This window comes from Equus caballus, chromosome 1 (assembly GCF_041296265.1).
Source record: "Equus caballus isolate H_3958 breed thoroughbred chromosome 1, TB-T2T, whole genome shotgun sequence".
In the NCBI taxonomy this organism is placed as follows: domain Eukaryota; kingdom Metazoa; phylum Chordata; class Mammalia; order Perissodactyla; family Equidae; genus Equus; species Equus caballus.
Window position 1 is genome coordinate 104843544 of NC_091684.1, and position 135990 is coordinate 104979533.

A 135990-nucleotide genomic window follows, 5' to 3' on the forward strand; every position below is an offset into this window, starting at 1 on the left:
GAGAGCGCACCAGGTCAGCAAATTAACCTCAAACGGTTCAGGGAAAAAAGTTACTTATCCCATTTGTCTGTTTAAAAAAAAAACTATTGAATTAAAAAAATATCTCCCACATTGGCTCAGATCAAACAGGTTACCTACGGAGGCCTCAGACTGAATCCAGATCCACTAGCTGCTTCAGACCTGATCTTTCCTATTCCCAGCAATCGGGGCTGACCTCAACTGTGGTCATTCTTGTCTGGCTAAAAAGACTCAGGAGTGTGGCAAAAAGAGAGAGAGGTTCTGGTCCCAATCCTGTCACGAACCAGTTTTCTTCACCTCTCCGAGCTTCATATTTCTTCTCTAAAGTGAGACAAAAATTCTACCCTGCATCTCTCCTCTGGTTATTATAAAGAACAGACGAGGTAACACATGCCAAAAGGTTTTGTAAAACATGAGGCCCTGTGATGATCTCTTGATCTTTGCATTTTCTAAAGGTACAAAAGGGATTAATGTTTGTTAAATGTCCTGAAACTCTAATTTTAAGCCACTTAAGAACTGAAGACTAATTTTAAAACTTCGGTAAATATTGTTTTTAAAAGTGTAAGGAAGTACTTTTAAAAATCCTGTAAGCATGCCCGTCAAAACTAATTAAAAAAAAAATTAAAACCAGAATTCTCCAAAACGTATCAAACGCTGGCCTGCCTTTAAGGGGATTAAACTTTTGAACTTTGTTTATTCGTTTATCTGGGACCGTCTTGAAACTCGTTTTCTTTTAAAATCACCTTTTTGTTGCCCTTCATCTTTTTTTCCCCAAAGCAACTGCACTGGGGCCTTTTTTGGGTAAATAACCATCATGGTCCAAAACGAAGTGGCCTTTGACCTCACAATTTCCCCATCCCCCAGTTGCACCCTTTTCAAAGGGACTTGATGCGCATCAGGTGCTCGGCAGCGACCACGATCCGCACGCGGTGGTCCCGCCATGCGGCCGCCACAAACAGCTCCGCCCCTCGCCCAGGCCCCGCCCAGCGCCGGACTCCATGGGCGGGGCTGCCCCGGAGCCACTTCCGGAGGCGCCCGGAAGTTCCTGTCGCTTAGCAACCAAAGGACCCTGCCATGTGATGGGGCTGAGACCTCGGGGTTGAGGGGGGTTACCGACTGCGGCCAGTGTCCGCTACAATCTGCCTTGCTCAGCAAGCGCTGCCAGTAAGCAGGTGGCGCTCCTTTCCCACATCTGTCATCCCGTCCAACTTTCTTAATGAGGAAGACCACTACCGTTTTTTGAGCACCTACGTGTCAGTCTCCACCAGGCACGTCACATAATCTAACCCTGGAAATAACACAAGCTATCTCACTGATCAGGAAGCCAGGCTCAGAGGGGTTGAGACCTCAACTTGAGGGACCAGTCCCAGGACGCACACAACTGGAACCCTGCCCTGATGAAGGGCAGGTATCCCGCCTACCGGTTCCCCACTCGGGAGGCTGGAGAAGGAGCAGCAGCAACTTAAATCTTCACCTCAAATACTTTATTTTCCATAATGACTTATGAACTAGGGCTTATATAAGCCCAAATCCCTGAGGGGCCAGAGACTCCACCATGCAAAATCGCAAACAGACCCAAGGGAGAAAGGCAGTGAATGCACTAGAAATGGGTGGGGTGCATCTGATTCCCACAATCCAGGGTTCAGCTTAGTTGGCAGGAAATCTTCGGCAGGCGGAAAAAAAACAAGTGGTTTGGCCCCTAATATCTGGGCTGAGTGAACCAGGAAGGGAGCAGGGGCGGCACAGAAGGGCTGGAGTATGAATCCTCTCCTGCCTGAGTAAGGCTGGAGCCTGTGCCACCTGGTGGCTCCAAGCACCGCTCAGAGTGTCAGCCCCCGCTCCTTAAGCAGCTGCTTGAGAGCCTCTTCCAGCTGCCGGTTTGTTCCCTGAAGCCCCTTCACCACCTGTGCTGCCCACTCGAAGTATTCCTGGACTCTCTGTTCGGACCATCCTGCAGAAGAACGGACAGAACGCTGCTCTCATGTAGCCTCCAGGACAGCCGCGGATGGTGCTTGTCCCGGAGGACTTGGGGCAGGGCCTTGGGAAGGGTTCCTGATCTGTCCTGAAAACTTCCCCTTGGCCCAGCCATCGTATTTCTACTGTATGAAGGAAGATCAGAGTGGTCTGGTAGGATTCGTTTGGGGAACGCCCAGGCTTTTTTTTCCCAGGGGAACTGACCAACCTGTGCCTCCAGAAGGTGGACACCCCTCCCCTTTCCCTGAGATCAGGTTGGGGCGCGTACCCTCTGGGGTGCAGCGATTCAGGTCCCTCAGATTGTACAGTTTGTCTGCCAGCTTCACCAGTTTCGCCCCCGGGCTGCTGTGGGGCGCCTGCTCCACCTGCAGCCGCTTTCTCTCCAGCTTGGGCAGAGTCTTGTCATCCGTCACCTCCTCCACCAGACGGCGCACTTGCGCCCCGAAGTGCAGCTCCACCTCATCCAGGGTGGTGTCCGTGTCCTCCACGGTGTCATGGAGCAGGGCTGCCTGGGGACAGGCTTCCACTCAGCCCTGGGACGCCGCCAGCCAAGGGGTGCCCGGAGCTGAATGGCGCCCGTGATCCCCACCCCAGCCTCCTGGACGAGAAGGAGGAAGTTACCTGCAACACCACAATGTCAGTGATTCCCGCCTCATGGGTCAGGATCCGAGCCACACCTGACGGGGCAAAGCAAGAAGTCAGACCAGAGGGAGCCCCAGGGCGGCGCGTTGTGGGTTTTGTAGAGCCAGATGTGGCCCATCACTAACTGGGTGACCTTGGACAAGTCCTTTGCTCTCTTTGGATGCGAAGTGTACAAAGGGGACAATCATGCCTGCCGCCTAGGGTTGTTGTGAGGCTTAAACACGAATAGCGTCTGGCGCAAAGCTGGATACACAGTCAGTGCTCAGGAAGGAGCGAGCCCTCCGCCTGCCCTTCCCGGTCCCCACCCCCTAGACGCCGCTGCGGTTGCTCCCCGGGCGGCGCGCCCACCGATAGGGTGGTTGATGTAGGGGGTCCCTTCGGGGTCCTTCCGCCGCTGCCATCGGTGCTTGCGAGCCGCGAAGTCTGCAGCCTCCAGCAGCCGCGCCGCCTCGGAGCCCATCGCACGGGTCCGGCGGACGACTGCCGTCCCGGGAGCCCGGGGAGCCCGGACGGAGCGTCCACAGCGCCCCCTGGCGCCGCGGAGGCCCGGGGATGGCGGAGTGTGGCCGGGACGCGTTCCTCCGGGGCTGACCCTCCCGGCAGACAGTGCGGGGTGCTGGGCAGCTGTCCTCAGCATCGCAGCCCTGGTTCAGTGCGCTCTGCTGGGGGTGCAGGAAGAACATGGGCTGGCTCTCTAGGAGCCCGTAGTCTGGAGGGAGGAGGAAGACCGACAAGAAATAAGACGGTGGGCTCATGGTGTGCGCACCGGGGACTGGGTTACGGTGGAGGAAGGGCCATTCACTTAGTCTCTTAGTCAGAGGCAGATTGTCTCAGCAGGGGTCCCTCCCTTCATGAAAAGTCAATCTTCAACCTGTCAGTGCTCTGAAAATTCTCAAAGAGCTTTAAAAAGTAGTTCTCCCTGCAGGGATGGGCCTGGTTGCTCTGGGCATGGGAGCCTCATTTTGGGGCCCAGAACTTCTGGAAATTGGAGCCTACGCAGCCCTACCTAATTGAGTTAGATTTCAGCTCCCAGGCCGCAGTGATGTCTCTGCAAGAACCGTTTTCTTTGCTCTCAGGTGCTGGGACAAAATTTCTTTCTTGTGCCACAAAGGTTCCTGCTTCAGTCCCCAGGCACCTGCTGTGGGCCCGTGGGGTGATGAGTGTTGACACTGCTGTTCTGGGAGCATGGTGTTGTCAGGCCTCAGTAGGCACTAGAACAACACTGAACACTGCTGGCTGGTGGCCTCCGGCCTTCTGGATTAATTCTCTGTCCCCGTGGGTGGCAGCCATGAGGTAGGAGGGGTCAGAGGGCCCCAGAGGCCCCAGAAGAGCATTCCCTGTGAAATGGGGCTCGTTAGTTGGGAAGTATACTCCAGGCAGACAGGTAGCCTCTGTGCTCTGGCTGGTAGCTGGGGCAGATGAGGGCTCAGGGGGAAGAGCTAACGAAAGGGCCTGCCTCTGGTCTTCAGCTAGTGTTGGTGGTTGCCATGATGCAGAGGTTAGGGAGGGAACATCCAGACGCTGGAGCTCAGGTCTCCGGGGCCTGACATGGAACAATCAGAATTCCCAGGGCTTCCACACAGCCGGAAAGTTGAGAGTGGGTGGAGAGAAACACATTTGGCTCTAAACGCTTATCTGTTCTTCTGGCTAATGGCTGAACTTCTCTCTCATCCCCCATCCTGTCCTCTAGTCTTCTGAGCCTTTTTCCCTTCAGCTCAGAAAATCTTGGGCCGCTGGGAGCCGCAGCCCCCATTTTCCAACAGAAGATAGGAACAGTCACTTTAATCCCTCTCTAGAGGTCTGTGACAGGAAAGCTTCGAGTTTGTGTTAATGGTGTCCGCGGGCCTTCATTTTCATTTCCGTGCCGTCTGCAGCCATGGCTTAGAAAGAGAGAGATCGGGGCTCCCAGGAACCGGGCTGAGGAGGAAGTGACTTTCATGGACTTCCAGAGGACGCAGGGCCTTTCGCTCAGGGGCCTGTCTGGGGGGCTACTGCTGGTCTTCAGCTGGATGACCCTTTCCCAGCAGACCTCTCTCTCAGGTACAGCACTCTCCTCTGCCCCATGCCCCGCTTCAGGTCCCCTATTCTCCCAGCTCGGAAGCTGATGGGGCGGAAGGGAGCCGGTCCACCTGAGAATGGCTGATCCCTTTCACTCTCCCCCAGGGGTGGAGCGGGGTGTGGGCGGACCCTTCCGGCTTGTCTCCAGCCCCCTTGCTCCTCCCTTCAGCATTGGCCCGCCACCCTCACTTGTGCCGGACCACCCGGGAGGCAGGCGGCCGCCACTACCCTGGTTTCTTCTGTCCTCGGCTCTCTGACACTCGCGAGGAAGCCTACTGCTGCCACCTGCAGGCGGCAGGGGGCTCCTGCTGCACCCGGGCTGAATTCGAGGCCTTGTACCGAGTCAACCTGTCCTCCCTTCCGCCTCCGCCCACGCTCAGGTGCGACCTCCAGCCCAAGAGCCGCCGGAACACCGGCAGGGTGGTCCAGGATCTGGGGCTCTGTTCCTAAATGCTGGGGTGGGGGGCTTGTAGCGTATAGACTAGTGGAGGGATAGACCTCAAACAGAAAATCACGTAAATACGTGATTACAAACGATTCCGCGAAGGAAAAGTTGAGGGGCTGTGAAAGCCGGTAACAGGGAGCCATTGCATGTGTCGTGGGACCGGGGCGGGGTGGGCGGGGCGGGTGTCAAGACAGAGGATCTCGTAGTCTGTGGATTGCACACGTTCTAGTCGAGGTTTTCAATCCTGAATCTGTGCATGGAGGGCTTCAGGGTACCTGTGAGCCTCCTGAATTTGTATTTCACAAACGCTACTTTTATCAGAGGAGGGGGTCCCGAGCTTCCTCCCGACTCTCGGGGGTTCTGTACCCCACAGGATGCAGCAGCGAGAGTGCGGCGGGCCAGCACCCTGATGCTCTCGCCTTTCCCACAGGGGCCCGGGCCCGCTCCTCGCGCTGGGCCTCTACAGCCTGCTGCTGGTGGTCCTGATCAGCGCAGACCTCGTGCACTTCTGCCGCGGTCGGGGCCGGAGCCGCAGCCGACCAGCCCCTCGGTCCTCCGCCGCGCGCCCCCTGCAGGTCCCGGCGGGAACAGACTAGGCGAGCCCGGGGCTTCTCTGCGCCTGCGCACCCAGGCCGAGCGCTCCGCCTTGGCTCCGCCCCCGACGCGCCCGCCGTGGCCCCGCCCCTTCTCGTTCACCGCCTTGGACGCCGGACTGGGGCGGGGCAGCGACGGCAGATTCCTGAGCCCAGACCCACCCCCGCCCCAGAGACTGCGGCTGCGCGGGCCCGGGACATCTGCATCGCGATGACTGTGAGTGGTCCACGGACCCCCGAGCCCCAGCCCGCCGCCCCCGGGGTGCGTACCCATCCCCCCGCACCATCACCTCTTCGCTCCAACTCGGACCATTCCCCGGCCTCCTCCTCCCTCCATCTTGGCCCTCAATGGGACTCGTCCGCGACACGCAGCCTCCTCTCCTCCCTACTCCCCGGCTCTGCCCTGAGCCCATCTCCGACGCCTCCACCCCTTCCCCCCACAGGCCAGCTCAGTGGAGCAGCTGCGGAAGGAGGGCAACGAGCTGTTCAAATGCGGGGACTACCAGGGAGCCCTGACGGCCTACACCCAGGCCCTGGATCTGGGCGCGACGCCCCAGGACCAGGCCATTCTGCACCGGAACCGGGCCGCCTGCCACCTCAAGCTGGTGAGGGAGCGGCTCCTCTTCCCCTGGCCTGCCGGCCCCGGTTTGCCCATCTCGCTGCTCCTCGGGCCCCGGCTGGGCATTCACCTCCCCAGGCCACCCACACTTGTCAGAAATCTTTTGGGCTTCTTGGTCTGGGGGGCGGGGGGGTCGATCAGGTGACCGTAGAGAACAGCCCTCCGCTCCCATTAGTGCTCTGGAAAGGAGATGGCCAGCCCCTCAGGCCTCTGTGCCTTCTCTTACAGGAAGATTACGACAAGGCCGAAACGGAGGCATCCAAAGGTAGGGTGCTGCCGGCCCTTGTGGGGAGCTGTGGGGCTTCTATGGTGGGCAAGGACCCTGGGGCCACCGCACCTTCACAGTCGCCTTTCCTTTCGCCCCTGAAACACATCTGCCTTCTTTCTTTCCCACTTCCTCGGGTGTCTCCTTTTCTGCAGCTACTCTCACCCTTTCTGAGGCTGGAGTGCTGGGCCCCACATTCGTCCCCCCACCTTCCTCTGGCCCTCGAGATCTTTCCCTCTTGCTCTTGCCTGGAGACGGAGGCCTCATGGGTGCTGACAGAGCTCCCGTTTCTGCTCAGCCATTGAAAAGGACGGCGGGGATGTCAAAGCGCTTTATCGACGCAGCCAAGCCCTAGAGAAGCTGGGCCGCCTGGACCAGGCTGTCCTCGACCTGCAGAGATGTGTGAGCCTGGAGCCCAAGAACAAAGTTTTCCAGGAGGCCCTGCGGAACATCGGGGGCCAGATTCAGGAGAAGGTACGTGAGTGACCAGGAGAGAGCAAGGCACTGACTGGTGGTAGAGGGGCACTGGTCCACGGGCCTGGGTCAAGGGTGTAAAGATAGTTCTCCAGAGAGGAGGTACCTATGGCCAGTGAACTTGTAGAATGATGCTCACCGTTGCCAGCAGTTACGGAAAAGCAAATTAAAATAGCAAGGGGCTGTAGTTTTGGTGGTCTAAGCATTTAAAGTTTGCGTACTTTGCTAGAAGGAGGGAGGCAGACACAGAAGTGGTGAGGTTAGGGGGACATGGCTCACGCATGACTCCTGGAGGGGATATGAGTTAGCACAGCTGATTTAGTACAGCTCCTTTAGAGAGCACGTTAGCATGTCTCTTAAAATTGTAAAAGAGCGGATCTTGTGATCCAGTATGCTTACTTCTTGCTGTCTGCTCTAGAGAAGCCTTGCTGTGTGCACAAGCAGGCTGGCTATGTTTATTTTGGCTTTGTTTGTAGTAATAAAGTCAAAACTTGCCTAAATGACCAGCAGTAGGGGAATGGCTAAATAGCCTGGGTGATGTCCTTCCTACAGACCCTGTGTTGTAGTTGCTGAGAACAGGTAGACCCACAAGTGTGGACATGGAAGGCAGATACTCGTCAAATGGAAAAAAGCAAAATATACAATAACATGTATAGTACGATACCATTTATGTTAAAACAATCCCGCATGTATACACCCAAAATATGCCATGTTTTCTGTGGGTCTGCTTGGGTAGGTAAACACAGAGAAAAGTATTTTTTTGGTTTTTTGAGGAAGATTAGCCCTGAGCTAACATCTGCCACCAATCCTTCTCTTTTTGCTGAGGAAGACTGGCCCTGAGCTAACATCTGTGCCCATCTTCCTCTACTTTCTATGTGGGACGCCTACCATAGCATGGCTTGCCAAGCGGTGCCATGTCCACATCCGGGATCTGAACCAGCGAACCCTGGGCCGCCGAAGCGGAACATGTGCACTTAACCTCTGCGCCACTGGGCCGGCCCGCAGAGAAAAGTATTTTAAAAGACATACATCTGGGGCTGGCCCCGTGGCCGAGTGGTTAAGTTCGCGTGCTCCGCTGCAGGCGGCCCAGTGTTTCGATGGTTCGAATCCTGGGCGCGGACATGGCACTGCTCATCAAACCACGCTGAAGCGGTGTCCCCCATGCCACAACTAGAAGGACCCACAACGAAGAATATACAACTATGTACGGGGGCGGGGGGCTTTGGGGAGAAAAAGGAAAAAATAAAATCTTTAAAAAACAACAACAAAGACATGCATCTGGGGCCGGCCCGGTTGCCTAGCAGTTAAGTTCACGTGCTGCACTTTGGTAGCCCAGGCTTTGCAGGTTTGGATCCTGGGTGTGGACCTAGCACGGCTCTCAAGCCACGCTGTGGCAGGCGTCCCACATAAAATAGAGGAAGATGGGCACAGATATTAGCTGAGGGCTAATCTTCCTCAAACAAACAAACAAACAAACAAAAAACATACGTCAAAATGGTATGTTTGTGTGACCTCTGGGGAAAGGAATGGGATTGAGGGGGATTTTCAAAAGAGAGCTTGCTTCGGCCATTAATTTTTTTTTTAATAAAGAGACATCACTTGTGTGGTACATATATTTAAAAATTAATTTAAGAGGAAGAACCTGGCAAGCAGGTCGCCTGGGCCTGGCAGGAGACTGTGCTGTGATGGGTTAGTCATGTCTGCACAGATGCACGAGGGAAGGGGGGCAGCATGCATACTAGGCAGCTGTCCACGTCTGGGACCCTGGGGAGAAAGAGTACTCATTGAGAGTATTTTTAGAAGCTGTCAAAAAGAGAATTCTGGAGCTGGAGGGAATGCTAGCAGCTGCCTCATGGCCTGCCGGCTCCGTCACAGGAGGCATAAATGTTGAGTTCGGTGCCAGGGGTGGAGCACCGTGCTGCCACAACAGAGATGGCACCACTGGCGGTGGGTTGCCTCGTGGCTGGCAGGATGCCTCCCCTTCTGAGTGGCACCGCCTTCAGCATCGGTGCTGCCCCTGCTGCCCGAGAGGGAAGCAATCAGAGAAGTAAACAGCCTCGGGAAGTTCAGGAGAAGCTGGCTGGCGAGTCTCTTCCTGCCCAGGGTTGCTTGGTGCTAGCTTGAAGCCCAGGCATCCTTGCTGGGCCTCCCAGAGACAGGCTCTAGGCCTGGGAGGAGCCAGAGAGAACAAACGGGCAACTTGTTGTCTCTGGCCAGGAGAGGTGATGTTGTTCATGCTTTGTTGGTTTGTCATAGGTGCGATACATGTCCTCGACGGATGCCAAAGTGGAGCAGATGTTTCAGATACTACTGGACCCGCAGGAGAAAGGCACTGAGAAGAAGCAGAAGGTATAGGGCCCGGACTGTGTGAGTGGGGCTGAACTCCCACGAGAGCTGCCCTTCCATAGCACCCTCCCTGTGTGCTGACGTTGCCCCCGAAGCCCCTGTTGGCCTGGTCTGCTGGATGTCACTCCTGAGATCGTGCCGCTGGGCCCACAGACCCTGGGTGGGAGCTCAGAGGGCCTGCCCCTGAGTGTGAGCCATGCAGAGGGAACAGTGTTCACTGAGCGCCCTGTGGGCCAGGGCCTGTGCCAGGAGCTAGGGGCACAGAGGTGACTGAGGCACTGTCCCTGCCCTTCAGGCTCTGCCAGAGATTTGGGACCCATTTACTCTAACCATCGACCCTGAGAGCACGCTCTTCCCTCTACTTACAGAGAAGGAAATTGAAGTTCAGAGAGGTTAAATTTGTGGCCACGGACGCTCAGCTGCTCAGTGGAAGCCATGAGGTCCCGAGCTCAGGGCCTTTGCTTGTCCTGCCCCTGCTGTGTGCAGGGTCCCCGTGGTGATGTGCTTCCTCTGATGCAGGCTTCTCAGAACCTGGTGGTGCTGGCCCGGGAGGATGCCGGAGCTGAGAAGATCTTCCGGAGTAACGGGGTTCAGCTCTTGCAACGCCTGCTTGACACGGGAGAGAGCGACCTGATGCTGGCAGCTCTGCGCACCCTGGTCGGCATTTGCTCTGAGCACCAGTCACGGGTACGTGTGCCAGAGGGTCTAGTTATTACCTCCATCCGTCCGTCCATCTGTTTGTCCATCCATCCATCCATCCACTCACCCACCCTTCCACCCTTCTATTCTTCATCTTATTCCCTCCCAAAATGTAAGGTAGAGTACAAGGAGACATGTAATAAGAGAGGAAAAATTAAAATGGCACGAGAAAGGCCAACATAATTTGGGCTGAAGTGGGTGCTTGCTTTGGGTGGGCTCACAGGCGTGAGCTGGCTTCCCTGAGCCGGCTCACAGAGGTGCCTGTCACTGACTCATTCATTGTCCATGTGGTAAAAGCAAGCTTGTTGCAAAGAAAAAGGCACCTGTCCTTCCCCACAAACCAAACTGGGTTCCCCTGGAGGGGGTCCTCACAGTGAGTGATGTGGTCAGTGATGTCACACACAGCATCTTTACCATCGAGACAGTGACCAGATGTGAAGGGCTTGACCCCGAAATGATTCTCAGCATAGACTGAGGGTGTCCAGCACAGACAGTTCAGCAGGAAGAGTCCTGCCCTGGGCCAGTGTCACGAAGGCCATGCCCCAGCTCTTGCCGGAGCTGGCTTGACCCAGGGGACAGGGACGTGGCCCTTGGTTGCTTTTAGAGGAGCCCACACTTCCTACATCAGAGTGGAAATGTGAAATGCTCTGCGAAAGCTCTTTAGGCCAAGTTCGGCTATATTTCTGGGTCTCCCAGAACTAAGAATGGTAAGAGCCTGTGAATTCTGTCTGCAGAATCCCCAGGGTGTAGACAGAACCTCAGCGTTGATATTGGGGAGGAACTAGGTGGCCTTGGGCCTGGTAGGCAGGTAGCTTTGTCCAGGCTGTTTCTCCTTCCTGGGGGGACACAGGCCAAAGCAGCTGCTTTCAGGGCCACAGTATTTATTCCTTGTCTTGTCTGGAGCCAAGGAGAGGAGACAGGGTGGAGAATTCCTCTGGAATGCTTTCTTTAGGAAGCCTTTCCAACGAGGTCATGCTGGGCCCCCCGGCCACACCCTCAGGCAGGCCCACTTGGTTTTCGTTGGAGCTGCTCCTTCCCCTAAATGTTTTCTCCCCTCGGGCGCCCTTCCCTGGCCCCCAGTTAGGGGTCTCTGTGGCTGCCCTTCACCAGCTTGAGGCTCTGTCCACCTCTCTCCCACCCAGACAGTGGCGACCTTGAGTGTGCTGGGAACGCGGCGCGTGGTCTCCATCCTGGGCGTGGAGAACCAGGCTGTGTCCCTGGCTGCCTGCCACCTGCTGCACGTTATGTTTGATGCCCTCAAGGAAGGTGTCAAGAAAGGATTCCGAGGCAAAGAAGGCGCCATCATCGTGGGTGAGTGGCAGCAGGTCTGTGGTCCTTTGGGGGTTGCTGTCGTGGAGGGGAAGGGGCTGAGCCAGCCAGGCCAGCTCGTTGGGGACCAGACTTGCAGCTGCAGGTTGTTCAGGAATATGGCTTGGTGTTCCAAGTAGCCAGGGCACCTGTGGGCAAGGCTGGAACCCAGCCCAGAGCCCAGGATGCAGGTTCCCCTACCCCGTATCTTCCTGGCCTATTGGGGAAGTTCAGGGTCAGATGGGCTGGGCCACCATGTAGCCCACCGATGTCGTCTTGTTGCCAGATCCCGCCCGGGAGCTGAAGGTCCTCATCAGTAACCTCTTGGAGCTACTGACTGAGGTGGGGGTCTCGGGCCAAGGCCGAGACAATGCCCTGACCCTCCTCATCAAAGTGGTACCCCGAAAGTCTCCCAAGGACCCCAACAACAGCCTCGCCCTCTGGGTCATTGACCAAGGTAGGTGATGCCGTTTGAAAAAGAGCAAGAAAGAGCTTGAGCACGCGTGGCATCTTGCTTGGGTTGCGGGCCTGTGTATCCCCAGCAGTGATTGCAGTGAGCCCGGGGTCTGCACTGAAGTGCACCCTGTGGCCTGTGCTGCCCCCTCGGGGAACGCAGAGTTAGACCCTCAGCCGTGACCATGTGTGCTGCACGCACGTTGAGCAGGCCTGCGAGCTGGTTAACGGGGAGGAGGGATCAGCTTTCTGTATCTGAAGCTTTTTTTCAGTGAACGTGTGTTGCTTCTATATTCAGGAAAGAACATATGTCTAATATAAAAATTCACACTTCTCTTTTCCCCTAAAAGATAAGTGAGGAAAGCTTGGCAGAAGTCGCTGCACGAGCACACCTTCTGGGTGCTCCTCTCCCCTTGTTAGCCCCATAGTCCTGTGAGGTGTGGATGTTATTTTCCCCTTTAGATTTACAGATGAGGAACCTCAAAGCCCCAGGACATTGGGCCCCACGGGCAGGGCCGGCATACAGACCTCACTTCTAAGGTCCCTCCCTGACCCCACAGCCGCCTCCACAGGTAGCGAGTCAGCCAACCAGATTCTCTGCGCCTACCCTCCAGGCAGCCGTGTGCCCTCTGTTACCTCGTCCAAGAGGGGTCCTGCTTTTCTGTCCAAGGAAACATCTCCCCTTTGCCTGTAGGGGTTGGAACTAGTGTTCTATCTACACAGGGTGTCTTTTCAGGTCTGAAGAAGATTCTGGAGGTGGGGGGCTCTGTGCAGGACGCTCCCGGGGAGCTCACGGTGACGGCCAACAGCCGCATGAGCGCCTCCATCCTCCTCAGCAAGCTCTTTGATGACCTGAAGTGCGATGCTGAGAGGGAGAATTTCCACCGACTCTGCGAAAACTACATCAAGTAAGGGAGTCGGCCCACCTCCCACCGCCGGGGGTTCCAGCAAGAGCCGCGACTCTTTGGGGAGGAACAGCAGGCAGAGGTTTTCTGCAAGAGCAGCCTTGAGGAGGTCTAGCAGGGGCTAGCATAGCGGTCCTGGGGCCTACTTCTTATTCCAAAGTGATGTCCCCAGGGATGCTGGTTCTCAGATCGTTTCTCCTATAATGCGGCAGATGCCATCGAGCACGCACTATGTTTATGGAGCACTTAGTGTGTGTCTGTTCCGACACAGCAGTAACACCACAGCCCTTACCCTTATGGAGCCTCAGCTGGAGAAGACTGGCGACAAATTATGAAACCAGCAGAGCAGTTTCAGATCCTAAGTACAGGAAGGAGATAGATGGGGTGTGAGTGAGAGTGACCTCTGTAGGGTGGGGTGTCATCAGGGACGGCTCCCTGAAAGCCGAGAGCGAGAAGGCCGGCGCCCGCTGTCGGGAATGTGCTGGGCTTCCCGTCGGCAGTTCCTTGCTGTTCCTGCCCGGGCAGCACAGGTGCTTGGCCCGTGGAGGGGAAGGCAGGGAAGAAGAGTCCCTTTATGCTGGCCTTGAGGTGACAGCTGTCACCTGTGCCCCTCAGGAGCTGGTTTGAGGGCCACGGGCTGGCCGGGAAGCTGCGGGCCATCCAGACGGTGTCCTGCCTCCTGCAGGGCCCATGTGATGCCGGCAACCGGGCCCTGGAGCTGAGCGGCGTCATGGAGAGCGTGATCGCTCTGTGTGCCTCTGAGCAGGAGGAGGAGCAGCTGGTGGCTGTGGAGGCCCTGATCCACGCGGCCGGCAAGGCCAAGCGGGCTTCGTTCATCACCGCCAATGGCGTCTCGCTGCTGAAGGACCTGTACAAGCGCAGCGAGAAGGACAGCATCCGCATCCGGGCGCTGGTGGTGAGACGGGCAGGCCTGGGCGGGGCAGGCAGGGGGACCACCAGGCAGGGGGTCGGGCTGGCTGGTGTCTCAGGGTGTGGTCCTGCCCACTCTCGGTGGAAATATGGGAGGATGCAGGGCCTTGTCAAAGCCAGAAGCATGGGCCCTGGCTCCTCTCCCACAGGGCTCATGGTCAAGTCAGGGAGATGAGCCTTATACAGACGGAACACCCGAGAATGCAGGGCGGCACGTGCTGCCCGCTAAGGGTGGTGGGAGAAGCTCTGGAGGAGATGCTGAAGGAGTTTGGAGGACACAGTGGGCCATGCTGGTCAGAGGGGGGCTGTGTGGAAAGGTTGGGCCTGCAGGCGGCCCCAGGAGCTGGTGGTCTGGGGCCTGTGTGGCCTCCATGAGCCCGTCTAGCCTCCGTGAGCCCATTGCAGCCAGGCACCTTGGGGGAAGCTGGTCCTCCTTGGGGCCCTTAGTCCTGGGTTTCTCTGTCCCCTAAGGATCTTGGCCTTGGCTGAGGCACCTGTCTTCTCTCCACCTTTGCTCCACCTGTAAAGAGGTTTTTTGTATGACATGGAAAGGAACAGAGCAAATCCCGGTGCAGATTGGGAGGGGTTGGAGCCCAGGACAGCACAGCGGCCCATGTGTCAGTCTGTGCCAGTAGCTGCTTTTGCTGCCGAATGCTCTAGGTGGTAGCCTGGTGGGGGTGTGCGTGGCCTCCCGCGAGCCTGGCAGAGTGCCAGGGAGGGAGCCCCTGCCAGGTGTGGAGGAGCCCAGCTCTGCCTCCATCCCTAGAGGCCAGCAGCTGCTTCTCGCCTCTTCCCCCAGGGACTTTGTAAGCTGGGCTCGGCCGGTGGGACTGACTTTAGCATGAAGCAGTTTGCTGAAGGCTCCACTCTCAAACTGGCCAAGCAGTGTCGAAAGTGAGTCATTTGGTGTTGCCATGCCCCACCCTGCCCCGTCAGCTAGACGTCAAGAGAGGAGGGTCCGGGTGGAGGGTCCCTGGCTATCCCCCAGGCAGACTTCCTGGGTCCTGCCACATGATCTGCTTCCGTATGTGGGGCGATTTGACCCCCTGGTCCTGGTGTGCCCCTTCCAGCCCCCCCAGTTCTGATGGTCATCCACCGCCCTGCGTGTCCCCAGGTGGCTGTGCAATGACCAGATTGACGCAGGCACTCGGCGCTGGGCAGTGGAGGGCCTGGCCTACCTCACCTTTGATGCCGACGTGAAGGAAGAGTTTGTGGAGGACGAGGCTGCCCTCAAGGCCCTGTTCCAGCTCAGCAGGGTAGCTCCGGGGGTCCCTGCAGCCATCTGGGGACCCTGTCTAGAGTTAGAGCTTCCCAGGCTTTCTTGGCAGGTCTTGGCCAATAGCTTTGGTGGCCTGGGAGAGAGGGCTGGTAGCCCGAGTGGCTGCTCTGGGTGGCGTGGGCATACTGGCCTGCAGCAGCAGTGTCGGAAAGGACAGTCTCTGGTGGAGTTGGGGAGGTCAAGTATGTGAGCTCCCAAAGGCTGGCGCCAGGCAGGGCCCTGGGGAGGCTCCCGGCTTCATCCTGGCGCCCAAGGGGTCCAGTGAGGGTAGAATTGGGGGCCAGGGCCTGGGCAGCATTTATCCCAGTGCCGCTCTGCCCCCTGGGGTGGCCGACTGACTGGCCCTCTGCTCCTGGCAGTCCGAGGAGAGGTCGGTGCTCTTCGCGGTGGCCTCAGCGCTGGTGAACTGCACCAACAGCTACGACTACGAGGAACCCGACCCCAAGATGGTGGAGCTGGCCAAGTATGCCAAGCAGCACGTGCCCGAGCAGCACCCCAAGGTGAGGGGGCCGCTGAAAGGGGCTGGGGGGGGGTCTCTGCATCATGGGGACCGGTTCACCTGGGGCTTCCATAGCAGACGAGCCTTCCGTTTACGCGGGCTTCTTTCCCTTTGTTTTCACATCCATCACTCTGTGCTGTGAAGAGGGTCCCCCTTTCCCTTTCTAGTCGGCCGGGGCCCCTCTGCTAAGCCACCTCCTTCCCCAGGACAAACCGAGCTTCGTGCGGGCTCGGGTGAAGAAGCTGCTGGCAGCGGGCGTGGTGTCGGCCTTGGCGTGCATGGTGAAGACCGAGAGCCCGGTGCTGACGAGTTCCTGCCGCGAGCTGCTCTCCAGGTGAGGCTGCCCGGTGGAGCCCCTCCAGCTCGGAAGCCTCGAGGCTGCCCGCGGACCCCCGAGGGGGCAGTCCTGGTGCTGGGGCCTCTGGGCGGGGCTCCGGGCTGCCTCCTCCGCCCAGCCCCGCACCCACGCCACCCTCTCCCCACAGGGTCTTCCTGGCTTTGGTGGAGGAGGCTGAGGACCGCGGCACCGTGGTCGCTCAGGGAGGGGGCAAGGTGAGCTGGCTTACAGACGCTTTCCTGATGGTCCATAAAACCCCAGCAACAGCTGCCACACCCAAGAGTAGTTTTAGATGTGGGATGGGAACACTGTTGGTGACTGGCAGGAATGTCTTCCTGTGAGAGAGAGATGCTGGCAGGGAGGGTTCATCAGAGGCCCCGGCACTTTGTGCCTCTTTAGGTCCTGAGCTCTCCTCCTTTGCGTGTGTCGTTGGCCCCCACCTCCCCCACCGCCCCACCCCTGTCCATGGCTCGCCCTTCATAGGTGTTTCAGGAAGCACTTGGGCAGCTTAATGAGAGGCCTCAGGGAGGTGGAGAGGGTCTGAGCAGGGAGCCGCGTCAAGCTGGGCAGAGAGGAGGAGAAAGGTGAGGGCAGTCAGGGCTCAGGGCCTGCTGGTCCAGTCCACTCCTGGGCGTGTCTGGACACTGACGGGCTTGTCCCCACAGGCTCTGCTCCCGCTGGCCCTGGAGGGCACTGACGTGGGGCAGACGAAGGCGGCCCAGGCTCTCGCCAAGCTCACCATCACCTCCAACCCAGAGATGACCTTTCCTGGCGAGCGGGTGCGTGTCTTCCTGCCCCAGCCCTGGCCTCTACCCCTCCCTGGGCCCCGATGGCCTCTGACCTGGGCTGTGGCTCCTCCTTGGGACCAAGAGGAAGTGGCAGCTTTGCTGAGCCCCCGGGGCTGGGAGGGCAGCCTTCTCTCCGGGTGGACTCCCACCTGCGGGGTCCGTGGGTCAGTGGGGCTGGGGCGAGTAGCCCTGACAGGCACGTGCATACCACAGGTCTACGAGGTGGTCCGGCCCCTTGTCTCCTTGCTGCACCTCCACTGCTCGGGCCTGCAGAACTTTGAGGCACTCATGGCTCTGACAAACCTGGCGGGCATCAGTGAGAGGCTCCGGTCAGTGCCCTTGGGACGGGCGGCCTGGGCAGGGGGCGGCATCAGGGTTTAGATTATCCCCAGGGAAGCACTTTACAGTTTGGAAAGTACTCTGTGGTCACAGCTTTGTTCGAGCCTGGCAGTAACCCCTCTGTCACATCCAGCTGAGGAGACAGGCCAAGAGGTGTGACGTGGACAGTGCTCCATGAGAGGCGAGTCACCAAGCAGTAACCGTGCCGGCTCTGGAGTCAGACTGCCTGGGTTCAGATCCCGGCTTCACTGGGTACTAGTGTGTAAACTGAAACAAGTAATGTAAACCACACTGTGCCTCAGTTTCCCCCTCTGAAATGGGATGGTGATAGTGCCTATCTCATGGAGTCATAGTGAGGAGAATTAAACGAGAAAATACACGTACGAGCACTTGGTACATAAGTCCTGGCTCCTAGCAAGATGCCCAGTCGATACGTATTCGCTATTACTGCTAATCGTGACCTTGGGGACATTACTCACTGCTTAGCCTTGGTTTCCTCCTCTGCACAATAGTCATGCTCATCACACCTGCACCATCACCCTAGGGCCGTGTGAGGATTACTGAGGTAGTCCAAGTGCCAGGCCAGGAGAGTGCTTGAATATTCCGTGTTAGTGTCACCATCACCCCCAGTCTGGTCTCCCACTCTGAGCTGAGAGCATTGTCCACGGTCCCCTGCCGTCTCCTAGGCCTGGGCAGAAGGCTGGACCCCAGTGTAGTTCATCCCTGGTGGAGGAGGGCGTTCGGACATTGCCCAGGGAGATCCTCAGCTCGGGCTCGATTCTGTGGGGCCACGGGGCTGGGGGCAGGGGATGCCGAGGCTCTGACGATGCTGACCCTTCCACCCCTGGCCCGGCAGGCAGAAGATCCTGAAGGAGAAGGCCGTGCCCATGATTGAGGGCTACATGTTTGAGGAGCACGAGATGATCCGACGGGCGGCCACGGAGTGCATGTGTAACCTGGCCATGAGCAAGGAGGTGAGGGTCGGTCCTGGCGGTCGTGGCCGGCAGCTGTGCAGAAATACCTGGGCCCTGGCTGGGCTTTGCCCGAGCTGACTCCGCGCACACCCCTCATCTGGCCGCAGGTGCAGGACCTCTTTGAAGCCGAGGGCAATGACCGGCTGAAACTGCTGGTGCTGTACAGTGGCGAGGACGACGAGCTGCTCCAGCGCGCGGCTGCTGGGGGCCTGGCCATGCTCACTTCCATGCGGCCCTCGCTCTGCAGCCGCATCCCCCAAGTGGTCAGTGCCTCTGCTCAGTGGGAAGGGGAGGTGGGCCAGGAACCCCCAGCATGGTGGCGGTTGGTGGGGGAAGTCCCAAGGTGTGCGGGTGTGTCCCCTGTCAGGGTTTAGCCTGTTGCTCAGTGGTCACACCACTGTGTTCCCTGCAGACCACGCACTGGCTGGAGATCCTGCAGGCCCTGCTTCTGAACCCCAACCAGGAGCTGCAGCACCGGGGCGCCGTGGTGGTGTTGAACATGGTGGAGGCCTCGAGAGAGATTGCTAGCACCTTGATGGAGAGCGAGGTGCTGGAGATCCTGTCAGTGCTGGCTAAGGGCAAAGAGAGCCCCGTCACCAGGGTGGCCGCAGCTTGCCTGGGCAAAGCGGTGGACTATGGGCTTATCAAGCCCAACCAGGATGGAGAGTGAGGGGCTGCTAATGCACACGCTACCTACCACAGCACAGGGGGCCAGGACAGACACGGCCTTGCTGGTGGGGGCTGGGTCCCAAACACTCTGGCCTCTCCTCTGCAGCTGCCCTTTGATGTCCTCTGCTCTGAGTCAGGGGCCACATCAGTCACAGCCCTGCTCTGCCAGCACTGCCTCCAGCCTCACGCTGCAGGGCCCTCTCCTGTACTACTGTAGACAGCTGAGGGTGGGGAAGGTGCCTCCGAACTCAGCCTGTGGATTCCTGCACTGGGAAGGGCACGTTGAGCAGCCTCACCACCTTGAGCACCACCTGAGCCAGCTAGCAGGCCTGCTGCTGACCCACTAATAAAAGTGTGTGAACTCGAATGCGTGCCGCCTGTGGGCAGGGAAGGCTGGCGGTGGGCCCGAGTCTGGAACAGGAGCTGGGGGTGGTGGTGCACAGTGGAGCTCCACAGCAGCAGCAGAGCTGCCTTTACCGAAGGGATCTGGTGGATTCCCCACTCTAGAGCCCGCTGAGTTGCTAATCCTATTGGAGGGTCAAGGGATAAGCCTAGTGTTATGAACCTGAAGTGAGTTCGCTCACCCATTACCCAGCAAGCCACTCTGACAGCGGGAGTAGTGAAGGAAGTAGGAGTTTATTGCAAAGCATTGCAAAGCGCTGAGCAAGAACAGGCAGCTAACACTGTGATCCTGAACTCGCCGAAAGCTACTTGCAAGGGTTTTTATTTGGGATTTTAGACAGGGGAGAGGGAGCATGTAGCTGAAGTTTACAATGAGTCACGGTAGCTTCTCAAGGCTCCTGCGAGATGCCTCGGGTGGGGGTGGGTCCCATCATCAAGCTATTCTCTTATCAGCGGTGCTCCTCTTCTGCAAGGCAAGCTCAGAAACTGGTTATTTTGTTTCCCACCTTAACCTTGTGGGTACAAGGTGCAGTTTCACCCTAGTCCAGGGAAATTTTAACTCCTTCATCCTCAGTTTCACTAGGAAGCTAATCAATAAAAACTATCCAATCAGGAGAAAAGATGCGTTTAGGGTACAGGCTCTAGATGCCGGCCCTTCAGGACTTTGTGTTGAGAGTTCTCAGTGGCCCCCACTAGGGCGGTGCTCTGGATTTGGGGTCGGTGTGTCGCCCTGGGCATGCTGCTCCCTCACGGAAAAACGTGCGGGAAGTCCCGGCAGCCGAGCCGGCTGGAGCGGGGCCCGCGTCCCCACGTGCCGGCGCTGGGCCTCCGGAGAGCTGCTTCCGCCCTGCGGGCTCCGCCCAGCTTGAAGCTCACTGGCTCAACGGAGGTAAGTGGCAGGTCCCGAGCCAATGGAAGGTAAAGCCCGCCAGGCGCCGGCTCCCGAGGCTGCTTCCTGTCGGGCGGCCGTCCCGCGCGTGTGCAGTAGCGGGCTGCCGCCGTCGCAGACCCGGGGCGGTGGCCCAGCGCCCTTTAGCGCGGCGCTTGATGAGCGTCCCCGAGCGCTTCTAATCGAGCCTCGCTGCCCCGCGGTGCCTGCGGGGGCGGGGCCGCCGGGTCTGACCTCTGCCTAGCCCACGCCCACGGGGCGCTTCTCCGCTTCACGCCCGCAGCGGCCCAGCGTCGGCTGGGGGACCGGCTCGACGGAGCGGGGACCGCGCGGCCGCTGCAGCCCCAGGTGAGCGCCGCCCTGCGGCCGCCCGCCCAGCGGCGAAGTCACCGCCCTCGCCCGCGATTGGCCCCGGGGAGGCTGCGGCAGCCAATGGGCGCCTCGCCCCGGGCGCGGCTCTTCAAACCTGGCCTCCCGGGCGCCTGGCTGCCAGGTACTGGGCGGGCGACCCACACCCGGGCGGCCGCTCCGCGCCCCCGCCTTTCCTCCGTCCAGATTGCCCATCGGAAGGAGCTGCCTGAATGGGTGGAGGGCACAGGGTCAAGATCAAGGGCAGAGGCCCCCTTGGGTTGGATTTGCACACGGAAGGGGGTAGGAAGCCAAGCCCGGGTCAAGGAGCTTCGGTCTAGGCTTGAAAATGCCTGTGGAATCCTGAGCAAGCCGCACGTGCGGTAGGGAGAAAGTGGCGCTGCTGTTGTAAGCGCTGGACTGTGCGTCTTCCTCCCCATTTGTGCGTGAGCTCCTTAGGGGCAGACGGCTGTCCTCAATGGCCCAGAGTGAGGGATCAGTGCATGCTTTTAGAACGAATGAATGCCCAGATGAGGTCAAGTTGAAACTGTTTAAACAGGTCCCTGAAAACCAGAAGGTGGCACTGGGCATTTTTATCAACTCTAAGTAGTGGATTTAGTAAGCTAGTGCTTACGGTGTGCTTATGAGGGTGTGTGCAAGCCCTTGAACCCTTTATTTGCGTCTATTCCGAACAATTCTACCAGGTAGGTACAAACCTCACCCTCCCCTCCTCCCACCCTTGTAAAACTTAAGAAACTTGAGTTGAACTCAGCTTCGGTGAATTGGCCTAAGGACACAAAGCTGCAGAAGCAGGCGTGAACCCTGGCGCTGGTCGTGACCCATACAGGGTAGTCTCCCAACGCTCTGCTTTCCACTTGTGGGAGGAGCATTGGATGTGGAGTCGGTGGGCCTTGAGTTTGGCCCTCTGCCCCTCTCAGCCCTAAGCTGTGTGACTGCGCCAGAGTTACCTTCTCTGGGAGTCTCCTCTGTCAAATGGGGGCAGTTCTGGTTCCCAAGATTACATGGGATAACGCGCCTGACACTTGTGGGATCCTGAGCTTGCTTGAGTCAAAAGGGAGGACAAGAAAGGGCCTTGTCACTCTAGGCAGCTCCACATCTTCCTAAGTCTGGTAGGACTTTAGCCAAGGGTCCGGCCCCGAACGTTTGTGGAATGGCTACGTGTGCCTCCGTGGTTCTGAGGATGGTATTTTTCCCATTTTACAGATAAGGCAGCTGCAGTGGCCCGCAAGGGGCTCGTCTCCAAGAATCGCCTCGGGCTGTAGTCCCACCGTCCAGCGCAGCCGAGGGCGCTGTCAGGACATGGCCGAGGAGCTCCCGGGGGCCTGGTTCGGCTTCGGTTTCTGCGGCTTCGGGCAGGCGCTGGGCTCGGGGCGCGCGCGCCGGGTGCTGAGCCCCGAGCCGCTGCGTGCGCCGGGCGCGGGCCTAGACGTGTACCGCGTGAGCGCCAGCTGGAGCTACACCGCCTTCGTGAGCCGTGAGCGCCCTCCCGGTGCCCCGCGCGCGCGGCCCCCAGCCCCCTGCGCGCCACCCCCGGCCTCTGCAGTGCGCTCTCCGCCCCTGCAGGTGGCGGCCGGCTGGAACTGGCGGGCGCGGCGGGCGGCGCAGCGGGCGGTTGCAGGGACGCGTGGGCCTCGGAGGCGCTGCTTGTGCTGTTGCGCGCGGGGCCGGGCCCCGAGCCTGGGGCGGAGCTGCAGGCCTGGGCGCCCGGGTCGGCGCTGCGCGGCGAACCCCTCTGGGTCCACACCGTGGAGGCAGAGGCCGAGGGGGATGACGGACCGGGCGGCAAGCCCCAGGCCGGGCCGCTGCCCCTGCTGCCCTGCGCCCGCGCCTACGTGAGCCCGCGGCCGCCCTTCTACCGGCCTCTGGCCCCGGGGCTGCGGGCGCGCCGCCTGGAGCTGGGCGCTGAGCACGCGTTGCTGCTGGACGAGGCGGGCCAGGTGTTCTCCTGGGGCGGGGGCAGGTGAGTGGGGGCGGGGGCAGGTGCAGGCCAGCTGGGCTTTCTGCGGGTGACAGGCGGGGGGTGGGAGGTAAACATGGCTGGAGTGGAAGATGAGCATATAGGGCAGGTGAGTGTGATTGGGGAGGGTGGGGGAGGGAGACCCCTTGCTGAGCCTGTGGCTGACTGGAGTCTCCCTTGCTCAGGCATGGCCAGCTGGGCCACGGGACTCTGGAGGCAGAGCTGGAGCCGAGGCCGTTGGAGGCGCTGCAGGGCCTGCCCATGGCTGAGGTGGCCGCAGGGGGCTGGCACTCTGTGAGTGTGAGTGGTGAGTGACCTAGGGCTTCTCTACACCAGCTCAGGGTCTTGTAGGCTCCAGACCTTCCCGTTCCTTCCTCCTCTTCCAGTTTTCTGGGCCACCCGGCCAGGCCTTCTCCCCAGGTCCTCCCAGGTCATCAGCCCAGTCATTCATGGCTCCTAAGCTGCTCACATCCCGCCCCTCTGCACCCCTCACCCACTCACACCACCTGCAGGTGTTCCTATCTTGTTACTGGTCTCACCGCCCCTCCTGGCCACCTGCCTCCAGCCAGGGCTGTCTTTCTGAAATATTCCCCAAGGGAGCATGAAGGGGTGAGGGGGCAGCCACGCCAAGGAAAATGGAGAGAGGCTGCATTTGCCCACGTGGCCATGATGTGTGGCACACATCAGGCGCTCAGATGCCCACAGAGGATGATGGTGGTGAGGGTGAGCCCTTGTGGTGAGCCCCGAATGAGGAGCTTCACTCTGAGCTGTGTCGAGGCTACCACCCTGGCAGGCGATCCAGGGACGGCTGATCCCTGGGCTGCTGGGTGGGGCTGGGAGCAGAAGACCTGCAAGGATCTGCACCTGCAGCTTTGGCTGCACTGACATCCCCAGGGGGCTCGAAAAATGACCTGATCCTGCGCCCCCCGCCCCCTGCCCCCCCATTCTCAGGTAATGGGCCTGGGTTGGCAGCCAGGCCCGAGAGCTGCTGGGCTGGAGGGAAGAGGAGAGAGGGCTGGAAACAGAGCCCAGCGGGAAGTGTTGCCCTGCGTGCCCGGCGGGGCTGCAGGCCTTGAGTTTGATGTAGTGGTTGAGCACGGCGGCTGCAAACCAGGCTTCGTAGGTTCTGATCATCACTCTGCTCCTTGTGACCTCAGGCGGAGCACTTGACCTCTCCGTGCCTCAAGTTTTCTTGTGAATAAGATGGGGATATTGTCATATAACCCTCTGTAGGGCTGTTATTACTAATGATTATGTTTGGAAAGTGCTTAAAACCTTGGCACAGATTAACCACTTGATAAAAATGAGCTACTACTGTCAGTGAACTTTTAGCATTAGGGCTGTTCTAACCAAGAAACTGTAGGCTGTGGGGGGCGACAGAGGTGCGAGCTTCCGGAGGCTTCAGCAGGACGGGGGGAGGGGGAAGGGGACAGGATGGACCGGACTGAATAAAGGGCGTGGGCTCCGTGGGTTTGAAAGGGAGGCCACTGGGAACGTCCAGGGATACATTTCCAAAGCGTGTGTCTGTGTGTGTGGTGGGAGGTGGGGTGGGGCAATTTACCAACGAAGGAAAAAAGGTGAAAATGGAGTGGAAGGTCCAGCAAGAGAGTTCCTTTAAAGAAAACGGTGACCGGAAGGCCCTTGTGGGGAAGTGAATCGTGATGCCCAGGATGCTGCTGGGCCTGAGGGGGGCACTCTGCCTGGAGTGCCAGCTCGGCAGGGCGGGGCTAGCCGTCCCCTGGGAGCTAGTGGGGTGGAGGGGAGTTGGGATGGAGGCAGAGTGGGCTCCCATCTGTTTAATGGGCCCCCTTAACTTTCTTTCAGAGACTGGGGATGTTTATATCTGGGGCTGGAACGAGTCAGGGCAGCTGGCCCTGCCCACCAGGAGCCTGGCGGAGGATGGAAAGACAGTCGCCGGGGAAGGTGAGGGTTAACTCTTGATTTTCACACGTTTCTGTCATTCCTGACTCCTGGCCATATGCTGGCCTGAGAGCTTACAGTGCTCAGAAGGGACATGTGACATCATGGGACCCCCAGGACACACCACAGCACTCTGAGCCCCTTATGGGAGAAAGCGTGGCCAGGCTGATGCCAGTGTCAACACTCCCCACAAACTTGTGAACTCCAGCACTTCCGGGGAATGTGGGGGTTGGGAGCATCAGCTTTGGAGCTGTTGTGTTAAGTGAGTGAATGTGTGAATAAAGTTTAGGCCAGTGCTCACTAACTGTTATCATCATCACTCTTACTGCTTCTCTGAAGCCGCTGGACTGCATGAAGGTGGTCCTGACGTGAAGAGCACAGCTGGCGGAGAGGATGGCGCCCCTACCCCCTTCATAGCTGTGCAGCCGTTCCCAGCTTTACTGGATCTCCCGCGGGGCTCAGAGGCTGTGAAGGCCAGCTGTGGATCTCGGCACACAGCAGTGGTGACAAGTGAGTGGGGCTGGGGGGGCTGGTTCAGGATGGAGCAAGAAGTTACTCCAAACCGCTCTCTGGCTGCTGGCTGCAGAAAAGGGTGCGGTCACCTAAAAAACTACTATTCTAAGCATCTTTGACATGAACTGAGTAGCTGCCTCAGCGAATAGAGCCCTAACCCCCACTGGCTTTAATAGTGGCTCCCTGGCTGGTCAGGCCGCAGAGGTCCTTCCTTCTGGACGGGGCTGATGTTTGCAGCGTCTCCATCCCACAGCAGCGCCTTCCCAGCCCAGCTTCTAAGACTCCTCAGTTCAGTAGCTGTGAGATGCCTGCCAATCAGTTGGCAAAGAGGAGGGTGAACTTTTCCAATCTGGATCCTTTACCACCCTAAATGTGATTAGACAGTTGTTGGGGAGAGAATATGTTGTGCAATGCCAAGCGAATCTGGCGGTTACTCAGTCATGTGCCATGTTTCAGCCAATGACAGACCACGTATATGATGGTGGTCCCATCAGATTAGTACCACAGAGCCCAGGCGTGTAGCAGGCTGTACCATCTAGGTTTGTGTAAGTGCACACTGTGATGTTTGCACAGTGACAACTTTCTCAGGACATAACTGTTGTTAAGGGACACCTTTCTGTAATGGGCTGGCCGTGGGGCATGGCAGCCCAAGCTGGATAAGTGCCTCGGTAGGGACGAGTGCTGACAGCCCCTACTGTCTTTCTGGTTGCAGGAACAGGAGAGCTCTACACCTGGGGTTGGGGTAAGTAAGGGGTTTGCTTTTGTGAAGCTTAAACCAGTGGGAGGAAAGCCTGGGAGCAGAGAGCGGGTGACAGCAGCTATGCAGACCAGTGGCGGCCGGGGCCTTGGCCTGGCCCCTGGGAAGACGAGGACTGAGAAGCTGTGTCTTCCCAACTGTAGAGCAGACCTAGGCAAACTCAGGTCAGAGACCAGACAGGAGGGAAAGAGGAGATGAGACCAGTGCTTCCCCTCTGCCTTTCTGAGGAAGTATTTGTCCTAAGGAATGTTTGGCCCGTGTTTATGAAGCATCTTTTTGTCTAGCACTGGGTAGAGAAAAAGATAAAACAAAACTCTTTGCTCTGAGCCTTTGGGCCTAGGAGCAAGGAAGCTGGAGGAGCATCTTGCCTGGCATGGCTGGTGGCCGTTGCCTCTTGGGGACCTGCGGGCTTGCCTGGCCCTGGAGGCGCCATGGCGTTGGTCTCCTGCATTCGCAGAGCAGACTCCAGCAGGGCGGGGGCTTAAACCCAGCACTTGGGGCAATGGGCTGGTGCTCCTTCCTGGAGGGAAAGGCCTCCTGGCCACAGAGAGGATGGCACGCGGCTCGTTTCACTTTAGGTAAATACGGACAGCTTGGCCACAAGGACACAAGCAGCTGGGATCGGCCCTGCCGCGTGGAATACTTTGTAGAGAGGCAACTCCAAGTAAGGGCTGTGAGCTGCGGGCCCTGGAACACCTACGCGTATGCTGTGGAGCAAGAGAAGAGCTGACATGTGTAGATAAGGCATGAAACAAACGTACAGGATAGTAGAAAATGATAAAGCTCACACCTGTGAGACTCCCCCCAGGCCAAGGGAAGCCATCGCCAGCACCTAGAGGCCCCGCATCCTCTCCCCCAGCCCTCTCGCTTCACCTTAGAGCAGTGTCCTCAACTTTGTCCTCACATTAGAAACACCTGGAGAGCCTTACAAACGGATGCCCAAGGCCAGCATCGTGGTGAAATCAGAACCCCTGTGTGTGGGGCCCAGACATGGGCAGACTTTAAAGCTCCCTCCCCATCCCCCAGGTGATTTTGAGGTACCCACGACTGGGAACCATTAGCGCTCATCTTCCGTGATCCACTCACCTCTTTCCATTTAGAATTGTACCCCCTTCTAGCCATCCTTATAAATGTAGTTTAGTTTGTCTGCTCTTGAACACTAGGTAAATGGAGTCATCCAGTGTGTTCTTTTGTGTGTTGTTTTTTCATTCGGTGCTGTATGAGCCATCTGTGTTGTGTCCTGCAGTTCATTCCTTTTTATTGTTATACGGTATCCCGCTGTATGAATATACCTTGTTATATATTCTTTTGTTGATGGTCATGTGGTGATTTTTTCTTTTTCTTTTTTTTTTAAATTTTTTATTGCATTAATGATAGGTTACAATCTTGTGAAATTTCAGTTGTACATTATTGTCTGTCAGTCGTGTTGTAGGTGCACCCCTTCACCCTTTGTGCCCACCCCCCACCCCCCTTTCCCCTGGTAGCCACTAATCTGTTCTCTTTGTCCACGGGTTTAAATTCCTCATATGAGTGGAGTCACACAGAGATTGTCCTTCTCTATCTGGCTTATTTCACTTAACATAATTTCCTCAAGGTCCATCCATGTTGTTGTAAATGGGACGATTTTGTTCTTTTTTACGGCTGAGTAGTATTCCATCACATATATATATACCACATCTTCTTTATCCAGTAATCTGTTGATGGGCACTTAGATTGCTTCCACGTCTTCGCCATTGTAAATAATGCTGCAATAAACATTGGGGTGCATAGGAATTTTGGAATTGCTGACTTCTAGCTCTCTAGATAGATACCCAGTAGTGGAATAGCCGGATCATATGGTAGTTCTATTTTTAATTTTTTGAGGAATCTCCATACTGTTTTCCATAGTGGCTGTACCAGTTTGCATTCCCACCAACAGTGTATGAGGGTTCCTTTTTCTCCACAACCTCTCCAACATTTGTCACTCTTGGTTTTGGATATTTTTGCCATTCTAACAGGTGTAAGGTGATATCTTAGTGTTATTTTTAATTTTTTGAGGAGCCTACATGTTGTTTTCCACAGTGGCTGTTACCATTTTACATTCCTGCGAACAGTGCACAGGGTTCTGATTTTTCCACATCCTCACCTGACACTTGTTTTCTGTTTTTTTTCATAGTAGCTATCCTAATGAGTTCCAATAGGACATTCGTATTTGTTCTTTAGAGAAATGTCTTTTCAAGTCCTTTGCCCATTTTTGAATAAGGTTTTTGTTGTTGTTGAGTTCCAGGAGTTCTCTATATATTCTAGATATTAATCCCTTACAAGATATGTGACTTGGAAATATTTTCTCCCCTTCTGTGGATTGCCTTTTTATTCTGTTGATAGTGACTCTTTTTCTTTTTTTCTGAGGAAGGTTAGCCCTGAGCTAACGTGGGTGCCAGTCTTCCTCTGCTTTATATTTGGGTCACTGCCACAGTGTGACTGACAAGGGTATAGGTCCACACCTTGGAGCTGAACCTGTGAATCTGGGCTGCTGAAGCAGAGTGTGCAGAATTTACCCACTATGCCATGGGGCTGGCCCCTGATAGTGGCTCTTAATGTAAAAAATGTTTTAATTTTCATTAAGTCCAATTTGTCTATTTTTTTTTGTTGCCTGTGCCTTTGGTGTCATATCCAAGAAATCATTACCAAATCCAGTGTTGTGAAGCTTTTGTCCCATTTTCTTATTTTAGGTCTCACATTTAGGTCTTGATCTATTTTGAGTTAATTTTGTATATGGTAGGGATCTAACTTTATTCTTTTGCATGTGGCTATCCAGTATTCCCAGCACCATTTGTTGCAAAGACTGTCCTTTCTCAGTGAATGGGCTTGGTACCCTTGTCAAAAATTATTTGCCCGTGTATGTGAGGGTTTATTTCTGGGCTCTCTGTTCTGTTGATCTCTCTGTCTGTCTTCATGCCAATGCCACACTGTTGACTCCTGTGGTTGTGTAGTAGGTTTTGACATCAGGCAGCGTAAGTCCTCCAGTTTTGTTTTTCTTTGTCAAGATTGTCTTGGCTGCCCAGGGTGCCCTGAGATTCCATATGAATTTAAGGATGGGTGTTTCCTATTTCTGCAGAAAACGCCATTGGGATTTTGATAGGGATTGCATTGAATCTGTAGACTGCTTTGGGTACTGCTGACATTTTTAACAATAGTAAGTCTTCTAATCTATGGACATGGGATGTGTTTCCATTTATTTATATTTTTAAAATTTCTTTCAGCAGTGTTTTATAGTTTTCCTTGTACATATCTTTCACTTTCTTGGTTTATTCCTGAGTATTTTATTTTTGATGCTATTGTAAGTGGAATTGGTTTTGTAATTTCCTTTTCAGATTGTTTAGTTTCTACATAGAAGATCCTATCATCTGCAAACAGATAATTTTACCTCTTCCTTTCCAATTTAGATGCCTTTTCTTTCTTTCTTTCTTTTTTTGAGGAAGATTGTCCCTGAGCTAACATCTGTGCCCATCTTCCTCTACTTTATATGTGGGACACCTCCCACAGCATGGCTTGACAAGCAGTGCCATGTCCACACCCAGGATCCAAACCGGTGAACCCCGGGCCGCTGAAGCAGAATGTGTGAATTTAACCAGTGTGCCTCTGGGCTGGCCCCATGGATGCCTTTTATTTCCTAATGGCTCTGACTAGAACTTGTGGTATTATGTTGTTTCATTTCTGATTTTAGTAATTTGAGTCTTCTTTCTTTATTTTTAGTCCACCCAGCTAAAAGTTTGTCAATTCTGTTGATCTTTTCAAAGATCCAACTTTTGGTTTCATTGATTCTTCTGTATTGTTTTTCTATTCTCAATTTCATTTATCTCTGCTGTAACCTTTATTATTTCCTTCCTTCTGCTAGCTTTGGTTTAGTCTGCTGTTTTCCAGTTCCTTAAGTTGAAAGTTAGGTTGTTCACTTGAGACCTTTCTTGCTTTTTTTCTTTTTAAAGATTGACACTTGAGCTAACAACTGTTGCCAGTCTTCTTTTTTCGTTGTTGCTTTTTCTCCCCCAATCCCCCCAGTACATAGTTGTATATTTTAGTTGTGGGTCCTTCTAGTTGTGGTATGTGGGACGCTGCCTCTCAACATGGCCTGACGAGCGCTGCCATGTCTGTGCCCAGGATCTGAACCCAGTGAAACCCCGGGCCACTGAAGCGGAGCACGTGGACTCAACCACTGGGCCACAGGGCCGACCCCATTTCTTGCTTTTTAATGTGAGCATTTAAAGCTATAAATTTCCCCCTTAGCACCAATTTTGCTGCATCCTGTAAGTTTTGGTATGTTGTTTTTGTTTTCATTTGTCTCTAAGTAGTTTCTAATTTCCACTCTGATTTCTTCTTTGATTCATTGGTTGTTTAAAAGTGTGTTAATTTCTACAATATTGTGAATTTTCAGTTTTCTTTGTTATTAATTTCTAACTTCATTCTACTGTGGTCAGAGAAGATACTTGGTATGCTCTCTCTCTCTCTTTTTAAAACTATTGAGACTTAATTTGTGGCCTAACGTGGTCTATCCTGGAAAACGTCCCCTGTGTATATTCTGTTGTTGTTGGGTGGATTGTGCTGTATATGTCTGTTTAGATCTAGTTGGTTTATTGTGTTGTTCAAGTCCTCTGTTTCCTTACTCATCTTCTGTCTGATTGTTGTATCCATTATTGTGAGTGGGTTATTGACGTCTCCAAGTCTTATTGTAGAACTATTTCTCCTTTCAGTTCTGTCAGTTTTTGTTTCATATATTTGATGGTCTGTCATTAGGTGCATAAATGTTTATAATTTTTATATTTCTTGCTGTATTGAACTTTTATTAATATATAATGTCCTTGTTTTTTGACTCTTGTAACTTTTTGGTTAAAGTCTATTTTGTCTGATATTAGTATAGTTACTTCTGCTCTCTTTTGGTTATTATTTGTAAATAATATCTTTCTCCATCTTTTCACTTTTATCCTGTGTCTTTGGATCTCAAGTGAGTCTTTTGTAGACAGAATATTGTTGGATCATGTGATTTTTATCCATTCTGCCAATCTCTGTCATTTGATTGGTGACATTAGTCCATTTACACTTAAAGTAATTACTGATAAGGAGGGCCTTACTTCTGTCATTGTACTGTTTGTTTTCTATATGCCTTAGAGCTTTTTTGTCTCTCATTTCCTGCATTCTTTCTTTAGTGTTTAGTTGATTTTTTTTGTAGTAAAATGTTTAATTCTTTCTTAATTTCCTGTTGTGTAAATTCTATGGCTATTTTCTTTGTGGTTGCTATGGGGATTACACAATATCATACAGCTATAAAATTCTAATTTGAATTTATAGCAGCTTAACTTCAGTAACATAGAAAAACTCTGCTCCTTTATAGCTCTGTCCCCACCCTTTTCAGTTGTTGATGTCATAAAATTATATTTTTATACAGTGTGTGCCCCCAAACATAAAGTAATGATTCTTTTTTTTTTCTTAAAGATTGGCACCTGAGCTAACAACTGTTGCCAATCTTCCTCTTTTTTTGATCCCTCCTCTTCTCCCTGAAGCCCCCCAGTACATAGTCGTATGATATAGTTGTGAGTGCCTCTGGTTGTGCTGTGTGGGACACTGCCTCAGCATGGCCTGATGAGCGGTACCATGTCTGCGCCCAGGATCTGAACCAGCGAAACCCTGGGCCACTGAAGTGGAGCGCTCGAACTTAACCACTTGGCCATGGGGCCGGCCCCTAATGATTCTTTTAAATGCATTAGTCTCCTAAATTATGTAGAAGACAAGATTTGGAGTTACAAACCAATGTTACAGTAATACTAGCTTTTACAGTAATAACTCTTTTCTTTAAGTGTATTAGTCTCTTAAATCATGTAGAAAATGAAAAGTACAGTTACAAGCCATTGTTACAATAATATTAGCTTTTATAATTGCACATGTACTTACCTTTATTGAGATATTTACTTTTCCATACAGCTTTGAGTTACTGTCTAGCATCCTTTCATTTCACCGTGCAGCAGGACTCCCTTGAACATTTCTTGCAGGGAAAATTAGTGGTCACGAACTCCTTCAGCTTTTATTTATCTAGAAATGTCTGGATCTCTCCCTCACTTTTTTTTTTTTTTTTTTTTTTGTAAGATTTTATTATTTCCTTTTTCTCCCCAACACCCCCGGTACATAGTTGTATATTCTTTGTTGTGGATTCTTCTAGTTGTGGTATGTGGGACGCTGCCTCAGCGTGGTTTGATGAGCAGTGCCATGTCCGCGCCCAGGATTCGAACCAACAAAACACTGGGCCGCCTGCAGCGGAGCGTGCGAACTTAACCACTCGGCCACGGGGCCAGCCCCTGATCTCTCCCTCACTTTTGAAGGACAGTTTTGCCACATACAGGATTCTTGGTTGGCAGTTTTCCTTTAGCACTCTGAATATTACAGTAGTTCCCCCTTATCTGCACGAGATATGTTCCAAGACCCCCAGTAGATGCCTGAAACCATGGAGAGAACCAAACCCTACAGATACTGTCGTTTTTCTATACACACATACCTATGATAAAGTTTAATTTACAAATTGGGCACAGTAAGAGATTAACAACAATAACTAATAATAAAATAGAACAATTATAACAACATATTGTAATAAAACTTACTGTAGATGTTAGCAACCTTAGCGCAGGATTTTTTTTCTTTCCTTATAAAGTTGAGAACTTTCACTTTTTCCCTTAAAGGAAGCATTTTACAGCTCCTCTTTTGCATATCTTAATTGCGAGCATCACTACTATTGTGCTTTGGGGCCATTATTAAATAAAATAAGGGTTACTTGAACACAGGCACTGCGGTACTGCAACAGTTGATCTTATAGCTGAGACAGCTACTAAGTGACTAACAGGCGGGTAGCATATACAGTGTGGATATCCTGGACAAAGAGATGATTCATGTCCTGGGCAAGATGTAGTGAGAGTTCATCACACTGCTCAGATTGGCATGCAGTTTAAAACGTAGGTGTATTTCTGGAATTTTCCATTTGATATTTTCAGACCATCATTGACCACAGGTTACTGAAACTGTGGGAAGCAAAACCACAGATAAGAGGGAACTCCTGCGTCAGTCCACTGTCTCCTAGCCTCCAAGTTTCCGATGAGAAATCTACATGTCTTATTGAGGACCCTTGTATCTGATGATTCGCTTCTCTCTTGCTGATTGCAATGTGTCTTGGTGTGGGTCTCTGAGTTCATCTTACTTGGGGCTTATTGAGCTTCTTAGATGTTTATATTCATGTCTTTCTTCAGATTTGGGCAGTTTTCAGCCATTTCTTCAAATATTCTCTTTGCCCCTTTCTCTCTTCTCCTGGGACTCCCACAATGTGTATGTTGGTTTGCTTGATGGTATCCCATAGGTCTGTTGGGCTCTGTTCACTTTTCTTCAATCTTTTTTCATTCTGTTCCTCAACCTCAATAATTTCCATTGTCCTATCTTCAAGTCGCCAGTTCTTTCCCCTGCCTGCTCAAATCTGCCTTTGAATTCCTCTAATGAATTTTTTTTTCTTTTTTAAGATTGGCACCTGACCTAACATCTGTTGTCAATCTTTTTTTTTCTTCTTCCTAAACCCCCTCCCAGACATAGTTGTATATTCTAGTTGTGGGGCCTTCTGGCTATGCTATGTGGGATGCCGTCTCAGCATGGCCTAATGAGCAGTGGCATGTCTGTGCCTAGGATCTGAACCGGTGAATCCCTGGGCTGCTGAAGCAGAGCATGTGAACTTAACCACTCAGCCATGGGGCTGGCCCCTTTTTGGGTTTTCTGTCCCTTTAATGATACTTCCATTTTGTTCACACATTGCTTTTTTGATTTTCTCCACATCTTCCTTAAGTTCTTTTAGCACGTTAAGGACCATTGTTTTAAAGTTTTTGTTTAGTATATCTGCCATTAAGTCTTTTTTCAGGGACAAATTCTGTTGAGTTACTTTTTCCTTTCAATGGGGTATACTCTCACATTTCTTCATATGCCTCGTGATTTTTAGTTGAACACCAGACGTTTGAATCTAGTAATGTGGTAACTCTGGAAATCACTTCTCCCCTTTCCCCAGGACTTGCTGTTTTTTATTATTGTTTTTATTGGTGTAAGCTGTCTCTGTACTGAGGTCAGCCTGAAGTGTAAACTCAATGTCTTATGTCTTTTCTGAGCCTTTCCTTGGGCATACACGGTCACTTTCTAATTTTCCCCATATATGTAGATGTTCTTGAATGTCCTAGTCTTTAATGTCTGGCTACTGAAAGTAGAAAAGTAAAAAATGAAGGGGGAACAAAAGGGTGCCAGTCCTTTAAATCTCCTGGAAGTTACTTGAGAGGGGAGAGACTTGTAACAATGGAGGGAGGTATGACAACGATGGCTACCTCTTTGTCTACACCTCTGTGATCAGAAGCAGCACAGTTTCCTGATATTTGGAAGACAGGTTCCTTTTTTCCCCACCCTGGCTCCAAGCTGTTCCAGGAACATGTGTACAGCTGCCTGCCATGTGGCTGGGTTAGGGGATGGAGGATGGGTAGTCACTACTATGCAAAGAGCTGAAATTGCCCCACATTGACCATAATTTACCATCCAGGCCTTCCCCTGGAAGTTGCAAGCCTTCAGCAGACTCCAGAGTCCCAAAATAACTACATGAGATTCTGCCAGTACAACTGTTGTCCAGGTTGGGAGACAGATTCCTGGTGCTTCCCACTACACCATCTTCCCACAGTCCTCTCCAGAGGTCATTTTCATTGTTTCTGATTTTTGGTCATGTGCACAAGTTCATCTGCGGAATATTCAGAATAGAACTGGTGGGTCAGGCTATCTTCAACTTTATGAGATAACTATATAGTCCCACCAGCAATGTAGGGTTTGCTGTGGCTCAAACATCAGGTGTATGTGCAGCAGTTTTAATTTGCATTTCCCCCAATACTAATGAGGTTGAGCAGCTTTTCATTTGTTTATTGGCCATTTGGAGTATTTCTGTTGGAAAGTCCCTGTTTAAATTTTCTGTCCTTTTAAAATTTTCTGTATTTTTCTTCGTGAGTTGTCTTCTTTATATACGTTAGATACAAGTCTTTTAATAGTTATGGGTTCAAAATGTCTTCTGCCATTTTGTAGTTTTTTTGTCTCTTTTATGGTATCTTTTGGTGTTACCAATTTTTATTTAAAATTTATGTGGTACTTTGTGCCAGGTAATGGTCAAAGTGCTTTAAAAATATCAACTTATTTTGATGAACTTAAGCTCTTAATGTAGTCAGGTTTTTTTTTTTTTTTTTAATCTGTAAGGCCCTTTATTACCAACATTTTAAACATTGAATGATGAAAAGTTTCAAACATATATACAAATCTGTATACAAGTAGAGAGAATAATACACCGTGGACTATTCAGCTTTAGCTATTTTCAACACATGGCCAATCTTGTTTCACCAGCTCAGATGCCTCCATCCCTTCAGCCTCACTTGTACCCCCACTGGATTATTTTTAAAGCAAATCCAAATCATACCATCATTTCATCTGTATATACTTCAATATGTATCTTTAAAATATAAGGGCTTTAAAAAAACATAAAATCATTATCATAGCTAAAAATCACTAACACTAATTCCTCAATATCATCAAATATTCAGTCAGCGTTCCAGTTTCCTCAAGTGTCTCATAAATGTTCTCTTTGCACTTGGTTTATTCAAATCAGGACCTAAACAAGTTCTACACGTTACATTTGTGAGATATGTCTCTTAAATGTTTTAACTCTGTAGTAGTTACACTCTTAATTTTTTTTCCTTGCCACTTACTTATTTCTTTAAAAAACCAGGTGATTGATCTTAAAGAAAGTCTGGCATTCTGGATTTCCCTGATTCTCCGCATTGTGTCATTTAATGTATTCCTGTATCCTCTAAGGGCCTTTATATTGTCTGTTCTCATTCTTCTTCCCTCTGGCATTATGTTCTGTATTCATTCATCACTCAACAGATATTGCACGGTTAGCAGGTGACAGACATGGCACAGGGTACTGGGGATACTTCTTTGGCCTTTTTATTTTTTATTTCATTTTTTGAGGAAGATTAGCCCTGAGCTAAGATCTGCTGCCAATCCTCCTCTTTTTGCTGAGGAAGACTGGCCCTGAGCTAACATCGGTGCCCATCTTCCTCTACTTTACATGTGGAATGCCTTCCACAGCATGGCTTGATAAGTGGTGTGTAGGTCTGCACCCAGGATCCAAACCAGTGAATCCTGGGCCACCAAAGCAGAACACGTGAACTTAACCGCTGTGCCACTGGGCTGGCCCCAATAGTCTAGTTTTTATCTGTCACCACATACGTGTGCCCCTTTAAATGTAGTCAAGTTTATCATTTCTCCTTACAGTTAATTTGTGTGTGTGTGTGTGTATGTGTGATTTAAGAAATTTTTCCTGACCATGAGGTCTTTAAGATACTTAAAAATTTGTTTTTTTTTAAAGATTTTTTTTTTTTTCCTTTTTCTCCCCAAAGCCCCCCAGTACCTAGTTGTATATTCTTCGTTGTGGGTCCTTCTAGTTGTGGCATGTGGGACGCTGCCTCAGCGTGGTTTGATGAGCAGTGCCATGTCCGCGCCCAGGATTCGAACCAACGAAACACTGGGCCGCCTACAGCGGAGCGCGTGAACTTAATCACTCGGCCACAGGGCCAGCCCCCCAATTTTTTTTTATTTTAGTAAAATATACTTTACAGTTACCATCTTAAGCATTTTTAACTGTACGGTTCGGTGCTATTAAGTAGGTACACACTGTTGCATAATCATCATTACCATCCATCTCCAGGACTTTTCATTCTTTACTGAAATTCTATACACATTAAACATTAACTCCTCGTATTTCCCACCCCCAGCAACCACCATTCTACCTTCTAATTTTTATCTTTTTTCAAATGGCTAGCCAGTATTCCCACCCTCAGTGATTGGAGATACCACCGTTATCACATGTGTAAGTTCCGTATGTGTTTGGGTCTACTTCTGGACCTTCTCACCTACTGGCTGTACACACTGTGTTAGGTAGGGAAGCTTTATAGTATGTTTTATCCTGATAGGGCTTGTCCCCCTCCCCCTTCTGTAGCCCAGTTGTTTCTTACTAAGTTTTGGGAGTTGTTATATATTTTAAATACAAGTCCTTTATCAAATATGTGATTTGCAAATATTTTCTCCCAGTTGGTAGTTTGTCTTTTCATTCTCTTTATGGTATCTTTTGCAGAGCAAGTTTTAAAACTCGTTAAAGTTCAATTTACCAATTTTTTTCTTTTATGGATCATGCTTTTGATGTCTTAACTAAGAACTCTTTGCCTAACCTAATGCCACTGAGTATTTTTTATGTTTTCTTCTAAAAGCTGTCTAGTTTTACATTTAGATCTTTGATCTATTTTGAATTAATTTTTGCATGAGGAGTGAGACATAGGCCAAAGTACTTTTCCTTTTGCACTTGAATATCCAATTATTCCAACACCATTTGTTGAAAATAACTACCCTGTCTTGCCTTTGCACCGTTATCAGAAACCAAGTGACCATTCTTGTGTAGGTCTTCTTGGACTCGCTAATCTGTTCATTGATCTGTTTCCATCTTTCCACAGAGAAATACCACACTGTCGTGATTGCTATAGCTCTACAGCCAGTCTCAAAATTGGTAGGCCGAGTCCTCCAAGTTGGTTCTTTTAAAAATTGTTTGGCTATTCTAGTTTGAGTTTCCAAATGAGTTTTACCGTAAATTAATCTTGATCTATAAAAGAAAATCTCTTCCTGGTATTTGGATTGGAATTGCATTACATCTATGGATCATTTGGGGGAAGAACTGACATTTTAGTATGTTGAGTTTTCCAATCCAAGAACACAGTATGTCTGTATATTTAGATCTTTCTTTCATCAGTATTTTGTAGCTTTCAGCATATAGATACTATACGTGTTTTGTTTGATTTATACCTAGGATTTCATTGTTTTGGAGTTATTGTAAATGTTACTGTTTTACAAATTTTAGTTTTCACTTATTGATTGCTAGTATGTAAAAATAAGGATGATTTTGTATGTTAACCTTATATTCGATGACCTCGCTAAACTATTAGTTGGAGCTTTTTTGTAGGTTCCTTGGCGTCTACTGTCACGTTGTCTGTACATAAAGACAGTTTAGTTTCTTCTTTCCAGTCTGCGTGTCGTTTCTCTTTCTTCTTGTCTTCCGCTCTGGTTAGGAATTCCAGAACAATGCTCAATAGAAGTGGTGAGAGAGGACCTCCTTGCCTTGTTTGTGGCCCTTCTCTGTTGTGGATGATGTTACCTCTAAGTTTGCTTTGGTAGATGGCCTCTGTCAGGTTAAGGAAATTCCCTTTTGTTCCTAGTTTTCTAGAAGTTTTTATCATGCGATGTTGAATTTTGTCAAATGCTTTCTCTGCATCAGTTGATATGATTGTGTGGTTTTTCTCCTTTGGTTTGTTAATATGGTGGATTAGACTGATTTTTTTAAATTATATTTAATTCACATACCATAAAATTCATCCTTTTAAAGTACATAATTCAGTGGCTTTTAGTAAATTCACAATGTTGTGCAACCATCACCATGATCTAATTTCAGAATATTTTCATAACCCCAAGAAGAAACCCTGTACCAGTTAGTAGTCACTATTTATTTACCCCCAACTCCTGGCAGCCACTAATCTGCTTTCTATTTCTATGGATGTGCCTATTCTGGACGTCTCATAAATGGAGTCATACCACATGTGGCCTTTTGTGTCTGGGCTCTTTTACTTAGTGTGTTTTCAAGACTCATCCATGTTGTGGCATGTAATATTAGTACTTCAGCCCTTTTTTGGCTGCATAACATTCTACTGTATGGATATGATACCTCATTTTGGTTATCCATTTGTCAACTGACGGACACTTGAGTTATTTCCACATTTTGGTTATTATGACTAATATTGTAAACATGCATGTACGTATTTTTGTGTGAACATGTTTTCAATTGGGTATTAATACCTAGCAGTAGAACTGCTGGGTCCTATGGTAATTTAACTTTTTGAGGAAATGCCAGGCCGTTTTCCAAAACAACTGCAACATCTCACATTCCCACCAGCCATGTAGCCTTGATGGCCAGGAGAAACCCCACTTCGTCATCTTATATTGTTATATATTTTTGGATTTAATTTGCTAATATTTTGTTAAGGATTTTTGTGTCTATGTTCATGAAGGATATTAGTCTATAGTTTTCTTCTTTTGTGTTTCTGTGGTTTTGGTATCAGGGTCATTTTGGCCTCAGAGTTGAAAAGTGCTCCAACTACTGTCTTCTGAAAGAAATTGTATAGAATCGGTGTTATTTTTTAAATGTTTAGTACAATCCACCAGTAACACCATCTAGGCCTGGAGATTTCATTTTCAGAAGGTTTGCAATGATGGATTCAATTTCTTTGATTGCTATAGGACTATTCAGATGATTTCTTTTTGTGTGAGTTTTGGTAATTTGTGTCTTTCAAGGGATTTGCCCATTTCATTTGTCAAGTTTCTGTGCATAGAGTTGGTAGTTTTCACTCATTATCCTTTTCAAGTTGGTGGAGTCTATGGTGATATCCCTTCTTTCACTCCTGATATTATTAATCAGTTTTCTTTTTTTCTCTTTGGCTGGAGATTTACTGATTTATTTTTCTTTTAAGTAGTTTTTGGTTTCATTACTTCCCTCTATATTGTTTTGTCTTTTCAATTTCATTGCTTTCTGCTCTTAGTTTACTTCCTGTCTTGTCAGGTTATTTTGCTTGTCTTTTTGCAATGTGGAAGCTTAGATTGTTGAGGTGAGACTTTTTTTTTTTTTTTTAAAGATTTTATTTTTTCCCCTTTTCTCCCCAAAGCCCCCTGGTACATAGTTGTATATTCTTTGTTGTGGATCCTTCTAGTTGTGGCATGTGGGACGCTGCCTCAGCATGGTTTGATGAGCAGTGTCATGTCTGCGCCCAGGATTCGAACCAACGAAACACTGGGCCGCCCGCAGCGGAGTGCGCGAACTTAACTGCTTGGCCACGGGGCCAGCCCCGAGGTGAGACTTTTTTTAATATAAGCATTTACTATTATAAATTTTCCTCTAACCATTGCTTTAGCTGCATCTCTCAAATTTTGATATTTTTATTGTCATTCATTCAGTTCAAAATATCTTCTACTTTCCCTTGAGACTTCCTCTTTGACTTATGTGCTATTTAGAAGTGTTATGTAATTTCCAAGTATTTGGGTATCTATCTTCTGAGAGCTTTTGTTATTATATATATATCATGGTCAGAGAACATAGTTTGATCACTTCTGAGTCTTGTTTTGTTGAGGAAGATTGTTGCTGAGCTAACATCGGTGCCAATCTTCCTCTGTTTTGTATGTGGGACTCCACCACAGCATGGCTTGATGAGTGGTGCCTAGGTCTGTGCCTGGGATCCAAACCTGTGAACCCTGGGCCACCAAAGTGAAGCATGTGAAGTTAACCACTACACCACTGGGCTGGCCCCTGATCATTTCAATTTTTAAAGAATTTAAGGTTTGTTTTATGACCCAGAATATGGTCTGTTTAGGTGACTATTCCATGTGCACTTGCAAAGAACGTGTATTCTGCTGTCACTGGATGGATTGTTCTACAACTAGGTCCAGCTGATTAATGATGGGATTACATTGATTATTTTTTGCCTAGTTGTTCTATCAGTTACTGAGAGAGAGTGAAGTCTCCAACCCTAATTGTGGATTTGTCCATTTCTCCTTTCAGTTCTGTTTTTAGGTGCATAAACATTTAGAATTGGGACATCACTGAAAATGGTGTAGGGAACTCCAGGACACTGTGTCTCCACAAAAGCACCCACAGTAGTCCCCCTTATCCACGAGGGATATGTTCCAGGACCCCCAGTGGATGCCAGAAACTGGGGCTAGTACTGAACCCTAGATAGTTAGTTGTCCCTTGGTATCTGCAGGGGGTTGGTTCCAGGACCACACCCCCCCCCCCCCCCCGCCCCCAACCAGATACCAAAATCTGCAGATGCTCAAGTGCCTTAGCCCTCTGTATCCATGGGTTCCACATCCACAGGTACAAAGGGCCAACTATATATACTATGTTTTTTCCTATACATACATACCTACAATAAAGTTAAGTTTACAAATCAGGGACAGTAAGAGTAACAATAACTAATAATAAAATAGAACAATTATAACACTATACCATAATAAAAGTTACCATAGATGTTAGCAGCCTCAGTATATGATTTTTTTCCTTTCCTAATTAAGTCGAGAACTTTCACCTTTTCACTTAAAGGACAGACTTCTCTGGCGTATCCAAATTACCAGCATCACTACTCTAGTGCTTTGGGGCCATTATTAAGGGTTACTTGAACACAAGCACTGGGATACTGCGACAGTCAACCTGATAACAGATGGCTACTAAGTGACTAATGGAAGCGTAGCATATACAGCTGGATGAAAGGATGCCTCACCTCCCGGGCAGGACAGAGTGAGATTTCATCACACTACTCAGGACAGCATGCAATTTAAAGCTTATGAATTGCTTCCCATCTAATATTTTTGGAACACAGCTGACCATGGATAACTGAAACCGTGGAAAGTGAAATCGCAGGTAAGGGGGGACTACTGTAAGGAGCTGGCAAAAACTCAGAATCAACTTTTGTAGAACTCTAGAAATCTAGTCAAAAAGTTACAACCACCAGGGGAAGTCTTGGTGAAGAAAGCAGCTGCTGCTTAGCGGTAAGAATGCCATGGTATTTTAAATGGCCCGCCTACCATCTCCTACACTCCATACTGGCGGGGGGGTGCTATGAAGATGAGAGCTCACATTTCTGGTGCAGGTCACTAGTACTAGAGGGAGGAATATGGTCCTTAAAGACCTGTGGTTGTGGGTTTCAATGTATCTGGCAGCTCCCTGAAGGATCATCACAAGAGCTGGCCTTTGTTTCTCCAGACTCAGTGTTCCCAGGGCTGGGCAGCTTTTGCCGAAAGTATTTAAAGGCACAAGTACTGGCTGCAGCAGCCTGGGCAAGGGACTACAGCTGAGACAAGCAACAGACATACAGAGAACCCGGGAAGAAAGAGGTTGGGAAAGGAGATAGATATGTAGGAGGAGAGGCGTTTTAAAGCTCCCACAATATACTGGGGAATTGAGAATGCATAACACATGCCCAGGGCTGGATATATGCTCAGAAGTGCCTGAGTAAACACTAAGCTTCACTTTTGGCTAGCCTTCAGGCTCCACAGGAGCAAGAAGTGAAGACTAAGGCAGAGTTGTAAAGAGCCTGGCTGAGCCCTGATGGCGTGCTCCAACACAGAGCCAATCTGTAAACATCTGAGTATTTTTTTCTTTTTCATTTTTCTGTTAATAAGTGAGTTTAGCAAGGTTGCAAGATACATGAGCAATATACAAAAATCAATTGTATTTCTATATGCAGGCAACAAACAATTGGAAATTATAATTTAAAAATACCGTTTATGATAGCATCAGGAAATATGAAATACTTAGGGATAAATCTGATAAAGATGTGAAAGATCTGTACACAGGACCTATAAAACCTTGCTAAGAAAAACCTAAATAAATAGTGATATGCCTTGTCTGTGGGTTTGTCATGTTAGATCTCCCCAAATTAATCTACAGATCCAATGTAATCCCAATGAAAATCCTTGAAGATTTTTCTCTAGAAATTGAAAAGCTGGTTCTAAAATTCATATGAAAATGGAAAGAATCTAGAACAGCCAAAATAACTTTTAAAAGTACCAAGTTGAAAACTAATACCACTTGATTTCAAGAATTAGTATAAATCTACAGTAATCAAGACAGTGTAGTATTGGCATTAGGACAAATGCATCAAGGGAACAGAAACACATCTACGGATGACTGATTTTTGACAAAGGTGCAAAGGCAAGGCAGTGGCGATAGGACACCCTTTCCAACTAATGGTGCTGGACACCTGGACGGCTGTGTGCAAAAAGAATGGGCTTAAAGCCATACCTGGAACCATACAGAGACAGATACACACAGAGCCACAGTGCATCACAGGCATAAACGTAGAACCTAAAACTTAAAACTGTAAACTTCTAGGAGAAAACCTTTACCAATTTGGATTAGGTAAAGATTTTCTTAGAAAAATTTCTTAGAATTTTCTTTTTCTTAGAAAAGCACGATTCAAAGAACAAATGGACATTATCAAAAGTAGACCTCTGCTCTTCAAACACACTGTTAAAAGAATGAGAGGAAAAACCACGGACTAGATCTTTCCAAAACATGTCTGATAAAAGGACTTGTATGCAGAATAGAGAGCTCTCAAAAACAGTAAGAACACAACCTAATTTTTAAAATGGGAAAAATAGTGAATAGGTGCTTCACCAAAGGAGAAGGATGGCAAATAAGCATGTGAAAAGATGTTCAACATGAACAGTCATTAGAGAAGTGCAAAATAAAACCACGAGATACCACTTCAAATTTCCTAAAACGGCTAAAATTGTACAGACTGACCATACCAAGTGTTGGAGATGGAGAAACTGGAACTTTCATACATTACTGATGCAAACGTAAAATAGTCCAACCACTTTGCAGAACAGTTTAGCAGTTTTTTAAAAAGTTAAACATACACTTACCATACGTATGATCTAGCCATTGCACTCCTAGGTATTTATTCAAAAGAAAAAGAAAATATATATCCATACAAAGACTTGTACTTGAATGTTCATAGCAGCTCTATTTTTTTTTTTTTTTTTTTTTTGCTGACCAAGATTAGCCTTGGGCTAACATCTGTGCCAATCTTCCTCTGCTTTATATGTGGGCTGTTGCTGCCACAGCATGGCCGACAAGTGGTATAGGTCTGTGCCCAGGATCCAAACCTACAAAGCCATGCTGCTGAAGCAGTGTGCGCCAAACTTAACCACTAAGCCACAGGGCCGGCCCAGCAGCTGTATTTTTAATAGCCAAAAACTGGAAATAACCCAAATGTGAATATACATAATTGAATAAACTGTAGTATATCCATACCATGGAATACAACTCAACAAAAAAAAGAAATAACTAAGGATACAAGCAACAATGCAGATGAATCTCAAAATGATGAAATAGTCAAAGAGCCGGACCCAAAACTAATACCTATTATATGATAAAACTAGAAAATGCAAACTCCTCTATAGTGACAGAAAGCAGATCAGTGGGGGGTGGGGGTGGGGCAGGGAGGGAAGACTTATAAAGGAGCAGGAGGAAACTTTTAGGGGTGATGGATGTTAAGTAACTTGACTGTGGTGATGGTTTCACAGATGTATATACTATGTCAAAATGTATCAAAGTATACACTTTAAATATGTGTTTTTTTAATAATAAAAATAAAGGTTATTAAGAAGCCAGGCAAGCCTTACCCTATAGAAGTTAGTCCTGTTAATGATAAAGAGTAGTGAAACCAGAGGTTTCCTAACACTGCCTCAGCCTCTTTATACATCAGGAATTAGGTTTTTTATTTCTCACAAAAAACTTCTCTCAGAATATAAGATGTTCTTAAATGAAGAAATGCACAAAAGAATATAAAAATCACACTCCCGACTGAAAATTTCTTATATGTTCTCTTAGCCTTTTCTGTTTTCCGCAGACCAAACCAACCAAAAAGTGATTTGGGAAAAAAACCAAACACCACAATATATCTTTCTGAAATGTAAGTATACACATTTTAATTTATTCTTAAGAATATATTTATATTTTAAAAACAGGACCTGTATACGTATGACTAAACAGCATGGCTGACAAAGATCAAGTCCACACTGGTAAGCTTTTGAGAACCATTTAATGTGCTGACAGAAGTAGTGGCGCAGACAGGATAATAAATAGTGCTTTGGGGAGAGCAGTAGTGATCGACAGGATAGGTCAAGAAGGAGCCTCATCGTGGACGCCACAGCAGGAACAACTCCCCAGTACTGACATGTGCAAAATTCCAGATCTCCACGACAGAAATGGCCCAACCCATCCAAACAGTGTCCCAACTTGGCTGGCAACTGCAGGGGACAGATGAACTCAGGCATAACGGGCACAGGGATGGGGGACGGGACCCAGAGAAAAACTGAAAAACTCGAGTTCAGACAAGCATGTGTGTTCACATACACATGCCCCCACCAAGGGCATTGCACTATATAACAGAACTGTACACAGTTTAACAAAGGAGCTCCCAGCCGCCCCATCACCTCTTTGGCTGTCTCAGCTTCTGACATGCAGACATCCTCATCAGGTGGAAGGCTGTCGTGTGGTAGGGACAGGCCTTTAGGTGAGAGCAAAGCTATCATAGCTATAGCATTAACTGAATATCTCTAAACAAAAAAGATATTAATTGCTAATTATAAGTGTACAAGCCAAAATTACTTCATGTCCCATACCCCAAGGATGGGCATAGTCAATCATTTTCCTACACAATGGTGAAATAAAACAAGCCCTTGATCGTGCTTTAGCAAGAGGAATTATGGGGCAGAAAAAGAAATTAGATTCAATATGCTAAAATTTGCACTTAATGCTATGAACTAAGTTTTAATGTGTTTGTTGAATCAAAAATAAAACCAAGTCTCTAAGGACCCACTAAGCCTATTATGGAGTTTCATCTGTAACACTCATTTACTTCTGTAAGTTAGGCCCACGGTAATGGAACCTCTCGAGGCTTTCAAGGACACCTAAATTTAAGAAAAATGAAAACCACCCCTCTCTAATTAGGTCCAGTCTTGGCACAGGAAGCCACAGCTGGCTGACTGATCAGGGCTTCTCAGGACTGGATGTTGGTCGAATTGAGGATTCGAGAAGTAGCATCAGATTTGGAAGCCTTTGAGAGTTCTCGCTGTTGAGAAATAAATAACATCAGTGGCAGTACTGCCCCTCTCATGCACGCCCCGCCCTTGTAAGCATGGGTGAGTGTCAGCATGAGGTCCCTGAGGGCTGCTTCCCTGAGACAGAGGTCCCTAGCCCAGCACAAGCTGTGTTAGGAACAAAAGGTGAGGGACTCTGACCATTCTTAGTCACGGATTAAGCGTGTGCACATATGCCCTTGACCGTTTCCTCAGCCGGTCCATCCTGTTAAACCCTCACAGACAAGCAATCCCTTATACTTCACAAAATACTCTGTTGTCAAGCTAGGTGGGCAACAAGCTTTGGTCTTCTGAGCCCTTTCTAAAACAATGGGCCAGACCATATATCTACCAATCCCTGGGGCTGAGGGCCTTGTAACCTGCTGGTGATTTGATCTCATGCTGGAGCACATGGTATAGAAGCAGAAGATAAAGCATGAATGACCTTTGAGAAAGACCGATGTTAGTAGCGGTTAGTCTACTGGCTTTCGTGCTGCCTGGTGGCGTCTACCAGTCATAGCAACCAAAACCAGATGAACCTGTCTAGGCCTAGCCAGAGGCAAGCAGGTACATTTAAGCCCCAAGTGGATGAAATGGGGCTTGGCTGAGCAAGTGAAAAAGAGGAAGCTGGACCCTCTGTCCAGCAGTCAGCTCGCCAGAGTGTCACACACCCACTTCTATAGGTAGAAGCACATCAGTCCTGTAATTTGAGAAAAGTGCCAGCATGTGAAGCTAGCTTCAATGCTCAAAATGAGCTATCACCATGGGCAACTGTCCCATTCTCCATCACTGCAGCAACAGGAGAGCTGTTGCCCTAGGCTTTACTCAGTATCCCCGCAAGGGTAAGGAGCAGCTTACCTCTCAACAGAAAGATACGAGGGAAGAGGGAACACACATTGTTAAGTAAAGGGCACTGCAGTTAAGTGTTAGTAAATATGGACTAGGTTACTAGGAGCTGAAGAACATTCTGGAATTTCTTTCTTCCAGTGTCTCTCATATGCTTTTGCAGCTCAATGTGGTAGAAATAGGCAAAGGCAAGGAAATGAGTGATGGCTAGCTCAGAGTAGACGGAAAGTTGGTGATTAGCCCCGAGGGGTTAGTAAGGCATATACTCCAGGAAATAATCAGCACACAGGTCAAGGACCTCATAGGCAGCACACAGCTGGGGCTCCCCTCCCCACGTGATGGACCTCTGTTCTTTCCAGCACATTGGAGGCCTCTGATGTCACAATTGGGGAGGGTGAAGGTTTTCTGTTATGAAATAACATGATAAAAAAGCTTTGCCTGACTTTAGGTGGGGCTGAGAATCCAATTCAAGTCTGAACAAATTTTCCTGTTAATCAGCAGGTTAGTCAGTCTGTTGGAACTTAAGCCAGATATTTATTATTTTTGAAGTCTGTATTAGGATTTTCTGCTTCCTTTGTAAAAAAAAAAAAAAAAAAGGGTCTGTGATAGTACAGCTGAGATTATTGGTTAGTGTAGCCCTGTGCCCAGATGGAAATGAAGCCAGCAGATGACAGATCAGTTTGGAAAAGGGACATGGGACATGCAGGGGTTGCCATACAGACCTGAAGCCCAACAGTGGAGCTGTCAGAGAGGGATGGATCCTTCTAAGAACAAAGAATTAAGACAATTACCAAGAACTCCACCAAGAGAGCACAGGGCAGCTGATCAGCAGGGTCACCTCCTGCAGCCAGGGAATGGTATTTCTTAAGCAGAAGGATCCAAGGTAAATGTCTAGTTGCTGCTGCCTTCTGTCCTATATACTCCCCTTAAACCACCCCCACCCCACGCCATGGTCAAGGCAGGAAAGGGATTCTCAGCCTCCAAAGAACCGGCCTAACTAAAAAGCTGGGTGCCCTGGGGAAGATACCCACTCTGCCCCAACTGTGTGCTCCCCAGAGACTGGTAGATATTAGAAAAGGTGAATTACCGCAAACTCAGAATAGGTGCTGGCAACAGAATTAATGCTGAAGTTGCGCTGGAGAGGGGCCGAGTTGGGGTACCCACCACTCAGGATGCTGCCATTGAGCTCCAGGTTCTCCTTGTTGGCTCCATGCCTACTGGCATGGGGTGTTTTTTTTCCTGAACAGCTGGAAGTGACAACTGGCTGCAGAGAAAGGAAAGACAGATCAATGTATCATCCTTATAATGACTACAACACACACACATAAATGCAGATTGTCAAAGGCTGATACCATCTTTATATTATTCATGTGTCTGGAATCCTGTACTTCTGGTTTAAAGAAATACAAATTCTAAACGATCTGCAGAACACCTGTCTTGAGCACAGTCTGTAAAATACTTGAAAGACTGGACGCGTTTTAGCACATACTCCCCACCATATGCGAGAGTACCGGACTGTGTCTAGTGATCCAGTGTCACTGGGCTGGAACCCACATGCAGGGACTCCGCTCAGCAGCAACTGAAGACTAGACTTTAAACTGAGCCTAGGGGCACCATCACCTGCTCTTGAGTGTCCCAGTTACACCCCGTGCTTCCCTGATGCTGGTGGGGCTCAAAAGGACCATTCTTTTTCTGATTTAGTTTTTTGACAGATTTGCTAGCTTACATCTGTCATCTCAGCATCTCAATGATAACTGAATCTTAGAAACTGGAACAGATAGGTGGGGCCCCTGGGTAAACAGGCTGGGACAGTGCTGGGGATGTGTTTGTACAGAGCACACTAACCTTGCTGCCAGAAGGTGGAAGTCGAGACACAGGAGAGCGGTAGATCGTCCCCCCAAAGATGGGCCGCATGCTACTATTGGCCGTAGCATTGGACATGGTGGTAGTGTTCAGCTAAGGAGAAGAATAGAGATTACTGATGTGAGTTACATGCTCAGCAACCCATCCCTACACTACAGAAAAATGAGTATGGGAAGCAGTCTAAGAAAGATGGGTTTCCATGGGGAATCGCTTTGAGGAAATCTGTGAAAAGTGTTCACAGCCTATTTATATCTAGCAGACAGAACTATAAAGTGGCACAACCATTTTGTTTTTCAAAGTTCAACACTTAGCATATGACCCAGCCATATCACTCTTAGGTATTTACCCAAGAGAAATGAAAGCACATATCCATACAAAGACTTACACATAAATATTTATAGCAGCTTTATCTGTAATAACCAAAAAACTAGAAACAAGCCAAATATCCATCAACAGGCAAATGGATAAGCAAACTGTGGTGCAGTCACGCATTGGAACACTGTTCAGCAAGAAAAAGTGGTGACCTATTGATACATGCAGCAACAGGGATGAATCTCAAAAACAATTATGCTAAAGGACAGAAGCCAGACAAAAAAGGACATGTAATAGAGCCAGCCCTGGTGGCCTAGTGCTTAAAGTTCCGTGCTCTCCACCTTGGTGGCCCACGATCGTTTGCTAGTCATGGAACCACCCCACCTTGCTGTCGATTGCCATGCTGTGGCAGCAGCTCACACAGAAGAACTAGAGGGACATATAACTAGGATATACAACCATGCACTGGGGCTTTGGGGAGAAGGAAAAAAAAATCTTAAAAAAAAAAAATATGTAACATATGATTCTATTTATGTAAAATGTTAGAAAATGCAAACTAATAAATAGTGACAGAGTGAATTTGTGATTGCCAGGGGCTGAGGGGGAAGGAGGAGAGGAGGGGGAGGCGGAAGGGAACACAGGCATGAGGAAACTTCAGGTGTGACGGATATGTGATCATTGCCTTGATTGAGGTGACAGTTTCATGGTGTATACATATGTCAGAAGTTATTAAATGTTGTGTCAATTTTAATAAAGCTGTAAAATTTTTTTAGTTAACTCTAGGTGGATTAAAAACCTTAAAATGGAATAGCAAAACTATTAAAATCGAAGAGACAAACTAGGAAATAACAATGTAGAAAAATATTTGTATGGCTTCAGGTCATGGGTAGCTTACTTACAAGGTACAAGAAGTACAAATCATAAAGAAAACAGACTAAAAACATTTTTATTATATTAAAATTAAGAACTTTCTGTTCACCAGCAAGACACCATAAAGAGTAAAGAGACAAGCTACACAAGACACACACAAGTACTGCCAATGAGCATGGCAAAAGGTTCAACTTCATTAGTAATTAGGGAAATAAAAACCAAAATCATGAGACATTACTTGATACCCATCAAATAGACAAAAATTTAAAAGTCAAGATTTTCATCACGTGTTGGCAGGGACTGGAGCCACCTCGACACCAAGGTACTACCACTGGGAGCATGGATGGGTACAACCCCTTTGCATCACTGATGGGAGGGTTAGTGCTGCCAGGACTTGAGAAGTGTGTGGATACAGCCCTCTTGAGAGCAAGGGCTGGGTCACTTATCTCTGTATTCTCAGCATCCAGCACAGACGTTCTCAAACTTTTAATTAAAACACACCTTTCTAGAATTGAATTTTAGTGTTTTTAAAAGTTTATTTTCATAATAAAAAATTATGTGTTAAACTACCTAATATCAAACAATATGGAACTAGTTTAATAAAGGTGTGTCAAGAGGATAGAATATACAGCTAATAACGAGCATACATTTGAAGAAAGTTTGATGCTATAAAAAAAATCACAACCAATACCAAAAAGGCAGAAATCAAAATTATATAATATGATCTCTATTTTGTAAAAACACATTATTTTTAAAAACCTTTTTAAAAAGCAAGAAAAATACTCTCAGTGGTTCTCTTAGATGATTTTTTTAAACATTTCATATGTTACAAAATATGAGTTGAAGAGGGAAAAAGGAAATGATGCTCCACTTCCTTTATCAAAGAAAAAGTTAAAAAAGGAGAAACTCCCGATTTCCTGTTCTGGAGATTCAGGAGTATTAAGTATTCTACTTACAAAACATGAAAGTCTTCTTTCACATAGTACCATGGTCACTTGTCGGAATTCTGAAGGTTTATCATTGCAGAATGTTGGCAGGTACTGGCCCCCCTAAGTTTAATCTGAGGACTCAACAACTGGACACATCAAAGCTGGCCATGCCTGACAGTCACTGTCCAGTCTTCTCAGGATTAAACTGCACTCCTCCATTCACTCTCTCATGTGGACTCGGCCTGGGAGGCCAGGATAGCCCTTCCCCATCTCTGCAGGACAGAAGGCAAGAGACGGCCCAGAGCCCTGTCCTCAGCAATCCCTCGTCAGTAGTGGTCCACAAAGCCTCACGCTTACCTTGCGCACTTTGCCTGGCGTGTTGGGTGCCAGGCCTCGCCGCTTGTTGGGTGTTCGAGGAGCACTGCCATACAGCATCTCTGTCTCTGTCTGCTTCTTGTTCTTTAGTTGCTGTGTGAAAATCAGAAGCAATAGTGATAAATCCCAATAAGAGAACAGGTCTGAGATGGGAACAAAAGCAAGGCCAGAAATCTGGTGCCAAGTCTCTGCAACCAGAGCTAAAAAGAGCTGTGGTGGGCTACTGCTTCCCCAGCCCAGATCCCTGGCAGATGCTGGGCTGCTCACATTATTATCTTCTCCTCTTCGCAAATTGTGTTCACTTACTCTTTCCTGCTTGGCTCGCTCTTTCTCTAGTCGATGCATCTCCCACTGTTCTGTCACATACTCCATGAATTTCTGCCCATTCACCACAAACGCTTTTGAATGCTCCTGTTCCCACATGTCGATCCGTGCCTTCAACTCCTCTTCCAGCTGAGCCCAGACACAAGGACACGTTAATTACTTCAAATCTTTGGTATGAAGCCCAAATGATTCTCCCAAAGAATGGCTCCTTCCTCCCAAGAGCATCATTAGCCTAACTTCAGGTAGCTGGACCCATGGAGGTACAGGTCAGAGTGGCCAGAGATCAAAGCCTAGGTATGGTTCTTTCACAGTACACATGAAGGTGGGAAAAGGCAAGAACCCAGACTCTGCCCACTAAGGTTCTGGGGCCTAAAGCTGGAGGCGGCACTGGGGAAGATGGGTGACATGAAACAGGCAGTGGACATTAGAAGCAGCACTACCTGGGTTCCAACCTGGAAGCTACCTCTCACTGGCTATGAAAAGGGGGCAAGGCACTTAAGTTCTCAGTGCCTCAGTTTTCTCATCTGTAAAAATGGAAATAATACCAACCTCACAAGGACGTTATAACGATTAAATGAATAAATGGAAAGCACTTTGAAATAGTACGTGGCACTTAATTTAATAAATGCTGTTATTACCAAAATAGAGAATAGGAATGAAGCCCACAGCACTTTAAAAAGCTTGCCTTGGGTTACAGGCTGAACTGTGTGCCCCAAGTCATATGTTGAAGTCCTAGCCCCAGTACCTCAGAAAGTGGTCCTTTATTTGAACACAGAAGTAATTAAGTTAAAATGAAGTCATTAGGGTGGGTCCTAATTCACATGACTACTGGTGGCCTTATAAGAGAAAATTTGGACCCAGACACACAGAGAAGGAAGACCATGTGAAGACACAGGGAAGAGATAACTACCTCCAAGCCAAGGAGAGAGGCCTCGGAAGAATGCCTCCTTGCCAACCTTGATCTCAGCCTTCCAGCCTCCAGAACTGTGAGAAAGTAAATTTCTGTGGTTTAAGCCACCCAGTCTGTGGTGCTTGGTCATGGCAGCCCTGGAAAGCTAATGAACCTTCATATTCAGTTGCTTATACTAGGAAGGCCTAGTATAAGCTTCCTATCTTTGCCTAAGCTTTGGAAGAGAAGAGTTTTGTGGCAAAATGAGTCAAAGCTGCAAATATACAAAAAGTGAAGTATTTTGGAGCCAAGCACCAAGAACTCTTAGCAACAATATTACCTTAGGGAGTGTTTTTTGGAGCTTCGCTCGTTGCTTTTCTTCTTTTAAAAGATTTCCTCCACGATTCGTAAATCGACTTGGATCTGAAGCTTTTCTCTGTGAAAAATACATTTTTTTTTTTTTGAGGAAGATTAGCCCTGAGCTAACTACTGCCAGTCCTCCTCTTTTTGCTGAGGAAGCCTGGCCCTGAGCTAACATCCATGCCCATCTTCCTCTGCTTTATTTGTGTGACGCCTATCACAGCATGGCTTGCCAAGCAGTGCCATGTCTGCATCCAGGATCCGAACTGGCGAACCTGGGGCCACCGAAGCGGAATGCGCGCACTTAACCACTGCGCCACTGGCCCGCCCCTGAAAAATACATTTTAATTAGCATAAACCCCTAGACAGAACAATTACTTCTGCTATGATGCCTTGCTCTCATCAACTGATAAATATTATTAAGTAGACTTTCCAGGAGTCTTGCATCCCATCCACTCTCAGCAGTGAGAAATGGTGGAGTTCTGAAGCGGGGGAGCGGAGGGTGAGCACTCCCGGGAATAGGCAAGATCATCCACTGGCGTGCAGGAAAACTGCTGTTTCCTTTTCAGTCTAAAAAGTCTAAGACAGGCTTCCCTATTTAATGTACAGTGTCGCTGGTCCCTTCCTTGGTTTGGCTGTCAAAAGGAAATGAGGTACGCAGAGGGACAAGAGGGGGTTCTACACTCGGAGGGCTTGGTGGTGGCACCCCTACTTGCCCCCTTACTTCTGGCATATTGAGACAACGCAGCTTAAATTAAGGGGTTTGCCCAGTTAAGTTTATGAAATTAACCCTCAAAATGGACAAGTAAAAAATGTAAAGTGGTAGGTTTCTTATTCTTCTTTTGTTTCTATTCTATCATATATACAGTATATCAGAACATGAGTATATAACTTGTAAATATAAATTAGGTCTCTACACTCAAAAATAGGGTCAGATAATCAGAAAAGTTTAGAAACAATCTTGACAATTTGAGGGCCAAGCTTGTAAAGAAATTCTATTTCCCTTCCAGACTGCTTGTTTGGTGACTGCTTATAAATGCTCACTAAAGGGGATGGTAGTTTCTTTTTTCTTAAATACTGGCATGTCTACAAAGGTTCCTTATTTGGCTCTTTATTGACATTTACTACTCCTGCTTCTTGCTTTCAACCAAAGTAAAGAGTCACTGAAGACTAGGACACCTGTTCTTAAACAGCTATAAGATTTCAGACAATTCTCTCCACTTTTGAGTCCTAGTGTCCTGCCTGTAAACTTGTGGGAGTTGAACTCAGGATTCTAAGAAGGCCCCTTTGAGCTCTAACAGAGAATGAGTCTCCTTGAATTGTGTGCCCTACGTGCCTCATTTGCTTCATTCTAGTCCCAGCCCTGAGCTCTAAAATGCCTTGGGAACCAGTATATGCAAAGTCTGTCAGAAGAAAAGGAATTCAGAGTAAAAACATGTGCCCCCAGGGCCGGCCCAGTGGCCTAGTGGTTAAGTTTGTGCGCTCTGCTTCGGCGGCCCAGCGTTTTGCTGGTTTGGATCCTGGGTGCGGACATGGCACTGCTCATCAGGCCATGCTGATGCAGTGTCCCACATGCCACAACTGGAAGGACCCACAACTATGTACCGAGGGGCTTTGGGGAGAAAAAGGAAAAATAAAATCTTAAAAAAAAAAAAAAAAATAGTACCCCAATACCCAGACAATGTTCTATGAAAATAGCCAAAGTTGGAATGGTAGAGAATGTTAGTTGTGTGCCCCAACACCCATTCTTTCTCCTTTCTTAGTAACAGAACCCACATTTACCTGTGGCAGCAATTCTCCCAGCCTCACCAGCAGCTGGTGTGCATGTAAGCAGAGGTGCTGTGAGGAGAGCCTGGGAGGAGCCCTTAGTGGGGCTGGAGGGGCCACGCCTTCTGTGTTCTTTCCTCTACCACGCTGCCTGAAGTGCTAAGGTGGGAGCTTGGGAGCCACCCTGGCCCTGAGGATAAGGCCCACCCATTAGTGGGAGGGGAGGCATGAGAGGGAGAAGCCTGGGCCCCTACTGACTGTGGAACTGCCATACCTGCCCTGCACTGCTTACCTCTGGACTTTATGTAAGAAACTTCTACTTTATTTAAGCCATTAATTTTGGGTTTTTCTCTTATATGTTCCTGCATACAAGCTTAACAAATACAGATAAGTTAGCAGTAATTCAGAGATTTAATACCAATATGGTATTAGAAACTGGTAAGGAGCAAAGGAAACTGGACTCGGACCCTAACCAGGGCATGGTTTCTGAACACTTTATTGTACTCTAAGGAAAACAAAAACTAGGACACTACCTCAAACTCTAAGAAGAGCTTCCAGCTTTCTTCCCATTTCTGGACACCTTCAAAGAGTTCTTTGTGAACCTCATAGTAGTTTCTTAACCGCACAATCTCGGCATCATGGAGTTGGAGCAGATTTTCTGTGTAGTCCTCTGCAAGATATAGGCCCAGTAATTTTAAAAAATTCTTCTAGTGTTTAGTATCCCAATTTACTAATCCTTTGTCCCCCTAAGATGGAAATATTTTTCTTCCTTATAGTAAAAATGGTACAATAAATAAGTCTATATTATGGATAGTAAAAGCCAGGTTTGTCACGATCAGCCTGGGAGTACTAGGGACTAAAGGACTGGAGTGTGGACTAAAATGATTCAGATTCTCAAACCTCTGTCATCTCTTGCCTTGTCTTAGTTTCTTTCATATTGTCCCTTTCTACCCTGCCCAGTAGAGGGTTAGGTCACAGATAATGTCCAAAAACACTTGTTGAATTTAGTAAAGACAGCCTTACATTTATATTCAGTTCAGGTCAGACCAGAATTCCACTGGGCGCTGGGCTCCAACTCTGTGGGCTCAAATGTGGGCTCTGCCATTGACCTGCTTGCTGTGTGCCTCTGGGCTAAGTTGCTCAACATTTATGTGCCTTAGTGTCCTCATCTGTTGATATGAGGATTAAGTGAGATCCTATTGTTAAGGGTTTGACACCGCATCTGGCATAGAGTAAGCACCTGGTAAACTTAAGCTTCACAAGTACAGGTTACAGTGATATACTACTTCAGAAATCAAGAGAGCCCTTGTTTCCTAATAGCATGTGCAAATGGTTCTTTGTACAGGAATGGCAGTTTATGCTGAATGGCTTGAAAAGGTGGCTATATCTGTTCAGCAGAGGAAATACTTCCTGGTGAATGTATGCACTTGTAAAAGACAAGTGAGCAGGCCAGCTGAAGACCACCGCTTCTATACTAACCAGAATAGTAAGGGGCAAAAGCGTTTCTCTGCTCCTGGCTGTAAAAACACTGGTCCCAGTATTGAGCCAGCTCCACTCGAATGGCCTCAATCACTTTCTTCATGTTTTGCATCTTGAGTTCTTCCAACCGATCCACTTCTAATTGCAGCTGAAACAAAGAGACCTGTTAAAGGTGCCTGTCATGCTTTTATATTCATGGAGATTTGCAAAAGTTTCCCCCTCACCTTTTTTTTTGTGCTGGGAAAGATTCGCCCTCAACTAACATCTGTTGCCAGAGGAACATCAGTTCCTCTCTCTCTTTTTTTTTTTCCTCCCCAAAGCCCCAGTACACAGTTGTATATTCTAGTTGTAAGTCCTTCTAGTTCTTCTATGTGAATCGCTGCTACAGCATGGCTACTGACAGACAGTGGTGTGGCTCTGTGGCTAGGAACCAAACTCAGGCCGCTGACGCAGAGGACACTGAACTTTAACCACTAGGCCAGCAGGGCTGGCTCTAAAAGTTCCCCCTTTTCAAATAAAATTACAACACAAAGCCACCGGGGTAAATCAACACTCTATAACATTATAGGAGCCAGAAATCTAAGAAATGTACACAAAAGATAGAAGATGAACAAGCTATTGCCAACTTTCTCTGATGCTTGTATTAAAAACAAACTCACTCAAGGCAGAAGCGGTAAAGACATCAGACTTGACACAGGAGCTCTGCTCATACAGACTGTGGACCCAGCGCCTGTTGGGTTTCTTACCGCTTTCTTGACCTTGGCCTTTGACCCAGTCATAACCGTGGCCACAGCTTCTCTCTCTTCTGCAGGTATCTGCAATCTGTCCCAGAGCTCTCGGATCTGAGCTCGCAGACCCTCACACACTGCTTCATTTTGTGACTTTCGCATTTCTAGCTGTAGCAAAGAGAGCCGTGGTTATAGCAAAGGCAGCAGCACAGAAAATGCTAGCCCTCTGGCCTCCCACAAAGACAGTCTGGACCCACATGGAGAAGAAGCACTTTTACAAGATTGTGAAGAGCCGTGTTTTGATGACTTCTGAACACCAACTGTAAGGCTGTCATTATAGTAGGATCTCAAACCCCAAGACCTGGATTAAAATTTTGAATTAAAAAAGATTTTTTTCAATTAAACACTAAGCTAATTCACATGACTATTATTTCATCCAAAATTTCAATTTCACATTCTTAGAGGTACATACACATTTTTTGTTAAAAAAAAGAAAGTCAAGTTTGTATATCATATAATACTATTTTATCCTCTCTCATTCTCTTCAGTTAGACTGGCTCCTTATTTAAGACTCAAGGAAAAAAACTCGATTTTTTCAAATTGCTGGAGATGCTGGAGATCCCAGGCCGTAATCTGAGTAGACCTTACCTGCCGCAGCAACTTCTGTAGTGTTGTAATGTTCTCCAAAGACAGGCAAAAGGCATCTTCATCTTCACACACCACATCTCTTTCAAAGCTGGTGTCTGGGGTGTGATCTAATTCTTCCATACACAGTATGATCTGTCTCTTTAGGTTGACAAACTCCTCATGCCTGGACGCCTATAAAATAAGATGATTAGGAGCTACGCAGAGGAAAGTGAGGCGACCTTTGAGGAAGTGCGAATGCAGCAGCATACCTTTGCCTGCCTCAGTGTTGCCACATGCTGTCTGAACTGGCTCAGCTCTTCTAAGCTGGGAACCGAGGTGCTGCCAACATCATAGTGGGGCATGCAAAGAATTTCACACAGTTCCTGATCTTGTTCTTGAAGTAGTTTCAGTTCCTGTTTTCTCTCCTTTTTCTGTTTTCGCATGAGTTCTACCTGAGTGCGCAAATCCTTTTCTAGTTGCAGGATGGTTGTCTCTCCTTCTTCCTGGAATATAAGACAATGTACCACTGTTCTAAGGTTCCAGGTGGATTTCTTCCAAGGAAGAGAAGGACAACGGAAGAAGGCTAGGATGATGGACTTTTAGTTAAACTTACAAATAAGTCAACTCATGGCCAACAGAATATGGCACAAAGAGGATCCCCTAAGGAAAGCATCTAATAAAGAAAGGTACCAGGGCACTTTGCAAGAGGTGAAAATTGGTTGGAAAGCTTGCTTTGAGTCGGCTATAGGGTATTATATTTAGCTCGTAACTAAACGCTCAACCTAATAATCCTAAGAACATCACCTAACGAGTAAAAATTTAGTAGTCCTTGCTCTACTCCTAACTGATGAACAGGAAAAAAAAAGTGGCAGTTGTATGTCCTATTCAACACCGGTGAATTAAGAGCTCTCATGTAATTTAAGGGAGAGGGGCTACTGTACACCTAACCTCTCATTAAATTTCACATCGAAATTTAAATTTAAAAAAAAAGTCCAAATGAAACTATTTGTCCAAAATCAATGATATTTATGCCATTTCTGTTAATTCCAGGAAACCCCACTGATGTCATGGTCTGCCTGATTGCTCTTGGCTGCCAGGTATGAAGTGTCCTTAACGCTTTAAAAGCAGTCTCCCTCCTAGGCTGACTCCATCTAGATATCCAGGCAGTTCTTCCTGTAACAGGGGAAGGGACCCAAGAACCTTATGGGTGCCACACCAGCCACAGTGTGCTGTCCCTGCACCCACATCTGTTCTGATCACCTTCCCACACTCTACGTATGTTTTCATTTTTAGGATTCCAACACTGTTTTTACTGGTTCTCCCCAGGGATATGTTTTGGGGCCCCATCTGTTATTCATTTCATCCTTGTTGGTGTCCTCATTTAAGCCCCTGACTTGTGCTGGGCCATAATACAGCAACCTCTCAGCTAGGTCCACGGTAACTGTGGCATGCTCTGAACTTGCCCATGTCCTCCTGATATCCAGCTATGGAGACATTTCTTCTCAAGTAGCCATTTTGGCTGGCTCAGTGGTATGCAGCTTCTGGATATGAAAAAACCCACAAAGGCAGGTTTTTGGGTAACTTTCCCTTGCATCACTAGTTACTTTTGCTTCCTAGGTAGTTCTTTTCATTTTCGTTCAAAGAAAGAATAGTATAGTACCATCTTGCCTGGCTTCTCCTCAGGGTTAAAAAATTTTTATATGCCCTACAAGTTGATAGCCAAAGAAAGCTTGTTTTTGATCAAACCATTGCAACACTTATTAGCTTCTTCACCTCTCAACAGGGTGGGCAACCCTTTACATAAGTGAACATTACTTTGCTGGAACTAATTAACCAGGCAGCGTGTTTCCTCACTTCTCATGTCCAGTACCACCCTACCCTACAAAGAAACTTTCCACTTGCAGCCCTAAGTCAAAGCTCCTTCCTAAATCTCAGACTCAAGCAGGATCCCCGGAGACCCGACCAGGTACCTGAAATGGCTCGACATGTAACTCGCTGCACAGGGTGTTCAGCTCTTTTTGACAGATGGAGATGCTTTTGATGAGCCTTTCCTTCAGGCTTTCCTCTTCAGCAATCATCATATCCAGGAGGTCCTACAAGAGAAAAAACAGTCCTATAAAAATTTAAGGCCAATGGGAAAAAAAAAACCCAAACCAATAAATAACACCAAAACCTTCATAAATACAAATTTTTAAGAAAGGAATTAAAAACAAACAAAACCAGAAGAGCATGTGACATCCTAGTGTCACTTCTATATGCTATCTCAGCGATCTTACCCCGTCCCACTGCAAAGAGCCCACCCAGTACTTCTCAACTCACCTTGATATGTTTCTTCACAACCTCGGTTCTTTGTAACCGCTGGTCCTCTGGAATCCCAATTAATTCCCATATTTCCCGAAGGTGATTCAGGGCTTTCTGGAGACATACTATGGACTCCTCTGCCAGCACCTCACTGAAAAGCAAAAGAGAAGTCAGTTACATGAGCCAGTGACTCCAGACTAAAAGAAGTATTTAAAGGAACTAAATAAACTAGTTTCTCAATGGCCTCAAGGATAAAACAAATTGAAAACAAGCACTCAGCTTAATTTATCTTTAACCACTCCCCTCCACTTCTCTCTTAAAACACGACAACACTGGCACAGCAAAATTCAGTATCATATTATATTGTGGAAATTCAATCTTCCTAATAATACTCAGAATCTGGACTTTCATCAATGACTCTACCTAAGCAGTATAAGAGAGAATTATAAATCCTTTTTTTTGAGGAAGATTAGCCCTGAGCTAATGTCTGCCGCCAATCCTCCTCTTTTTGCTGAGGAAGACTTGCCCTGAGCTAACATCCATGCCCATCTCCCTCTACTTTATATGTGGGACACCTACCACAAGTGGTGCCATGTCCGCACCTGGGATGCAAACTGGCGAACCCTGAGCTGCTGAAGCAGAACATAACCACTGCACCACCGGCCAGCCCCTATAAATCCTTTTGTTAAAAAAAAAACGGGCCGGGGGCTGGCCCCGTGGCCGAGTGGTTAAGTTCGCGCACTCCGCTGCAGGCGTCCCAGTGTTTCGTTGGTTCGAATCCTGGGCGTGGACATGGCACTGCTCATCAAACCATGCTGAGGCAGCATCCCGCATACCACAACTAGAAGAACCCACAACGAGAAATATACAACTATGTACTGGGGGCTTCTTTGGGGAGAAAAAGGAAAAAATGAAATCTTTAAAAAAAAAAAAAAAAAAAAGGCCAGCCCCGTGACCAAGTGGTTAAGTTTGCCCGCTTCACTTCGGTAGCCTAGGGTTTCACAGGTTTGGATCCTGGGCGCAGACATGGCACCGCTCATCAAGCCATGCTGAGGCAGTGTCCCACATGCCACAACTAGAAGGATCTATAACTAGAATATGCAACTGTGTGCTGGGGGGCTTTGGGAGAAGAAGAAGAAGAAGAAAAAAAAAAGAAGATTGGCAACAGATGTTAGTTCAGATGCCAATCTTTAAAAAAAAAAAAACCAAAAAAACAGGAGCTTGCCGGTGGTGTAGTGGTTAAGTCCGAGGACTCCACTTCAGAGGCCCAGGGTTCACTGTTTCAGATCCCAGGCACAGACACACACACCACTCATCAAGCCATGCTGTGGTAGGCATCCCACTTATAAAGTAGAGGAAGATGGGCTTGGATGTTAGCTCAGGGCCAGTCTTCCTTAGCAAAAAGAGGAGGATTGGCAGCAGTTAGCTCAGGGCTAATCTTCCTCAAAAAAAAAAAACCAAAAGAAGAAGAAGATGGCAAAACTACAGTGAAAGGAAGCAAATTAGCTGCCTGGGATCAGGGCAGGGGATCAAGAGTAAAAGAGCACAAGGAGACGTCACCAAGATGGCGGAGTGAGTAGTCTTCTTTGTCTCTCCCCCTTCAAATCTACAACTAATTGGACATTCGTTGGTTAACAAAGGATATCCATACAGCACCTCAGGACGCCTGAGAGACCTGTGCTGCTATACATCAGAAGGCGGATGGACTTCCCCCCGGGAGGAGGTGGAGATAGGTGACCCACGGACAGCCTAGTACCTGCAAGTGACTTTCTTCCAGTGGACTCCCCCATAGCATTGCCACGCACCAAGGGCAGGAGTGTTTGCACGCCGGCAGAGCGACGGTGGAAACAGGTGACTATAGCCCTACCTAAGCCCCTCGCTATTACACCTAAGCCCAGGGGGAAACTCGAGGGTCCTGCACCGGCGGCAGGGAAAGCCTCTACTCACCATTAGCGGAGAGGCTCTGCCTGGCATTCAGAACACCGGGAGGCTTCTGAAGAGGAGGATTCTGAGCAGGGCAGCAGCCCGCCAGCCGCCGCCAGACTCACAGACTCCAACTGTCTCCCAGACGGGAAAAGGGCCTCCCGGAGATCCCGTGGGAGTGCTCTGGGGCTGGGTGGAGTTCCAGCTGCCAGTTTCTGCAACCCAGGGGGAAACTCCAGGGTCCCGCACCGGCGGAAGGGAAAGCCTTCACTCGCCATTAGCAGAGAGGCCCTGCCCAGCATTCAGAATGCCAGGAGGCTCCCAAAGAGGAGGATCCCGGGCAGGGCAGCAGCCCGCCAGCCACCTCTGGACTCACAGACTCTGGCTGTGTCTCAGAGGAGGCAAGAAGCACCCAGAGATCCTGTGGGCGTGGTCGGGGGCTGGGTGGAGCTCCAGTGGCCTGGCTCCATGGCCCAGGGGGAAACTCCAGGGTCCCACAGCAGCCTCAGCGAAAGCCTCTGCACAGCCCTAGTGGAGAGGCCCCAACCGGCAATCACAAGGCTGGAAGGCCCTGGGGCAAAAGTAGCACAGCTAGGTGAGCTAATCACAGACTGCAGAAGATACCTATAGCTCTGCTGTGACCTATAGTGGACAAGTGAGATTTTGTGGGCTCTGACAGTGACAGAGCTGTGAATATAGGTGATCCTGCTCCCGGCTGCTGGGAAAGCCCATAACACCACTGCAGACCCCAAGGAGGAAGCACGTCTAGGTGGTCTGCAACAGTAGGCACCAGCAGCCTGAAGCCCCCTTGCGATTGCCCCCACAGCTGAAGAGGGACCCCACAGGACCACTGTGACTACGAGGAGGAGCCCAGATCCAGTCAGCAACAGCTGACAGGGTTCCTGGTCGGTGCAATCTAAACAGCTGCTACCCCCCACATACCACTAGAAACAAGTGGAAGCAGTAACTAAACTCTATCTCTATGTGGAGGCACAAATCCACGCCATCAAGCAGTATGAAAAAATATATTAAATCTCCAAACCAGAAGGAAAATGACAAGTACCTAGAAAACAATCCCAAAGACCATGAAATCTATAACCTAAATGACGATGAATTCAAAACAGCCATTATTTAAAAACTCAATGAGTTAAAAGAGAATACAGATAAACAACTCAACGAATTCAGGAGCTATGTCACAAAAGAGCTTGATACTATAAAGAAGAACCAAGCAGAAATACTGGAGATGAAGAACACAATGGAGGAGAGTAAGAAAAATCTGGACTCTCTGAACAGTAGTGTCGATAACATGGAGGACAGAATTAGTAACTTGGAGGATAGGAATATAAAAATGCTGCAGACAGAGGAAGAGAGAGAACTAAGACTAAAAAGAAATGAAGAAACTCTCCAAGAATTATCCGACTTAATTAGGAGATGCAACATAAGGATTATAGGTATACCAGAGTGAGAAGAGAAGGAGAAGGGGGCAGAAAGCCTGTTCAAAGAAATAATGGCTGAGAATTTTCCAAACCTGGACAGAGAGAGATGGAACCTCATGTGACAGAAGCCAATAGATCTCCAAACTTTATCAACGTAAGAAGACCAACCCCAAGGCATACAGTAGTGAAGCTAGCAAAAGTCAACGACAAAAAGAAAATACTAAGGGCAGCCAGGCAGAAGAAAATAACCTGCAAAGGAACCCCCATAAGGCTGTCAGCAGATTTCTCAGCAGATACCTTACAGGCTAGAAGAGACTGGAATGATATATTCAAAACTCTGAAGGACAAAAACCTGCAGCCAAGAATACTCTACCCAGCGAAAACATCCTTCAAATACGATGGAGAAATAAAAACTTTCCCAGATAAACAAAAGTTAAGGGAGTTCATTGCCACAAGACCTCCTCTTCAAGAAATGCTCAGGAAGACCCTCATACCTGAAAAATCAAAAAAAGGAAAAGGGTTACAAAACCCAGAGCAAAGGAGATAAGCAGAAGGACAATAACAGAAAGTAGCAGCTCTCCATCAGAACAGGTTAGTAAAAGTTAAATAAAACATTAAAGATAAATGGAATGGAAACACCAAGAATAAATAAAATCCTGTCATTTTAACCACAAACTCACAACACAAGAAGGAAGAGGAAAAAAAAAAATCTGACAATAACAACCTAGAAGGGGAAAAGAAAAGGGATGGAACGTTTTAATTTAAGGAAATAAGAGGCTATCAGAAAATGGACTATCTCATCTATGAGATGTTTTATACAAACCACCTGGTAACCACTAAACAAATAACAAGAATAAAGACACAAATTACAAATAAGAAGAAAGCCAATACAGAAATTTACCTACCTGAATTAGTAATCCAAAAATCATGGGACAAGAAACAAAGGAAATGCAAGAGAACCTGAAAACAAGTGATAAAATGGCAGCGGTAGGCCCCCACATTTCAATAATCACTCTGAATGTAAATGGATTGAACTCTCCAATCAAAAGACACAGAGTGGCAGGATGGATCAAAGAACAAGACCCAACAATGTGCTGCCTCCAGGAAACACACCTCAGCCCCAAAGACAAACACAGACTCAGAGTGAAGGGATGGAAGACAATACTCCAAGCTAATAATGAACAAAAGAAAGCTGGTGTCACCATACTTATAATCAGACAAAGTAGACTTCAAAGTAAAACAGATAAAGAAAGACAAAGAGGGGCAGTATATAATGATAAAAGGGACACTCCACCAAGATGACATAACACTTTATATATATATATACGCACCCAACACAGGAGCACCAAAATTTATAAAGCAACTCTTAACAAAACTGAAAGGAGACATCAACAACAATACAATAATAGTAGGGGACCTCAACACCCCATTAACACCAATGGATAGATCATCCAGACAGAAAGTCAACAAGGAAATTATAGAATTAAATGAAAAATTAGACCAGATGGACTTAATAGATTTATATAGAACACTTCATCCAAAAACAGCAGGTTACACATTCTTCTCAAGTGCGCATGGAACATTCTCAAGGATAGATCATATCTTGGGAAACAAAGCAAGCATCAATCAATCCAAGAGGGTTGAAATAATATCGAGCATCTTTTCTGATCATAATGCTATGAAACTAGAAATCAACTACAAGAATAAAGCTGGGAAAGGGGCAAAAATGTAGAGACTAAACAACATGCTACTGAACAAATAATGGATTATTGAAGAAATTAAAGAATAAATCAAATATTACCTGGAGACAAATGAAAATGAAAACACGCCATATCAACTCATTTGGGACACAGCAAAAGCAGTCCTAAGAGGGCAATTCATTGCAATACAGGCTCACCTCAATAAACAAGAAAAATCTCACATAAGCAACCTCAAACGACAACTAACAGAATTAGAAAAAGAAGAACGAACAAAGCCCAAAATCAGTAGAAGGAAGGAAATAATAAAAATTAGAGCAGAAATAAACGATATTGAAACAAAAAAGACAGTAGAAAGGATCAATGAAACAAAGAGTTGGTTCTTTGAAAAAAATTAACAAAATCGACAAACCCTGAGCCAGACTCACTAAGAAAAAAGGAGAGAAGTCTCAAATAAATAAAATTAGAAATGAGAGAGGAGAAATCACAATGGATACCAAAGAAATACAAGGGATCATAACAGAATATATGAAAAACTATATGCCAACAAATTGAACAACCTAGAAGAAATGGATAAATGCCTAGACTCTTACAACCTCCCCAAACTGAATCAGGAAGAAAGAGAGAATCTGAATAGACCAATCACAAATAAAGAAATAGAAACAGTAATCAAAAACCTCCCCAAAAACAAGAGTCCAGGACCAGACAGCTTCTCTGGAGAATTCTACCAAACATCCAAAGAAGATTTAATACCTATACTTCTCAAACTATTCCAGAAAATTGAGGAAGATGGAGCACTCACTAACACATTCTATGAAGCCAACATCACCCTGATCCCCAAACCTGACAAGGACAACACAAAGAAGGAAAACTACAGGCCAATATCACTGATGAACATAGATGCAAAAATCCTCAACAAAATTCTGGCAAACCGAATACAGCAATACATCAGAAAGATTATACACCATGATCAAGTGGGATTTATACCAGGGACACAGGGATGGTTCAACACCCGCAAGTCAATCAATGTGATACACTACATTAACAAAATGAGAAACCAAAACCACATGATCATCTCAATAGATGCAGAGAAAGCATTCGACAAGATCCAACATCCATTTATGATAAAAACCCTCAATAAAATGGGTATAGAAGGAAAGTATACCTCAACGTAATAAAGGCCATATATGACAAACCCACAGCCAACATCATACTCAATGGACAAAAACTGAAAGCCATCCCTCTGAGAACAGGAACAAGACAAGGGTGTCCACTTTCACCACTCTTATTCAACATAGTACTGGAGGTGTTGGCCAGAGCAATTCGGCAGGAAAAAGAAATAAAAGGAATCCAAATAGGCAATGAAGATGTAAAACTCTTGCTGTTTGCAGATGACATGATCTTATATATAGAAAACCTCAAAGAATCCATAGGAAAACTATTAGAAACGATCAACAGCTACAGCAAAGTTGCAGGGTATAAAATCAACATACATAAATCAGTAGCATTTCTATACGCTAACAATGAACTAACAGAAAAAGAACTCAAGAACTCAATCCCATTCACAATTGCAACAAAAAGAATAAAATACCTTGGGATAAATTTAACCAAGGAAGTGAAAGATCTATACAATGCAAACTACAAGACTTTCTTGAAAGAAATTGATGACGACATAAAGACATGGAAAGACATTCCATGCACATGGATTGGAAGAATAAACATAGTTAAAATGTCCATACTACCTAAAGCAATCTACAGATTCAACACTATCCCAATCAGAATCCCAATGACATTCTTTATAGAAATACAACAAAGAATCCTAAAATTCATATGGGGCAACAAAAGACCCCGAATTGCTAAAGCAATCCTGAGAAAGAAGAACACAGCTGGAGGCATTACAATCCCTGACTTCAAAACATACTACAAAGCTACAGTAATCAAAACAGCATGGTACTGGTACAAAAACAGGTGCACAGATCAATGGAACAGAATTGAAAGCCCAGAAATAAAACCACACATCTATGGACAGCTTATCTTTGACAAAGGAGCTGAGGGCCTACAATGGAGAAAAGAAAGTCTCTTCAACAAATGGTGCTGAGAAAACTGGACAGCCACATGTAAAAGAATGAAAATTGACCATTCTTTTTCACCATTCACCAAAATAGACTCAAAATGGATCAAAGACCTAAAGATTAGGCCTGAAACAATAAGTCTTCTAGAAGAGAATATAGGCAGTACACTCTTTGACATCAGTTTCAAAAGAATCTTTTCAGATACCATAATTCCCCAGACGAGGGAAACAATAGAAAGAATAAACAAATGGGACTTCATCAGACTAAAGAGCTTCTTTAAGGCAAGGGAAAACAGGATTGAAACAAAAAAACAGCCCACTAATTGGGAAAAAATATTCACAAGTTATTTATCTGACAAAGGGTTAATCTCCATAATATATAAAGAACTCTCACAGCTTAAGAACAAAAAAGATCAAACAACCTGATCAAAAAAATGGGCAGGGGACATGAACAGACATTTCTCCAAAGAAGATATAAGGATGGCCAAGAGACACATGAAAAGGTACTCATCATCACTAATCATCAGGGAAATGCGAATCAAAACTACACTAAGATATCACCTTACGCCTGTTAGAATGGCAAAAATATCCAAAACCAAGAGTGACAAATGTTGGAGAGCCTGTGGAGACAAAGGAACCCTCATACACTGTTGGTGGTAATGCAAACTGGTGCAGCCACTATGGAAAACAGTAAGGAGATTTCTCAAAAAGTTAAAAATAGAAATACCTTATGACCCAGCCATCCCACTACTGGGTATCTATCCTAAGAACCTGAAATTAGCAATTCCAAAAGTCCCATGCACCCCTATGTTCATCGCAGCATTATTTACAATAGCCAAGATGTGGAACCAACCTAAGTGCCCAGCAACTGATGATTGGATAAAGAAGATATGGTATATTTATACAATGGAATACTACTCAGCCATGAAAAAAGACAAAATCGTCCCATTCACGACAACATGGATGGACCTTGAGGGTGTATGTTAAGTGAAATAAGCCAGGCAGAGAAAGACGAACTCTATGACTCCACTCATAGGTGGAAGTTAACATATAGACAAAGAGAACTGATCGGTGGTTACCAGAGGAAGGGCGGGGTGGGGGGAGGGCACAAAGGGTGAAGTTGTGTACCTACAACATGACTAACAATAATGTACAACGGAAATTTCACCAGGTTGTAAACTATCATAATCTTAATAAAAAATTTTAAAAAATGGAAAAAAAAAGAGCACAAGGAAACTTTTTTAGGGTGATCAAATGGTTCTAGATCTTGATGGTGATGGTGATTACATAAGTGTATGCAATGACGAAAATTCAAACTGTATATGTAAAATGAGTCGATTTTACTGTATATAAATTACACCTCAAATCTAAAAGAAAAAAAGAGGGAAGTAAAAGAAATAACTAATGTGGAAAAACAACAAAAAAAGTTGGGAGAGGGGCCGGCCCCATGGTCGAGTGGTTAAGTTCTCGCGCTCCACTTCGGCGGCCCAGGGTTTTGCCGGTTCGAATCCTGGGCGCGGACACGGCACCACTCACTGGGCCATGCTGAGGCGGTGTCCCACATGCCACAACTGAAAGAACGCATGACTAAAGATACACAATTATGTACCAGGGGACTTTGGGGAGAAAAAGGAAAAATAAAATCTTGGGGGGAAAAAAATAGTTGGGGAAGAGGAGGAAAAAACAGAGCAAAAGAAGCCAGGCAAGCAAGCATATATTACTATGTGACTCCATTTATATAAAGTTCAAAAACAAGCAAAACTAAGCCATAGTTTCAGCAGTCAGGATAGTAGCTGCCATTGTCCTGGGAGGTGGTGACTGGGAGAGGGCACAGGAGGGCTCTTTACACTGATGAGTGCTGACTTGTGAAAATCCACTGAATTCACACTTGATATGTGCATGTTTCTGTATGTATGTTATTCTTCAATTACAAAAAGTTTATTTAAAAAAATTATTCATTGTTTATCTGAAATACAAATTTAACTGGGCACCTTGTTTTTTATCTTAAAAAATGTTTAAAAATGATAACCATTAGTCTGCTTCACATAACATTTAAAGATTAGAGATTTTCTCTCCTTTCTCTGGTACAACTGGATAACAAAGAGACTGCTCTGATGCCAGAGAAACTAGAGTCTAGATGTTTTTTGCCACTAGTCAGCCGTGAGGCCTGGAATAAGTCACATAAGCTCTTTGTGTGCTGTCTGCAAAGGATGGGGCTAGAGACTCTCACTGGCCCCCTCTCTCTCTCAGTGTATTCACTGGTTCTGTCAGTCACCAGCCAGCCTAGATCTCCAAGAACATCATTTTCTCCAGAGGTTTTAATATATTCACATCCGAGACATTTCTCTAGCCAAAAAATCCCAATTTAAAGGTTGCCTGTCCTAGTTGAAGAAAAGCTTTTGCACAAATACCAGTTGCCTATACCAGATGGCTAATATCAATACCCAGATAATGAATAGTCTTTAAAAGAATTTACTGTACTCCATTCATTTTAGAAATATTAACAGGTTATTAAGGCATTTATTTAATATAATCTCAATTAACTAAAGTTCAACTAAAGAGCTTCCCCAGGTGAATAATCCCTTTGCACTTCAATTTTAAGACAGAATGCACAAATCAAAATCCTAATTTTTGCATTTCATTAAAAATAACCTACAGAATCTAATCTGTGGTCAGTGTTCAATCTGAATACAGAACCCTGGTGTTGAGCCAGACCAGCCTGGGCTCTGGTCCAAGGGTCACTACTGCAGAGAGTGCTCTCCAGTCTGCTCCAGTCTGACTGGCCCAGCCCATCCTGGCCAGTCTCCACAAGACAACTAGGCTGTCTGTCCAGTCAGGTCCCTGCTGAACCACTGCCCTCAGGAAGCAGAGACTCAATCACCTTCAAAGGAAAAGGCCCTCTAAAACATCTCTCCAGGTTTGTCTCTTCATCTCTCCCACCCTGCACTCCCCAAGACTCCAGCCAAGTGAACTTCCTAAGCATTGCCTCCACAGTGCCTGCACTCAGCCATGTGTAGCTCTCAGTTTTTGATGCCAACATGCTTCTGCACATTACCTTCCACTTGCCACCACCTCCCTGGACAGCTGTGGATTTCTCAGTTGTTCCCCCACCCCCAGCCCAGTAGACCATAAACTTAAGCGCAGGGACCACCACATCTTGTCCATCTTCATTTTACCAGACCCTAACACACAGGAACTGTTCAATAAATGTAAAATGAATGGCCTTGAATTCCTGCCAACTACCGCTGGTGCAAAGGTAAACCGCTACAGCTACTTTGGAAGACAGTCTGGCAGTTCTCAGTTAGACACAGAATTACCGTACAACCCAGGTATTTACTCAAAGAAATGAAAACTTATGTCCACACAAAGCTTGTATACAAATGTTTACAGCAGCATTATTTATAATAGCCAAAAAGTGCAAACAACCCAAATGGCCATCAACTAATGAACAAGCAAATAAAATGTGATTTATCTATACAATGGAATAGTATTTGGCAATAAACCTCAAAAACATTATGCCAGGTGAAAGAAGCCAGTCGCAAAAGACAACATATGGTATGATTCCACGTATGTGAAATATCCAGAATAGGCAAATCTATAGACAGGGAGATTAGTTGTTGCCTGGGGGTGGGGTAGGGGCAGGGGGGAGGGTGTGAAAAGGGGACTGACTGCTAATAGGTATAGGTTTTCTGAAGGGATGATGAAAATGTTCTAAAACTAATTGCAGTGATAGTTACACAACTCTGTGAATATACTAAAAATCATTAAATTGTACACTTTAAGTAGGCGAATTGTATGGTTTGGGGATTCTATCTTAATAAAGCTGTTATTATTATTATAATTTTTTAAAGATTTTATTTTTCCTTTTTCTCCCCAAAAGCCCCCGGTACATAGTTGTATATTTTAGTTGTAGGTCCTTCTAGTCGTGCCATGTGGGATGCTGCCTCAGCGTGGCCTGATGAGTGGTGCTGTGTCTGTGCCCAGGATCTGAACCAGTGAAACCCTGGGCCGCCAAAGTGGAACACGTGAACTTAATCACTCAGCCATGGGGCCGGCCCCATAAAGCATTATTTTTTAAAATCTGACACATAATTTGAAGTTTTCTAAATCTGTGACTTTGTTGAAAAACTTAGATATATTTACTAATTAATTTAATCAAACAAATTACTTCTACAAACTAAAATGATATGATTGGGACAAATGTATAGACCTCAAATCCAATTAAAATCAAGACAAGTATCTGCATAGTGAATGGACTGCTACACATTTAAAGGGTCCTCTGAACTCCAGTAGATGGGCCACTAACAAAAAGCAGTATGCACATAATTGGTTACAAAGAAAAAGTTAACCATCCCTTGGAGCTGATTACTTTAACAAATCTTATTTGGCCTGTTGGAGGATAGGTGTTTGGAATTACCAATCTTCTAGTTAGAGACAGTTCTCATGAGTACCATTTTCAAAGAATTAAAAACTAAAATGTTCCACTCTTCACAACATTCAAACTGTATGAACTTAATTCCTATATCATCCTAACACCTCTTTCTTACATTCCCACCATTAGCCTACTCTCAAAAGACAGCCAGAATCTCACTCCTCCCCGCACCTGGCGGTAGCCGCCCTGGTCCAGGTCATCGCCATCACCTCTTGCCTGTACTGCAGTGGCCTTTCACTGGTCTCGCTACTTCTGCCTTGGCCTCCTTGAGCTTGCTGTCAACAGAGGAGTTGACACCCTATCTTCTTGAGAATCCTCCGGTGATTGCCCGTCTGCCTGTACAGAGGCCTCTGGAACCCTGTTTCAGTACTCCAGTCACAACGGACTCCTTTGCTCTTTTTGGAACCTACGAGGCACTCTCCTACCTCAGGCGCTGGCATTTGGTGTTTGCTCTACCTAGAACCCTCTTCCCGACGTCCACACTCATCCCCTCACCTCCTTTATGTCTTTGCTAAGATCACCTTCTCAGGGAGGCCTTTGAAACTGCCATTCCCCTTTCCTACACCTTCAGTACTCTTTATCCCCTCTCTCTGCTTGATTTCTCTCCACAGCACTTATTACCATTAATGTAAGATTTGCTTATTTATTACCTTTCTTCCGCTATTAGAATGTAAACTCCAAAAGGGCAAGGATGTCAGTTTCGTTCACTGCTGAATCCCCTCCCTATACTTGGCATGGCACCTTATATACATTAAACATTCAAGAACTTTTTTTGAGTAAAATAACTTGACAATTCAAAAAAGTTGTATGATCATAAGATGCGTCAGCACAATCACGGTGAATAATTACCATGGTACATATATACTGCCTTGCTAAATGGTTTCAGGTAGTTCCCAAAAAGGTGCAAATTTGAGACTTTTTTCTTATAATACATCACTGGAAAACTGAGGGTGCTTACAATACTGCCCAAGGACACAAAGGTTGTAAAAAGGACCAATTTTCCCAGTCTCTTGAACCTGTCACTGGGCTGGAAAAGCTCTCAAATGGTCCTCTAAATGATTTCCAACCTTCGGGCAGCATTCACTGATCCACTGTCCTATTTTCTCCTAAACAGCCCTCCAGAGAAGGAGCTTTGTTAAGCCTCATGTGTGCAACCTGTCTGAAGAATCAATAACCAATAGTTAATTCAGCAACCAATCTGATAACCATGATATTTCTCAGGTCTATTTCTCATAGTCCTTTCTTTTTTTTTTTTTTAACGATTTTATTTTTCCTTTTTCACCCAAAGTGCCCTGGTACAGACTTGTGTATTTTTAGTTGTGGGTCCTTCTAGTTGTGGCATGTGGGATGCTGCCTCAGCATGGCCTGATGAGTGGTGCTGGGTCCACACCCAGGATTCGAACTGGCGAAACCCTGGGCCGCTGAAGCAGCGCGCGTGAACTTAACCACTCAGCCACGGGGCTGGCTCCTTATAGTCCTTTCTAAATATAAACACCTGAAATCCAGATTACCCAAAAGTCTGGTTTTGTTCGTAGAGTAATCCCAGTGGCTGTTTTAAAGCCTAATTATATCTGTTGATCTACTGGTAACCCTTTCTCCCCATTCATTCACTGTCTTGAAAGTAGAAGATGCCTGAACAATCCTAAAACTGTTAATGAACTTGAATTTGGACTAAGAGTTTCCTGTAAGATGTCGTCTAAGGTTTTACTCGTCCTCAGAACGCATCATTACCTTAAACGCACGGCAGCTTAAATACGCTGTCCTTTAGATAATAAGATATTGTAACCCACAACCTGATACCGTTGTTTTTCCAACGGTACCAGCCATCTTCTACCCAATTCCCATCCTCCCGAAGGTGAGCATTTGGAGAAGAACGGTCTGAATCCCTAATCATGAGAGACGATGACCCTTACAAAACCATAAGGCAGTCGGTTTGGCCAATAACTACAAATTCTTCAGTAATGAATCATCACAAGTCTTCACCCACCACTTTCAGAAAATAAGGTTAACGTGTGTATCACTCTTAACACACAAGTCCTCTGCACCGATATTCTTATTTCAGAGGCGAGGAGACTGACGTTCAACATCTTGCCCAAAGTCACCGTGCTGGTGAGTGACAGTCCGGTCGCGATATCAAGTCGGACACTCCCCCAGCGCCGCCCGGGGAGCTGTTAAAACGCCTTATTAGGACTTTCTTAACTTGCAAGGAGACCAGGCTCTTTCCCAGTCAAGGGAAACGTTACCACCGCAGCCCGGATACGTCGAAAAACAACGATAATAATAAAGGCTCACGGCTGTATTTAGAGAAACGAGAAGCCCCGACATGAAGCCTCCGCACTTAGAGGAGGCCGGCGGGGCCAAGCGGCAGCACCTGCGGCTCAGCGCGGGCCCCGAGGCCGCCTGGCCCCCTGGCCTCCACGTCCGGCGTCGGGGCCTGCGGGAGCCCGGCCCGGCCTCCGCCCCGCTCCCCGGCCTCGCTCCGACGCGGGCTGACAGGACACCCCAGCCCCGGCCGGGGGCCTCTCGGACCCCGCACCGCTGACGGGCGTCGCTCCCTCCCGCGTCCCGCCGCTCCCCGCACCTTCTCCTCATGGCGGACGCTCCGAGCAGCCTGCGTCGAGGCCCCCGACCTGCTCCACGCGGGCCCGAGCGCGACAACCAGCCACAGACACCGGCGACCTCACTCCGGGTCGCAGCTCCGCGAGCCGTTAGGCCCCCGCGGAATTTCAAACGGCGCCCGGAGGCGGAGCAGCCGCTCGATTGGTGGACCGTCCCGTCGCTCCTCGCCAGGCCCCGCCCCGCCCCGCCCCCGGCGGCGCGGCGCGTCGCGAGTGCGCATTCAGGTCCCAGCGCGCCCGGGGGCGGGGCGGGGCTCGTGCGCCGGCGGGGGCTGTGGGCGCCGTCTGTGCGTGCGCCGGGCCGCGCCCGAGCGATGCTGTTGGGCGGCTCTTTCCTGCAGCCTGGAGGGACGTTACCCCGCCCCGCCCCGCACGGGCGCGACTTGGTTCGAAGCGCTCGCCGCCGTCCGGGACTGCCCGACCTCCCCGGCGCGAAAGCCGCGTTGCTGCCGCAGCCCCGGGCGGCAGGCGCGGGCTTAGTAGGAAAGCCTGGCGCCTTAACTTGTCTCCTCGCTCATCAGGTCGCGAGCCCGGGACTGATCTTCGTGGCTGTCTTCCCAGATGTAGGAGACCATCCCCTCCAGGGGAAGGGAAGGAACGGGGACCCTGCTCGCGGCCTGGTGCCTTTCCGGACAGTGATCCCATTTAATCTCGACCACAATCCTGTTAGCCGAGTATTAGCGCCATTTTACAGAGGAGAGACCTCTCTCAAAAATGCTTGAGTGACTTGCCCGAGGGGCACGGTTGGTAAATAAATGGAGATCACCTGGGCGTGGTTTTCCTGTAAATTACATGGGTTTATGTAATTGTTATATGAAAATTTGTGCGTGTGTGTGTGAAGAAGATTGTTGCCGAGCTAACATCTGTACCCGTCCTCTATTTTGGATATGGGGCACGCTGCCACAGCTTGCCCTGATGAGCGGGGCCTCGGTCCACACTGGGGATCTAACCCATAAATCCTGGGCCACAGAAGGGAGTGCCCAAAGTTAACCACTACACCCCCGCTAGCCCCTAAAAGTTTAGAATTCAAAATCGACATCAAAATAATTTTGTACCCTTTTTTCACCGAACATATTCTACATCTCTAAATGCTTATATACTTTTTTTTCAGTGATTCATGGTTGCGTAATGTCCTCAGTGTGTAGATATCTCAATAATACAACTATTTTGCTATTGATGCAGATATAGATCGTAATTTTTACAAATAAATGTCTTCATACATAAATCTTTGGGTCTTGCATTATTTTCCTATGGTTGATTCCCAGAAGTGCACTTACTGAATGCTCCTTTTCCAGGGGCTTTCCCCACCAAGGAAGCCTCACTGAAGAGAACCCCCTCTTACCCTCAGCAGGCAGACTACTGGCCTTTTAAACCTCTTTGCTAGTTTCACATGCAAAAAGTGGCATTTCCGTGTTTGATTCACACTTGCTTGATTACAACTGAAATAGCACATTTTCCGCGGTTGTATTGGCCACCTGTAACTTCGGTGAATTCTCTTGTCTTTTCCATGAAGGAAAAGTGAAGGATGCTTGTTTGCTTCACCTTCAGGACCATGCTTTTTTCCATTTTTAGAAGAACTTCATTGTGCTTGCAGCATCCTCTAGCTTGTCAGCAGTGTGCCAAACATTTCCACCACTAATATGGTGGACCGCAGGCACCACTTTTTAAATTGAATTGCATTCTTTGTTGATTAACTTGAGAGTTTTTCAGAAAGCTTCAGACATTTGTGATCTTCACACATGTCCCCAGGGCCAGCATTGCAAGTATCCAGAGATAAAACAATTTTGCTCTCGTGTCCTTTACGCTGTAGTTCTGAAGCTGACACAGTCATAGCATCATTGGAAGATAACCATTCAGAGCAGGTACTCAGCATGTCAAACACTGTGTAATGTGTGTATATGACCCTTTTACAGGGTCATGTTGTATTTCTATTGGACAGCGTTGTTCTAGAATGTAAATGCAATGCATTGCCCCTGTTTATTCACTTGGCCATAGAATCTTTTTCTGACTGCCACATATTCTTAATACAAACTGAGAGCCCTGTCAGCAGTGTCTTTGATCTTACACTCTAGCTTGACATAGCACTGTCAAAATTCTAGCTAGATACTTGAAGTATGCATTTTCTTTGTAATATGCACTGATACAGCATTATCATTCTTCTATGGAAAGAATACTCTTGATGATCAGACAACAAAGGTTTGGATCTTTCTTTTGATAACTCTCAGCACTGTGGATTGAGGAAGAGATGGGAGGCAGAGCAACTGGGAGGGTCAGTATTGCAAAAACCGGTAAGTACCTCTGCCATGGGGATGGTGAGGAGAGGATGAACCAGAAGCATTTAGAAATAATGGGTAGGGGGACCAGCTGAACATGGGGCATAAAAAGAAAAAAGCCGAGGTCAAGGATATAATTTCTTGCAAGAACAAAATTTGAGTAGATGATGAGAATGTCAATTAAGGGAATAAAGGAAGAGGAGTAGGTTTAGGGATTCAAAGTGGGGACAGGAGGTTCGAGTTGAGAGTTTATTTTAGACGTGGAGTCTGAAGTGCCTGTGGAACACCCAGGTTGGAAATGCTAGTGTGAAGCTCGGCAGTGAGACAAAAGCTTGGGATCTGGAAGTAGATGACAAGGACAGAGAGAGGGGAGGTGTCAACAAATGTGGAGAGGCAGAGAGGAGTAATCACAGGGGACAGAAGTACAACCTAGGATCCTGTAGGAGGACAAAAAAAAGTGTCATGGTAGCTGAATACGAGAATTTCAAGAAGGAAAGGTGGTTATCAGTGAGAGGAAGTTAGAAGAGGACTGAAAAGAGACCACTAGTAGATGTGGTTACAGTTCACAATTTTTAAAAGGTAAAGCAAGAGAGAAAGGCCACTAGCATCAGCAATTAGGGGGGCACTGGTGACCCTTACAAGAGCACCATTTGCTGATGCCTGAAATTGCCCTAACAGTGGGGACGGTCTTTCACTCTGCAATAAGAAACAAACGCTTAAAATTAATGCGTCTCCTTAAGTTAAAACAATAAAACTCATTTTTCTAAAGTAGAATGAGTCAAGAATTTTAGAATTGAAAGGGTGCTCACTGATCCTCTACCTAACCCATCCCCTCCTTTTCTGGCTGGGGAATCTCTGGTACAGGGCAGGTTTCAAGGAGGAACCAGACCGGGTGCAGAGCCACCAGAGTGCAGGCCACAGCACACACGGAGGCCTGTGTAAAGCCCCTGTGCTTCAAAGCTGGACGTGCGCGTCCAGAAGTAAACATCCCACATTTGAGAGTAGAGGCTTTATTTACAATGATACTCAAACAGGATTTAGCAAAAGATGCCTCTTCTTCCTTGTCTTATCAGCATGGGCTGTCCTTCATAAACAAAAAAGAGAAATATCCTGGGGGCAGCAAGTGAACTCTCCTCAGATATGTTCTCTAAGTCCCAAATAAGTTCCGTGCTGCCCAGCTCTTAGTAGAGTAGCTGGCGGAGACTTTGTTAGCAGCTGGGAGCCAGACTCCTGCATCCCACTGGGGAACGTGTCCCGGGAAGACTTCAACATTGGCAGGGAAACCTTCAGGCTTTCACCTCACTCATGGCCTCCATAAGGCGAGCACTGTTCGTGACTGCTGTCGTCAGAAAAATGAACCGGTACCCTAAGGAGTCAAAAGCACCAGCGTACGTGACTAAGAGTAGATCACAGGCCCCCAACACTAGCTTATCAAGCCCCTCCAGTCCCACAGCCCTGGCTGGATCACAGCACCAGTTTACAGACATACATGTAGCCATACCATGCTGTTGGGCACAACGACTTGACAAGCTTGGTGGAACTGGGCTCCCTGCTATTCAGCTCACAGCAAGACTACAGCCAGTGGTACCCAGAGGCCAGCAGAGAAGCCTTCGTGAGTGCTGGCCTGTGTCCCCTGGATCCCATGAGGCCTGTTCTCAGCTTTCTGCTCTCTCTTACCTTTTTCTCTACCCAGGAACCGGAGGGCTGAGATCTCAGAGAACGTGCAGCCACCTAAGAACACCACCAAGATGAGGCGCAGGGACTCGCTGGAGGCCTTGTCTTCCCTGGTCATGTCTGCGAAGACGAGACCAGACTCAGCTCTTCACTGGCACGAGAGTACTGGGCGATGCACCCAGCCCTCCTGTCGTTCCACCGTGCCCCCACCTGTCAATGCCACGCACCTGTGAATGCCAGCTCACTGCAGTTGAGCAGCCGCACCACTTCGTCCAGACCCTGCCAGCTTCGCCGCTCCAGCACCTGGGAAGGCGCAAGCACTGGTTTCAAGTCTAAGACTGTATCCGGCTTAGGAAAGGGAGGTGGCAGCAGCCAGGCTGTCACGTTTCTTGCTAGTTACTAGGGTAGTTAAAAATTGGGATAGGCCAGGGACCAAGAGAAAGCAGAGAGAGTGATGTAAGAATGGGAGCGATGGGAGTCACCTGTTCTCACCTGCTCAATGATTCGGCAGCTAAGGGGCACGTAAGCACCACTGAAGACATATGCCATGTCCCGCGGCACTTTCAGATCATACTCGCCATCCACACGTGGGATCTAGAGGGCAAAGGGGACTACATGAGGCAAGTAACAACTCATCTCTCCTGTGCTTTACTCCATATCCCAAAGAACAGTTCTTATTTCAACTGAAGGGAGAACTAGCAAGAGCCCTGAAAAAAAAAAGACTCCAGAACCAAAGATGAAGGCTTCTGTTCAGTACCCGCCAACTCTCTTGAATGAGTCCCCATGCTCCCTATTGAAGGGCTGGAGGGAAGGGTGGCCCTTGGCTGGCCCCTCAGCGACACGGGACACGTATGTCACTGAAGGAGCACTCAGCCTACTCTCTGGCATTGGTAAGTGCTTGTAACATGTTTATTGAATGAATGAGTCTTTGTGTCATCTCATTATTAAATTAAGCTCATGCTATAACGCTACCAAATGAAAGGATCTTTATAAAAACAAAACGACAAAAAGGTTTTGTGGATTCAAAGTGCTCCACAAAGGGCTGAACCCGCTGCCTCCCCTAGCCATCTCGGTTCCACATACCAAATTCAGCTTCTTGCTGATGGCACGAAAATTGCTCCTCTTGGCCAGAGAACTGAAAGCATCAGTAATCTTTCCTGGGGAAGAAATCTGTGCTAGGTTTCATCTAAGGTCTAGGGATTCATGACACTGCCAGAGGCGACACCATTCATGAAACGACAGGACCGCCTCTTCTCAAATAGCAGGACCTATCACATCTGAAGACCCCCCACAAAGCTGTTCACCTGCAATTCCCTGGAACTGATCAAGACATTCACCACCCTTCTACCCACCCCAAGTCTTCCCCGCCTTCAGGGTACCAGCTATTCACAAAATGTGATCTACAGGATGACCCTCGTTTACTGGTTAAGTGTGTGGGCTCTGGAGTCCATGTGACCTAGGTTCAATTCTAACTTACTAACTGAGGGACCTTGAACAAGTCACTAACCCTCTAAGCCTCAGTTTCCTCATCTGTAAAATGGAGATAATAAAACTTACCTTTGCGAGGATTAAGAGAAAAACTGTATCTAAAGGGCTAGCACACGCTTAAGTGTTCAGTAAATGGAAACTGCTCTTACTAGCCGGAGTAGCAGTAGTAAGGGTAGTAACAGGAAGGAACCCCATTCTCCTTCCCAGCTCGCTCTCTCCCCCAGGGTGCTCTGCCTGTTGAGAGAAGCGGGAACAACAGCCGAGGAGGGGAGGGGTTACCTGTGCTCCCTGCTCACCTGCAGCCTTGTCGGTCACCAGCTTGCTCACTTTGCTCTCTACAGCTGTGAGGGTGTCCCCCGGGGCCTGCTCTGTCAGGAGCCCAGCACGCCGCAGGTTGGAGAAGGTCAGCAGGTGCTCAGGGCCGTAGCTCTGAAGAAAAGGCAATTTGGCTATTAACTGAGTGCCCCCCAAGGATCCTGCACTGTGAAGTAATAGAGAGGGAGGGAGAGGGGGATTATGCAGTCTGTGCCTGAAGAGCTCACACTGTCTGTGTGAAGGACTTTCATGTCAGAAATAATCAAACACCAAACAAAGAATAAAAGCAGTACGAAACTACTACAGAACAGAGAAAGCTACTGACATGAGGATGGAGGGGAAGGCTTCACAGATGAGGAAGGACCTGGAAGGAAAGCTGTATCACTGCCTCGCAAGGAGCTAAAGTGAGGGAGAGTCCCAGGGTCACCAGCTGGGTCCAACATCTAAATTGTTCAAACTTTCTCAGCACCGGCCACCCACGTGGGAGGGGAGCAGAGTGAAACAGGGCTGTGGGAAGGGTCTCTGCATGCTGAAAGCTGACTCTCCCTCGGACCTCTAAGAGGGAGGCCAGATGGGAACAGGATGATGACGGGGACAGGAAAGGGGCCATTTCTTCCCTTCCCTCTTTCAAAAATGTCCAGTGACCTCCCTCTACCAAGATCCTTCAGGAATACACTCTCCTGGCCTTACCTGCAGGTACTGAGTTTTCAGGGATCGGTAATCCTTAGGGATCAATCCTAAGGGTAAGGAAGATACAGGTTCATGGGAACTGGTTGACGAGCCAGTTGTGGTGTCCTAAAATGGCCAAACCAACCAACCCTCTTCTCCCTCCAACAAAACCTTAATGAGATGGAAGGATTCAGTAAATGATGTTAACCCTGCATCCTACACAGTTGATTCTGGACTGACTCCTAAATTCAAGCTTGCCTATGGAAAGGGAAAGCCTGGTTCTGCAAGTTCCAAGGAAGAGCCCTGAACCACAAGGGTGCTAAGGAAGGGACCCTGCAACGACTGCTGATCTGCAGTGGGGCTGGGGTGGCACGCAGCAGGAGGAGGAGAAGGGACTTCCTGTGCCTTTCTTCCTGTCTATGTGCCGGGTCTACTGGGAACTGCTTTACGGCTCTTGAGGAATAGGAATAGTGTTCATATGAGTTCCAAAAGTGCAGTCTGGGACGTTTTTCTCCACAGAGGTAAGAAGAAATGGGCTTCCAACTACAATAAAGGAGATTTAGAATAAGCAAACTACTTCTCTGGGTAGAAAGCAACCTTAAAGAATATTCACCAACTGGAAGACTTCAACAGTAAAAACAAGTTCCCATAAAAGGTTGCAGAATCTGGGTTTTTAAAACGTTTATGCAGGGCTGGCCCGATGGCCCAGTGGTTAAGTTCTTGTGCTCCGCTTCCACGGCCCACGGTTTCCCTGGTTCAGGTCCTGGGTGCAGACACAGCACCGCTCATCAAGCCATGCTGAGGCGGCATCCCACATGCCACAACTAGAAGGACCCACAACTAAAAATGTACAAGTATGTACTGGGGGACTTTGGGGAGAAAAAGGAAAAATAAAATCTTTGGGGGAAAAGAAAATAAATTTTAAAAAATGGTTATGAAATTGGTTAGCAGTCCCATTTTCCTGGACTCTATCTTTATTATGAAATCTTGTTGACGGTAGGAAGCCAGATAGAATGATGAGAGAAAGGCCACTCAGCTTACCCCTCTGCAGCCCTAAGATGTGGCAGGCCCTGTTTGGGGTGCCTGGATGTGCTCCTGCTTAGGGCTGGGACAGTAAATTACCCCACGACCTGGGGATATTTTGTCCGCCAAAAAACTCCTTTATTTTACAGGGGAAAGAATTCACAAAATTACAGGGAAACGTTCTGTCTGCTAAGATATTTATGTCTGCCTTTCAAAATGACTTCTATCCCTGAGGGAGAGGCTTCAGTCTGAATCTCTGATCCTGAGACTCACCATTCTCAGTGATGGACAAAAGGCACATGAGGCGAAGGCTTTCTATAGGTGACACCTGCACAGGAAGAAAAAGCCAAGGAGAATTCGAGTTTCATAACGCACATTCTTCTCTTCCCTTCCTCCTGCTGGAGGCCGGCCCCACCTCTAAACACCTTCCCAACACTCCGCTCTCCTGCTCACCTGCCGGTCTATGTGCTCTTCAATGTAGCTGGTGCTCTCCCGGATGTTGAAGCCCTCCAGCAGTGCTGTGAGTAATCAGAGGACAGTCTGTTACTGGGCAGCAGCTCAGCTGTTGCCATCTATGCTAATAGGCGTCTGTCTCCCCATTTCTTTCTCCATCCTTAGGGTGGGTTAAGGGACCCCCAGGACTTCTGGCAGGAACCAGCATTCCACACAGCCAGCCTCAGCTGGAAAGAGCCAGAGAGCATCTGTTCAGGATGGGAGGGGGTCGGGGGGCAGGGAAGCAGAAGCATGAGAAGTAACGGAGCAAGGCTGCTGCAGTACCATGCTCGGTCTTGATGAGCTCCTGGAAGTCCTGCTTGGTTTTCTTCTTCATGATGGATTCACAGGCCCCAATATCTGCAGACAGGGTGAAAAGGGAGCTGACATATTCCTGGTTCTAGAAGAATATCCTTTCATGGTTCAGAAGCATAAAAACCTCTGAAAGCAAAACACAGAAGCTCTTCTTCCCATTTTAGACCAAATAAGATCATCATTTGGCAGATGAACAGGGATCTCCTCTCAGGAGGCAATGCTCCTCTGTGGCTTTCCCCTCACCCTCCCCTAAGCTGAAACTTACGGAGACTCAGCAGGCGGTGCTCCTGTTTCAGTCCCTTGAGCTCCTGGGACACGAAGTTCTTCATCTGTTTGATGTCCATGCCCCTCCGGCGCTGTGGGGAAGTCCCCACAACGTCAGCCTCTCCCTGCCCTCAGACAGGAGAAACCACTACACTCCCTCAGTTGCCACCCATCCAAGAGAAAAGACAGGGGGCCTGCTGTAGAACAGAAGGGGAGTCAAAGGGCAGCAGCCTTGGGAAGCCACTGAGGAAACAAAACAGAGGAGCCCAGGCTTGGAGCCTCACATCATACTGGGCCTGCAAGTTCCGGGCCTTCTGGCTCAAAAAGCCGAAGACATTGGAGAAGTGCTCGTTACGAATCTCATTAAACACCTGTGAGGGGAATAAGACAGGAACAACTTACTACACAGAACTGTAACTTGCGCCTTCCTGCCTCACCAGTGTAACGACAGCACAGGAGGAGCGCTCGGCCATTCTAACAAAAGTACAAAGAACGCTGAGTGGGTACCGATAAGTCTACGTCAAATCCCTGCCGCGTGCTCTGGGACGCGCTCTTCACCCACTGGCATCCCTCTCTCCTGTGGACTCAGCCTCCCCTCCCAGCCTCACGGGAGCAGTGGCCCTGGGGAAATCCACTGCCAGCACCCACACCCTCACCTTGTCCTCAGCATTGAGTAGCACCTTCAGGCTCTTGTCAGAAGATGTGACTTCTGGGCCAAAGTCGACACTCCCTTTGAGAGCAGAGGGGACAGCTATGAGGATCTCCAATGAGGCCTTCCTTCTCCAACACTCTCCTGAACTGCCATTAAAGGTCCCCTAAACTATTTGGAAGCCAGGAGGTTGCTCAGAGTCTGGGTCTCTCCCACAAGCCGTGGCCCACTGCAGGAGGCCCAGGGGCTGATGACCACCTCCATTTTGCAAGATGCCACTTACCACACTTGATGCGAAAGGTGTCATCCACCAGGCCCTCGTAAACCACCTGGGAGCAAAGTGCCGTCACAAAGTCCATGTCTGAAACCAAGATCCCCGACCATGAGGGTCCTCCCCGATGCAGCCTTCTACCCAATTTGCTCAGTATCAGTTCAAAGGCCTTCTAAAGGGTCCAAGGCCCATGCTCCAAATAACGCCGGCATTCACAGCCCCAACTTGAGGATCCTAACTGTGCCACCCCATTTTCCATATTCCCATGTCTTCTAGGGTCCAAAGATGAAGGGAGTGCAGAGCATAATTTACCTCTATCCAGCAAAAAGATATGTCCAATTTCTGGCCTTCGGCCCTTGGTTTCACCATCCTCCTCATCCTCCAGTTTCCTCCACAATTCATAGGACATCTGCCAGGACCCAAGACATTCTCAGTCTCGTGTCCAGGTCCTTACTGCAGCCCCACACCTACAGAAGCCAACCCCTTTCCATGTGACACTTCTCCTTGACCCCACAAGGGGAGCTAATTAGTAAAAATTACTGCCTATTCTACTCCTGTCTGTTGCTATCCCTCCCCGCCCCCCCATACCAGTGAAGGAGCATCTCCGTACCCAGAGATCAAAAGAGGTTCAGGAACGCTACCCCTGGCTCTTGCCTTTCTGTTAGCTGCACAAACCCTCCTCTCTGAGGAACTATTCTGGGGCAATAAAAGCAAAGTAGAGAATATACCTCATATCACAGATGCCCATGGACAAGCCTTGATGGGGTGAGAACAGGTGAAAGAGGGGCTAGCGGGACAACAGCACTGCTCGTGCTCACCTTGGCACATCTGCCAATCCCATAGCAGTTCGGAAAGGGTCCATAGAGAGTGCTGAGAAGATGCAAGGCCTGTGCCACCGTGTTGATCCAACGCTGATCTCCTTCCTGCAGGGACCACATGGGCCACAAAGATACGGATCAACCTAATCAACCCATCTAGAAAGTGCTGAGCCCTAGAAGCCCTGGAGGAGGAAGGCAGGGTCTGGGGAGTGCTTGAAAGAGTTCATTTTGATTGGCCCCAAAGGAAGTCCACGGACATCAATCAGTAGCACTCAGTCTCTAAATCACTATCACTCATAATAAATTATTTAAGTTGGATGAAGGTTACATCTACATGTCTAGCCCACTGGACTCCAAGTGCATCCCCACCCATTGATGCCAAGACCTAAGGACCCCGCATTTACCAGGAAGTAGTCCCTGAAAAATTCTGGTAGTTCCATGCTCAGCAGATCCACATCAAGAGGCAGCAAAGAGAAGGCCCATTCGTCACAGCTCACATCTGTGGGGACAGAGAGCATCAGCCTCCCTGCAGAGGCTGCTTCCACATTAAGAGGGAAGGTCCACCACACTCATGCAAAAAGCTCCAAGTGCCTGCCACATACCAGGTACCGCGCTAAGCACGGGACACTCAATGAAGACACAGTTTGTGCCTGGAGGAGCTCAGTCTGGCAACAAAAGGAGACCTGAACTACAACCTGTAATACAGTGTGATAAGGGGTGTTTTTCCATCAGAGCGCCGACCAAAAGTGCCCAGGAAATGAACCTTCATTGTTACATAAACACTGACGGAAGCTGCACACTGGCAGGCACTAGGGGAAGCATTAGGTGATGGTGGTGAACAAAATGGACACACTCCCAACCTTCCGGAGCTTACAATCTAGTGGGAGACAAATTCAATTATAGTTGTGCTCCAAAGAAGTCAAACAGCCGTCCATGAGCACAAATATTTCAGGGATCAACCTCAACCAGGGGTACAGGAACAACTTCCCTAAACAAGTGACACTTCGGCTTAGAATTTGAGTAAGATTTGGGTAGACAAAGATTTGTAGGGTAGAGGATATTCTACACAGCAGGAAAACCATGTGCAAGGTCACGCAGGCTGGAAGGTAGTGAGTTAGGAGGAAGGAGTAGCACATGATGAAGCTAAGGGGCCAGACTGCAGGAGGCGCAAGAGGCCATGCTGAGGCTTCTGGGCTTCAGATTGAGCCACTGCAGGATTTTTGGCAGGGGGAGCCATGATCAGGTTTGTGCTGCACGGTGAACGGAGTGAGGAATACACAGGGGAGGGAAGGTGGTTTGTCCGTGTTGGTGTCTTGGAAGGTCAGACTAGAGCAGTTGGTGAATTCCAGCTCTAAGCCTGGCGTCCCCTTCACCCTACCCCACTAGTGCTCTAAGTGGGGTCCTACTCCCATGCCCTTCTCAGGAACCTGTCCTCCCACTAGGCCAGCAGGTCTGAGACAAGGCAAAGGAGGAGAGGGGGCAGGGGAGCAACAATTCTATCCTTCTTCTATATGTTCTCCCCCTTCCCACACACATTCACCTCCTCTCACCTCCATAGATTCCTTCTTCCTCAAGCACCATCTCACACGCATAAAACTGAAAGAGAAAAGGAAGCTCATGAGTAGCCACCCTCTTCTCCATTCCTTCTATTTCTCTGGCGTTTCTCTATACTCACGGAAGAGGACACCACTTATTGAACCCAGCGACAAAAACAAGAGAACTCAGACAGTTCCCACTGGAATCCCTTTCTTTCCCTTTCATCCATTTTATTTATGTATTAAGTCAATTGCTTTTTTCTCCCTGAGAGAGTGGGAAAGCTTTACAAAGGAGAAGGTATTCAGCTGTCACCGAGGGCTGAGTCCCACAGGCAGAGATGGCAGGAACAGCCTGACAATGCTATAGAAACAGTGGAGGAGGAGCAGGCAGGAGGTGGAGAGCAGTGGTGTGGAGAGGGCGTCCTGGTTAGGACATGTCCATGGGACCTCTGGAGACACTGAGGGAGGTCTGGAGACACAACCTTGGGGGTCAGTGGCACATGTGTTGTATTTAAAGTGGTTGGTTTGTCCAAGAGAAAAGAACACAAAGGGAGAAGAGAGCTAAGGACAGGACTCTAGGGATCCCCAAAATTAAAGGGATGCACAGTGTGAGAGCTGGCAGAGAAGACTGAGAAATAATACAGAGAGGAAGGAACAGGAGAAAACAGCAGCTCTAAAGGGAGGGAAGGTCAGAGATTCAAAGAAGAATGAACAACGTGTCAAATGCCAGAGAAGTAAAGCAGGACGAGCATGAAACAAACATTCTTGGATTTGACAAGAGAAGTGTTAGGGGACCAGATTAAAAGATGATGAAGGTGGAGGTGAGGAAGCAGAAGCAGCGGCAGCAGATAATTCTTCACAGAAGTCTGGCCATGAAAGAAGGGAGCCCTGACAGAGAGAAGAAAGGGGGAGAACGGTTTAGAAGGGAGGGACATGGTTGGAGACAAGAGAAAGTCTACCCGATGAAGCAAGAGTAGAGAAGGAATACAAGGACGGTGCCAAGAACAAGGGTGAACTGGCTGATCTTAGATGGGACAAGGTCACGTCTCTTCCTCCTCCAAGACAAGAGGGGAGAGGAGGTAATGAGGAAGAAAGCTGAGGGCATCCCATTGGATAATGATGACGACAATAACAGTGGATGTACATTAAGCATTTAACATGCACTAGGCATCGTTCTTAGTGTTTTACAAGGATTAAGTGTCTTAATCCTCATAAATGCTATATGTTCCTTATTTCACTATTACACAGAAGAGTCCGATTTATCCCTCACTCATTTCTGCCAGTAAAACTGAAATCTATAGGCCTACTTTTTTTTAAGGTACACTTTTTGGTGAAGAAGATTGGCCCTGGGCTAACATCTGTTGCCAATCTTCCTCTTTTGTTTTTTTTTCTCCCCAAAGTCCCAGCACATAGTTGTATATCCTGGTTGTAGGTCATTCTAGTTCTATGTGGGACACTGCCACAGCATGGCTTGATAAGCAGTGTGTGGGTTTGCGCCCAGGATCTGAGCTGGCGAACCCTGGGCTGCTGAAGCAGAGTGCATGAACTTAACCACTCAGCCATGTGCCGGCCCCTAGTATAGGCCTACTTTTAACTTTAATGCCAACTAACGGAATTCTGGAGTCCAGTTTAAAAACTGCCCATCTTCACAGTCAACAAAGAGTCTCAGGCAGAGAGAGTGATTTTCCCTTCCCTACGGCTACCAAGGGAGAGAGCTTCCTGTGACATGAAATAGGCCAAAGAATTTTATTAGATGGGGTGTTATATCAAGAAAATTCATAAAAGTAACAATTTTGGTTTTCTGTGTAATATGGAGACTTGTAGGATTATTTGAAACTGTTACCAACTTGTTCTAATCCCTGTTTAAACAAATCTGTCCTTGAAAGCGTATCTTGAAGAAAAGACTAGAGCCTCTAAAAACTAAAAATTCTTGCCATAGCTCCTTTAGTAACACTCAAAAGTAACCTTTACTGAAATGAATAGGATATTGTATGTCAATAATACTTGAATAAAAAATAAAAGTAACCTATAATTCTGATTGATTGTCTTACTCAATAATTTCTTGTCCTAGTAATAATCTTAGACTTGACATCTTTGTATTCCTAAAAAGGATAAATAGCTATAAGACTGTGCTATCAATCTTCAAACGATCTTCAAAGGAAGGTCCCTGGCTCTTTCCCCTTATTCCTTTTACATGATGAGAAAACAATCTTAGCCTATGATTCCACTAGATTTCTTTTTTGTTTTTTTTTTTTTTTGAGGAAGATTAGCCCTGAGCTAACATCTGCTGCCAATCCTCCTCTTTTTGCTGAGGAAGACTGGCCCTGCGCTAACATCCATGCACATCTTCCTCTACTTTATATGTGGGATGCCTGCCACAGCATGGCTTGACAAACAGTGCATAGGTCCGCACCCAGGATCCGAACCAGCGAATCCTGGGCCACCAAAGAGGAACGTGTGAACTTAACTGCTGTGCCACCAGGCTGGCCCCTCCACTAGATTTCTTAAAAGAGACTGAAAGGTATCTCATTTAAATTAAAAGAGATAAATACTATTATCGACTCCATTTTACAGATTAGAAAGTTGAGACACAGAGCAGTCAAGTAACTTACCGAGATCACACAGGTAACAAGTGCTAAAGCAAGGATTCACATCCAGACAGTTTGACATCAGCGTCTTTAGTTTTAGCTAGTGCTTCTATTTTCTCTAGGATTTTCTTAGAAAAATTAAGAAAGAATAAACCCCTGTCCTTTTGATTTTAATTTCTGCCTGCTCTAAGTGTGGCACACACTCCTTGGTACAGCTTGACAGGCCTGCAGCTGGCAATGTCGAGGCCTGGTGTGTCATTCTTCCAATCAATGAGATTGAGGACGCACCTACGACACACCTCACTGATGCGGAGGTGAGAGAGGAGCCTGATGGAATCAAGAAGCGGATACTATAACAGATCACCAAGTACTTCCCGCAATTATTGAGGCGGACACGGAGGAGACCTGGCCTGGCTAGGCTCACTCACCGTGTGACTGTGAGCTTCAACTCCCTTGTCTGCTCAAAGCTGAGGTCGAGTAAAATGGGCTCTACGGTTCCTCTTCTGTGTAAGAAAAGGCTTTTCGAAGTATGCTGGTATGAGCCAGGGAGGTGATGACTTATTGTGTTTATTATTAAAGATATAGGGAGACGGTCACTGAAAAGCCATAATATCCTGCGCCATTACTGTGTAGCAATTAGTGTTAGAAGGGATACAGAGCAGATTCTACTTCAGAAGTGTGAGAACCTTTCCATTTAAAGAAGTCTATGTCGAGGCTGCCTCTCACAATTCTACAGTCTTTATCTGGGACAGTTTGAGGCGAGACCCTCTGCTAAACAATCAGGGCTGCATTAGTGAAAAGACAGTGACAGGCATTTTGTTCAGTTAGATATAATTTGTTAGATGGAGATATAAACGCTGACTCCTTACCCTTTCCTAGTCCTCAATCCCATTCTACCTTATCCCACTCCTACCAGGATCCAAACTCACCTTCTGAGGACTGAAGATCACTTTGTATTTTCGAGTTCGGCCAGCCAATTTGTCAGCATTGACGAGATCTACAGACAGAAGGAATGCAGCCCAGAAAGCCCCGGGCCATCTGTTAGACCAGAAGCTGGGAAGGAGATATCCCCTAGGAGTGGTATGGCAACTCCAACAACTCTTTTCTTGTTAACGGGTCCTTAGGGCCAAGGCCCTTGACCTTGCCCTCCCTTTCCCAGGTCTTAGTTACACGCAGCACCGCAGCATACTCACTAGCAATGTATCGCATATTCTTGATGCGTGGTCTGACCAAGAAACACAATCTACGGGAGAGAAGGGGGAAAAAACAACTCTGAAGAAAAATCATGAAGTTGGTGATAGCAGCTTAGAAGAAACTGAAACAACACTAACTTTTTCCCCATTTGCCCCTGTTGACAGGCCTACTGTTCGCATCCTAGCCAAAGCTATGCCAGCTCTCTTAGCCTACCACACGCTGACCACAGCAGACTCCCTCAGTACAACAGGTAACTGCAGTGAGCTGGGGGCACTCATTGGCCCTATGGTGGACCCAGGAGCCACTGCTCTCCAATAATTTATAGTCTATTGGGCAAAATGAGATGCACATGTGTATGGAGTATGTTAATAGTCAAGTGCTAAAAGACAATACAAGAAAGTAATAATCTAAAATAGTGTTTTTCATCCATTCCCAAGCCTGCAGTCTATGGTTGGTGGCTGAAGAGCGAGGAACGCATGGAGGTTTGTGAAGGCATTTAAGCAGCGACACCCCATCACAATGAACATGAAACCTATCAACTCAAAGTGTATACTGTAAATAGAAATAAACTTATATAATATTTTTAAAGAAAAAAAAATGTCAGGCCAGCCCTGGTGGCCTAATGGTTAAGTTCAATGTGCTCCACTTTGGCGGCCCAGCGTCAGTTCCCAGGCACAGACCTACACCAGTCTGTTAGCAGCCATGCTGAGCTGGCAGCCCACATACTAAAAAACAGAGGAAGATTGGCATGGATGTTAGCTCAGGGCAAATCTCCCTCAGCAAAAAAAAAAAAAAAAAATTGTCAAATTGGGGTCTATGGATGTATTCTTCACATATCCAGGAGAATTTTTTTCTCTAAGGGAAGGTGTACATTACTCAAGTTTGAGAAATATTAAAACAAAACAACACAAAACCCCAGGCAGTATGTGACTGTGTGCCAAGTGAACAGGACAAATACTGAACCCCATGGGAATCCAGAGGAGCAGAGAATCTGCCTGAACGGGAATGGCAACAGAGAGCTTCACAGAGAGGGTGGGGCTAGGCTCTGAAGACTGGGTAGTTTTTCACAAGGGCAGCAAGGACAGAAGAGAATTTCAGGCAGAGTGAATGGAGTGCTTAGAAGGGCAGAGGCACACACACATAGGTGGGAAGTGCGCGGAAGCGTGTGTCAAAAGAGGCTTGAGGGGACACGTGAGACCGGGCAGAAAGGCAGAGTGAGGCCTCACTGGAGAGAGCCTGGAATCGACGACGAGCGATCTGGGCTTTACTGCTAAGTGATGGGAAACCTTGAAGGTTCTTGAGAAGAGCACAATGAAAATATTTTTGCAAGATTAATCAATCTGGTTAGAGATGGCAGATTGGAGTAGAGAGAAAAGAGGGCAAGGGAGGGAGAAACGGCAGAAAGGAGACCAACGAAAAGGCGAAAGCACAAGGCAGGCCTGATGTGAAAGTGCAGGGCAGTGAGCACATCGTCAACAGGGTGCCAGATCTGAGCCATGGACGGAGCAAAGGCAAACGTGCGGGACCCCTCCAGCCTGGAGCCGGGACGGGCTCTCCCAGACACTCACTGTTCACTGGAGCTCACGGCCGGCTTGCTCTCCACCTTGTAAAGCTTGTCTACTTCGTGTTGCTACAGAGAGAAGCCAACAAGACAACGGACATAAGAGTGCTTGGAAACCACGAAGCATGACAGAAAGACAGGGGACTTCTGCAAGGGCTCCTGGTTATGCTAATTCTAGGAATCAAACTGCCTCCCCAACAACCACCCCACTGAACCTGCCTCAAACTGTCAACAGAAAACCCAAAAGTAAAACAATTCAAAAACAATACAAGCAACAGCATCAATCCCCCTTTGGCCGCCCAAATAAGGCCCCCTATATTCACCCTGTAAGGGTGGTCACTCTAGTAATTTTTACTGTTCATCAAAAGAAAAACTGCTTCCTGAGCAAAGAGGGGCCTGTGTCCACCTGGGACAAGAGGCAGGTACCTTTAGGATGGAGACATTGGCAATTCGATCCAAAGGGCTCATGAGATCTGCCTCAATGAACAGGTCCTTTTTTCCTGGAAGCTGAAGGAGACACAGTATCTTGGGTCACTCATAGGTCACACAACCCACCTTGGCTGAGAGCTCCTCCAGCCATTCGTTCAGCAGAAGCCGAGCTTCTGCCCTGGAGAACATGGTCACGATTTCCTTCTATCAGGCCATGATGTGCTCAGGTGGTGGAAACTCCAGATGCTCAACATCACCTATCCCAGCACCGTAGGTGGTGCTTATCTCCACAGTCGACATTTCTCTATCTATTCACCTTTTTGTCTTCTTCTGATTTTCTGTACCAGTGGAAAGATTTTTCACCTTCTTTCTAAGGTTAAGTCCTTGTCACTCAACTCTCCTACCCGCCCATGACCTTGTTCTGCACACTGCTCCTCTTCTCCACCGCCTGCTCCACGCTGCGTCCCAATAACCCCGAGCTCCTGCTGAACCAAACCAAACCCAACCAAACCCCACTGTGCATTCCTGCAACCCTGCACCTAACTGCCAAATATCCTTTTAAGCAGCATTTTTCTTCTAATTACAAAACTAACCCATGTTCAATGCAGAAAACTTAGCCCAGGACAGTCCTCGCCCACCCACCCACTCTCCTACCACACGTCCCTGTCATCTGACTCCTGCATCACCACTCCTGACGCTGCTCCCTCACCTGTCCAGAGGAAGTAGAGGTCACGCTGAGCGGCAGAGAGGGGGAAGTCGTTGAAAGTTTCCTCTCAACTAGGCCTTGACAGATGGGTGGGGTGTTGGCAAGGACATATTAAGATGGCATTCCAGCAAAGGCCAGGGAAAGAGAACAAGCTGAATGGCAAGGGCAGAACAAGCAATTCAGTTTGGCTAACGCATAAGGCTTACAGTGGTTCTCAACTAGGGATGACTTTGCCCCACAGGGGATGTGTGGCAAGGTCTGGAGACATTCTTGGTTGTCCGACTTGGGCAGGGGGTGTTACTGGCATCTAGTAGGCAGAGGTTAGGGAAGCTGCTAACCAACCCACAACACGCAGGACAGTCTCACAACAAGGAACTATCCAGCCCAAAATGTCAGTAGCACCAAGGCTGAGAAAGCTTGCTGTAGGGGAATGGTGGGAAAGAAGACTGAAACAGGTGACTGGAAATGGAGCACGAAAGGCCCCAAATGCCAAGTCAGGGAGTTTGGGGTTGATCTTCTACGGAAAAAGGAAAACCAGAAAGCTTGTGTGCACTGAAGCATCCAATTGGCTGGGCATTTTAGTTAGGTAAACCCGGGAACTGTGGGCAAAACAGACTGGAGACTGAGAAACTGGAGGCAAGGTTCTGTGGCTAATGCAGCAGTCCAAGCAGCCTAAGCCTGTGGCAATGAAACGAGGACCTGATTAAACTGGTGGTGCTGTGAACAAAAATAGCTTATTTAAGTGATACATGGAATGTGTAACAGAATTTTTTACACACTTGAAAGAAATTAACGGTGTTGGGGCCGGCCAGGTGGCATAGTGGTTAAGTTTGCACGCTCCACTTCAGTGGCCTGGGGTTTGCAGGTTCGGATCCTGGGCATGGACCTCCCACTCATCAAGCCATGCTGTGGCTGCATCCCACATACAACATAGAGGAAGACTGGCATTGATGTTAACTCAGCAACAATCCTCCTCAAGCAAGTAGAGGAAGATAGGCAACAGATGTTAGCTCAGGGCCAATCTTCCTCACCAAAAAAAGAAAAAGAAAGAAAGAAAGAAATTAACAGTGTTAGTGCTTGTATCTTATGGTAGGATTATAAATGATTTTTTTCTTTATACTTTCCTTTACCTTCTACATTTTCTATAATGTGTGTTATTTTATAACCACTACTTAAAAAGTCAGCTGTAAGGAAATATCCATAGGATGCAGCAACTGGTTCAGTAAGTATGAGGAGGGAAAGGAAAGCCAAAGATAATTCCGAGGTTTTAAGCATGAATAGCAGTGAATAGCATTAACAAGATTTAAGTCAAAAGAAATTAGTTTGAAGAGGATATTATTACACAGAAATCCACTTTGGCCCTGTTGAGTCATCCTTGTGGGCAGCTCTTCCTCACCTACACTCCACTTACAAGTTTCTATCCTTGGTCTCATTTACTCTTTTTCATGTGACTCTAACTTGAACTAGTGGCCTTAACTATCGTCTCTCTTCAATTCCTCAGACATTTGTTGAGTGTCTTTTATGTGAAAACCACTGTGCTACCAGCATGGGGCACAGAAAAGAGAAACAAAAATGGTCCCAGATCCCCTGAGGTTCTCCCAAGACCCCATCTTCATCCCAGCTGCAGCTCGACATTTCTATGTGCTGGATGTTACAGCAGTACTTCCTACCAACATCTTAACCTCGCCCCATCCAAACCCAAGCTATTCAACTCCCCCCACCAAACCTGTTCCTCTTTCTAATTCTTTTTTCATTGCCATTCATTGTTCATGCAACAAATATTTATTAAGCATGTTCTATGTGCCTGACTCTAAGCTAGGTACTCACTGGGTACACAGTACTAAACAAAATAGACATATTCCTTGTCCCTAAGGACCTTCCAATCTAGTGGGGAACATGGACGTGAAATAAATAACTGAACATGTAACCCACTACAATTATTGTAACAGCATTATTTTCCTATTAAGCAAAGTCAAAAATCTCAAACTCAGCTTTGCTTCTCTCTCAACCTTCACAACCAATCAATAAGTCTTCGAGTCTTCTTTCACCATGACTTAAAAACCCATCCCTCCCCTTCATTCCCACTGCCACTAATTTTGTGTGGGCCTTTCTTACCTTAGTCTGATCTATGGTCTCCCAACTGGACTTCTTGTTGCCCCTTTACCCCACTCCACGCATGGCTATTAGAATCACCTTCAAGTACTGCTTCATGCCACAAACAGGGAAAAAAATCTTCAGTGGCTGCCTAACGCCTATCGTGTAACTTCTGATTGCTCTTCCCTGTACATCTTGTCCTTCCCTCATTCCTCAACTTTGCTCCTATCAATCCATCTGCCTCGAACATGCTCCGTCATCTCCAAAGAAAATATGCTTATTCTTCACGCTCCAGTTCCTCAAAATTCCTAAGTAACTCTACCAAGAAATGCTGGCTTATTCTGACTGCTTAAGGCACCCTAGCTATCACTCGTTTACCACACGATACCCTGTGTGCGGTGATCTGTGTTTCATACGGCTCCTACTGGAGGGTAAGATCCACAATCACAAAGATGTCTTAAGCACCTTTCCATCCCCAGTGATGCCTGGCACCAGTGGTGCTTCCCTTGCCTGTATGAAAAGAAGTAATTTCCACTAGCCCTCTGGCCGGGTCCCGGGCAGCTCTTATTGCCCTCTGGTTTTCCCCCGAGTGCTGCATTTCGGACCTGCCGCCGAAGCTCCTAGGACAACATCAAGGGCCAGGAACAAGATCAAGGGATCTCCGCAAACAAGAACTGTGCGTCCAGTGAGTGCTGACTGCTGACGCCCCAACGGCCCCAGGCGCGGCGGCACTGACCTGCTCCAGCAGATAGATGAGCTGGTCTCGGGCCAGCCTCTTGAGCATGGAGAAGTCAGGCAGCTCCGGGGCGTCCGGCCGATGGGGAAAAGCCATGGCAGCGGTCCCCTGAGCCGCGGGGTGGAAGAAGGCGGACGCTCCCCGCTCCGGGAAGGCCGGTGGCAGCCCAGGGTCAGCGCAGGGTGGCTCTCCCGCAGGCCTCCGAACGGACTTCCAAAGAGCCCCCGAAGGGGCCCTCGGTCCTCAGCTACGCTCGGATGAATGGCCACCTCCCGGCCAGACAGCCGCAGCCTCGGGGGGCCCTCGCCTCACGCCTGCAGCCGCCGTGTCCCGCCCCGCCCCGCCCCTCCCCTCCCTGCTCCACTCTGCGGCTCAGCAGGATCTGGTCTACACCCGCAGACTTCGCGGCGTACGGGAAAACCCCATCTCCTGCCAGAGAATGAAGCGACTTCCTGGACCTCCCGGAAGTGCCGTTCACTGGTCCAGCGCTCAGCGCACCGGGAAGGGGACGGCGTCTTGGAAGGGACATTTGAAGACGGAAGGAAACGCGTCAACGTTCCTGTCTCGTTCCTGGCCAGAGCGGGTGTTCTTCTGATCAAAGGATTATACCTTAAACTAATTTTAAGGGTACAGCCAGATCTCCTAGCTCACTCAAGCGAGGGTTGGGCACTTGCTCGATTTTCAGAACTTTGTAAAATGGGCGAAACCAACTCGGAGTACGGACACTGATCACTGGAGATCTTGGCTGTCAATCAAATCTGCTCCTCCCATGTAGCTGAGGGCCTGGGACCCCCTGGCTTCCCAGATGCACGAGGAGAGACGCGTCGAGATGGGGTCCCGGGGGCGGCGGAGGGGAGGTGTGGTGGGGCGGGCTGAGGGGTTAGTAGTGAGGGAAGAGGAACGCGTTAGAAGCCAATGGGAGCTAAGACCGGCCAGCTGTGACCTTTGGATACTGGAGTTTTGACTTATTAGTACCCTTCGTAGGGAAATGAATAGATAAACTGTGGCATATTCATACAATAAAAACTGAATAAGTGAAAGAATCCAGACACGAGAGTGGCATCTGTGTGATGCCATTTACATAAGATTCTAGAACAGGAAAAACTAGTCTATGGTGACATTTCAGAAAAGTGATTGACTTTGGGGATGAGAACTGACTGGGGAGAGAAATCAGGAAATTTTCAGGGGTGATGGTAATGATCTAGATCTACTTTGTTTTTTAAAAAAGCTTATGAGAGACATTGCAATGGTTAGATCTGGCTGACAATACCTGAATCACTCGTAACATCACATCTTCATCTCCTGGTGAGATGCATAGGAAGTACAGAGCATCATCCATTACCAAACACTGAACCTGATCAAGCCTCAAGATCTACCAGTTCAAAGGAAATATAGAGGGTAGCAGGAACTTGATAAAAGACATCATAAGGATGAAATCAACCAAATCCAAAACGCAGGAAATTATATGGGTCAAACAGTAAGGAGAATAAAGTGGAAGGGAAACCATTTTAGAGTAAGAGACTTCTGGGAAATAACACAACGCAATGTTGCAAAACGTGGACATTCTTTGGATCCTAATTCAAAGAAATCAACCATGAAAGTCACTTATGAAACAATCAGAATACTATCAGTATTAGCTGACATTAAGGAATTGCTAAAACTTTTAGGGTATAGTAATGGACTATATATGCCTATGTTAAAAAGGGGTCCTTATCTCTTTGAGATACAAAGTTGAATATTTACAGATGAAATAATATAATGTCTGGGATTTGCTTTAAAATAAGCTGGGGGGAGATGTGGGGCAAGTATGCAGGATAATGAAAAAAGATTGGCCATTTGTTAAATGTTAAAGCTGGGTGATGGGTACACAGGGGCTCATTGCATTACAATATTCTATTTTCATGTTTGAAAAATTCTATAATACAGGATTAAGCAAAAAAACCCCAAAAAACAAAAAAAACCCAAATCAAAAAACTTTGTGCTCACACTGGGCTTCAAGAGCTCATCCACTATTTTATAGTGAGCTTCCGCGCCCCCCCCCACCCCCCCACCCCCCCACCCCCCTTAGATCAAATCTCGGCTGCACAGAGAGATGGAGGCTGCCCTGAGCAAATGAGTAACACATACCCTCCAGGGCACAGGGACCTAAGTCCCTTCTGTTGTACAATATGCCAACCCCTTGGGCTTGGCCCCAAGGTTGCTGTAAGGTGCCCCTTCCACCCACAGCTACTTTCTCTCTAGCTGGGGCAGAGCCCTCTCATCTGCTGCTGCACCTGTGCTCTAAAGCACAGCTCCATCTTATGCAGTGTGATGTCAAAGTCCTTCATGGTGTCCTGAAACAGGACTCCCTGGGGATAGGGCACTATGGAGTCCTCTGACCCCCAGCCCGATGGAACACAGGCTGGGTGAGTCCCTCATGCCCCTTTCCAGCCTCCTAGCTTGGGCTGAGTGGGGAGAGCAGTTTCCTGAAACACCAGTTTCGGTGGGTTAGGACCCAAGACGCACTGATGGGACAGAGCAAGAACAGGTCAATCTGGAGGAAGCTTAGGCCCTGTTGTTGGCTGAGGTCTGGATGGGTAGGCTGGCAAAGGTAAAGGGCAGGCCTTTCTGCCATTGTGGACTAGCTGACCGGTATGAGGTTCCCCAACCATTTCTTCATTCACTCACCCAATACTGAAATCTACCTTGGGAGCTGGAACTATAGCAATGAAAAGGCAGGTCTCCTGCCCTCACGGGGCCTACATTCTAATGGGCACAAGGTAGATGATGACAAAGAAAACCCCAGTAGTAATATATTTCAAATACTGGAGGAAATTAAACAGGGTGTGGTGATAGTAGGAACATGAAGAGAGCTGCTTTACATCAGGTGATTAAGGAAGGCCTGAGAAAATAACATCTGACACCTGAATGACAAGTAGCTAGCCATGTGAAAATCTGAGGACAAAGAATCAGTAAATGCAAAAGCCTTAGATTGGTATTTGCATAAAAAAAGATTTAAGCTTAATGAGCAATAGGATGGTAGAGGATGAGGCAAATGGAAAACACAACCAAGTTTGTCAACAGCTTCTAGTTTTCCCTAGCTCACTGGGGAAAGAGCATGGTCAAATGATTTGCAGGAGTTAGAAATGCAAATTTAGGCGCCAGCCCTGTGGCCAAGTGGTTGGGTTCACGTGCTGCCCTTCAGTGGCCCAGGGTTTCACAGGTTCCAATCCTGGGTGCGGACATGGCCCCACTCATCAGGCCATGCTGAGGCATCATCCCACATGCCACAAGTAGGGGAACCTACAGCTGGAAATACACAACTATGTACCAGGGGGCTTTGGGAGAAAAAGGGAAAATAAAATCTTAAAAAAAAAAAAAAAAGAAATGCAAATTTAAATAGTCAAATAGCATCTTGCACCTCTTAAAAGATTAAAATGTTCTAATGACAAATCACCGTATTTTTTAATCATAAAAGTGCTGATTAGCTTTTATTATAAACTACCTGATAGCAACAGAGCAGTGAAAAGGGCCTTATCTGCCCACTGGTGTATTATCAGAATCTGGATTCCCTAACTTTGACTGGCATGTGGCAGGGCCTTGCTCTCTATTCTGAACAAATGCTCAATTTAACAGTAATCAGGGGCTGGCCGTGTGGCACAGTGGTTAAGTTTGGTGTGCTCCACTTCAGTGGCCTGGGTTCATGGGTTTGGGTCCCAGGTACAGACCTACACCATTCATCAGCCATGCTGTAGCGGCAACCCACATACAAAGTGGAGGAAGATTGGCATTGATGTTAGCTCAGGGATAATCTTCCTCAGGAAAAAAAAACAACCATTAATCAATGATACTGTAATTGCTACCCATGGCATTTGAAATAGTAACAAGACTCATGAACAGAACATCAATGACAAGGCTTGGAATATCAATGTTTTCATTAAACATCCTGCAGATATTTAAATTCTGAACAACCAATATTTGCTGGTAAATTGTTAAAATGCTAGATTCCTGGAATTTTAGAAGCTTTAGATTAAGGATCAAGCCTGGGTTCAAGTCGCAGTGCTGTCACTCACTAACAGCCATGTGGCCTTGGGCACATCCAAAAACCTTTGAGACTGCCTCATTTGTAAAAGGAGCCTATTATCTGTTCTTGCCTACAACACCCTTGTAAAAACTGTAAAATAAGATACAACTTAAGCTTTTGAAAGTGGCTGGGGATTATGTTGAGGGCCCTAAAGTCTTTGCCTGGTTTTGTTGGGTCAAACCTCCATACCCCAATCTTTTTCAGAACCCTAGCAACTAAAAGAAAGAGAAACTGCATTACATCGAGTGATGATGGCCTGATGTCCAGTTTTTATTTACTTATTTTTAAATTATTTTATTTTTTATTTATTTTTTAAGGAAGATTAGCCCTGAGCTAACTGCTGCCAATCCTCCTCTTTTTGCTGAGGAAGACTGGCCCTGAGCTAACATCCGTGCCCATCTTCCTCTACTTTATATGTGGGACGCCTACCACAGCATGGCTTGCAAAGCGGTGCCATGTCCTCAGCCCGGATCTGAACCGGTGAACCCCGGGCTGCCAAAGAGGAACATGCGAACTTAACCACTGTGCCACCGGGCTGGCCCTAATGTCCAGTTTTCAGCTGTCAAAATCCATTACTGAGCAGGGCGATCTGCACAGAGCTCTTTGTTGGGGATTGATCTGGCCCCATCTCTCTCCCAACGTTTAATGATAAGGGACCCTTTGCCTCTTCCCTTCTCACTCTCCAAGTTCACAGGTAAACCCTCCCATCCCAGAGAGCACCAATCAACACAGACGGCCACATTTTACTTTATTTTGCACATAATGAAAACAATCAACTGACTAAGCAGTTCCAGAACTGTTAGCACTCATTAATCCAAAAGTAAATGAGGTCAGAAGGCAAACTTTTCATTTCCTCCCAAACATATTCCAGGTATCACAGAAACTCCTAACAACACATGCAACACAGGCTGGTTTCAACTTACAGAGAGCCCAAGCAAGAAGGGGGAGCTCCAAAGACCCACATGGGTCAGACAGGAGTAGCGCTCCAGGAAGCTGGGGTCTACCCAGCACATCACTCACCCTGCCCCCACACGCATTTGCCCCGTGAAGTTCACTGCCATTTGTCAGATTCAAATCCAAGCAATTCTTGCCTCCCACATTCCAGGCTCATCATTTCCTCCTATTCCAAGGCAGATAATCCATATGCAGAAACCAGGCAGCTCCAAATCCACTTTTCCTGCTGTTTCACATGGCATCTCCACAAGCCAAGTTCCAGCTCAAATTCTGTACAAGAAGTTCCCATTACTGTCAAAGAACTCTCGCCCCCTCTGCACTACTTTGCTGCTGAAGTTCTGGTCACTGGGCTCCCCTGTCTGGAATTCTCCTAGCTTCTTGTCACTTGGCAATCCGTCACTGTCAGCTCCTCTGGTGCCCTCACGATCACTGGTGGAGTACTTCTGCAGCTCTCTCCGATGACCCAGGGCTGCAGCAACAGGCACAAAGCTCTCCTCCTCCACGACCTGGATTCCTTTATTCCTCCCTTTCTGTTTCCTTGGTCTATTTGTACTGTGAGTGTTTGATTCTATCACTTTCAAAGAGGTGCTGTCACCCTGGCCTTTGGATGAGGCTTCGCCCCTTGGCATCAGCAAAGGGCCTGACACAGAGTGGCCTGCAGAAAGCAGCTTTGAGGTCTCCCCAGAGCCAGGGAGCTGCCGGAGGGAGTGGGCAAGCCCAGCTTTCTTAAGGACTTTTTGATCCTGCTTCAGTTTCTGCTCCAATGTGGGTACAAACTTGCTTTTTAAAACCCTTCGGATAACATCAGTGCTGACATCAAAGCCTTCAGCCAACCTGGGAACTGACCAGGACTCTGCAAATTCCTTATGTAAATACCTGTGGAAAAAAGGAGCAGGTTTTCAAATTGTGAAGAAGTCTCCTATCAGAATAGCTAAATGATAATACTAGTGATGAATATGTGAAAAGAACAGGGCTTGGGAAAACTGCAAACATAGTCTCTATCTCGTGCCACTAAATGGCTGTGTTCCATTCCTGTGTGCCGTCAGCAACACCAAACCACTGTTCATCAGGTCACTTATTTCAGAGCAATTGAAATTCCTCCCACTGCACACTGCGCCCAAGTTAGATCCTGGGATGCATGAAGACTGTCCTTCCCACCACAATCTGGTGACGGAGACAGGTACATTAACATATTATAACACTGTGCCAAGAGTTACAGCAGAGGATGCTGTGACAGTACCCAGGAGGGAGACCCAGGGACAGGCTATCACAACACTTGCACCATGGCCCAGGAACTGTTCAAGAAGTCCACACTAGAGCTGGTCTGCAAGGATGAAAAGGAGTAATAAGCTGGCAGAGAGGAGGAGAGGAAGAGATCAAAGGTATTGACAATAGAGTGAGCAGCATGTGCAGTGCAGAAGCACATCACCTTTGCTAGGAACAGCTGTACTTCTCTGACAGTGAGGACAGGAGCAAGATCACGTCAAGCTTAGGATTCTGGAGTTTATCCCAAAGCAACAGTGGACCAAGGAACGATTTTAACCAGTGGAACGCCATCAGCAAATTTTCATTCTGAAGTTCAATGCAATGGTAGTTTTCAGTGGCAAGGCTAGAGGTGGAAAGACAGGGCAAGAGGCTGTCATAGTCATCCAGGCAGTCTGAAATGAGCGGCAATGAGAGCAGAGGAGGGAACAAACTTGAGAAATATTTTAGGAAGGCCTGATGGTAGAACTTGGTAAGAGACTAATATTAGGGGATGAAGGAGGTCAAGATTCTGGATTTTGGTTTGGTGATTGGTGGGACCATTCAGAGTTATAGCAAAAATAGCAGCAGAATCAAGTTATCCAGGAACAAGGATGAATTCCATTTTGTACACGTTGAGTTTGGGGAACCTGTGTGACATCCAAACAGAGACGTCTAGGAGCCAGCCCGGTGGCACAGTGGTTAAGTTCGCACATTTTGCTTCTCGGACGCCCGGGATTCGCCGGTTCAGGTCCCGGGTGCGCACATGGCACCGCTTGGCACGCCATGCTGCGGCAGGCATGCCACGTATAAAGTAGAGGAAGATAGGCATGGATGTTAGCTCAGGGCCAGTCTTCCTCAGCAAAAAGAGGAGGATTGGCAGCAGTTAGCTCAGGGCTAATCTTCCTCAAAAAACAAAACAAAACAAACAAACAAAAAGAGAGACGTCTAGAGCACAGATGAATATAGAGTTCAGAAGAAAAACATGGACTGGAGATGACAGACCTGGAAGTCGTAAGCCAACAGCAGGGGTGGTTAAAGCCAGGTGAGCGGCTGGCATCAGGCAGGGAAATATGCAGGGAGATAAGACAATGAAGGACGAAGGACACTACTCTAAAAAACAGCAATACTTAAGATACAGAAGGAAGACGGGGGTGCCCAGGAAGAAAACTGAGAAAAGGGGTCCTAGAAACAGACGTGAGTGGTCCCCTGCGTCACGGGAGAAGAATTTCAAGAAAGGAGACTATAAGGTCAAATGCTGCAGGAATGTTAGGGAGGCTAAAGACTAGAGCGTCAGTTATGCCTAGCACTGGGGAAGTCACAGATGGATTTGTGGAGAAGTTTCATTGTAGTGATCAAAAAACAAACAAACGAGGGTGGACAGCCAGGGAGCCAGCTGGGAACAAAAGGATGAGGGAGAACCTTAAGTTGACAGATGCAGGTCCCTCAGGAATTAGGCAGGGATTTGACCTAGAGCACACAGAGGATTGGCCCTAGACAAGTGAAGGGCTGCCAGTTCCTGAGATGCGGAGTAAAAGATTGAGAATGAAGGCAAGGAGGAAGACAGAGAAGCCTCAGAGGGTTCTTACCTAACAGCCTGTTTTCTCTTTGAAGTAAAAGGATATTCACTGACCACAAAAGGAGAGGTGACAGGTAGGAAGCTGGAAGGTTTGAAAAAGCTATTGTTCAAGACAGGAGAGGACGGTGACAAGAGAGAGGTGCTACAGGCTCACAAAACCAGCTCGACAAAATCCCCTTTATTCTAAGTCTCAATTCCAGAGTCATTCTGATGGGAATGGAAAACGGTGCATAACCTATGGAGGGCTATTTAGCAATATTTATCCAAATGCAAATCCATTTGCCCTCAGACCCAGCAACACTACTTCAGGGAATGTATACAACAAATAAATACACCTGGCAAATATGTGGAATGATGTGTATACAAAACCATTCACTAGAGCACAATTTGTGATAACAGGTCAATGGAAACAACCCAAGTACTCATCGTAAAAGATAAACTAGGATTTACTACAACTCCTATAAAAAAGAATGAGATGCTTTCTCTTTTAAAGTAGAAAGACCTGTAGAATACATGAAGTGAAAAAAGAAAAATGTACAACAGCATTTACAGTATTCTACCGTTTGTGATTAAGGACGTGAAAACAAAAATCTATATTCATATTTGGTCCTTTTTGCATAATGAAACCTGGAAAAAGGCACAAAAAACTATTAAAAATAGTACCTACACGAGACTGGCTGGGATTAATACTTCTCAATGTGTACACCACCTTATACCGTTCTAATTTTGAACCATATGTAATGTATTATCAAAACAAAAAAATTTTTTTACAGGGTCTCCTTAAGGTTTTCTAAGATACGGATCCTCTCTTCAGAGAAGTGTACATAACCACGGAAGCCCCCATCCCTGGACCTTAGATTAAGAATATCATGATCCAGACAAATACTGCATGATTTCACTCATATGTGGAAGATAACAAATAGATGGATAAAGAGAACAAATTAGCGGTTACCAGACGGGAAGGGCGTTTGGGGGTGGGCGAAAGCGATAAAGGGGCACATATGTATGGTGATAGATAAAAATTAAACTACTGGGGGGCCGGCCCCATGGCTGAGTGGTTAAGTTCGCAGGGCTTCCGCACCCCAGCGTTTTGCTGGTTCGGATCCTGGACGATAACATGGCACCGCTCATCAAGCCATGCTGAGGCGGAGTCCCACATACCACAACCAGAAAGATCTACAACTAGAGTATACAGCTATGTACCAGGGGGCTTTGGGGAGAAGAAGAAGAAGAAAAATAGAAGATTGGCAACATATGTTTGCTCAGGTGCCAATCTTTAAAAAAAAAAAAAATTAGACTACTAGGGGTGAGCACGATGAGGTGTATTCAGAAATTGAAAACAATAACGTATACTTGAAATCACACAATGTTATAAACCATTATGATCTCAATAAAATTACTTGGAAAAAAATGCCAAAAAAAATAAGATAAATAAAAACGTAAAAAACCAAAGAAGATCATGATCCACTATATTTTACGGGTTAAACGTCTGATACCTGCAATTTACTATTTTAAAATTTCAGCAAAAATGAACCAACTATGTCACCTTAAAAACTATTAAATCTAGATGATGGCCTTACAGACGTTCGTTATATTACTATACTTTTCTTTTCGAAATCGTAAGCGATAAAAAAAGTAAAACAAAACGGAGAAACAACGCTCTAGGCCCCAGGATGCTTCACTTCTCCTCACAGCAGAACCAAACCACCCCGGGTCTTACCTGATCTGCTTCATGGCTTCCCAGGTCAGGGTCCTGGGCGGGGCACCCGGTGCCTCCATTTGCCTCCGAATTTTCTGGAACCGGGCGGCTTTCTTCTGTCGTTTCAGGGTGCTGGAGGAGAGAACCAACGGCTGGAGCCATGCGTGGGAGGCAGACGGGTGGCTGAAGAGCCTCAGGCTAAGTCACGGAGCGCCCAGCCCCCTGCTCTTTGACCTGCTCGCTGCACCGCCCCAGAATCCTAACACCTGAACGGCGACAGCCCGTAAGCACGCTGAACTTTCTAAACGGGGGATGAAACACGTCACTGGTGAAGGGACCCGCACACCTGCCCCTGCGCCCCTGACAACGGCTAAGAAACAAGGGCCGCGCGCGGCTGGTGCGGCGGCAGGACGCCCGGCGCCAAGGGGCGCGGCCTGGAGCGCCGGGGCGCGAAACCCTGCTTCAGGCCGAGGGCCCAGGAGGGAGCCGGTACCTCTCCACCTCCTGCAGCTCCCGCTCCTCCGGCTCCCAGTCGGAATCGGGGTCCGGCTCGCGGCCCACGGAGCCCGGGCCCGCCACCCCCCGGGTCGCGAACCCACAGCGAGCGACGGCAGCACGGACACGTCCGCCCAGCAACAAGCTAAGAACCAACGCCATGTCGACAAATAGCCCTCAGAAGGCCAAAGCGCGACGGCGCCGGAAGCTGGGGGGCGGGGCCGGAAGTGGGAGGGGCGCGAAGGAAGTAGACGTCGCACGTCTTTTCCCGCTTCCGGCCGAGGGCGGGACATCCGGGCTTGACCCGCCCCCCGCCGCCCGCCCTTCCCGGATGTCACTGTGAAGGGGCTTCCCTGAAACGGGAGGACCGCAATGAGGGAGAGGACGCTCCTGCAAAACGGCATAAACTTTAATGAAAAGACGGGTTCAGCTGCCAAGAGCCGCCCCTCCGTCCCAACGGCCTCCCAGGCCGGCCTGTCTCCACCACGGCGGCGGGAAGGACGTCCCCTCGGCGGTCCTCCGACGGCTACAGCCCGGTGCCTCGGGCACTCGGCTTCTCCGGGAAAGGGGCTCCTGGCCGCCGGCGTGGCGACCAGACCCGGGCCGCACCCGGGGTTCAGACCCATCACCCAGCGGGAAATCCAAGCCAAAGTTTGAAGGGCGAAGACGAGCGCCCGGCCGGCCCTGGTTCCTCTTCATCTTTTAGTCTTTACCGATCCAAAAATAATCTTAGGGTATTGAGGAATTGTCGGTGTCTTTGCATTTTGCCTTAGGCAGACAGGGTTCCTGGCCAGAGCTCTTCAAACTGCAGCTTGGTGGCAGTCTTTCATTTAGCAAAGATTGGAGGCCCTTTGCCCCTGTGGAATCCTCGGGGATTTCTCCAGGACAGGTTGAGCACTGGGCTGGCTTCCTGCATTTACCTGTGGTGGATGATGTCGAGGAGTGCAGTGGTGCGCTGCAGCAGCGGGGCGGAGGCAGGGCAGAGGGGCAGGTCCCGGGCATTGGCTGCTCTGGGTTCAGAGTCTGCCATGGAGGGCAAGGTGCGTTCAGGCCATGAGCCACTTGCCACTCTTTCTGGTTGCAGAAGATAGCCCTGCTTCGGGGTCAAAGAGGATGGCACTGATCCCGCCAGGGCTCGGTTTATGGCTTCTAGCCTTCTGCTGGCTTGGCCTTCTGCAGTGGAAACATGGGTGCCCCGGAGTTGGTACTCACGGAAGAGATTTGCTCACCTCTTTCCCAACCTTTGCCAATTACCAACACAGGGCAGTGGCATGCCATGCTTCCCTCCAGCGTGTTTACCACACTGTTGTGATTGCTGTGTTTACTTGTCCCTTTCCCTGTTAACCGTGTGTCGAGTGCTGGGACTGTATTTCTGCCATTTCTGTCACCAGGGTCTAGTACATAGAAGGAGGTAAATAAATGGGTCCTCTATCCCCCCACCCCTTCCCACACTTGCTGGAAGTGCCATATTATATTCGGGGAGCATCCCAGCTGTAATATTAGCCAGGGGGAATTTACACAAGTCAGAGGGACCGAAGCCAGTTTTGCATACTTACGCCTAGTTAGCCTGACTCTGGCGCTGGGAAAATAGCGCCTTCCAGATTTCTTCACTGACAATGAACAAGGGCCGATGGTTGCTGGATCTCTTATCCAGTTGAAGTTCTTGGGCTGTAGATGGCACTGGGAATGATGTGGAACTGCAGCATTCATGCTTGACAGTGGCCCTAAGATCCTGGGGATCAATTCGTGGGGCCGAACTGGATGCAGGAAATGAGGAGGGCCCTGCTCTTTGGTGACCCTTCTCAGGAGGACCAATGGGACCAGATTCACAGAATGCAGTTCTTGACTGCCCAGCCCGTCCTGGTGAAATCTAGGCTAGAGGAGAAGAGCAGCCCCTTACCACATTTTTTGTGAGGCTGGATGGAGTGGTGTAAGACATAGGTAATGGAAAAATCTAGACCATAGCCACTATTTAACTGTTACTCCGTTGGGGCTCAACAAAAACAGGGGACCCAACAGGTCTGCTCCTAGCCCAGGGAATAGTGAATGCGGCAGCTGTTTTGTTGGCCCAAGACTGTTTACTCATATCCTGTTAGAGCCACGGCACTGGCAGTGCTAGGGAGAGATTACACAGAGGCCATTGAGGGTGGTGGCCTTGTTATTTGTCAGTCACGAGTTTGGAGTTATTGTAAGACAGGAATACAGAGAACAAGTCTCTTGTAAGTGAGAAGGCTGGGAGCTGCACTTTGCTGGATGTCATTACTAAGAACAAGGGAGCTTGGGAACAGATGCAAAAGGAACCAACAGACCTTTTCCCAAGGCCCAGCATACACCACCTTCCCAGGCTCCACTGCCAGATACCATCACATTAGCCTCCTGTGCTGCGGCCACCACCTTGTATTGGTACAGCCCTTGTTCCCTTGTTCTGTGAGAGGCTGCGTAGGGACGCTCACCCAATACTCATGAAGTTTTCTCTGGCCCCGTTGGGTAGGGTGCAGCATGCGGGTGAGCTGCTCTACAATACCCAGGCTACGGATGAGATTCTCCCTTTGTAGCAGGGCCTTCATCCGCTCCAGCTCCTCCTCTTCCACAATATCTTGGGGCTGCATGGTGTCCAGGTGTACTGGTAGCAGCTACAAGGTATGTGAGAGATGAATGGAAGCTCTCCTAGGATCAATCCCAAACCACCAACAAGGATGACTGCGGGTCTCCTGCCCCCTCTACCTCCATCCTTTCCCTGACTCTAGTGGAAGGGTCCCTTTGCTATCCATTCTCTCACCTCCTCTTCCAAAAGGTCAGATTCAAGGTACTCATTAGGAACTCCTCTCTGCCGTGCAAGAGGAGAGGACAGCAGAGATTCCCTTCTCTAGTAGTCCCAACCCATTTTCCTGCAGAAAGGCAAAAGCCACAAAAGCCCTGACACCTCTTTCTCCTGGTTCTGGATGCTGTAAGCCAAGTGGGTAGAAACGCCCCGGAGCCTGGGCCTGGGCCGGCTCTTCTCACCGGCTGATTCACCCTGGTTCTGGTCTTTGTTTTCCTTTCGCCTCTTACTGCCCAAGGTCTCCTGCTGTTCCTGCTTCAGGCGGATCTCTTCCAGTTGTTGCCTGACAAGACACAGCAGCTTCAGACACTGGAGAAATTGTTTGGGGGAGAAGGGGAGAAAGAAGAAATGGGGCTGGGGAAAGAGTAGGAAATTATGATCTGTTTTGGGGACTGATGGGAGAGGAAGGAGGGGGAAGATGGGAAACCTACTAAACTGAGTCATTAAGAATCTGATAGAATTGATAACTCCACTGCACTTTCCTCAAGTGTTGGGCTTCCTCTCCACCCTGCTGGGGAGCAATTCAGCTTCAGGAGTTGCCTCCACCCGCATGGACAGAGGAGAGTGCAGGGCAAGCTACCTGGCACACTCCTCTCTGGCCTTGGAAGCAGCAGTCTCCTGGAAGAGGGAGCCATTGTGTTTGAAGAAGGGTGCATACTTCTCCGTGTCCGGCCCAGGGTAGATCCGCCGGTATCCCCCAAGGTGGGTATCCTCATAGTGTTCCTGGTCCAGCATCGCTACATGGGATGATTCAGTTTGTTCTCGCCTATGGAAACCCAGGTCAGCGTGTGTGAGGGGAGGACTGTGAGGAGGGACAGGAGGGCTGGCTAAGGCTTTAAGAACCTCCCGCCAGCTTCCTGGCCTTTTGGGCCCCTGCCCTTGTGAAAGCTGCCAAGCCCATCTGTGGCCAGTCCCACCTGTGCATAGACATGAAAATAGGCTTGACTTCCAGAAACCTAGTTTTCATCTTAAGGGCTGGGGGGTCCACTCGTAAGCTAGCATTCCAAGTTATCATAATCTGTTAGGTTTCTGATTATAAAGTAACATATGTTAATTACAGAAAAATTTAGAAGAGCAAAAAGCTGAAACCTTCCCTAATCTTGCTATGCAGTCAGCACGGTGGCTATGAGCAGGGTCTCCTGGGTGGGACCTCCTGAGTTGGGATCCTGGCTCTGCTACTCACTACCTTACTCTTTCTTTATTCCTGCCTTTCTTGTTTTAGATGAAAATGAGGTCATACAACAACATTTTAAATGGGTATCTAGTATTCTAGTGTATGACTGTACTTTTGTTTATTAAGTCCAGTAGTTTTCAACCTTTCTTCCCCATTGAAAGACATGATACATAACAGCCACGTGCACGATCCTATCTCGTGGGAATCTCCAGGGTATTTACAGTTCTACTTCACCTCCATTTGCACAAACATTTGAGTGCGTACTGTGTGCCAGGCCCTCAAGATATCATGGCGGATCAAATACACACTGGCCTGGCGTATTGCATTGCAAATGGAGAAGAGGGATGTGATTATAGGAATAATCCTAAATCTACTCCAATTCATTTTTATGTATCATTAACAAATTGTAATTTAGTGTCACAAGAAACGACCATATTTGGGACCCATCTTACAATTAAAACAACAGTAAGTAAACAATGTTGATTTCAACAATCCTCTATTATTGAATGACTAAACTTTTTTCTGTGTTTCATTTTATAAACTTTCTTAGCAAATGGTTTCTAGAGGAGCTTTGTTTAAAAGAAAAACCAGCTAATCAAACCACATAAAGCTCTTTATGTGCTGATATGAAATAGCTCTAAGATACATTGCTAAGTGGGATGCACAGAGTATGAAATTTATGCTACTGTCTGGGTAGATAAAAGGAGAAAAAAATTTGTATGAGTACACATGTATTAACTATTTGTGAACGTATACACATGGCCCTAGGAACATTGACTGGCTCCAGAGAGGAAAACTGAGTAGCTGGAGAAGGGTAGGAGAGACGCTATTCACTGTATCTTTTGAATTTTGAACATATTATCTATGATATGTGACATTTTATCTATGCAGAAAAGATGTTTTTAAGAGCTCATCAGCCCCAGGCTGCCTTCTCCATCCAGAGGAGGACTTTCATTCTCAGGAAAGTGATAACAAAGAAGACAAGTTGCGCAACTAAACACACATCAGACACCTGGAGCACCTGGCTTCTCGTGGCTGTTGATGGCACTGAAAAAGCCGCTCCTTGACTCGCCGCTTGTCCTCCTCTATCACCTTCCTTTTGTCACAGCCCCGGAGGTTGACAAGGGTCATGGCATCACAGAGAAGTGCATCCTTCACTTCTCGATCAAGCCGTGAGTCCGTGGTGAAGCTTGGAGAGTGGTTTACCTGCCAGGAGGAGTCATTATCCACCCCCTTCCTGGACACCTGAGCAGGTGGTGGTCTCAGCAGAGTACCTGGAGGGTCTAGGAGAGACATCCCCCTCCAGAGGCCTCAGTCAAGGAGGCTGGATGTTCTGACATCCAAGGCCACAGACTCTGCCACAGAGATCGCTCCCATGCACAGGCTGGCGAGAGCAAACCAGCCAGCCTGACTCTACAGAGAGTGTCCTTAAAGGCAAGGCTTAGGTGAAGAGCACTTGGGATCCAAAACCTGGATTCCTGAGTGGAGGCCAGAGACCACCAGGATTTGACTCAGCAGGTCAAAAGTGTAGAAATCATATGCCTTCTGTCGGTTCCCACCCATCCCAGTGCTGCCGCGTCCCCCATTCTCTGCCTCAGTGCACTCCTACCCCAGGTGTCCTGTTCAGGAAGGCCTCTGGACCTTGGTTACGCAAAGCCCAGGAGATAATCCTCACCTCCAGCAGCCAGGGCTTCAGCTTGTGGTCCAGCAAGATGTCAAAACCAAGGATCTCAAAACAGGCACATGTACCTCCACTCAGGTATTGGGGAAAACAGGTTCGGTAGTTGTGGCGAAGAACAGAATGGGCCGGGATGATGGTTTTGATGATGATGTCCTCGATGTCCCCCCACAGCTCTCGGGGGTCGTAGCTGTGCTCTCGCAGCCAGGCATTGAGTGTCGACAGCTTCCTGTGAGGCCCAGTGCTCAGAGGAAGACCAGTTTCTGTGCCAGTGGGGACGGGCTGCAGGAGACTCCCTAATACTAACCCCAATTCCCTGCCAGGGCTCCTTGTGCTTTAAAGGGCTGTGAGCAGCGTGGAGCAGGGCCTAGTCATCAGGGTGGGGTGTGGGGCTACACTTAGAGGTCAGGCACAGAACAAGGGTCGGTCTGTAAAGCTTGAGTTTTCCTGAGCAATTAGCATCCCAAGAACCAGCTCGCTTTCATGGGCTGCTGAGACTGGGGCTAAGGGGAGAAGAATTAGGAGAAAACAGAGTAGAGAGTACCTCTTACTGCCCACAGCATCGTCCCGGACAAAATTCTCGTTGTGTTTGTTGATAGCATAGTTGGTCAGGTGCATGCAGACATCATCCTGGGAAGAGATGGCCCTGTGGTCTCAGACTGCTTCCATGCAGCTCTCCAGCACTTCCCTGGCTTTGGATTACCCACCCCTCCCCAGGACTGCTTGTCTCCTGTCCCTCTTCACTGGAGGACTGTCCTGTGAGCTCCTGGGGAAGAGGGTGTGCCATTCCTCCAGGGATGACCTTCCGCAGTCACCACCCACCAATGCTGTTCCCCCAGCCAGGGGCTGAGGCGCTTACTGGCTTCATTCCCTATTCACAGGTGACAGGCTAGCTGTGTGACAAGCCTCTCTGCCTGCTTTCCCCATAGACCCTCAGCCTCATGGCAGTGGAGGAGAAGAGGGTGCCGCCCTGCCCCCAGGGCCGCTGGCTGGGCCCTTACCAGGTTGCTGTGGCTGGGCTCCACATAGGGCATGGTGGCAAAGCGGGCCAGGCCCTCCTCATACATGAAGATCCGAAGTGGGTCACAGGATGTGATCAGGACATAGATTCGCATATCAAACTTGAAGCCATCAATGAGGAAGGGCTGAGGGCACGCAAACCCGCCAGGGAGAAATAATGACACTTTTGAAGTGCTTACTATGTACCACGCACTATTCTAGGTGCTTCAAATACATAATAACTCATTTAATTTTCACAATAACCGTATAAAGTAGTTACTGTTATTATTCCCATTAACAAGTGAGAACACTGAGGCACAGAAAGGGTAAGAAATTTGCTCAAAATCACACATCTAGGAAATGGAAAAACTCAGATTCAAACCCAGGCAGGCTGGCTTGGACCCATGACTCCATGCTGCCTGCAGGGTAACGGGACATCGGAAGGGCAGAAACCTAACACTGGCCTCCTCCCCGGCTTCGGGAGAGACGAGGCCCCCGGTGCTGGCTGAGGGGCCTGGCGGTCCTGAGGCGCCCTTCACCTTGGAGATGTATTGCTGGCAGATCATGTGCTCTCCTGGCTTGATCTCCCGGGGGTTTCGGGTGATGAAGATGCCACGTCCCTGACAGCCACTGTCTGGCTTGCAGATATAAGCGCGAGTTTTTCGCTGACGACCGTAGGACTGGAAGTCCCCATAGCTGTGTGTAGAGAGGGGCTGGTCAGAAGGTTTCTGTGCATCACGGCTAGCCCACGGCCCTGTCGGGTGTTCCCTGCCATCCAGTCCGTGCTCTTCCTGGAGCACTCAGTCTCAGAGCTACTTTGCTTTGACCCAGCTGAAACGGTCCTTCCCCTTCCGTCCTCCTGAGAGGTTCTAGGCCATGAGGCCGGAGTCTGGAGGGAACTCCTTCCTTCCCCAGTACCTCAGCCTGGGGAGCCAGGCTCACTCACTCTGCAGGGAGGCACCAGGTGCGGGGGAAGATGTTGTACTCAGTAGGATAGAGTTTCTGCATGCGGTTGAGGTTCCGAGCCAGCAGATCTTTGCGGCAGATTTCTGTCATGCCAGGGAAGTGGTTGATTTTCTGAAACACAGCCAGTTGGTTATACTACCCCACAGAGCAAGCAGCAGTTCCTGGGGCCTGGGACTCCCAGGAGGCAGTGGAGAAGGACTGGGAAGGTCAAGGTAGAAGTCACAGTGGAGGTAAACACTGTACCTAGCACCCCAGGGGAGAAAAGGAAGGTTACCTAAGACCGGTGAGACCCCTGCCTGGCCTTTCCCCAAAACACACATGCGCACCGAGGCTAGGGGCAGTGAGAAGGCCAGCCAGGACCTTGGGCCTTCTAGCCACCTTATAAGATCCCTCAGACCACCAGGGGCTAGTCCTATCAGAATAATTGGTACGTGATAGCACAAAGCAAATGAGAAAACCTTTCCCAAAAGAGAAGAGAAAATAAGGAACCAGCCCCAGGGAATGCACGACCACGGCACCCTCAAAGGGCATGGCATTGCCCTGCAGCCTGCTGGAAACCCCCACTGCTCTGTCCTCAGCACGGGGAGGCAGCATCTCAGGATGGGTCAGTGCTCTCTCACTGGCTTTCTCACTCGCTAGCTCTGTGAAGTTGGTATTTCTGAGCCTTGGTGTCTTCTTAACAAAGGAGTATCCACCACTCAGCGTTGTTTTTGAGGATTTAATGAGGTAAGAATGTAAATGCACTTAACACAGTGTCTGACATACAGCAAGCCCTCAATCAATGCTGTTAATTATTGTTACCCTCATCTTACAAGTGCTCCATGCATGCCCCTTCTTTGGGGCTTCTTGAGTGCTTCTAGCTCTCTCTCTCTGTCTCTTTCTGGCTGTTGTCCCATGACTTGTTGTGGGACAGGTTATAGTCTCCTCAACTCCCTTCGTAGCTTCCCCTCAAAATAACCTTGCAGACCCTTTTTAATTATTTTATTGCTAACCACCACAAAGACCCAGTTAGAGAATAACAAAAATACCATGGAGAAGTTTGGTTTGTCTTGTGGACCCTGGTCCATCTTTCTTGCTGCCATGCAGGACCCCACACTGACTCCTCATGAGTGTGGGGTGCTAGGCTAGGCAGCTTAGAAGGCTGGATCATTCAGCTCGCTCTGCTGTTAGCTCCAAAGCTGCCTCTCAGCCTTTCCCCTAAGATGGACTCACATGCCCTGGAGGGGGCCAGCCGGGCACATGTGCCTCAAGGCAAACAGCAAATATTGAGATAGGATGTGCCCAGCAGACACTCCTTCAGATAAGAGAAGTTCCAGAGACCCAAGAGGAGAATATTTCCATCGGAGCAGAAGACCCTGGCCATGGCGTTTCCTGCTCTGCACAGGGGTATAGCCACACAGGGCAGCAGCCTCGGGTGCCTGGGCAGAAGGGTGGGAGTAGTCATTCTGAGGCCACAGCCCCTTTAGGATCTTGGGCCAGGAGGTTGTACCTGAAACCTCTTCATCTCCATGACTCGTTCCAGTGAGACAGAGCAGTCTGTCCAGTACACGGTCCACTCTTCGTCCTCCCCCACTTCCTTCAGGCCACACATTTGGGCTGCCCGACGCACTGTGGAGAAAGGGAAGCCAGTGATGCAGCTTGACGAGAAAGACGGTTCTTAGCTCTGCAGTTTAACTACCACGTGACAATTCCAAGTTCATGAGGCTGTTGGGGCCCTTCCAAAATCTGTGACAAACTCCTACCCTCCCACTAAGGTAACTGGAACAGTGATGTCTCAATTGCCAGTAGCTGAGCCAAGGGGCTCAGTGCAGGTGACAGGCCAGCCTAACCAGATCCAGGGGGATGGGAACCCGATTGGAGGACCATCCCCAGAGGAAAAACAACAGCTGTAGGCGCCCTCTTATGCAGTGGTGTGTGATGAGCCAGGCACTTACCACTGTCATACTTGCAGTTGGTCAGGTTGATGGCCAGGGGTCTGGAATGGAGGAATAGCAGAAATCAGACAGAGTGGGAGAGGACAGACCCTGGGCTGCGGGGCACCCAAATGAAGAGATAACCAACAAATTCATAATACAACTCGTTTTCTCTAGAAACCACTAAAGGAAAGACCAGGATGATATAAATGTGCTGAAATTCCAAATTAACCCAACCCAAAGGGTTCTGAATTTTGTTTGCTTTTGGCTTACCAAAAGGTTAGTGATGCTCCCGTAATCCCTGTCCTCTTTTGCAGACTAAAGGGAAGACTTGGATCCCAGCACCCCAAACTGCTGCAGGGAAGCCAGGGGGTGACTCTCTGGAGATGGGCAAGTGAGGGGGTCCAGGGAACGGTTACCTGCGTTTCCGCCTTCTCTTTCTCTTTCCAACTTCTAAGTCATCTGTGTCATTCGGAGCAATGATTTTCTTGGGAATTTTCTTGGCTACAATGGATAGGGGCACTCCATTCCCAAATGGCTTGCAGTCAGCCTTTGAGAGTGCCCGCTGAGAAGGGTTAGAAGGGATGGCAGCTTCCCCTTTAACACGCTCCTCCTCTGATTCCTCTTCTTCAGCATACTCTTCCTCTGACTCACTGGTCTTACAGGTCCTTGGCTCCATCCTCTTAGATTCTGAGGGAAGAGGACGGGAGTGAAATATATATCAGACCTCCCTCCAGGCCTGCAGGAATCCACCCAAGGGACTTTCACGGTGTTATCCTTCAGAGGAGGATAATCCCACTGCAGAATGGGATGTTTCCAAGTAGGTAATGGGGGCCGTGGTCAATGAGATGTTGGATTCTCTGACAAGCCCCAGTCATCCAAGATCACTCCATACAACCCACTGGGGTGCATGCAGGAGCTGAACAGAGCCGGCAGGGACCATGACCATAGCTTTTTTGTTTTTGAATGGGATGGGGGATGGCTGGGAGCACTGCGGGGACCTTCGCTTTTCAGATACAGTCCCTTAGGCTGGCCTTTTCCCTGTCCCATGACTCAGTTTCTCCATGTGTACACACTGGGGCCAGGCACCGGTGGCTAAGACCCCTTGGGCTCTAACGGCGGAGGAGGAGTCTCCGGCGGACACTGCCCACCCGAGGTTCCGAGGAGCGCGGAGGGGCTGCTGGGTTCGCCTCTAGCGGCCCGGGGCTCGACTCAGCTGGCCGCTCACGTCCGCCCTTCGCCCGCCTCCTGCTCCTTCTCGGGCGTTGCTGGGGCTCGGGGACCGCCTCCTTGTTCCACAGGACTGGCTGTCCCCGCCGATCGCGAGGGGGAGCCCGCTCCCCCCGCGCCCCCCCCGGGGTTCACTCCTAGCTGGGCGATCCCGGCGGCGGCGGCGCCTCCTTTCGCTAGCCGGCAGCCGCCGCCGCCGCCGTCGCCATGGACACGAGGGCGGCCCCCATTGGAGAAGCGTTCTGGGGGCGGGGCCTCCAGGGGCCACGCCCACTTGGGCGCCGGCCAAGGCCATCTTGAGGGGGACCCTGAAACGTTTCTCAATGGGGCCAGCGGTGGGAGCCCCGTGCGGCCCGCAGCCCCGGAGGCGGGGTTCAGGCTGCAGCGGACAGGGTGCATGATGGGACTTGTAGTCCCGCTCTGACGCCGGTGGGCACAAGCCCTACCCTCATCCTTCCTTGAACCCGCAGATCAAGCCCGGAATTTGGCCAACTCTGTGTTCCGGACAAATATCTGCTTGCCTTTTTTTTTTAGCAACCATACCTTGAGCACAGCCCCTGCACTCGGAATAGCCGTGCTTAGGACGCGTGTCCTGGAGGCGCTCACCCAGGTGGGCCGCGGCGGCTCCATTGACTGAGGAATAGCAGGAGCGCCGCATCAGACTGCTCCTGCGCTCTCGCCTCTTCTTCCTGACGTCCATCCACTTTGTCTGGCTTCTGATCGCCACCTCCACCAAACTCAGCCCAACCTGTCACCTTAAAAGTACCATGTGGCTCAATCTAGGGGACACTTAAAAATTTTCCCTCCTTTAAAAAGACATGGACATTTTCTGATTCATAGACTTCTTGATCTTTCTTCAGCATGACACTCTCGATTACCTCCTCCTTGAAATGCTTCGGAGTCTCTTGGCTCCTAGGACACTCATTTTTCCTCACTGTTTTGACAAATATTTAGTGTTCCAGGCACTGTTCTAGGACCTGAACCATCATTTTTTTGCCTGCATTGCCACCATTCAGCAACCTCTTAATTGGACTCCCTGATTCTGTTCTTCTCTTCACCCATCTATCCATCCATCCGTTGCAGCTTACACTCTTCCTAAAATGCAAATGTTACTCCCCCACTTAAAACTCTTCAAGGTTTTCCATTAGATCAAGTCCAAAACCCCTTAGTACATGAGACACTCCATCAAAAAGCAAGCAGAGGTGGAGAGGCTCTGGACCCCATCAGCCCTTCCCATTGTGCTCAAAGCCCAGGGCTCTGAGAACAAAGGGTCCCCTAAGTGTTTCATACTCAAGCTTAGAAAAGCTTCCATCTAAATTCTCTTCTTGGTGATTCATAGAGTATATAAATGGCCGAGAAGTACCACATAAAAAAAAGCTATTTGACTTTTTTTCCTCTTTTTCACGAAAGCTTTTTTGGGCCAGAGAAGGCTTTGCTCTGAACATCAGTCCTAGGGAAAAACTAGGAAAACCCTGATATTTGGGCTCGTCACCTTGGACACAAAATCCACTTTGCTGTAATGGCCATCTGCACTCCCTTCAGAGAGTGAGCAAGCAAAAGAAAGTGATGTTACTGGAGCTTGTACATGCAAAGGCTTGCAGAAAGAGGCATGAAGATAAAATTACTGCAACGTGCCAAAAACACGAGGGTGACCAGATTTTTTGGAGAGAAATTTCAATATCAAACATATCAGTGTAAACATTTAAATATGAAACTGGTTTTCTTATGAGATGGGTTGTGCTGCATATTCTACCTTATCCCAGGGAGACTTTATAACGTCTTTTCAGGTATAAAACCTCTAAAATCCTGTATAAAAGCTTCATACGGGCCTGGGCAGAGAAAGCCAACTAGCCGGAGAGCTGAGCCTCAGCTTGGGGCCTGAGAACTGTCAGGACAGCACCACCACGGTTATGGGAGCCGCTGCCTGGAGGAGTGGTCCCAAGTGCAGACCCAGCTCGGCTCCTGGCATCTCCCTGCCTGGGCTATGGTCCTGATGCCACTCCGCAGGAGCTGTCTGACCCTGGACAAGCTATTAAATCTCTGTCAGTCTCGTCTCTTCATCTGTTAAGTGGAGTTTTCAGAGGACCTGCACCTTCAACGCTGTGAGGACACCTTGTTTTCACAGGAGATGGCGGACGTGAAGAACGCTCAGCTCAGTGTTGGGGGCTGGAGGAAAATTCAAGGTGGCCAGGTAGGTGAAGAACATGCCATAAAAGGGCATCTGGAGAGGGCTGAATGTAGGGAGGGATGAAGGAATAAAACTCCAGTGGGCAAAGGCAGAAAAAGCAGGGGCGAGAACAGAGGAAGTGGGGGCATGATGCCAGAGGCACATAAACTATCATTTTGCTAAGATTTGATACGAAAGGAAGACAAAACTCCATATCTAAAGTCAGGAGTATGTAACTCTCATGCACACGCCCTTAACAATAGGTTTGACATCCCTGGGGCTTGTCCAAGAAGACAGAAGAGAAGAAGCAGATACATCCAAGAGGGCTCATTCATTCGATTTATTCCAAGGTTTCTCCTCTTTAAAGAGACCACTTATCAGATCTTTATCCCTCCCCTTAGGCTGAAACAGATGAGAAGGCAGTCATGAAAAATGCCCAAATGACCATTATGGACAGCTCTCTAAAAGGACTTAGATCAGTAAGAAAATAAATACTTCTGGAAGGATTCCTGCTCCTCCTGGGCTGTCAAAGCCACCAGTGCTGCCTGTACCTCCTCTGCTTGGGCTGGGGGCAGCAGGCAGTCTTGGATGAGGGCCAGGGCAGCTGCCTCTGTCAGGCTGCTGAAGTCTTGGGACGTTTTGACAGGGAGGTGCCCAGCCAGCTCACAGAGGGCAACATTGAACGCCCCGCCTTCCTTTATCCCAAAGCTGGACTTCCGGGCCCAGAGAATTACTCGGACCCCCGTGAGGGCTGAGGAAGGTGATGTTTTTCCTGGTGGGGCCCCCCTGGTCACAAACAAGTTGTGTGCAATCTCGTGGTCAGTCAGGTAGTCAGTGGCCCGACACACCCTGCTTATCAAGGCTTCCAGTTCAGGCCCCGGCCCGCTGGCGTAAAAGAGGAAGCCGGGGGCTGGAAGGGCCTGGAGCAGATGCAGGCGACCCCCAGGGTCCAGGGGCTTGCTGGGGGCTCCCTCCACGGGCAGTCTGTGGGCCAGGTAGTAGCCATGCAGGTGCAGGTGATTCACCGAGGCCAAGCCGCCCAGGCTGTTGAAGCCGACACGGAAGCCTGGGTGTGAGCTCAGCAGCACAGCCTCAACCCCGGCCTGCAGCGCCCCTGGCAGCAGGCGCTGGGGGAGCCCGAGGGCAGGCTCAGGCACCAGCAGCACGTGGCCCCACTCCAAAGGGCTGACGTTGATCATCACGAGGATGTCCTCTTGCTGGAGAGCACCTGGGAGACCGGGCTCCCGGTGCAGTCGGAAGAGGACTTCTCCTGTCCGGATCTTGTTGAAGTTAAACTGTTCAGGGTCGAACGCCTGCCTCACGCTCCTGATATTCTGGGGGCGCCTCCTCTGCACGCCTCGCTCCACATTCAGCTGAGCCACAAAACCGACAGCACCAGGGAGGGTTTGGGTCTGCAGCTCCCCCAGGTGGTAGCGGAACAGCCCCAGCTCCATCCGCTGCCTCCAGGCAGAGCAGAGCACACAGTCGAAGCGGGACAGCGGTGGTGGCGCGTCTGGGAGGCCCGGTGCCCTCCTCGGCCACTGAATCCCTTCCAGCAGAAGCTCCTCCTGCCGGTAGACAAAGTCAGGAGTGCCGTGCCCTTCCCAGTCCTCGCTGTTTGCAGGCAGCAAATAGGAAGTTTCATTTGAATCACATGGAAGAGCCATAGGGTGGACCTGAAACAATCATAAGAGGTGACAAATACATGATGCCACCCCATTTCCAGAGATTTTTTTATTTTGCATTAACCCTTACTTTTTTTTCCTGATTACAAAAGTAATGTATGCCTTTGGTAAAACATTTTGAAAACACAGAAATCACTCATAATTCCATCACTTGCAGACAAGTGTATATTTTTGCTGAATTAAAAATATATATCGAATTTTTTTCTTTCTAAAAATTATATCTATTGATTAAACTTTCTTAATGGAGGAAAAAATAAAGATAAAATACAATCCTTATTTCAATGTCTGGGGGACAAAAACAATTTACATTTAGCCTTATTTTCATATACAGTCATGTGTCACTTAATGACAGGAATACATTCTGAGAAATGCATCGTTAGGCAATTCTATTGTTGTGCAAACATCATAGCGTGCATTTACACAAACCTAGATGGTACAGCCCACTACACACCTAGGCTCTATGGTACTAATCTTATGGGACCTCCGTCATATACATGGTCCGTGGTTAACTGAAATGTCATTATGTGGCACATGACTATACAGATGGGTCTTGAGTTTTTCAGCCAGTCTTTAACTGTTGTACATAGAGGTTGTTGCCAGTTTCATATTATACACAATGTTGTGATGAACATCCTGTGCATTTATTCTTGCAGACATGTTTTTATGTTCCATTAAAATAGAACGCCAGTGGACCACTGGGTCAGAGAAGGCTCACAGCTCAGGCATTTGATACAGACTCTACCAAACTGCCCTCCGGAGAACCGGACCAGGGTTCAGTGTACGAGAATGGCCAGGGTTTCAAAGGTGACCACTCCTTTTGTGGGAATAGCTTTCCTGCTGTTTGGTAGTGATTCCAAACAGCCATGCAGACAGCCATTTGGGTGAGGATGGCCCGACGTGTGCACCAGGGCCCAGGGCCAATCCTTCAAGGGGGAAGTCAGTACCCATCTTCACCTCCCACTGTGCCCTGGAGCCCTGTGGAGCCACAGGGCCAGGGCCAGGGGCTTGCTGTTGGCCCAGACACGACTTCTGAAGGAGGCTTACCCCAGGGGAGGTGCTGCAGTCCATGTTTGGGTTCCCTCAGCTCTGCTGGTCCAGAAACTTCACAATGACAAAAAATAGAGTAAACAAAGACATACAAAATGACATTTCACAAGTCCAGCTGAGTTTAATGAGTACAGTTTCAGTCTTGCGAGATGAAAACATTTTAGAGATCGGTTGTACAACAATGTGAATATACTTAACACTACTAAACTGGACACTTAGAAATGGTTAAGATGATTAATTATATGTGTTTTTGACTACAATAAAAAAACTTTTTAGGGGCCAGCCCCGTAGCCGAGTGGTTAAGTTCGTGCCCTCTGCTTCAGTGGCCTGGGGTTTCGCCGGTTAGGATCCTGGGCGTGGACATGGCACCGCTCATCAGGCCACGGTGAGGCGGCATCCCACATGCCACAACTAGAAGGACCCACAAGTAAAATATACAACTATATACTGGGGGAACTTGGGGAGAAAAAGCAGAAAAAAAAAAAGAAGATTGGCAACAATTGTTAGCTCAGGTGCCAATCTTTAAAAAATAAAAATAAATAATTTTTTTAAAGTCAAGCTAGGCATAATTTTGACAATAAAATGTAAAATCTTAAATTATTCTATGGAAAGTGAGTCTCAGATATTTGTCCAGAGAAGATACACAAATGGCCAATATGCACATGAACAGATGTTCAACATCACTAATCATTAGGGAAACACAAATCAAAATCATAATGAGATATCTCTTCACACCTATTAGGATGGCTACTACGAAAAGACCAGAACACAATGAGTGGGCAAGGATACAGTCATGTGCCACATAACAATATTTCAGTCAACGACAGGCTGCATATATGACAGTGGTCCAGTAAGATCAGTACCATAGAGCCTAGGTGTGTAGTGGGCTGTACCATCCAGGTTTGTTAAGTACATTCTGTGATGATCGCACAACTACGAAGTCGCCTAACAACGCATTCCTCAGATTGTATCCCTGTCATCAAGTGACATGTGACTGTACAGAGAAATTGGAACCTTGTGCACTGTTGGTAGGAATGTAAATGATGCAGCCACTATGGAGAATAATACAGCAATTCCTCAAAAGAGTAAAAATGGAATCACTATGCAATTCAGCAATTCCACTTCTGAGTATAGAAGCAAAAGAAAGCAGGGTTTCAAAGAGATATGTGCACCCCCATGTTCATAGCAGCATTATTCATAACATTCAAAAGGTGGATGCAACCCAAGTACCCATCGATAGATGAGTGGATAAACAAAATGTGGTTTATCTATATAATGGAATATTATTCAGTCAGGAATATTATTCAGAAGGAAAGAAATGCTGACAGATGCTACAACATGGATGAACCATGAGGACATTATGCTAAGTGAAATAAGCCAGACACAAAAGGACAAATATTGTATGATTCCACTTAAATAAGGTACTTAGAGTGGTCAAATTCACAGAATGGTGGTTCCCAGAGGCTGGGAGTGGGGAGGGAATGAGGAGTTGTTTGTTGTTTAATGGATATAGAGTTTCAATTCTGCAAGATCACAGAGGTCTGGAGGTTGGCTGCGCAACAATGTGAATATACTTAACACTACTGAACTGTGCACTTAGAAATGGTTCAGATGTTAAATTTTATGTTATGTGTTTACCACAATAAAAAAAAGTCAAGATGGTAAATTTTATGTTACGTATATTTTACCATAATTAAAGAAAATTTTTTTAAGTGAGTCTCAAAATAGATTTAAGAAATGCAACAATTTCCTGAGTCATATTTAAGACAGTATTCATTACTCATTCATTCATTCAGGGTCAGTGCCTACTCGTGCCCACTCCTGATGCTCTTCTGTGCACCCTGCTCCATGTTCAGCTGTGTACAAAACCCACGTATTTATGGAGTAACTGCTGCGTGTGGGACAATGAAGACACAGTGGCGAATAAGGCAAACAAGGTCCCTATCCTCATGGAACCTACATCCCATGGGGGAGTCAGACGACAAGCAAAATGAACATGTTAACCACCCAAGCTCACAGCATCCTGTGGGAAATAAACAAGCGACACCATAGAGGGTAACTAAGAGTGGGATCAGGGCATCCTACTTCAGTAAGAGGGCAGGGCTCTCTGAGATGACAGCTGAGAAGACATGCAGGATGAGAAGAAGCCTGCCATGAAGAGCTGAGGAAAGTGTGTTCGGGGCAAAGGAAACTGCCAGTCCAAGGCCCTGAGCCAGGCAGATGCTTGGCCTGTGCGAGAAACAGAAAGGAGGCCAGTATTATTGGAGCATGGCCGACAAAGGGGAGAGGGCCCCAGATGAGGCCGGAGAGGAAGGCAGCAGCCAGATTAGCTGCAGGGCCTTACACATCATGGTCAGGAGCTTGGATTTTACTCTAAATGGAATAAGAAATCACTGGCAGGTTCTAAGCAGAAGGACCATCTGATATTTCATAACTTTTTCTAACTGCTATGTGGAAAATGGACTGTAGGGGAGCAAAGGGGAAGCAGACCACTTTGGAGGCCACTCTGGTGACCAGGTGAGCGACGAGGGCAACTGGACAGCGTAGTTGGCAATAGAGATAGAGGGGAGCAGGGGATGCAGGTCATGTTTTGAAGGCTGAACCAACCGGGCCTGCTGACATGCTGGCTATGGGGACTGAAGGAAAGGGAAGAACTGGGAGTGACTTGGCTTCAGGAACTAGGTAAACTGCAGCGGCATTTACAGAGAAGAAGAGGCTGGGAAGGCGGGTGGGAACAGGTTGACTAGAGGAAGGGGGAATCAAGAGTTCAATTTTGATTAGAGTCATGCCTAGTTCAATGATGGGGATAGGTTCTGAGAAATGTGTCATTAGGCGATTCGTCATTGTGCAAACATCATAGTGTGTACTTACACAACCCTAGATGGTACAGCCCACTACACGCCTAGGCTCTATGGTACTCATCTGGTGGGACCACCATTGTATATGTGGTCTGTCGTTGATGGAAACATCGTCATGCGGCACATGACTGTGTTGAGTTTGAGATGAGCCTGGGCATCCAAGAAGAGAAGTGTTGTAGGCAGTCGGATAGTTCAACCTGGAGGTCAAGGGTAAGATCTGGGCAAGATAGAAACTTGGAGTAGCACTTAAAGCCAGGGGCTAAGACGAAGGACCCAGGACCAAGATGATACCAAAAGGCTAAAAATATGAGTAAAGAGACATCAATCAACAGCATCAATAAAAAGTGGGTATGGTGATATATATGTTACAGTGAACTAGTACACAAAAAGCATTACCTAGGAATACCTAGGAATGTCACTTTAGAGTGACAAATCACTAGTGACCACGTGACAGGATTCAACATTTACAGGAAAACCTGGAGAAGGGGAACACTAGTTGCATGTCTATATCATGCCAGGCATGGGTGAGAAATTAGTTTTAGAGGCTGACAGGTGTTTGAATTCTAGCTAGACTACTCACTAGCGATGTGACCTTGAGTCCCTAGAAGAAAGTCCATTTCCTTGCCTCGGCCTCTGGGCTCTCGAGGCCTAGCTGTGCCTCCCTCTCTCACCTCATCTCCTACCACTCTTCCCCTTTCCCGCTCCCCTCCTCATTTTCACTCAGCTAATTCCTGCTCATGGCCTTGGCACTTACTGTTCTTTCTGCCTAAAATACCCTTTTCCCAGATTTTCTTCGCATGGCTGGCTCCTTGAGGTCTCAGATCAAATGTCATTGCCTCAGAGAAATCTTCTGTGGCCATCCTATCTAAAGTCCCAAGGAAAACAGGGAGAAGGAAATAATATTACAAGCAGGGAGAAAAATGTCTTGGAAAACAAAAAAAAGTGGAATACATAAATCCAAGAGTTGGTACATTGACAAAAAACGGGATCTAGGAACAAGCCTTTGAAAAACCTAAGAAACAAAACAAAATTTTACAACAAGCAGCACTAGAAGCTATTTTTAACAGTATATCAGCAACTCACTTTATCATTGTAGCAAGAGATGATCAGGGACAGGAAGGACAATATGCTAACCAGACTCACCAGGGACTACTGGATGACTCAGAAGGCCTATTTAATAATTTATGAGAAGCACGCCACACAGCACAAAGTGTTCCTATTGGCTGGTCACTATCGTCCCTCCTCTATACAGAAATCTACCAGGAAGCAAAATTATAATCAGAAGGTTGTCCAATGAAGAAGGGTTCGGAGCCCTGTGAGGTGGCTGGGAGTGCCAGATCACAGCTGGTCACCATGGCACAAGGCCGATTTCCCCTCTTCCCCATGAAGAGATACAGTCTCCCAATGAGTCCAAGGATTCGCTTTAGGGCCAGCGCTCCCTCTGCGCAGTCTAGCACAGGAGACACAGTAACACCTTCTTGCTCTTTGCCTACCCTTTGAGTAACTGAAGAACAACCTTTTCTTGGACAGAAAGAGCCCACTATCAAGAGAAAAATTATCCTGCTGGGACACGACTAGACTCCAGTCACTTTGACTGGTTTTGGTGTTCCCACTGCCGTACAGCCTCCCCTTCTCGGAATGGAGTGTTTCCACAACGGTGGGGCTCACATGTTGATATACTGAGTCTGACTAACGTCACTCTCAGACGATCCTCTTATTATGGGGTGCTGGGAAAACTAGTCACTCAGCAAACATTTACTCAACAACTGCCACATATCAGGTCCTGGAGATCACGATTCTCATAGCTCACGGGGTTTACAGTCTGGTGGTGGAAACAGACAATAACCCAATCATCACCCAAGTAAATATAAACTGCAAACATGATACATGCTGTCAAGAAGCAGCACTGGGTAATCAGCAAGTGTGAGACAGATTCCTAATCCAGGGAATCAGGAAAGGCTTCCCTGAGGATGAGATGGCAGAGGAACTGAGAGCCCAGAGTGGCTGAAACACAGAAAGCCTGAGGGAACAGCAGAGATGCTGAAGTCAGACTACAGAGGGCCAGGATTTGGGTTTTTAACCACTTAATGGTTAAATGGTTAAGACTAACATGCTCAGATTTAGACTTTACAAACATCAGCAATGATGAATGAATGAAATGGAAGAATCCAAAATTAATTCCTCCGATTTTGTCAATTATACTTCAATAAAGCTGAAAACAAACAAACAAAAAGAGTCTCACCTCCTCCTTCCCCTCTCAGCAGCCTGGAATGCTCTCCTTTTGAAATAACGCAGGTTCATTCATTCATGTATGCATCCAATAAATATTTACCGAAAGCCTCCCAGGTGCCAAGCAGGGTCCTAGCAAACAGGTCAGCCTCAGCCCCTATCAGCCTCCTGCTCCCCGCTCTACCTGAGCCGCTATCGCCCCGGAGCACGCAGCCTGGGCGCAGGGTAGGGTCAGAGGAGAGCATGCAGGCAGGAGGGAGGAGTACAGCAGCGGGGAGCCTCACACGGCAGCGACCGCTGTCAAAAGGCCGGAGCCTAGACAACTCAGAACCCCTCTCGACAGCCGTAAAATTTCCACACTTGTAAGATGGGCACCTACCTTGCAGGCCTGCGTAAGATCGGACATAACTATGCACAGCGCTTGGCATCCAGCTGGCCCTCAGGAGACGGCCTCAGCCGGCAGCAGGGTTATGGTCATTTCTGGAGCGGTGGCAACTCGCCACGTGGGGGCTGCAACACGTGCAGCGCGGGCCCGCTGGCAACGTCTGGATGGAGAAGCCCTCGCTGGGCAGAGGGCAGCCGATCGCCTCTGGCCACGCAGCCAGCCTCCAGTTTCCCGGTTGCCCCGGCTCCAGAGACTTCCCTGATGCCCCTTACCGGATCCCGCCCAAGGTCGCCCCCGCCACCACCTGCGGCAGGTGAGGAGGACTCACCGCGCGACTCCGCCCAAGCTGCCACCCGGCCCATAGCGAGCCCGCGGCGCCCTCCACGCATGCGCAGCCTGCTCAGGGGCGCGGCGCGGCCCGCCCACCCCGGAGGCGGGGCCGTGCGGCCTGGGCTCCGCCCCGGAGCGTCCGGCCCCGCCTCCAGCTCGCCGGGGCCCTCCCGGAGTTGGGAGCCGGCCGGCTGAGCCCGGCGGGAGCGCCTGGGCGCTTTAAGGAGGGGGCGGGCCCCGGGGCGGCGGCCCCAGGAGCGGTTGCCGCGGGGACTGGACGGGGCGGGGACGCGGCCCGAGGGCGGAAGTGAGAAAGTTGCCGGCGTCCCGAGACGAGTCGGCGGAGCTGTGCGCGCGGCGCGGCGCGGCGATGGGGGCCTCGGGCAGTCGCCTGTCCAAGGAGCTGCTGGCCGAGTACCAGGTGCGCGGGACGGCGGCCCCCAGGGAGCGGGCGCGCGGGCCTGCCCTCGGGAGCGGGGTCCCCCGGCGGGCGGCCCGCTGAACCCGCCTCCGTTTGCCTTCCAGGACTTGACGTTCCTTACGAAGCAGGAGATTCTCCTGTAAGTGCCGTCTCGGTCCTCGCCTCTGCGATCCTCGAGGGGCGGCTTCGGGGGGCTCCGTCTCACAGACGGGCAAACCGAGGCCCCCCCAGCGGGAGGGGCGGTGGCCTGCCCTCAGAGGTCAGCCGCTGATCCGGAGCTGCGGTCCCGGGCCCCGAGCGCTCGGCTGTGCCCTGCTCCCGTCACGCCTCCCCGCCCGCGAGGGGGGCCCCAGCTCTGCACCGCGGGGCCGCCTCGTAGTCTCCAGCCCAAGTTAGGCGCCCTTTGCCCCTTGCGCCGCGGGCTTCTGCAAAACCGAACTTCCGCCCCAGTCCGGCAGAGAGTGCTGTGGCTCCTGGATGGCTTTGCCGACTGGCAAAGCCGGAGATGCCTTGGGGAGCCTGGCTCCTGCTCCCTGCTCTACCTGAGTAATGCAGTAACCGTTAACGCTTACTGAGTACCTACCCTGCCCAGGAACTGTGCTAAGTGATTCCTACGTTACCTAGATTAATCCTCACGGGAGAGCTACGGGGACAGTGAAGCAGGTTCAGAGAAGGTTGGTAGCCTGCCTAAGACTACACGCTTGGTATGAGGCCTTGAACTTGGGCTGGAGCCCCGCTCTAGTCGTGTGCCAGCTCTCTGTGGCCAGGGCACTTGAGGAAGGAGGTTCCTGGGCTTCCCTTGGCAAAAGCGATCCCAGTGAAGGAGGTGGGGGCTGAGGAGGGGGTAGTTCAGGGGGCTGCTAGCCAGAGGGGGGCTTTGAGGAGCAGGAAGTCCCTGCAGTGAAATGCGAATGAGATTTCGATTTTGCTCTTTTCTTCCTGTTCTTCCGGGGCAATTTCTGGCTCCCTCCCCAATCTTTCCATCCCTCAGGGAGCTCTGGAATGAGAGTCCAGCACGGTGCCTGGCGCACAGTAGGCAGTCAGTAAATACCCATTGCAAGAATGGACTCCCAGCCTGTACTGTCTTGTGACGTACCTCCCTTTGGCTTATCATGCCTGATGACTGAGAAGTTCTGTGCATGTGGCTCAGCCCCTCACCTGGTCTGCAGTGGGTGGCAAGGCAAGGACGGGGGGATGCAATACCCACAGGAAGGCGCGCCAACAGGTTCCCCTCCTTCTGCCAGAGCCCACAGGCGGTTTTGTGAGCTGCTTCCCCAGGAGCACCGGAGTGTGGAGGAGTCACTGCAGATACGAGTGTCCTTGGAGCAGATCCTCAGCCTTCCAGAGCTCAAGGTGCTAGCGCCCCACCCTCCCTCTGCTGCTCATCTTGAGATCGTGTGGTCACTCATCCCCATTCTTTTTTCTTTTTTTGAGGAGGATTAGCCCTGAGCTAACATCTGCTGCCAATCCTCCTCTTTTTGCTGAGGAAGACTGGCCCTGAGCTAACATTTGTGCCCTTCTTCCTCTACTTTATATGTGGGACGCCTGCCACAGCATGGCTTGCCAAGCAGTGCCATGTGCGCACGCGGGATCCGAACTGGTGGACCCAGGGCCACCGAATCGGAACGTGCACACTTAACCGCTGTGCCACTGGGCTGGCCCCACTCATCCCCATTCTGGTCTTTTCTCTGTTTAGCCCTAATCTCCTGGGGGCAAGGACTTTACCAAAATCACCCAATGGAATTATCTAGAATGGTGTTTCTCAAACTGGGGTTCTCAGACGTATTCTTGGAGGCTCCAAGTTTTGTCCTTTAAGAGGACTTACCCTATTAAAATTTGAGAAACCCTATTCCAGAGGCAGATTGTTTCTCCGTAGGGCTGCTGCGGAAATTTCTATGCAAAGGGCCTGGCCTCGTGCCAGTAACAGTACATACTCAAGTAAATGTTTGTGTTCTAAAATAACCAGCCCATCTTGTTCTCTTTGCTTAGGATGGCTTCCTCTTCCTTCTCTGCCCCTTTTGGGCAGAGAAGGCCTGCTTTTGGGTTAAACCCTACTCCTAGGAAGCCATCCTGTCCCTTCCCCAGCTGGGTCATCGGTCCCCCTGCCCTCCCTGCCAGCCCCAAAGTGCTGGTGGTTCTCCCTCCTGAGCCTGAGCTCATGGTGTGAATACCGTGAGCTGCGCCTCCAGTTCCTGGGAGGGTTTGGTGAGTGTGCGACCTGGGCTGCGTCCCATGGCGTTCACAGAGCGCTCTCTTGCCTAGGCCAACCCCTTCAAGGAGCGAATCTGCAGGGTCTTCTCCACATCCCCAACCAGAGACAGCCTGAGCTTTGAGGACTTTCTGGACCTCCTCAGTGTGTTCAGTGACACAGCAACCCCAGACATCAAGTCCCACTATGCCTTCCGCATCTTTGGTAACACCACCCCTTCCCACATGGTCTTTGTGCTGGTCCTGCTGGGGAGCTGGGGGTCATCCTTGGAGCTCATCTTGACCCTATCCTTTTTGGCCTCCTGTGACTGCTCTCTAGACTTTGATGATGATGGAACCTTGAACAGAGATGACCTGAGCCAGCTCGTGAACTGCCTCACGGGAGAGGGCGAGGACACACGGCTCAGTGCTTCCGAGATGAAGCAGCTCATAGACAATGTGAGCAGCTGGGCCGGGCAGGGTCGGGTCAGGGGGTGGGAGGGTAGGGGTGGGGCTTTGGCCTGAAGCTCTCTCCCTTTCCCAGATCCTGGAAGAGTCTGACATTGATAGGGATGGGACCATCAATCTCTCTGAGTTCCAGCATGTCATCTCCCGTTCACCAGACTTTGCAAGGTATGATGGTGATCCCCATCTGCTGCATCTGGGTCTGGGACGTTATTATGGGAGGTGGTGTCCAGGGTGAGAGAAAGCCCCCCCCACTTCCTCTGAAGGTATCAGGGTAGCTCTTCTTCCAAAGGGACCAACAGGGGTGGGACACAGCCCATTCCCAGGGGTCATAGGGGAGAGGTGGGTAAGTTTGGGTTTAGTCTCTATTCTCCTCTTCCAGCAAAAAACCCAAGCCTCTCTTCTCTTGTCAGCTCCTTTAAGATTGTCCTGTGACAGGAGGCACAGCGTGTGCCCCAGCACCCTGCTGAAGAACCTTGCCACTCCTGGGCTGTGACCAAGGTCATGCCTGTGTTGCCAGGGCTGGCCAAGCTGGCCTGGCCTAGAGCTGGCACCGCGCAGTCTCGCCCCGGGCAGGGGAGGGGCCCGCACATCAAGGCCTCTCCCCTTCTCCCTGCCACTGTCATGGCTGTTTGTGTTTCTACTAATCAATAATAAAGGTTTAGAAGTTTTGACCCTGTGTGTGACACTAGAAACACTGGTATGAGGCAGGACTGGACTTCTAGGAGCCTTTGGTCATACTGGGAATAAACAGGAGCAAAAGGAGGGGCCAGCAGGAAGTCAAACCGCACCCCGCCCCTCCCGCCCCCTCGTGGGGATGTGAGGATGAAGGGCAGCGTTGGGATGGAATCCTTCTGTATCCCAGTCGTGATGGTGGTTACAAGAGTTTCTACAGGTGTTAAACTTTACAGAACTGTATACCAAAAGAAAACAACCAGCTTTACTGTGTGATCATTTTCAAAACAGACATTTTTTTGGAGAGTTAAAAAAACAAACAAGCCTGTCGCCTGTGCCGCCACCGCTGAACTGGAGATGCAAAGTAAGGGGGGTCAGGGAACCCGAATGTCCCCTGCCCCTGCCCCATGAGTGCGTCAGTCCCCACCTTAAGAACCATGCTGCCCCAAGAGAGGCGCTCAGCCAGCCAGGCGAGGCCGGCTCTGGCCCACTAGCCCCTGAGAGAGGTGGCCTGGAACCTCCCAGATGTCAGAGAACTAGACCAACCTCAAAGAGCAAGTCTTTTTTTTTTTTTTTGAGGAAGATTAGCCCTGGGCTAACATCCGTGCCTATCTTCCTCTGCTTTATATGTGGGACTCCTGCCACAGCACGGCTTGCGAAGCGGTGCCCTGTCCGCACCCAGGATCCAAACCGGCGAACCCCAGGCCACCAAAGTGGAACGTGCGCACTTAACCGCTGCGCCACCAGGCAGGCCCCGCAATAGTCCTTTAAGAGGAAGGGCCAGGATTCAATTTCAATTCTTTAGATTTTATTAAAAAAAAAAAAAACAGTAAAGTGCATCTTATTAAAAAAAATATAAAACCCACATAAACTCAAGGGCCCTGTGCCGGGCAGTATCAACATCCCTTAGACGGGAGGCAGGCAGTGTGCAGGGGGACTTGGGAACTGGGCTCGAAGAGGCGGCTCGGGTGGACGTGGGGAAAGGGACACACAGGCTCTCAGGCTGGGCTGGAGGAAGGCAGGCAACGGTTCCCTCCTTGAATTCAGAGGGAAAGGTCTAATTGTCATGAACTCTCTTCTGGGCTGGTGCCCCCTCTCTCATGTGGCCACGGCCTGATGCAGGCCGGAAATGTCTAGGAGGTGGGTCTGAACCCCGGGGCCTGGTGAGGGCTGCAGCGCCGACATAGCCCTCTGGTCCCTGAGGTGACGGGATGATGGCGGTAACAACTTGGCCAGTCGGCAAGGCAGGACCCATGGCGCTGGCGCCGCCGCTGGCCCCTGGCTCTGCAGCGAGAGGGCAGGCTGTGGCGGCAGGACAACGCCGAAGGTGGAAGAGGCCAGCTGGGGAGGGATTTCCAGCTGTCTGAAACATCCACTTTGGATGTGGCCCCAAGGCCCCTGCAGGACCTTAAGGCTAGGGGCTGTGAACCGGAGCGGCCGTTCGTGTTGCATTCTGTGTCATCTCTCATTCTTCTCACTCGTAATTCACATTTTCATTTGTTTCTTAAACAAAGGGCTCAGTTTACATAAGGAGCACTGTTCTGCCCACCTAGGCAGGCCCCCATCTTCAGCCAGGACCTCTGGGGCTGTGGCTGGCTGGGTCGGAGGGGGCCTCGCTACTTGGCTGAAGAGCAGCGGGCTGGCCCCGTTGCTTCCAAGGACTGGGCACCATGGTTGTGTTACATGGGGAGCACTCCTGGCCCCTGAAGCCAGGGTGGCCTCTAGAAGTCTGCTCTCACACCACAGAGTCCCGGATCTCAGAGCCCAGGCGGACGCGGGGCCGGGGGCACACTGGGGACACCTCCACGAAGCTGTCCTGGATGCTGAGTGGCCTCTTCTCTGATTCGGTGAAGACCCGGGGCCCTGGGGAGCTATCTGACAGGGCCTGATAGCCTCGGTGGTCGAGTGGGGTGCTAGGGGGGCCCACGCCATTGAGCGGCCGGGTCTCAGGTGGCAGCACCACTGGGCGGGTCTTGGGGTGCACACTGGCGCACTCTCCCTGCTTCAGGAAGACTTTCATGCCTCCCCGGTGCCGGTAGAGGAAGAATAAAATTAGGAGCACCACGGCGAACACGAACAGCGTGCACATCACCAGGAACTCGGTCCAGTAGGACTTGTCCACGCTCCAGCTGACCTTGCCACTGGCTGGCGCACTCACCCGCGACGTGTTGATGATGACAGGCACGCTGCCGCTGTGGTCCCCTTGGTCTCCCATGTCCTCTATGACCTTGGGGCAGTAGCTGGTTACCAGCTGCTGGAAGCTCTCCTCCAGAGACCAACACTGGAAATGCCCCAGCTCCTGCTGGCTGCCCACCAGCAGCAGGTCCCCAGTGGGCAACACACGGCAGGAGGCTGAGGCATTGATAGGGACCCCATTGTGAAGCCAGAGCCGGGTCGCCAGGTTGGAGAGGAGGGGGCAGGCCAGGGTGTTCACCGTGTTGGGCTGGAACAGGACTTGCTCACATGGCTCCTCGCCTACGGGCAGAAGAGGCACAGGGTAAAGGGGGGCTGGAGTCCTGGTGTGCCCCAGGCTCACCCACCTCCCTCGGGGCTGTGCTCCTCATGCCATGACACGCAACCCTGGGGACTTCAGGGCCTGAGTCTCACTTCCCAGGGCCCTGCTTGCAGGGCTGGAGGCACGAGGAGGATGTGAGGAAGGGCACTTACAGCCACCAGCGCCTGCAGTGCCTTCTAAGCAGACTTGGCCCCACTTTCCTCTCCGCCACGGGCACCGTACCTGTTGGTGCAGAAGACCTGGGCCTGGCCGAGGAAGTGTTGCAGAGGTCCCTGGTGTTAGCCCCCTCGATGTCCTGGATCCACGGCCTGAGGACCAACCAGAGTGTGCGATAGGCCGGGAGCCCCCCGTGAGCATGCATCCCCCAACCCTCAGCACTGCACAGGCCCTCATGCAGCCCTGTAGACACAGGCCTTCCAGGGGAAGGGTCTGGGGCTCAGGGACCACCAGGCCCAAAGCAGGCAGAGGCAGACAGCTCCCCCAGGCTGAGTCCTCCCCCTGCAGGGTCTGAGCCTCGTCTCCTCTGTCTACATAGTATGTATTTCAAGAAAAGCTACTATAATACTTCCCTGAATTACACAGGAGTGTGAGCCTTTAAAGAGTCTGGAAGGACAGCTGGATCTATACATTTCCGTCCCTTTTAAAGCAATGCACACGCACTGACTTGTTTAATAAAACATAACAAAGAAGAAAAGTAATTCTTGATGCACTCAGAGCACCTGAAAATCTCAAGCAAGCACAAAGGCTGAAGACACTACAGAAACCACGCACAATGGGCCACCAGCGACTGGCACGGGGAGACTTTTGGGTGTCCGTCCAGGTGTACGCACACGTGGTTTTTTGAAATATAAAACTAGCAGCAGGTGTCCCTCTACGTGAAGCAAGGACACTACAAATGAGACAGGTCTTACTTTTACTTAAAATACGTATTTGTTTGTTTTACACATAGGAAGGAAAATCTGGGAGGATATATATATAGCAAACCTCACTGAGATTCTCTCTTGGCGGTAGGATTGGGGGTAGTTTTTATTTTGTTTGTGCTTATCTCTGTTTTCTAAGTTTTCTATAAGAACATTTTATAATCCAAATAGGTTATTCTGAAAACAATTTTTAATGGGTTTGTTAGTGGACCTATGCTGCCCTTGTTTTTTGTTACCATATTTTGAATCAAACATGTTCTCCTTCAAGGCCTGTCACAGCTGTGCTGGCTAGGCTGGACATAATTTATTGTCTGAACTACGGCACTTTTGAATCAGAAGGGGAGCTAATTAGCAGTTATGCTGAGACAGTGGATGCAAATCAGGCTGTGTGGTGATTCTCTGAAGGCCCCAGGGAAGGTGCTGAGGCCAAGTGCACAGGAAGGGGCCTGCAGGAGCTCTCACCTGGAGGCCGCCTCGGGCTGGTAGAGGCTGGCGAGCCTGCAGCTGGAGCCACTCCAAGCGCAGTAGGGGTCCCGGGCGAGGAGGCAGTCCCCACAGCTCTGGTACAGGCTGCAGTTGGCCACGGGCACCTGGACTACACCCGAGTGGGAGGCAGCATACAGCAGGCCCTGCACAGACACAGGGGGATGAGGGGCAGGTGTGGGCAGCCAGGGCCACCACCCATTGCTGCACTTGGCTCAGGGGCCCACAAAGCCACTCCCCAGGAGGCCTCCTCTCATGCTCCCAGGCTCCCTACTGTCTGACAGCTCACACCATGAGCCTGGATTTTTCTGTCCTGAGGGGGCAGAGGAGGAAAAGCTGGGTGGGGACTGCTTGTTAATGATAGAGGGGCGCCCCAAGCCCGTTGCCTGGCCTCCTCCTCTGCCTGCTCACCCCGTTGGTGTCCAGGAGCAGGTTCTGCACGGGCTGTCCTGGCGAGAAGATCTGCAGCTCCTCAATGATGTGCATCCTGGGGCCCACGCCCACCGCCTTATGCAGCCGGCCATCACCTGGAGCAGGGACACCACTCAGGCCCTGGGGAGAGCCGCTGCCCATGACCCAACAGCCACGCCCCCTCGACTCCGAGCCTGTCTTGCTGCAGGTACTCACTGGTGCCCAGGAAGAGGACATCGTAGGTGCGGTGCAGGCCAGGGACGCGGTGTACGGCCACGCGCTGGTAGCGGGCTTCGGGCTGCAGTAGCAGCAGATGGCTGCGGACCTGACCATCCATCAGGAAGTGGTCCTTGAGGAAGTTCAGCACGCGGTCGGGGAGCTGCAGGGATGAGCTGATCTTCCTCTCCCGGGCACTGTCGGTGATGCACTGAAGGGGAAGGCGGCGTGTGAGGCGAGCGAGTTCAGGGCAGCAGGCAGGACAGCAGCCCGAGGATCCTGCCAGGACTGCTGGCCAGCCTCCTTAGCGGACAGCAGATCTATCCACCGTCGGAAGCCATGGCACATCACGTGCGTTCTGGAGAGAGCCCACACTGCTAATCTGGTATGTGGGCACCGAGGTCCCTGGTTGACAGGGTCTCCTCGCTGTGCCTCCTCCCTGCCTACCCCCTGGCCCTCACCCAGGCCTCAAGAAGCATGACCGCACGTCCTGCTCCTCTGGCATCCTTTCGCCCATGCTCCCAGGAAGCCCTGGCTGAGTGAGGTTCTGAGTGGAGGGGCAGGAAGGGGCCTGCAGTGAGTGCCCACATTGCCTGGGGCTTCCTAGTCTCTCTGCCCGAGGGTGTCCTCTGTAAGAGCCCTGAGCGTTAAAGCCCCCGAGGGACCCTCCACCACTAGGGAGGCACAGGGGTGGTGACAAACATCCCAGCAGGACAACTCGAAGATGCGCTCCACACCCCTCTCAAGGCCCCAGGGGCCCCAGGAGGGCCAGCTCACTGACACACCCTTTCTGGCTTGGCTCCCTCCTTTTCTCTTTCCAACTCCCTCAGGCCACCTCCTGGGATCACCCACCAGATCAACTGCTGGCACTCACATCCCTGCCTCAAGGTCTGTTTTGGGAGGAGCATTATGCTGGAAGGAATAAAGGACTATTTCCCCATGGCCTGGCCATTTGGTCACTCGATAACTAAATAAGGAGCTCACAGCCAAGTGGAGTAGAGGCACGAGGCAACAGACAATTACAAAGGCATGTGAGTGCCGGGAGGGGGACATGGCTGCTCTGCGGGACAGGTCTGAAGGCGTCCCCACATTCACGGTCACACTTAACCCAGCAGGACATGCAGGCCTGAGCTTTTGCCCTCATGTTCAAGATGAGAGAACAGACTTGGGGAAGCCAGGTGATGCCCGTGTGGTATCTTCCACCCTGCAGCAGGCAGTGGTCCTCACCGCTCCGGGCCGAGGCGTGGGCACTGCGTGGGTCACCGTGTACCACTGCTGCGTCTCACGGTTCACCTCCTTGTAGAGGCCATTGAAGGCCCTCTGCACATCCTTCATAGTGAAGACACAGACGGCAGAGCCCTCTGTGGTCCCCCTGTGCCTACAAAGGAAATGGCTACATTAACTCAAGAGCCCTGGAGCTCAGGATGAGGCCTCCTGGGCGCAAAGGCCAGCTCCTGGGCCCCAGGCACAGCTGCCCCTCACCCTCCCATCCCCATCGAGGTCCTGGGGCCCTACCACTGGGATGTGAAGACCCCGTAGAAAAGGGTGTCATGCCACTCCTGGGGGCTGGGGCTCAGTGTGAAGACGTCCTGCAGCACGTTGAACGGGAAGCCGTCGTCAGGCCGCGAGCACAGCAGCTGGGCCTTCAGGAAGGATGTCCAGCGCTGCTGTAGGACCCGCTCGCCGCCCTCGTCACCCTGGGGGAGGGAGAGAGAGGCTGGGCCCGGGCTCAAGTCGGGCCAGGGTGGCAGGCTCGGTGCCCCGCACGGTTCCCTCCCCAGTGGCAGCTGAGACAGACACCAGGAAGGAAGGGCAAGCCAAAGCCAGGACTGAGTTCCAAGTAGAATCCAGAAGCCTTGCAGGTGGCATAGGGGTGCCACCCCAGGAGAGCGCTCTCCTTACTGCGGACGGCCAGAGAAAAGCAGGAGGGAAGTCTGTCTACAAGCACGGAAAGACGTCACGACTCGCTGGTGAGCAGAAGGGGAGGCTAAAGTACTGCGTTACAGTACAAC

The 135990-nt window shown here is 49.0% G+C and overlaps 10 protein-coding genes across 37 annotated transcripts in view; 3 read left to right on the plus strand and 7 right to left on the minus strand.

The window, feature by feature from the left end:
• Positions 1-1068: 1068 nt before the first annotated feature.
• UNC45A (unc-45 myosin chaperone A) lies at positions 1069-18981 on the plus strand. 4 transcript variants are annotated; one of them, XM_023649679.2, is made up of 23 exons: positions 1069-2145; positions 4509-4674; positions 4862-5072; positions 5568-5947; positions 6174-6335; positions 6578-6614; positions 6913-7088; positions 9345-9437; positions 9954-10121; positions 11276-11444; positions 11728-11898; positions 12631-12802; positions 13415-13715; positions 14529-14623; positions 14844-14985; positions 15368-15508; positions 15714-15841; positions 15993-16059; positions 16510-16623; positions 16846-16961; positions 17828-17945; positions 18053-18208; positions 18358-18981. In XM_023649679.2, exons 4-23 carry the CDS (start codon positions 5942-5944, stop codon positions 18613-18615), a joined length of 2790 nt encoding a protein of 929 aa, XP_023505447.1. In that variant the 5' UTR covers positions 1069-2145; positions 4509-4674; positions 4862-5072; positions 5568-5941; the 3' UTR covers positions 18616-18981. The 4 variants fall into 4 exon arrangements, with proteins under 4 accessions (XP_023505447.1, XP_014589414.2, XP_070086874.1 ...); XM_014733928.3 differs by lacking the exons at positions 1069-2145; positions 4509-4674; positions 4862-5072 and having other exon boundaries at positions 5781-5992; XM_070230773.1 differs by lacking the exons at positions 1069-2145; positions 4509-4674; positions 4862-5072 and having other exon boundaries at positions 5812-5947; positions 6770-7088.
• On the minus strand, positions 1481-3237 carry HDDC3 (HD domain containing 3). The gene is made up of 4 exons (XM_001502800.5): positions 2983-3237; positions 2614-2669; positions 2261-2501; positions 1481-1969 (listed from the first exon to the last, which is right to left on the minus strand). Exons 1-4 carry the CDS (start codon positions 3092-3094, stop codon positions 1839-1841), a joined length of 540 nt encoding a protein of 179 aa, XP_001502850.1. The 5' UTR covers positions 3095-3237; the 3' UTR covers positions 1481-1838.
• A 985-nt stretch (positions 18982-19966) lies between the features above and the next one.
• On the plus strand, positions 19967-70668 carry RCCD1 (RCC1 domain containing 1). Of its 8 annotated transcripts, none has more exons than XM_023649747.2 (10): positions 19994-20253; positions 21478-21748; positions 21838-22234; positions 22417-22538; positions 24056-24154; positions 24491-24661; positions 25377-25406; positions 43981-44062; positions 57650-57696; positions 70589-70668. In XM_023649747.2, the coding sequence occupies exons 2-9, from the start codon at positions 21574-21576 to the stop codon at positions 57660-57662; spliced, it is 1089 nt and encodes a 362-aa protein (XP_023505515.1). In that variant the 5' UTR covers positions 19994-20253; positions 21478-21573; the 3' UTR covers positions 57663-57696; positions 70589-70668. The 8 variants fall into 8 exon arrangements, 7 of the variants coding, with proteins under 7 accessions (XP_023505510.1, XP_023505515.1, XP_070086955.1 ...); XM_070230854.1 differs by having other exon boundaries at positions 44000-44062; positions 70589-70603; XM_070230851.1 differs by lacking the exon at positions 70589-70668 and adding an exon at positions 60541-62477 and having other exon boundaries at positions 44000-44062.
• PRC1 (protein regulator of cytokinesis 1) lies at positions 44173-73321 on the minus strand. 4 transcript variants are annotated; one of them, XM_023649712.2, is made up of 15 exons: positions 73041-73321; positions 58919-59051; positions 58570-58692; positions 56869-57102; positions 56621-56791; positions 55991-56140; positions 55245-55392; positions 54299-54435; positions 51979-52074; positions 50732-50878; positions 50408-50518; positions 47922-48032; positions 47241-47340; positions 46799-46840; positions 44173-45223 (listed from the first exon to the last, which is right to left on the minus strand). In XM_023649712.2, exons 1-14 carry the CDS (start codon positions 73049-73051, stop codon positions 46821-46823), a joined length of 1692 nt encoding a protein of 563 aa, XP_023505480.1. In that variant the 5' UTR covers positions 73052-73321; the 3' UTR covers positions 44173-45223; positions 46799-46820. The 4 variants fall into 4 exon arrangements, with proteins under 4 accessions (XP_023505480.1, XP_023505457.1, XP_023505472.1 ...); XM_023649689.2 differs by having other exon boundaries at positions 47164-47340; XM_023649704.2 differs by lacking the exon at positions 46799-46840.
• A 3023-nt stretch (positions 73322-76344) lies between these two features.
• On the minus strand, positions 76345-94679 carry VPS33B (VPS33B late endosome and lysosome associated). The gene is made up of 23 exons (XM_023649722.2): positions 94172-94679; positions 90633-90713; positions 90214-90275; positions 88645-88694; positions 88381-88448; positions 84879-84924; positions 83733-83827; positions 83329-83433; positions 82823-82919; positions 82523-82600; positions 82247-82320; positions 81875-81961; positions 81592-81682; positions 81297-81371; positions 80973-81037; positions 80793-80847; positions 79518-79564; positions 78809-78941; positions 78108-78181; positions 77517-77618; positions 77252-77327; positions 77028-77144; positions 76345-76716 (listed from the first exon to the last, which is right to left on the minus strand). The coding sequence occupies exons 1-23, from the start codon at positions 94265-94267 to the stop codon at positions 76637-76639; spliced, it is 1854 nt and encodes a 617-aa protein (XP_023505490.1). The 5' UTR covers positions 94268-94679; the 3' UTR covers positions 76345-76636.
• Positions 94680-98965: 4286 nt separating this feature from the next.
• NGRN (neugrin, neurite outgrowth associated) lies at positions 98966-104424 on the minus strand. The gene is made up of 3 exons (XM_001502846.4): positions 104202-104424; positions 103730-103840; positions 98966-100064 (listed from the first exon to the last, which is right to left on the minus strand). The coding sequence occupies exons 1-3, from the start codon at positions 104363-104365 to the stop codon at positions 99452-99454; spliced, it is 888 nt and encodes a 295-aa protein (XP_001502896.1). The 5' UTR covers positions 104366-104424; the 3' UTR covers positions 98966-99451.
• A 174-nt stretch (positions 104425-104598) lies between these two features.
• TTLL13 (tubulin tyrosine ligase like 13) lies at positions 104599-115227 on the minus strand. 11 transcript variants are annotated; one of them, XM_014733926.3, is made up of 15 exons: positions 114906-115227; positions 114174-114444; positions 113776-113816; positions 113331-113449; positions 111822-111952; positions 111415-111571; positions 110878-111021; positions 110421-110506; positions 109874-110105; positions 109220-109404; positions 107605-107790; positions 107127-107307; positions 106657-106836; positions 105760-106078; positions 104599-105376 (listed from the first exon to the last, which is right to left on the minus strand). In XM_014733926.3, the coding sequence occupies exons 2-15, from the start codon at positions 114431-114433 to the stop codon at positions 105120-105122; spliced, it is 2478 nt and encodes an 825-aa protein (XP_014589412.1). In that variant the 5' UTR covers positions 114434-114444; positions 114906-115227; the 3' UTR covers positions 104599-105119. The 11 variants fall into 11 exon arrangements, with proteins under 11 accessions (XP_014589412.1, XP_003363641.2, XP_023505554.1 ...); XM_003363593.5 differs by having other exon boundaries at positions 109211-109404; positions 114906-115212; XM_023649786.2 differs by having other exon boundaries at positions 107683-107790; positions 114906-115205.
• A 2249-nt stretch (positions 115228-117476) lies between these two features.
• GDPGP1 (GDP-D-glucose phosphorylase 1) lies at positions 117477-125803 on the minus strand. Of its 3 annotated transcripts, none has more exons than XM_023649801.2 (4): positions 125350-125748; positions 124984-125102; positions 119881-119937; positions 117477-118827 (listed from the first exon to the last, which is right to left on the minus strand). In XM_023649801.2, the coding sequence occupies exons 3-4, from the start codon at positions 119902-119904 to the stop codon at positions 117628-117630; spliced, it is 1224 nt and encodes a 407-aa protein (XP_023505569.1). In that variant the 5' UTR covers positions 119905-119937; positions 124984-125102; positions 125350-125748; the 3' UTR covers positions 117477-117627. The 3 variants fall into 3 exon arrangements, with proteins under 3 accessions (XP_023505569.1, XP_070087050.1, XP_001498916.2); XM_070230949.1 differs by having other exon boundaries at positions 124984-125019; positions 125350-125735; XM_001498866.5 differs by lacking the exon at positions 124984-125102 and having other exon boundaries at positions 125350-125803.
• On the plus strand, positions 125749-129432 carry CIB1 (calcium and integrin binding 1). Its single transcript, XM_001502860.5, has 7 exons — positions 125749-126106; positions 126211-126245; positions 127351-127459; positions 128369-128519; positions 128634-128752; positions 128838-128926; positions 129172-129432. Exons 1-7 carry the CDS (start codon positions 126056-126058, stop codon positions 129191-129193), a joined length of 576 nt encoding a protein of 191 aa, XP_001502910.2. The 5' UTR covers positions 125749-126055; the 3' UTR covers positions 129194-129432.
• A 244-nt stretch (positions 129433-129676) lies between these two features.
• The window catches only part of SEMA4B (semaphorin 4B), a 36340-nt gene continuing 30026 nt past the window's right edge, over positions 129677-135990 (minus strand). For all 3 annotated transcript variants that reach the window (XM_070230937.1, XM_070230928.1, XM_023649794.2), the window contains exons 9-15: positions 135494-135675; positions 135206-135356; positions 133979-134189; positions 133763-133878; positions 133331-133497; positions 132171-132256; positions 129677-131908 (exon numbers count right to left, since the gene is read on the minus strand). In XM_070230937.1, the coding sequence (XP_070087038.1) occupies positions 131169-131908; positions 132171-132256; positions 133331-133497; positions 133763-133878; positions 133979-134189; positions 135206-135356; positions 135494-135675 (1653 nt within the window). In that variant the 3' untranslated portion in view covers positions 129677-131168. The remainder of the gene's footprint in view (positions 131909-132170; positions 132257-133330; positions 133498-133762; positions 133879-133978; positions 134190-135205; positions 135357-135493; positions 135676-135990) is intronic.

What these genes read in the sequence shown, in the direction of transcription:
- RCCD1 (XM_070230842.1), top strand. Translation starts at nt 21,574, where the DNA reads ATGGCCGAGGAGCTCCCGGGGGCCTGGTTCGGCTTCGGTTTCTGCGGC. An exon ending in CTACACCGCCTTCGTGAGCC is followed by an intron (nt 21,749 to 21,837) that starts GTGAGCGCCCTC and finishes CCGCCCCTGCAG; the next exon opens with GTGGCGGCCGGCTGGAACTG. An exon ending in GCTCTACACCTGGGGTTGGG is followed by an intron (nt 25,407 to 43,999) that starts GTAAGTAAGGGG and finishes TGTTTTCCGCAG; the next exon opens with ACCAAACCAACCAAAAAGTG.
- GDPGP1 (XM_001498866.5), bottom strand. Translation starts at nt 119,904, where the DNA reads ATGGACTGCAGCACCTCCCCTGGG. An exon ending in ACTGCAGCACCTCCCCTGGG is followed by an intron (nt 118,828 to 119,880) that starts GTAAGCCTCCTT and finishes TGATTGTTTCAG; the next exon opens with GTCCACCCTATGGCTCTTCC.
- UNC45A (XM_014733928.3), top strand. Translation starts at nt 5,942, where the DNA reads ATGACTGTGAGTGGTCCACGGACCCCCGAGCCCCAGCCCGCCGCCCCC. An exon ending in GGGGCCAGATTCAGGAGAAG is followed by an intron (nt 7,089 to 9,344) that starts GTACGTGAGTGA and finishes GGTTTGTCATAG; the next exon opens with GTGCGATACATGTCCTCGAC. An exon ending in GGCATCAGTGAGAGGCTCCG is followed by an intron (nt 16,962 to 17,827) that starts GTCAGTGCCCTT and finishes CTGGCCCGGCAG; the next exon opens with GCAGAAGATCCTGAAGGAGA.
- CIB1 (XM_001502860.5), top strand. Translation starts at nt 126,056, where the DNA reads ATGGGGGCCTCGGGCAGTCGCCTGTCCAAGGAGCTGCTGGCCGAGTAC. An exon ending in AGCTGCTGGCCGAGTACCAG is followed by an intron (nt 126,107 to 126,210) that starts GTGCGCGGGACG and finishes TTTGCCTTCCAG; the next exon opens with GACTTGACGTTCCTTACGAA. An exon ending in TCAGCCTTCCAGAGCTCAAG is followed by an intron (nt 127,460 to 128,368) that starts GTGCTAGCGCCC and finishes TCTCTTGCCTAG; the next exon opens with GCCAACCCCTTCAAGGAGCG.
- VPS33B (XM_023649722.2), bottom strand. Translation starts at nt 94,267, where the DNA reads ATGGCTTTTCCCCATCGGCCGGACGCCCCGGAGCTGCCTGACTTCTCC. An exon ending in GCACCGCCTGCTGAGTCTCC is followed by an intron (nt 81,372 to 81,591) that starts GTAAGTTTCAGC and finishes CCCTGTCTGCAG; the next exon opens with ATATTGGGGCCTGTGAATCC. An exon ending in TCAGCAAGAAGCTGAATTTG is followed by an intron (nt 77,619 to 78,107) that starts GTATGTGGAACC and finishes TTTGCCCTCTAG; the next exon opens with ATCCCACGTGTGGATGGCGA.
- PRC1 (XM_023649689.2), bottom strand. An exon ending in AGCGAGCCAAGCAGGAAAGA is followed by an intron (nt 50,519 to 50,731) that starts GTAAGTGAACAC and finishes ATTTTCACACAG; the next exon opens with CAACTAAAGAACAAGAAGCA. An exon ending in CGCCAGGCAAAGTGCGCAAG is followed by an intron (nt 48,033 to 50,407) that starts GTAAGCGTGAGG and finishes TCTTCTCCTTAG; the next exon opens with CTGAACACTACCACCATGTC.
- HDDC3 (XM_001502800.5), bottom strand. Translation starts at nt 3,094, where the DNA reads ATGGGCTCCGAGGCGGCGCGGCTGCTGGAGGCTGCAGACTTCGCGGCT. An exon ending in CTACATCAACCACCCTATCG is followed by an intron (nt 2,670 to 2,982) that starts GTGGGCGCGCCG and finishes TTGCCCCGTCAG; the next exon opens with GTGTGGCTCGGATCCTGACC. An exon ending in GAATCGCTGCACCCCAGAGG is followed by an intron (nt 1,970 to 2,260) that starts GTACGCGCCCCA and finishes GTTCTTCTGCAG; the next exon opens with GATGGTCCGAACAGAGAGTC.
- TTLL13 (XM_003363593.5), bottom strand. Translation starts at nt 114,433, where the DNA reads ATGGAGCCAAGGACCTGTAAGACCAGTGAGTCAGAGGAAGAGTATGCT. An exon ending in GATGCTGTGGGCAGTAAGAG is followed by an intron (nt 110,106 to 110,420) that starts GTACTCTCTACT and finishes TGGGCCTCACAG; the next exon opens with GAAGCTGTCGACACTCAATG. An exon ending in CAGAGTCAGGCTAACTAGGC is followed by an intron (nt 105,377 to 105,759) that starts GTAAGTATGCAA and finishes TTTCCACTGCAG; the next exon opens with AAGGCCAAGCCAGCAGAAGG.
- NGRN (XM_001502846.4), bottom strand. Translation starts at nt 104,365, where the DNA reads ATGGCGTTGGTTCTTAGCTTGTTGCTGGGCGGACGTGTCCGTGCTGCC. An exon ending in GAGCTGCAGGAGGTGGAGAG is followed by an intron (nt 103,841 to 104,201) that starts GTACCGGCTCCC and finishes TCTCTCCTCCAG; the next exon opens with CACCCTGAAACGACAGAAGA. An exon ending in GAAGCCATGAAGCAGATCAG is followed by an intron (nt 100,065 to 103,729) that starts GTAAGACCCGGG and finishes TTTTTTCCACAG; the next exon opens with GTATTTACATAAGGAATTTG.